This window comes from Aotus nancymaae, unplaced genomic scaffold, assembly GCF_030222135.1.
Source record: "Aotus nancymaae isolate 86718 unplaced genomic scaffold, 86718_ANA_hifiasm-v0.15.2.pri h1tg000025l, whole genome shotgun sequence".
Lineage (NCBI taxonomy): Eukaryota > Metazoa > Chordata > Mammalia > Primates > Aotidae > Aotus > Aotus nancymaae.
The window spans coordinates 9,811,325-9,955,503 of record NW_026988438.1 but is presented as its reverse complement, the minus strand read 5'-3'; the positions used below and the strand labels follow the sequence as shown (position 1 = coordinate 9,955,503).

At 36.8% G+C, this 144,179-nt stretch overlaps 1 long non-coding RNA gene across 1 annotated transcript; it reads left to right on the top strand.

The window, feature by feature from the left end:
* Positions 1-42,391: 42,391 nt before the first annotated feature.
* On the top strand, positions 42,392-134,048 carry LOC105716170 (uncharacterized). Its single transcript, XR_001107211.3, has 5 exons — positions 42,392-42,467; positions 69,395-69,511; positions 110,836-110,930; positions 128,530-130,798; positions 133,282-134,048. It is a non-coding gene; the product is annotated as an uncharacterized LOC105716170 (long non-coding RNA).
* The last annotated feature ends 10,131 nt before the right edge of the window (positions 134,049-144,179 follow it).

Sequence of the window (144,179 nt, the reverse complement as noted above, 5' to 3'; positions counted from 1 at the left end):
GTGAGAACATGCAGAGTGCTCAGGATGTGTGAGCCCACCCATTGGCAGGCCAGCATGAGACATAAACTATGCAGTGACTGCACTCAGGTCTACAGGAGACTACTCAAGGGAGTGTCGGCAGCCAAGCACAGCAGTTGGGTACACAGAAACAGTTGGGATCCTAAAGGGTGTATGTGCAGAGGAAGTCAAGAGTCTGCCTGCAAGCAGGGAGACATGAGGCTTGGAGTGCACGGTATACACATCAGGAAAGCTATGGCAAAAAAGGTCAGGCCAGGATGGAGAGTTTGTTTAAGAATCGGTCCCTTTGGGATCAGGGTGTGGGCAGTGCACAACTGCATGTTCTTCACATGAACTGCTTCAGTCTCGCAGGAGCAGCAGTAGAAGAAAAGTTACTGTTTTAAAAGAGCAAGTACACCCGATTCAAACTATTCTTCCTAAATTTCTCTCCTGCCCTCTACTGACCAAGCTTAACATGGAGCCTACTGCAGAACTGAAATGCATGAATCCAACCCATTATCACAGGTATAGTGGGGTGAATTTGAAACTGAGAGGTAATTAGCTGATATTGGGCATAATCTGGAAGAGGAAGAACAATGCAAGAAGACTTGCTCTATAAGATATAAGGAATCATAAAGCTTTAATAATTAAGTATAGTACTGGTGTGGAAATAGGCAAACTAACCAACAGAATGGAACAGAAAGGGTGAAACAGACAAACATGAAACTATGACCAAAAAAGTGGCTCTTCAATATAGAAAATTAAACTTTTACTAAATATATAAAAAAATATTGTTTTTAAAAAAATTTTACCTTATTTTATTTTTTTTTATTTTTTTTTTTTAATTGTACTTTAGGTTCTGGGGTACATGTGTAGATCTTGAAGGATTGTTGCATAGGTACATACATGGCAAGGTGGTTTGCTGCCTCCATCCCACTGTCACCTATCTGGCATTTCTCCCCATGTTATCCCTCTCCAACCTCCCCATCACTTGCTGTCCCTCCCCTAGTCCCCACCAACAGAACCCAGTGTATGATGCTTCCCTCCCTGTGTCCATGTGTTCTCACTGTTCAACACCCACTTATGAGTGAGAACATGCCATGTTTGATTTTCTCTTCTTGTGTCTTTTCTGAGAATGATGGTTTCCAGATAAATGCGTGTCCCTACAAAGGACACGAACTCATTGTTTTTTATGGCTGCATAGTATTCCACGGTATATATATGCCACATTTTCCTTGTCCAGTCTATCATCGACGGGCATTGGGGTTGGTTTCTGGTCTTTGCTATTGTAAACAGTGCTGCAATGAACATATGTGTGTATGTGTCTTTATAATAGAATGATTTATAATTTTTGGGCATACACCCAATAATGGGATTACTGGGTCAAATGGAATTTCTATTTCTAGATCCTTGAGGAATCACCACACAGTCTTCCATAATGGTTGAACTAATTTACACTCCCACCAACAGTGTAAAAGTGTTCCTATTTCTCCACATCCTCTCCAGCATCTGTTGTCTCCAGATTTTTTAATGATCGCTATTCTAACTGATGTGAGATGGTATCTCAATGCTGTTTTGATTTGCATTTCTCTAATGACCAGTGATAATGAGCATTTTTTAATCTATTTGTTGTCCTCATATATGGCCTCATATTCTTTTGAAAATTGTCTATTCATGTCCTTTGCCCATTTTTGAATGGGTTTGCTTGTTTTTTTCTTATAAATCTGTTTTAGTTCTTTGTAGATTCTGGATATTAGCCCTTTGTAAGATGGGTAGATTGCAAACATTTTTCCCCATTCTGTTGGTTGCTAGTTCACTCTAATGATTGTTTCTTTTGCTGTACTGAAGCTCTGGAGTTTAATCAGATCCCATTTGTCTATTTTGGCTTTTGTTGCCAATGCTTTTGGTGTTTTAGTCATGAAGTCCTTGACTATGCCTATGTCCTGAATGGTTTTGCCTAGGTTTTCTTCTAGGGTTTTTATGCTGTTAGGTCTCATGTTTAAGTCTTTAATCCATCTGGAGTTAACTGTAGTATAACAAAGGATGTAAAGGACCTCTTCAAGGAGAACTGCAAACCAAACCACTGCTCAAGGAAATAAGACAGGAGACAAACAAATGGAAAAACATTCAATGCTCACGGTTAAGAAGAATCATGGCCATACTGCCCAAAGTAATTTATAGATTCAATGCTCTCCCCATCAAGCTACCAATGACCCTCTTCACAGAACTGGAAAAAACCACCTTAAACTTCATACGGAACCAAAAGAGAGCCTGTATAGCCAACAATCCTAAGCAGAAAGAATAAAGCTGGAGGCATCATGCTACCTGACTTCAAACTATAGTATAAGACTACAGTAATCAAAACAGCATAGTACTTGTATCAAAACAGAGATTTAGACCAGTGGAACAGAACAGAGGCCTCGGAGGCAATGCTACACGTCTACAGGCATCTGATCTTTGACAAACCTCACAAAAACAAGCAATGGGGAAAGGATTCCCTGTTTAATAAGTGGTGTTGGGAAAACTGGCTAGCCATGTGCAGAAAGCCTTATTTGATATTATAGGTTTGTCACAGTTCTGAATGTGAAAGAGAAAGAGTAATGCTAGTATATAATAACATTTTATCATTTCCATAGGATAAAATAGATTTTTATTGAAAAGAAAATGTATACTTTTCGTGAAGAAAAAGATTGTCAAATTGGTCTACTCTAAAATTAATACAATCTAGGCATCAAAAGATATCACAAACAATGTGAAAAGCATCTCAGAATAAGGGAGGATATTTGAAATACATGCCTATATCCATAAGGTATGAAAAACACCTAGTTATCAATGTTAAAAGAAAGGAAAAGGAAAATTATTAAACAGACTTGACTAAATACTAGGTAATTTTGGATAACCAAGTGGAAAACACATGGGTACTCAACCTCGTTATCATCAGGGAAATGAAGACTAAAACCACATGAGATAGCACTACATGTATACCAAAATAGCTAATAGACAAATGTCTGTGCCGACATGAGCAACAGGAATATAAATTGTTCTAATAAGTTTAGACAACGGTTTGACTTTCAGGTTAAGCATATGTATCCCTTAAGACCTAGAAATTCCACTCTATTTATTAATATATATATCACAGAAATATGTGCACAAGTACTTGAAGAAACATGTACAGAAATGTTTCCAGCAGCATTATCTACAATAGATGCTAAAAACAACCTATATTTATCAATATTGCAAATAATAAATCAATGTCAATTTAATGGAATATGGTAGAGCAATAAAGCCGATTAAAAGTATAGCTACATAAATACATTGACAGAAGCCAGATGGATAAGAATACATACTTTAATATTCCATTTATGAAAGTGTAAAACAGGTAAAAATTACTCAGTATTTTAAAAGACAGTTTAAGTTTGGAGACGAAAAGGATAATAGTTGGACAAAGAACTCGAAAGGAGATTACAGTGTGCTGCTAATGTTCTATTTTAAGAACAGAGTAATGGTACTCAAGTGAGTTTGTTTTGTACTAATTTATTGGGTAAATATATATTTTATTCCTGACAATAGGTCAACTACAACCTGAATTATAGATAATTTTTAATAGTTTTCACTCATTTTTAATATACCATGTTTGATAGCATGAGTGAGAAAGAGACCCAACAATTTAAGAAATAGAATTTTCCGTTAGTTAGGAGAGAGGAGGTGCTTGTAAACAATTATATATTTTCCCTTACCCTTATTCATCTGTAATTTAGCCATAGGGTTTAAATTATAAAGAAAAGAACAATGGCAAACAAACAAACAAAAACACAGAAAGCTCTCATACTGAGATCTCATATCCCATGGTCCAATTCAGTTAGCTGTGTTTGAATAGAGATCACATGTGAGCTGAAAGCACATCTGATAAGAAACAAGTGAGTATTGCAGAGAGGAGGCTAACTTTAGTATAAAATATCTCAATGCCAAGAGATGAATAAAAAATATAAAGTCAGTAAAATAAAACTGAGCAGTCAGTTATAAAGTTCACAGCAGATATTAGGTAACATATTTGATGGTGGCACCTTTGTGAATAAAAGTCATGAATATGAAAAAAATGAGTTGGATTAAAAGTGCCAAGAAATTTAGCAAATAATACTAGGTTCAAGACAACAGTGTTCTACGTAACAGCAAATTCATAAATATGGGCAAAGTATATGGTCAGGAAGGACGAATTATAGATAAAAGACAAAACAAAACAAAAAATAAACTTCAAATAAAAATAGGCTTCACCTAAAGCCAAATTTGTTAAGACTCCTTCTAAATGTGGGATTCATCTAAATATTGCTTAGTGGGTCTTGACTACAGGGAAGCATATTTGGAAATAAATTGCTGAGGGGAGGTAGATATGTACGAAGTGTGTGCATGTGTGTGTGTGTGTGTGTGTGCATGCATGCGTGCGTGTGTGTGTAAAAGAAATGAAAAAAGATAAATCTTGATTCTCAATTTTCGATTCATCCATCTTTAAACAACCTCGCTCCTATCTCAGGTATGACAGCAAATGATTTTGAAGTTGGCTGAAAAGGTAAAAAACAAAATTCTACTTCCATTCCTTTCTCATTATTATTTCAGCTTTTCTTGAAAAAGTATTTTCCCCAAAATATAGGTCTTAGAATTATCCTTTTATAATAAGAAGACATTGTAAGAGAACTTTCAAGGATGCCTGACAACTTACACCACCTAATCCGAAAAATGAATAAAATGTTAATATCATTGAATCTGAAATGAAAGATTCTTTATCTGACTATATTATAGTTGTTCTGAGTTCTAAATTATAATGTGAAAAAGAGGAAAAAAGCAAATAGGCTAAACTCAAAACATGAAAACTAATTTTCTTTGGGACACTTGAGAAAATCATTTGAAACCTATTTCTTGAACTAATGTAGCACATGATCAGAATATGAATAAAAATAAATTTAATGTACAAAAATCAATGGGTTTCATTTCTTTAAAAAAATTGTATTATTAAATAGTATATATTATAGAAAGTACCTGAATAGCTTTACATTAACTGGAGCTGAATAACATTTAAAATATGGTATAGAGAACAATGACTGTGTCTTGTATCCAAATTTTGAGATACAGGGATTATTTAAAGCCAAAGAATTTTTCTCATAGAGCATCTGAAATATTCATAGGTCCCACACTAGAATAAATTTATTGCTGCTATAAGGTATATAAAATGTTGATAAACTGCTTTCCTGACCTTGAAGAACTTTGTTGACATATTAAGAGACTTTGATACATAGCAGAATGCAGACATGCTTTGTGATTTGTTGGATGCACTGCTCAATGTCTGCACTATTAAGTTCTTGGGAAACAAGGGGAGTCTTTAGAGAAGCCAGTATGGATGAATGAGCCATAGCCTCACTAGCAAATGCCCCAAGTGAAAACTCTGGGGATTTGAATGTTAAGCAACTTCATTTAAACACCACACAACTCCAAACTTTATGACATATATATTGTTCCCTGCAGTACAGCTCTTTGGTTTTCTGCTGTCTCCTTGCTTTCCTCACTGGTAACAAAGCGTTTGACCCCCTGTACCTTGTTTACAAAGCATTGCCTTATGCAGCACATTGAGGCTCTAATGAGTGACAGTCATAGCTGGGAGAAACTACATAGTAAAAAGTAAAACCAAGCAGAGTTTTAATAACATGAATCCTGAGCCCTGTTAGCTCTACAGAAATGTCCTTGGAATATACAGGCTTCGATGACAAACTAGGGTATGGAAAGTGGGAAATGCTGAAATGAACAAAGCATTGGAAAAATAAATTGCCAAAATTCATTTTTACTTTATGTCCCAGAAAGCCTCTTTTTAAAAGTCACTCACTACAAGATTTCTAAGAATGGCTTTGAAATTGTATTGTTTTCCTCTAATATTTAATTTTAACTTTCTTCTGTTTTATCAACGTGTGAGTTCAAGGTTAAAAAGTATACTTAGGCAACAAAAATATAATCAATTCACAAGTAATAAGACACAAAATTTACTATTTCCCATTTAATCCAATGTATCATTTATCAGCTATTTCAGTGCTTTCCCACATAAAATCTATCCTGTTTTGTTGACAATGAAACCATTCTATCATTTTTTCTCTTTTTAAGAAAGGTTAGTAAGTGTATTTAAAAATATTTGTAATCTGCCGGGCTCGGTAGCTCAAGCCTGTAATCCCAGCACTTTGGGAGGCTGAGGCAGGTGGATCACGAGGTCATCCTGGTCAACCTGGTGAAACCCTGTCTCTACTAAAAATACAAAAAATTAGCTGGGCATGGTGGCACGTGCCTGTAATCCCAGCTACTCAGGAGGCTGAGGCAGGAGAATTGCCTGAACCCAGGAGGCAGAGGTTGCAGTGAGCCGAGATCATGCCATTGCACTCCAGCCTGGGTAACAAGAGTGAAACTCCGTCTCAAAAAAAAAAAAAAAAAAAAAAAATTGTAATCATGGAAAGGAGATTTTCTTCCTAATGGACTCAGTGGAATCGAATCATGCTAATACAAGTCCTAGACCAGAAGTAGTAAAATAATGATGGATAAAACTCCCTTCCCTGCTTCTTGCTTTTAATTTATCAAAGATTACGTTTCAGCTGTATAGGTTCTGCCCAGAAACAGATTATATGTTCTTTTGATTTACCAAATGGTCTTGTTTGTCTGTGGATGCCTAAGAAGAAAACACTAGCTCTGTGGATTTTTGTCCATTCTTGTGCTATTAGCAAGTGCTTTCTTGGTTTACTACTAGGAGACACACATCTGGGACTCACCCTGTGTTGTCTATAGTGGAAGTAGGAGCACTTGTGCCTGCCAGACCAGGAGTGAACTAGTTCATTATTGGCTTTTTAATAAAAGTCATATATAGCACTACATAGACAATCTAGCTTGAAACATTCCTTTTCAAAATTCTGGAGGCTGATGAATTTGACTATTGCCTAGCAAGTTGAATGTTTTACAGACACAATGTTTCTATACATTTTAAAGTTTAGAATATTGGATGGTAGAACTTTTCAATAAGTTCGAAGGAAATATCCATTTAAAACATCTTAAAAACAATGTAGTATCAACTATATTACTTAAATGCTCTACTGATTACACACATGAACAAGATAAAGCAAGTTGAAAAGGATATTCCTTATGAAATGTATTAATGTGTATTACAATGTAATGTAATTACGTTGGTCAAATGCGGTCTGCTCTAGAATTGCCCCAATTCCTCACTTTTGTTACAACACAGGATTAGTTTCACTACCTCTCTTTATTGACAGTAAACGTAATTTGACTTCAGGAAATCAGACTCTGAAATTTGTATAATATGATGAGTATTTTTCATTTGTTTTTCCAGACTCACCTCCTACTCTCTATCCTTCCTGTATACCAGGCAGCTGACAGGTGCAGGCTGCATCAACTGCACCCTTGCCTTTGGCTTCCAGTTGTGTTGTGCTAAGAGGAGGCACCAGTCACAGACTGGCCCATAAAGGAAAATGAAAATTTGCTAGGTTATTCTACTGAATGCCAAAGCATGTTTTCAGTCAGTCCTCTTCATGCAACTACACTTTCATGAAACAAATCTCCAGGTCTTCTTAGCCCTAGGGTCACTGGTCTTTCAACACTGCAGCTACATAGAAAGGGATGGTATTCGGCAACACCCTTTGTCAGTTTCTTTATGAAACATACTCCTCCTTTGTTTTCCATAACCAAGAGGTACAGTAAAGGGCAACAGGCTCCATTCTTGAAGCATTAACAAATTCAAACCAGTAAATTATGTATTTGTGGAAAATTTCGTTTATTAAGTAAAACATCATATAAACACTGTATTAAGTGGCTGTTAAATCATTAAATGACATGAGTGTTCATAGTAGGAAGCCCGAAATGTGTCTATAGGTAGATGAAAACAGTGAAGAAAGTTTATTTTAAAGGTGAATATTTATCTTAATCATGGATCATAATCAACAATATCTGCATAATTTAACATAAAGTGTAAAACATACCCTGAGATAAACTCAGGGACACTCTCAAGATCAAGTTACAAGAGATAGAAACAAGAGCACTAGTGGCCAGGGCACCTTGGCTCATGCCTGTAATCCCAGCACTGTGGGAGGCCGAGATGGGCAGATCACTTGAGACCTGCAGTTCGAGATCAACCTATCCTACATGGCAAAACTCCATCTCTACTAGAAATACAAAATTTAGCCGGGCATGGTGGCATGTGCCTATAATCCCAGCTACTTGGAAACTGAGGCACGAGAATCTCCTGAACCCGGGAGGTGAAGGTTGCAGTGAGTTGAGGTCACGCCACCACACTCCAGCCTGGGTGACAGAGCGAGACTCCATCAAAAAAGAAAGAAAGCATTAACCATGTTTAATATATCATTGTATACACAAGACATAAGAGAGAAGGTTACAAAGGTAACTTAGACACTAGTGAAATATTTTTAGTAGGGAAGGAATTTTTTGAAAGCTGTAATTTAGAAAGATGAATTCAGGAAATTGAACAATTGTACTAAGAAAGAAACTGAAATTGTACCCAAAACTGCTTTCATATAAAATGCATTCCTGCATTTATTGGAAACTTTACACTTTAAGTAGTGTATGATTTATTTCATTAAGTAGTTAATGTTAACGATAAAAAACTTGGAAGACGTGCACACATACACAAAAGAGCAAACAAAACACCAATTTTTCTATAGTTTGACCACCTATTTTGGCATGTGTATTTTTATGCTTTTTAAATCAATATTATATGTAGAGAGAAAGAGATCTCAAGCTCAAATGCCTAAACATTCCAAGCATAGAACCTCAAAGAATGGCTAAGACTAACTATGGCAAATTGTGAAGTTAAAGTGCCATTTAAGAAGAAAAGCTGCTGCTAATACCTATGACATATTATGGTCAAGTGTTCATAGATCTTTCAATTTTTAATACAAACAGAGAATTACATGTTCATGACTAAATATGCTGGCAACAGATTCCATTTACAATAAAAACCAAAATGTGTACAAATACCATAAAGGCCTAATAAACAAAATGACCTCTGTTTTGTTTGCTGTATTTACCTCAGGGTCAGACTGCCAACAATAAAGCAGAGATTAGTCTTGAACTCTGGAGTCAGATCTATTAAAGTTGAAATTCCAGCATTGTGATATATTATACAAATATGATAATATTCTATCACCTCTTTATGCCACAATTTTCTCATCTGTAATACAAGGATAAAATCTTTGCCTCATAGACCCACAAGGGTTAAATCAATTCATAAGTGTGAAGAACAAACACATCACTAGAGATATTTGAAGTGGTCAGTCAGTGATAGCAGTATTTTATATAAGTGGTACCATAAATGGTTAATGTTTCCTATCTTCCTCTTTTGTTTTTAGTGATGTTTTCTGAACATGTTTGCTAACGACTACATGGCATTTCATTATATATATGTGGGTAAATATTTATAATTAGCCAATTCCTTACTGGAGTTTTGAAAATTTTTCCAATTAATATTTATTTATTTTATTATAAGTAGTACATATATATGTTTACTTTCTTACTAAGAGTAAATTCTTAGAGATGGAATTATTTGCAGAATTCTCTATTTTTTAGATTTTGGGTATGTTTTGCCAATTTATCCTTTTTATAAATGAAAAGTATTTTATATTTTAATCAACTATGATTGCTTATTTCTGTGCTTATCTGGATACTTTTTAATACATTTTGAAAATGTTTTATATTTTCTTGATCCTGTGAACACTACAGTATAAATAATGCTTTTCTCACTTGATTGTTGAGGATTGGGGACACATTAATTTTTGCAAGTTCACATAGTTAAGGAGAGAAGTGGGAAAAGAATGTTGGTCATACAAAGTCCAATTTTTTTGTGAAATGTTTTATATGACACATAGTTTGCCACTGAACAACGCAGGGATTAATGGTGCCCCCCCCAGCTCTACCTCCATGCAGTTGAAAATTTGCATGTAACTTTTGACTACCCAAAACCTTTACTAGTAGTTTACCATTGATTGAAGGACATACTGATAATTTAAACAATCAATTAACACGTATTTTGTTTGTTGTATGTATTATGTACTTTTTTCATACTTTAGTAAGCTAAAGAAAAGAAAATTTTATTAAGAAATCATGAGGAAAATTGATTTTGTATCCTGAGACTTTGCTGAAGTTGCTTATCGGCTTAAGGAGATTTTGAGCTGAGACAATGGAAAAGAAAATACATTTACTATCCATTAAGTTGAATTGTATCATCACAAAGGTCTTTATCCTTCCCCTCTCCACATTAAGTAGGCTGAGGAGGAGGAGGAACAGGTTGGTCTTGCTCTCTCAGGGGTCACACAAGCATAATAGGTGGAGAAGGGGGAAGAGGAGGCAGAAGAGGAAGTCACTCTTTACATCATTTTTTTTAAAAAAAAAATTCCCCTGTAAGTAGGCCTGCACAAATTAAACCTGTGATGTTCAAGTGTCAACTGTATTTCTTTGTTTTTTTGTAGAAGAAAATTATCTCTGAAAATAGTAGATATAATTTAGTATTATAACACTTAAATTGCATACTAACACTTTTTATTTGCTAAAGATACGTCAATATTTTGATATGAGACCGAAATTTTGAAAAGATATTTCACTTCATAAAAGTGACAGCAACCAGGATTAAGACCATTCCAAAATGTTTGCACTATACTAAGCTTCAAAGATAAAAATTGTATTAATTTCTAAAATCTAATAGTAACTAACTCTTGTTCAGTATAAACAGCATTTATTTATTTTTTCATTCATTCATTTAACAAATATTCATTGAGAGCCAACCAGGGACAAAGTACTGTGGAAAGACATAGAGATGGAGCTATATACCCTACTTTCCAGGAATTTATGTGATAATATTTGGCATTTCTCTATTAATATAAAGTAAATCAGGACAGAAAGAAATATTATATTTCTATTCAGTATACTTGTATTAGTTCATTCTCACATTGCTATAAATAACTACCTAAGACTGGATAATTTACTAAGAAAAGAGGCTTAATTGCCTGTACAGGCTTCTGCTTCTGGGGAGGTCTCAGGAAACTTACAGTCATGGTTGAAGATGAAGGGGAAGCAAGCATACCTTACGTGGTGGGAGCAGGAGGAAGAAAAGGAAGTGGGAGGTGCTACACACTTTTAAACAACCAGATCTGTGAGAACTCTATCATGAGACAGCACTCAGGGGATGATGCTAAGCCATTAGAAACCACCCCCATGATCCCATCACCTCTCACCCAGACCCACCCCTAACATTGAAAATTACAATTAAACATGAGGTTCGGGTGGGGACACTGAGCCAATCCATATCAATAGTTTTTTATTAAAATGATAGATATGATATAAAAATATAGGAGATTGAGACCCTTCTAGCCAACATGGTAAAACCCTGTCTCTAGTAAAATACAAAAAATTAGCCAGGCATGGTGGTACATGCCTATAGTCCCAGCTACTCGGGAGGCTGAGGCAGGGGAATCTCTTGAACCTAGGAAGTAGAGATTGCAGTGAGCCGAGATCACGCCACTGCACTCCAGCCTGGTGAGAGAGCGAGATTTCATCTCAAAAAAAAAAAAAAAATCATGTTTTAAAATTCCCTATGCTAGCAGAAACTATATTATAATAAACGGGAATTTTCTGAAATGGGAGATCAGAAATTGCAGAAATAAAAGGAATCATATACAGTGCCAACCTTCATAATGTAATCATCATGCCAGTTAGAAAATAAAAGCAGAGCTGGGATCTCTGTCTACCTGTCTTCTAGACAACTGAGGTTGATTTTTTGCACTGACAATAAAGTATTAAGATGGCTTTTTGCAAGTCTAAGTTGTAGGGGTTTTTTGTTTAGTTTCGGTTTGGTTTTGATTTTGATTTAGAGGCAGGGTCTAGCTCTGTTGCCCAGGCAGGGATGCAGGTGCGATCATGGCTCACTGCCACCTTGAACCCCTTGGCTGAAGTGATCCTCTGGCCCTAGCCTCCCTGGGTAGCTGGTGCTATGGGCATGCACCACCATAACAAGCTACCTTTTTTTTTTTTAATTGCATTTTAGGTTTTGGGGTACATGTGAAAAATACGCAAGATTGTTACATAGGTGCATACGTGGCAGTGTGATTTGCTGCCTTCCTCCCCTTCACCTATATCTGGCATTTCTCCCCATGCTATCTCTCCCCAACTCCCCACCCCCCACTGTCCCCCTCACTCCCCGCCAACAGACCCCAGTGTATAGTGCTCCCCTCCCTGTGTCCATGTGTTCCCATTGTTCAATACCCGTCTATGAGTGAGAACATGCAATGTTTGATTTTGTGTTCTTGTGTCAGTTTGCTGAGAATGATGGTTTCCAGGTTTATCAATATCCCTACAAAGGATGCGAACTCATCATTTTTGATGGCTGCATAATATTCCATGGCAGAGATGAGATCTCACTGTGCTTCTTAGGGTGATCTCAAATTTCTGGCTGCAAAGGATTCTCCCACCTCAGGCTCCCAAAGTGCTGGGATGAGCCACTGCTCCCAGCTCAAGTTGTAGTTTTTGGTAGGCACTCAGTGGTAGCAAAGGACACATCACATGCCTAATAATGAGCACACTAATTCATACTGTTAATTTCTAAATTTCCAAGCCAAAGCCTTTGGCTTCTGACTCTTTTGGTTTATTTTATTTTCACCACTACACTCTTTATTCAAAGCAATGGACAAAAAACTAGAACTAAAATAAAGCTTATGTCTTTTCATTGCCATCCTAGTTGGATAAATGTATGCAAGATGTTTTCCCACAGTTATTGAAACACTTACTTTTTAATAAATATACAAGCAGTGAGATAGAATTGATTTAAATTGCTCATTTGTATCATTACTATAATCACTTTGAGTGTGAGTTAACATAAATAGATGCGTGACTTTCTCTGATGGCTAGGGAACATTTTAATGGAGACACTGACAAATAAGCTTCTTCTTTAATGGATGCAGCCTTCCTTACTTCACAGTCATGAAAAGACACATGCAAGTGTCTGTAATAGTTTCCTGTTCTATTTTGCATTATCTTTCAATACAAAAATTCCTTGTGTAATAAGCACACTCTGTGTGGATTTAAATTTGAAGCCAACTAACTTGAAGTACAGCTACACATCAGATTTGTCTCAAGCCTTCATTTTTGTTTGTGTCCATAAAGACTGATTTCATGGTCACAGGTTTGAGGTTATTTGTTCTTAAGAACAATATCTAGGTTATATGTCATCAGGACAGGCAGCCAGTGTTGGAGGTACAGAAACATTCTGGCCCCACTGCAGGGTTACAGTTCATAGACTGAGTCTCTCTAGAAGATATATGAGTCCTCCCACCGTTGTTCAGTGTTCAGTCCAGGAGTTTAACAGAAGAAATCAATGAGGCGCAACTGTGCAAAATAGGGGTCAAATATGTACAGCTGTGGCTCCACGTATATCAGATAGCTTTGTTTGATTTTTCTCTAGACAGTATTCATTATCAAAATGGGCTTTAGGAGCTTTTTTATTAAAAACAAATTGATGTTAATTAATTCAGATTGCAGTGGCCATTAGTCAGCTATCTGATTGCAGAAAACTGAATCAAGACTTTTCCCTGCAATCTCTGAGAGTTTTCTATCTTAAAATCTAATTTTAAATTGGAATTCTTATGTTTTAAGTTAAAGTAAGCTTTTTTGCTCTGTCTCTTGACTATCAGCTGTCTTGTTCTTTTGCTGTTTGACTTGATTTTAGGAGTCTGTATTATATTATTTTTCTACTTATTGTATTTTCCTATCTATCATAGTTTCTGGATGCAATTAAATTATATGTATTTTTACTTAAATATTTGGGATTTTAAGTCTAAAGACATTTTTAAAGTAATAGATTTTTTCCAGTTTTATAAGAGAAATATCTGCTGAATATATGAATTCTAACAAATTACTTCTATGGTGCTTTAAGCATTCACATTCTACAATTCTTTTCCTGCACATTATTTTTCTTTCATGCCTTATCTCTTCCCAACAAACACGCACATACATAAACAAAAAGAATAACGAAGCCTTTCAAAGTCCTTTATTTTTCTCTTTTCGTGTAATTAGTATTAATAAGAATCAGTTCAATTGCCTTTTTTCTTTGTCTTGGTCATTTGCCTCTCTGAGTGGCCAAGAAATTAGAAATAGACAGATATGAAATCTGTCTGTTTCTTTTTCCTCTCCTTTAATTTAGACGGATAAACAGTAGAAAGTCAAAAATAGGAGGCTGAATCTGTAGAAATAGTATGTGAGAGAAAAAGAAGGGTATGTGTGAATGTGCGTGTGTGCAGGGAGGGTGGGGGTGGAGAGGAGCAGTTTAAATGGTTTGCAACAGGACAGGGGACTGTGGAAAGATGAGAGTATGGGGATAGAAGCTATAATGAGGAAGAAACTGGAGCTGATGCAAAAATTGTAGCCAATACTGCTCTGAAATCCCCAACAAGCAGAGCCCCCTTTCTTCAGATGGCCCTTACCCTCTGAGGTGTCATCTTTAAAAATTTCTACATCGTGCTTCAGTGTCTCTGAAAATCTAGGCTGATTGTACTACTTTGCTGGGGCACCCCAAGCCTAGACTGGGACCTGAGATGGGCTTGGTCTCTGTTTCTATATGATGGGGTTTCTCTGTCCCTGCCCCCATCAAAACTGAGGTCATCTAGAATACCTGAGGGGCCCCAAGATTTGCAAATGTGAAGACATTCCAGAACACTCTGTCCAGGTTCTTGCATCCTGGTTCTAGAAGGGCAGGCTGGTATGTGAATTATTCACTTCAGCTACTTAAGCATTTCTCTAATGGGATCATATGAAATCAGGCTGGCACATTGGTGCTCACATATCAATTTGAGGTGACAATCACTTTCATCTTTTTTTTATCCTGCGTTCTCCCTCCCACCCACCAAATACTGGCATCCATCCCTCAGCAAAGAATACACAGGGTAAAATAAATCTTGATCAAATCTTCCAGGGGTTGTCACTTCCATTTTTTCGTTGTTCCATAATGCCAATGGATGTTTTTAAGCAATGTCTTCATTTTTCTCTAAGTGATGTGGTGACATGGTGCTCTCCTGGGTCAGTCTTAAAGCATGGCAGAAAGGGGAAGTCTGTTTCTTGTGTGAATAGGACCACTAATGTCACTCCACCACAGATCCTGTGATAGATAGAGTGTTTGTCTCCCAAAAAAAGCCAGATGTTGAAATCAAATCCTCAATGTCATAGAATTTGGATGCGGAGTGTTTGGGAAATAAGTAGGTCATGGACGTGGAGACCTGATAAATGCCCTTTTTATTAGTGCCTTATAAAAAGAGGTCAGAAAGCAGGCTCTCTTTGCTTTTTGCCACATGAGGACACATCAAGAACACAGCCCTCTAAGCCAGCAAGAGGATGGTCACCAATTACACAACCATACTGGTACCCTGATCTTAGACTTGCAGCCTCAAGAACTGTGAGAAATAAATGTTTTTATTTTATACTACCCAGTCTGTGAAAAGTTGTTCTAGCAAACCCAAACTGACCAAGACAGGCCCTTAACTATACTCCCTTCCAGCTGGTGGTAGTATATATAAAAACATCTCACATCTTTAAGAATGCAGTGATCACAGCCTTAAAATTTTAAGGAAATATATGGTTGGAAAATGGATTATTTGATTTTTATGCTATCAAATTTTATATACTGAATTTAACTTAACCAGATAGTTTCCTGAATATTCTAGGTCAGATTTGTATTATTGGTCATCTTCAAAACAGTACAGTAACATGTTTGGAGAGAGCCGTTGGAAGCCATTTCTTTGGGCAGCATGATGGATGGTGCAGTCATGACTAATGATGTAACCAGCACTAAATAAATGGTATTAGGGAACTGTGGTAGCAAGAAGATCTATATTGTTTCAATACAAACACGTTGTGGAGAGCCTGACATTGTGAGTAATAATAGTGTTGCTACCTTTTTCAAAATGGGAGATATGAAGTTAACCAGTTATGACATATTTGAAAGAAGAGGACATGAAAAAAATGGCTCCTGGACCTCAACATAGAGAAATTGTGCCTGCACACTACAAAACTTATGACATGCACTGACTGAATAAACAAATACCTATACTTCTCATCTACCATGATTTTAAATCTCCACCAGTAAGTCAGTAAGCCTCAAATAGGCCCACACGTTTTTAATACATATTTAATCGAAGTGTTGATATAGATAGAAACCCTTCAAGAATTATTGTTTCCAGGATTCTGCATATCCTAGGGGCAAGTCCACTTCACCAGATTCTTTCTGGTGATTCGTTTGGATACCTAGAGATGTGTGCAACATGATCAGACGCCTAAAATTGCAAAAGCACCTTAAATTTACAATATGGATGACAATTATAATTTTCTTAAAGAAAGAGGAAAGTACATTATTTTCCTAATTACGAGGAGAGGTCTGTAGGAGAGACAGAAAATAACCAAAAAGGTAACTAAGAACAAATAAATAAATCATAGCAATGATTTTTCTGAATGTTTCTTTCCTCATTAAGCATTCAAATATAGTTGAAAGCTAGCTATAATTCTGAAGAGTATGAATATATTTGCTTCTTTTAGACTGAGTTTGTATGATTGAACTGATGGAATTTAATGAATTCATTCAAACTTATTTGAAGAACCTCACAAGTACCAGGTATACAAATATAAAAATATGCATTTTCTGTCTTTGAGCTACTAACAGTTTAGTAGAAGAGGAAAACATGCAAACAAATGATTACACAATATGTTATGAGAACAAACCGAAGAAAGAAACTAAACTGTACGGGAAAACAGAAGAAAGCTTCTTATGTGGTAAATATTGAGCAGTCTTACACGATTAATAGGCATTTCCGGGGACATCAGTGAAATAAGTCTAACATAGAAAAATGGATATGTATGCAAATATTAATGTTGACTCCAACTTCCTGTTTCCCCTACTCTTTGGCTTAGATTCCTGAATTTAAAAATGTTTTTCATAAATTTCAATTTGCCTCTTTAGTTTATCTGAGTTAGAGGAGTATTAATTGGTGTTATTTTAAGGGGTATTTCTCAATTTCCGGATTTGCAAAGTATTACGCACAATGTATATATCAGCTGGCCCTTGTTCTGAATCCCAATTCCAACATTCTATAGAATTCAGTGTCTCTCTAGAGTGAACATGAATTGCCAGAGGTATATCTCTCAGGTTCTTTCACCTGGCTTCTGCTTCCATGCATGCTGTATCACTTCTGTGTCATTCTGATGAAGGTATGAAACTGAGCCCTTTTACCACTTCCTTAAGAAACCACTTTTCTTATGTCTCAACATGCTCAAATCTTCTTTGACATATTCATGCTTCTCATGTCCCACTCAATTATGTGGAATTACCTGGATACTTTCCTAAGCAAGACAACATCCTCTTTAATGATTCCCTGGTTTATTTTTTAAGGGTGATTCCCAAATATAGCTGCATATTAAAATCACCAAGATGAGAATTACAGGACAGTACCTAGCCCCTAGAATACCATCTATTACCATTATGATTTAATTGGCCACAGGTGAGTACAAGGTATTGCGCTTTTAAAAGCCTCCCACGTGATTCTTATATGCAGCCAATTTGAGAACCACTGTTTTATAGATTGCCACAATTTGTATATGTTTGAAAAACATCTTGCTCAATATTATTTTAAGTTTGAGCTTTATATAAGTTAGACCAAAAGTATGTGTTTTTCTGCAATTTTATCTCAACATTATATCTATTGCTTATTCACATTCACTGTTGCATAATATATGTCATAGGATATATGACATATATAATGCAACAATGTATTTAATGGATTTGAAGATTAATGCATTATCTTGCTCTTAACAATGATTCATGGATAATTTTAAATAGCTCCTGGTGCAGATTTTCAAGTCTTTCTTATAAGGTATACATAATATATTGAAACTTAGCAAGTTATAGCAAATTATTTTCCAAAGTGATTGTACCAGTGTATGTGCCCAACAGTAGCGTACAAAATGGTTGACCAGTTTATGCTCTCATTAGCAGCCTGTGAAAGTTCTCCTTTTCTATATCTTGAGTAATACTTATGATTGCCAGACACAAATTTTTATCTATCTGCTGATGTCTTATTATGGTCTTTAATTTGTATTTCCCTAATTAAAATGTTACTTATAAGAATATTGACCTTCTGTTTCCTATTTTATAGAATTGTATTAGCCACCCTTCTTTTACTGTGACGCTAACTCAATTATATCTATTTATCTATTTCTCCCAAATTTCTATGTTAAAGTTCTAACCTCCCTTGTAATGATATTTAAAATGGGCCCTTTAGGAAGTAATAAGGATTAAATTATTATCAGGAACTGTGAGAATCTGTGGTTCTTGTTTTCTAGAAAGATTTCAGCCTAGAAACACACAGCAAGGATTAAGTAGGATAGTTTATTGAAGGAAGATAAAGTATATTCCAAGAAAAGAGTGGGCTGGGCTGGCCTGGCTGGGAAACACCTCCGGACTGGTCCAGCTGGAACAAGAGCAATAGTAGTGTTTTTTTAAAGAGACGGTGCACTCTGAAAGATGAGAGAGTGATGATTCCGCAGCAGCCAGTACTGGGGAACTCTCTTTATGAGAATCTTACAAAATTATCTTTGTGAGGGGGTGCCTCCTGAAATCAGGTTTAAGGTGGTTCTCCTGGGTGTGCAAACTCTGTGGTTGTACATGCCAGTACACACATCACACCTGAACAGCATTTAAAATCTCCACCTGGAGCATTTTTGTTTTCGATTATAATGAACAAAAGGGTGAGTTATGGGAGGAGTGCACATGCTCATCAGTAGGGAATGTCCCCATCTTGGCTAGTGCTTGATTAAGCACCCTTCATGGCCAGAGCAGCCCAATTATAAGGCCAGAAGTAGCCTGTGTAGCCATTGTCTTTTTTGCTGACTGACAATGGGCAGCACTGACAATCAGTGGGCAGACTTTCCAGGATTTCTACTTGCTCGTATCTGGCTATCTGCCTCCTCTAACAAAATGAAATTATGAAGGTAGAACCTTCATAATGGTATTAATGTCCTTACAAGGAGAGGCACCAGAGAGCTTTCTCTTTCCATATAGCCACAAAGAAGAGGTCCTGTTAAGTATACAGAGAGATGGCAGCAACCTATAAGCCAAGAGAAGAGGCTTAAGAATAAAAACCTACTTTGCTGACATCTTAATTTTGGACTTTCCAGTTTCCAGAATGGTGAGAAAATAGATTTCAATTGTTTAAGCTACCCAGTATGTTGGTTTTTTATGGCAGCCTAAGCTGAATAAGCCGACTAGTCACCTATCCACTTACAAACACACACTGCTCACATACAATATTACATTTATGTATAGTATATTCTATGGAGCATTTTTAGATAGAAAGTGGAGGCAAAGCTTTTCTCTAAACATCTTTCTCAAAATTGTAGAAAATGAATGTTCTTATATTTTCAGTGTCACATAACTACAAAGATAGTTCTTTTAATGTATTTGTTATAAATTATGATCAAAATTGTGAGACAATAAATGAGATAGTTACTTTATTATCAACAATCCTGTTGATTAACTCCAATTCGAGATAGTTTTAGGTATCTGAAAGCCAAAGTATATGATTAAAAACTTGATGAATGGAATGTATTTTATTGGACTTCAGAGTAAAAGGACCTGGGAATAGGGAAAATGGGCAGTGGAAGTTTAAGGCAATTTGCTGTAATTATTAAGACATAGGCCTCTATCAAGTGGAGGATCAAGGGAAACTTTTTGCAGATGACTTTTTGGGAAAAACATGCTCACAAATCCGGAAAAAAAATCAGAATTTTAGAGGCGAATACTATTTCCAGAGGCAAGTTAATAGTGAATCAAATGAAGTGTAATATCCACTTCTCTCACTTGCACAGTTCCTCTCCAAGATCTTGAATCTAATTTTTATTAATAGTCTTGTTTTCCTCTTTAAAAAGAATATCCCTTATATACTTTGGATGTTTGTACCTGCCCAAATCTCATGTTGAACTTTAATCTTCAGTGCTGGATGTGGGGCCTGATGAGATGTGTTTGGATCATGGGGACAGATCCCTCATGAACCATGTAGCCATCCCCTTGGTGATAAGTGAACTCGCACTCCGAGTTGACACAAGACCTAGTCATTTAAGAGCGTGTGGCACATCCTGTCCCCCAGCTCTTTCTCATTTTCTTCTGCTTTTGACATGTGATGTGGCTATGTCACCTTCACCTTCTACCATGATTGACAGCTTCCTGTGGCTTCATCAGAATCCCAGCATATGCCAGCATTATGCTTCCCATACAGCCTGCAGAACAGTGAGTCAATTAAAGCTCTTTTCTGTATAAATTACCTAGCCTCAAGTATTTCTTTATATCAATGCAAGAATGAACTAACATATTCCCAAAATGTGGTCTAACAAAACCTGGTTCTCTTACAGTTATGCAACCAAGAAAAAAAAAAAAAAGATGAGCCTTATTGGATTGTGTTGGAAAATTTTCTGCTCTTGGAGCTTAGAAAGCAGAAAAAATCAAGACATCCATCAAGGAAGTCTTCTGGTAAAGAAATAGTTATGTAACACAAAAGAGAGCATGGTCGCCATAGGGAGAATAAGAAAGTGAGGGTACTATTATATTATGCATATCTGACAAAGGCAGAAAGAGTGCTAGGCTCTGCATGAACCCTGGTAACAGGGATTCCATTGGTAGAAGAAGAGAATCAGCATAACTGATTTAAGTCATTGATAGAAAAGTTTCGCATAAAGCAACAATAAGTAAGAAATAGAATGGGCTGGGATTTCACTGGGACAGGACAAGACATAGTGGGAGGACCGAGTGGACCTGGGATAAGTGTAGTAAGATTAGTAAGCTAAAACAGTTAAAATTGTTCTAAACAGATGTTTGAGTGGGAGCTTTCCGTAATCAAGGAAGAGTTTTCAATGGCTGGACTAGAAAACTTCCCCTTTCTCTGAATGTCTTAATTACTGAGAAGATCTTTTATAGCCCAGCACTGTCCAAGAGAAATAGAATGTGACTCACGAATATAAGCTACACATGTCATTTTATACTTTCTAGTAGCCACATTTTTAAGAAGAAAGGAGACAGATAAAATTACTTGTAATAATACATGTTATTTAATCCAATATGTCAAAATTATTTCAGTGTATAATCAGTATAATCAATTATTAATGAGATGTACATTTTCTGTACAACATCTTATAAAATACTTATAAAACATCTCAAATTTGTCGAGTTACTTTTTAAGTATTCAGTAGCCATATGTGGCAAGGCGCTATGAATTATACGCACAACTAAAGGAAGGAAACAAAAAAGTCACCTAAGGGTTGGGACTATCAGTTACTCTGTCCTCAACTTCCCTGGATTTAAATACCCCTGGTAGGAAAGAGGTGTTCTGATGGATATACTCCTATCTAAGAAAGATATTTGAGAAAAAAACAAAAGAATGACCTAAGTTTTCTTTTCTGAGTTATCAAGGTTAAAGAACTATGGCAGTATTAATCAGAGGAGCATGACCTTCAAGAGGGCAATGCTAGGATAAAGTGAGAGACCTTACTTACAATAGAAAACTAAGAATTCCCCATACGAGAGGTAGGTCCGACATTAGTCCATTTAAAATATAATTACTTTTCTGTTCCTGTGGTTGTTAGCTAAGGATAATGGCCTCCAGCTCCTTGCATGTCTCTGCAAAGGACATGATCTCATTCTTTATTATGGATGCATAGTATTCCATGATATATATGTACTACATTTTCTTCATCCAAAACCAAATACTACATGTTCTCACTAATAAGTGAGCTCTAAATGATGAGAACACATAGAAACATACAAGGGAACAACACATCCTGGAGCCTTTCAGAGGGTGGAGGGTGGGAAGGAGAAAATCAGAAAAAAAAAAAATTAATGGGTGCTAGGCTTAATACCTGGGTGATGAAATGACTGTACAACCAACCCTCATGCCACAGGTTTACCTGTGTAACAAACCTGTGATTGTACCTCTGAATTTAATATAAAAGTTAAAAATAATAACATAAAAATAAAGTTTTTTTTTTAATAACTCTTTGATGAAGGCTTCTGAAATGTTTTGCCTGAAAAGACAACCTGATAGTTACATCTTACAACTCTTTTGCAATTTATCTTGGGTTATTGTATTAATCCAGTTTGTTTTGCTGTAACAAAATATCTGATACTGGGTAATTTATAAAGAAAATAAGTTTATCTGGCTCATAATTCTGAGACTGAGAGGTTCAAGAATCATGGTGCTGGCACCTCATTGGCCTCTGGTAAGGGCCACGTGATGTTTTACAGCATGATGAAGCATAAAGGGGAGTGGGCATGTACAAAGAGGAACATATGAGAGCTAACAACTCACTCTTACAGGAAAGGATCCAGATCTGCGAGAGGCAGAACCCATTTGCTCATTCTCGGGAGACAGCAGTAATCTATTCATGAGGAACCCACCCCATAACCCAAACACCCCCCACTAGACTCTGCCTCTCCACACTGCCTCATTGAGGATCAACCAGCAACATTAGTTTTGGCGAAGACAAACCATAGCAGCCACAGCAGTTACAGAACTATCTCTCCATTAGTTAATTTAAAAAATAGCCTTCATAGTAAGGAACAGCAGAAAGAAAAAAATGGAAGGAAAACAGAGAAAGAATGTCTATTGTTAAGCCAGCACAATGGTTTTCTTATTTCCTCAAAAAGATGTGATTTAAATTATCCAAATTGAGAAACGTTATTTTTTGTTCACTTATTCATTTGCTTTTATTTTTAAATAGGCTCCATCTTTTTGATCTGTATGTATGTGTGTTTTCTGTAAAAGACTCCCACCATGAGATGCAAAATTCATGTGCCCAAGCATTTAAGTGATTTTTTTAATAATATAGAAAGAATAATTCCTGAATTAGGATATTCTTAGCACATTGTTCCACTGTATACATTAGAAATGTAAAGCAGGCACCAGTACTGTCTCCCCACAGGGAGAATTTATGACATGGTGCTATTATAAACCCAGAGATTTTATAGTGTTTCGTTTTATGGTCTACTCTGCCTAAAATGACCTAAGGTATAATTTTCCTCCCACTGACTGATGCCATCTACAAAGTGCCATTGCTATTGAAGGGTTGGGCTGAACCCATAAGAAAATAATTCTCACCTTTATAGCTTTTGCTTCTAAGCCCAGGTGGTAATGAAAGGGTGGTACATCGGTAAAAGGTTATTCATTAAGTGCCCTTAAGCATGTTTGTAAGTACAGGGAATCAGAAAGATTCTAAGAACAGTTCTGACCACAACTTTTGGTCATTTGAAGCAATTACCTGAGGTGCTCTCCATGAATGCTTCCAGAGCAAGTGAATTGTCTAAGAAAAAAAGAAAAAAAAACAGTGAATTCCTAAATAGATTTTATAGCTCATGTGGTCTCCGTGGCCCTTAAGCACATCATCTCACATGAGACCAAGCACCTGCTGATCGCTTCAAAATATATTTCATCTGTAGCTGGGTATGGGCAATCTCTCATTGTCCTGTTCAAGGTAAAATGCACTTCCTTCCAAAAGGTCCTTGGTAATACACATTAAAAAGAGCTCTTGGAAGAATGCACATGAATTTGGAAGAAGTGACATATTTATTGTGAATAAAATATATCATTGGTAATATAGTCAGTGTATTTCAATTTAATCAGTGTATTTGAATTTCAGTTCAATCAGTGTAACAATAGGTCAAGTTTTATAAATTTTCAGTTAGGCCAATCATTATCAGATGAGTCAGCACTGTGGTTCTCATGTACTAACCACATACAAGCCTGATACTAATTGGAAACAGTCAGTCTCAACTATAAACCCCAACACTTCACTCTTTAGTTATTTAGTGTTTCCCACTGGTTGTGCTTGTTTTAACATTTGAGCTATTTGTCCCTGGTTTTATATCTATGTATATATACACACACACATATATGTATGTATATATCTCCACAGGTGCTTTAGGAAAAGATTCGTTTTCATGCCGTGGGCAAAATTAATACTGAAAGCAGTTGCCTTAGGTAGCATGTAAGTAAAAGACATACCTATGAACTTTAAAAAAATGACAGTTTTATATAAACTTACTACCTGGTTTGGTTACACAAGGAGTCATGGAAAACGAAGTGTACTAAGGGAACACTCAATTTTTTTCATAGACCATATATGCTTAAAGGTATAAATTGGTGATATGGACAGGAGATGGGCAATATTGGGTAGAAGAGGGTGGTTCCCTGGCAAAGGCCCCACCCTCAAGCCTGAAGACCTGCTTCCCTAAATGAAAACAGGCGGTTCTGTTTTTGCACCTAAAAGGTTGTCCCTGACACACATTCTGCAAGAGGAAATCAGGGAACTCTCCCATTTCCATGGTAGTTGCAATCAACTCTAGTTGAAACATATTTTTACCCTTTGGAAAGAGGTAATTAAACATTTATTTTTCACATTATTTCTTAGTTATTGAAAAATAGAGGTCAGAGTGAAAAGCTACTGCTTCAGGTGTTATGTGCCACTAGGCACTTGTCTGTTGGGATTGACACCAATTGTGAAGAATGTAAGAGAATTCCCTCTTTTTTTTTTTTAAATTGTACTTTAGGTGCTGGGATACATGTGCAGATCATACAGGATTGTTGCATAGGTACGTACATGGCAAGGTGGCTTGCTGCCTTCATCTACCCATCACCTGTATCTGGTATTTCTCCCCTCGTTATCCCTCCCTGCCCTCCCCACCCGATGCTGTCCCTCCCCTAGCCCCCCACAACTGATCACAGTGTGTGATGCTCCCCTCCCTGTGTCCACGTGTTCTAATTGTTCAACACCTGCCTATGAATGATGATAACGTGCAGTGTTTGGTTTTCTGTTCTTGTGTCAGTTTGCTGAGAATGATGGTTTCCAGATTCATCCATGTCCCTATGAAGGACACGAACTCATTGTTTTTTTATTGCTGCATAGTATTCCATGGTATATATGTGCCACATTTTCTTTATCCAGTCTATTGTTGATGGACACTTGGGTTGTTTCCAGATCTTTGCTATTGCAAACATTGTGGAAGACAGTGTGGTGATTCCTCAAGGACCTATAAATAGAAATACCATTTGACCCAGAAATCCCATTACTAGGTATATACCCAAAGAATTACAAATTGTTCTATTATAAAGAAACATGCACACATATGTTCATTGCAGCACTGTTTACAATAGAATTCCCTCTTAAAGGAAGAGCAGAGAGGAAATAAAACCTCTTTGGATAGACTACATTCTGATGCATTGATATGGTTTGGCAGTGTTCCCACCAAAATCTACTCTTGAATTGTAACTCCCATAATTCCCACATGTTGTGGGAGGGACCAGGTGGAAGATAATTGAATCATTCCACCATCCTGTTCTTGTGGTAGTGAATAAATCTCATGAGATCTGATGGTTTTAAAGGGGAAACACCTTTCTTTTGGCTCTCATTTTTCTCTTTCCAGCCATCATGTAAGATTTGTCTTTTGCCTTCCACAGGATTGTGAGACCTCCCCAACCACGTGGAACTGTGAGTTCATTAAACCTATTTTTCTTTGTAAATTACCCAGTCACAGGTATGTGTTTATCAGCAGCTTGAAAATGGACTAATACATGTATGATCCAAAAATAAAAATCTTTTCTTGTTTTCCTTTTTATTTTGACTTTTCTAAAATATGATAGGCATTAGGCACAATGGCTCACGTCTATAATCATAGCACTTTGGGAAGACAAGACGGGCAGATCACATGAGGTCAGAAGTTCGAGAGCAGCCTGGCAAACATGGTGAAATCCCATCTCTACTAACAGTACCAAAATTAGCCGGACATGGTGGCACGTGCCCATAATCCTAGCTACTGGGGAGCTGAGGCACGAGAATTGCTTGCACCTGGGAGGCAGAAGTTGCAGTGAGCTGAGATCGTGCCATTGCCCTCCAGCCTGGGCAACAGGTAAACTGTGTCTCAAAAAAATAATAAATAAAATATCTAAGATTGGACTCAGTGTGATAACACAGAGGATGAGAGTTGCATTTTACTCATCTTATGTATAGGAGAGTACAGCTTAACAAAGGCCTCTTCTCCTAAGTACCGAGTCAGCTGCACTTGCTCAACCTTTCTGGATCATTTTGCTAAAGTAAAAGTTTAACCAGCTTATTTGGCTCAAATTGAGATAAACTATTCTGGCAGGAGGTCTTCTTTACCACCAGGTTGATTAATGTAATAAAAATTCACCAGTTGTCCTCAATGATTTTGTAATCCTAACTCCTAATGGGGTCTTGCTTGCTTTTGAGCCATTTTTTTCAAAAGCACTACCCAAAAAAGAAGATGGAAATGAGGAGATTTCTTAACTCTCCTAAATCCATACTCTTCTGATAAGCACAGAAGAATGTGTCAACATTATTCCACTGTTATCCTTTGCCAGTGCTTAGCTATTCTAGAACAGGAGCAACAGTAACTCTTGTTAGGGAGTGGTACACCACATGATTAAACTCGCAGACTCCAGAAGGGCAAACTGGACTGTAATTACATTCATCTGTTTGGGAATACGTAAATAAAGAATGCTGTGTTTCTCACAAGACAATATAAATATTAACAGAGACGAACATGCGTGACATGTACATGGGTTTTAGCAAATGCTAGTTCTTCTAGTTTTAGTGCCTTAATCTAGAAAAATACATGAAAAATTTATTAAACTCTCTGACTTCATAAAGCAGAAAGTGACATACTTGTTGATTATACTTCATTCTTAATATTCCTTTCTGTCTTGGACCCTGATTTTTAACTGGTTGTATTATGACAAAAGTACATTTTCCATCCTCTGTTGTTGTCAGGAATGGCCAGTAAAACTGTATATGAAAATAATATGTGATACTTTCAGGAATTATCCTTACAGAAAGAGAAGTCTCTTCATTCTTTTCTCCCTTCCTCTTCCTCGGAGCTTTGATATGATGGCTGGTGCTCCAGGCATCATTTTGGATCAAGATGATAAATTTTTACAAATCAGTAGTCTATGCAACTTTGTGAACATGTAACACAAGGCCTGATTGCTTAATTCCAAATTCAATTTATGTAAGAAAAAGATTAAATTTAATTGTGCCTGTTATATGAGAAAGAAATGAATATTTATCTTTCATAAGTCACTCTTATATTGTTCTTTTGTTATTCTGTTATATGCAAAATTAATCCTAAATATTGTCCCAGGCATACCCAGATTATCTTCTCCCGAGGGTGACGAGTACTGTATGTGCAAAAACACAGTAGCCACTCGATTATTTTTAAAGGAAAGGAAGTGTTTTATTTTAACTGGTTAGTGAATTTTACTTTTTTAATTAGAAGAACTAAATCTGTTAAAAGAATAAAGGGAATGTTTTTTGAAATTAACAATTTTATTCTTCTGCAATGGTAATATGTGTTAACTGTAGATTTTGTAACAAGCAAAACAAAAAAGAAAGAAGAATTCAACATAATAATTTATTGATTTTCTGTATACTTCTAAAGAGCCGTGTGTCTGACCATGATTAGAGTTTGAGATATGTTTTGTCAGAGATGGCAAAGGTACTTGGACGCAAATATTTTAAACCCAGATGAGAAGAGAACATATTAAACTTAATTTAGTTTTGCTTTGCCACATTAGATGCTCAGATGTCTTTGAATAGAAAAAGAACAATAAGTTGAAGTGGTCTTTGTGGAAGTTTATTTTTATTTATTTATTTATTTTTTTTTTTTTTGAGATGGAGTCTTGCTCTGTCTCCAGGCAAATACCTTTGAAATATAGTACAGAAAAGATCTTCTCTACCCTTTGTCTTGTCAACTGTTACTCATATTTCAAGTCTAGTTTAAATGGAAAATGCTCAGATAAGCCTTTCCCAAGCTAACAAATAGAATTATTCTCCTCCATCATATGTCCTGACATTACTTGGCATGACAGAGATAAGCTCTGTTTTCTGCTGGATCTGTTTTCTTCTGGATGGAATACCTGACAAATTAGAAAGTTCTCTATACCTATTTAATCAGTGGCAAATTGAATTAATATATTTAAACAAATTTGAAATAACCACTGTTAAAATGAATTCAGGTTATCTTCATTGATTAGAGTTTTAGGATTGTTGAGTATGTAGTATGCTTTATACTGAGCAAGTTTTTATCCTCAAAAAGTGAGTGAGGATTTGTTGGTCAAATTTCTTACCAAAAATGCAGCATGCTGATAGAAAATGGAATACATAATATGTCGATTTTTTCTGTTTGTTTTTTTACCCATACTGTTTGATGCAACCTGATTTTTAAAAATAGATTAGGGGGTTACAAATGCATTTTTATCACATGAATATATCGTTTAGTGGTGAAGTCTTGGTTATGAGTGTAACAGTCATCCAAATGCTATACACTGTACCTCACCCCCAGCCCACGTCTATTCTTCCACTCTCTATGTCCACGTGTGCACGTTATTTAGCTCTTACTTTTATGTGAGATCATGTGGTATTTTAGTTTCTATTTCTGAGTTATTTCTCATAAAGATAATGACCTCTAGTTCTATGTATATTTCTGCAAAACACATGATTTCTGTATTCCATGAGGTATATGTGTATGTATATGTGTGTGAATATATACAGTACATTTTTTTATCCAATTATCTGTTTTTGAAACCTTAGGTTGATTCTTGATCTTTGTTATTATAAATTGTGCTGCAATAAACATACAAGTGCAAGTGTCTTTTGGATATAATAATTACTTCACTTTAGGGTAAATATCCAGTAGTGGGATTGCTGGATCAAATACTAGTTCTATTGTTACTTCTTTAACAAATCTCCATACTGTCTCCCATAAAGTTGTACAATTTACATTACCACCAACAGTGTATAAGTATTTTCTTCTTTACGCATCCTCCCCAACAACTCTTGTTTTTGTCTTTTCAGTAATATCCACTCTGACTGGTGTAAGACGGAATGTCATAGTGCGTTTAATTTGCATTTCTCTGATGATTACTGATGTTGACCATTTTTTCCTTTATTGTTGGCCATTTGTATGTCTTCTTTTGAAAAATGTCTGTTCATATTCTTTGCCAATTTTTTAATGGGTTTTTTTTTTTCTTGTTGAATTGTTTGAGTTTCTTATGGATTCTAGATATTAATCCATTGTCAGATGCATAGTTTGCATATATTCTCTTCCATTTTATAGATTGTATTTTTACTCTATTGATTATTTCTTTTTGTTGTGCAGAAGCTTTTAAGTTTAATTAAATTCTACGTTTATTTTGTTTTTTGTTGTCCTTGATTTTGAGGTCTTAGGCATAAATTATTTGCCTAGACAAATGTCAGCAGTCTGGAGTCAGCCTGGGATGATTCATTTTGGTGGGGAAAGGGGCTACCAACTTTACTGTGGCTTTAGTAGGTGGTTTCCCCTGACAGGACTAAGGAGACTGGAAGGTTTGGACTGTACAGAATTCACCAGAACACAGCAAAGTGGTTGTGGCCAGACTACTTGTCTAGATTCCTCCTCACAGGGCAGGGCATATCTGAAGAAATACAGCAGCTCCAGAGGGGCTTACAGACAAAACTCTCATCTCCCTGAGACAGAGCATATCGAATTGAGTTCATGATTTAGTTCTTAGCATGGTTGTTTATTGATGTATAGAAATGTAACTGATTTTTGTATGTTGATTTTGCAAATTTACTTAATTCGTTTATGAAATCTAGTAGTCTTTTGGTGGACTTAGGGTTTTCTAGATATAAGATTACATAATCAGCAAACGAATAATTTAACTTCTTTTCTAATTTGGGTATCTTATTTGTTTATTCTTTCTCCTGCCTGATTGCTTTGGTGAGTACTGTCAGTACAATGTTGAATAAGACTGTTGAAAGTGGGCATCCTTGTCTTGTTACAGTTCTTAGGAGGTGACAGGGTTTGGATATTTGTCCTCTCTAAATCTTATGTTAAAATGAGATTTCCAATGTTGAAGAGGCCTGTTGGGAGGTAACTGGTTCATAGGGTGGATCCCTCTTGAATGGTTTAGCACCATCCCCTTGGTGACAAGTGAGTTCTTATGCAGTTACTTCACATGAGATCTGGTGGTTTAAGAGTATGGGACCTTGCTTTCTCTCTCTTGCTTCCTCTCTCACCATTTGAGGTGCCTGCTTGTGCTTTACCTTCCACCATGAGTAAAAGCTCCCTGAGGCTTCACAAGAAACCAAGCAGATGTTTCTTTATGGAAAAGGCAACTTATTTATTTATTTTTCTATATTTCTTCTAAAAAAAAAAAAAAGGGATACGTGTGCAAAGCATGCAGGTTTATTACACAGGTATACATGTACCATGCACCCATTGACACATTCTCTTAAGTTCTCTCCCTTCAACCCTCACCCACCAGCAGGCCCTGGTGTGTGATGTTCCCTTCCCTGTGTCCATGTGTTCTCATTGTTCAACTCCCACTTATGAGTGAGAACATGTGGTGTTTGGTTTTCTGTTCCTGTGTCAGTTTGCTGAGAATGATGGCTTCTGGCTTCATCCATGTCTCTGCAAAAGACATGATCTCATTCTTTTTTATGGTTGCATGGTATTGCATGGTACATGTGTACACATTTTCTTTATCCAGTCTATCATTGATGTGCATTTGGGTTGGTTCCATGTCTTTGCTATTGTAAATAGTGCTTCAATAAGCATATGTGTGCAAATGTCTTTATGGTCAAATGATTTATATTCCTTTAGACATATATCTAGTAATGGGATTGTAGGGTCAGGTGGTATTTCTGTTTCTACATAAATAAGGAATCATTGCACTGTCCTCCACAATGGTCGAAACAATCTCCATTTTCACCAACAGTGCAAATGGATTGTTGCAATTTGCAGATCAGGAGATTCCCTGATGAGCATATACCAGAAGGGCCCTGGGTTTCAAGCACAAAACTGGGTGGCTGCTTGGGCAGGCACTGACCCGCAGGAGTTTTTTCATTGTCCAGTGACACCTGGAACTCCAGTGAGACAGAACGGTTCACTCTCCTGGAATAGGGGCTGATGCCAGGGAGCCATGCAGTCTTGCTCAGCAGGTCCCAAAACCACTGACTTGAAATTCTCATTGCCAGCACAGCAGTCTGGAGTCAGCCTGGAATGATCCAGTTTGGTGGGGAAAGGGGCTACCAACTTTACTGTGGCTTTAGTAGGCGGTTTTCCCCTGACAGGACTGAGACAGGAAGGTTTGGACTATACAGAAATCACCACAGCACAGCAAACTGGTTGTAGCCAGACTGTCTAGATACCTCCTCACAGGGCAGGGCATATCTGCAAGAAATACAGCATTTCCAGTCAGGGGCTTACAGTCAAAACTCTCATCTCCCTGGGACAGAGCACCTCAGGGGAGGGGCAACGGCGGTCGCAGGTCCAGCACACTTAATTTTTCCTGCCTGCAGGCTCTGAAGAGAGAGGGTGATTCTGATAAAGGGGATTCTCCCAGCACAGGGAACCAGCTCTTCTAAGGGACAGACTGCCTCCTCCAATGGGTCCCTGACCCCCATACCTTCTGTCTGGGAGAGATCTCCCAACAGGAGTCAACAGACACCTCATACAGGGAGCTCCAGCTGGCTTCAGGCCGGTGCCACTCTGGGACAAAGATTCCAGACGAAGGATCAGGCAGCAATCTTTGGTGTTCTGCAGTCTCCACTGATGATATCCAGGTGAACAGGGTCTAGAGTGGACTTCCAGCAAACTGCAGCAGACCTGCAGAAAACGGGCATGACTGTTAGAAGAAAAATCAACAAACAGAAGGCACAACAACAGCAACATCAGCAAAAAATGATGCCCCCACAAAAACCCCATCCAAAGGTCAACAGCCTCAAAGATCAAAGGTAGATAAATCATGAAGATGAGGAAAAAACAGCACCAAAAAAATGCTGAAAATTCCAAAAGCCAGAATGTCTCTTTTCTTCCAAATGATCGCAATGCCTCTCCAGCAAGATCACAGACCTGGGTGGAGGATGACATGGATGAATTGACAGAAGTAGTCTTCGGAAGGTGTGTAATAACAAACTCTGCTGAGCTAAAGGAGCATTGTTCTAATCCAGTGCAAAGAAGCTAAGAACCTTCATAAAAGGTTACAGAAGCTGCTAACTAGAGTAACCTCTTAAGAGAGGAACATAAATGACCCTATGGAGCGGAAAAAAACAGCACACCATGAGAACTTAGTGACGTATACACAAGTATCAATAGCCAAATCAATCAAGTGGAAGAAAGCACATCAGAGTTTGAAAAACACCTTGCAGAAATAAAGCATGCAGACAACATTAGAGAAAAAAGATAAAAAGGAATGAACAAAGTCTACAAGAAATATGGGTCTATGGTAAAAGATCAAACCTATGATTGATTGGAGTATCTGAATGAAACAGAGAGAATGGAACCAAGTTGGAAAACCCACTTTAGGATATCATCAAGGAGAACTACCCTGGCAAGAGAGACCAACACTCAAATTCAGGAAACACAGAGAACATCACTAAGGTACTCTAGGAGAAGATCAGCTCCAAGATATATAATCATCAGATTCTCCAAGGTCGAAATGAAGAAAAAAATGTTAAGGGCAGCCAGAGAGAAAGGTCAGGTCACCTTCAAAGGGAAGCCCATCAGACTAACAGTGGATCTCTCAGCAGAAACCCCAGAAACCAGAAGAGAGTGGGGGCCAATATTCAACAATTTTTTTATTCTTATAATAATTTTATTAAGGTATAAGACACATGATATAAAATGTCCCAATGTAGACATAGGATTAAGTATTTTAGTAAATTTCTATAATTGTAATCCAGAACCACGATCCATCTTTCTTTAAAAAATTTATTATACTTTAAGTTCTGGAGTACATGTGCAGAACATGCAGGTTTGTTACATAGGTATACATGTGCCATAGTGGTTTGCTGCATCCATCACTCTGACATCTACAGTAGGTATTACTCCTAATGCTATTCCTCCCCAGTGCCCTCACCTGCTGCTATCCCTCCCTCAGCCCCCGGCTCCCACCACAGGCCCCAGTGTGTGATGTTCCCCTCAGTGTGTCCATGTGTTCCCATTGTTCAACACCCACTTATGAGTGAGAACATGTGGTGTTTGGTTTTCTGATCTTGTGTCAGTTTGCTGAAAATGATGGTTTCCAGCTTCATCCATGTCCCTGTAAAGGACATGAACTCATCCTTTTTTATGGCTGCATAGTATTCCATGGTGTATATGTGCCACATTTTCTTTATCCAGTCTATCACAGATGGGCATTTGGATTGGTTCCAAGTCTTTGTTATTGTGAACAGCGACACAATAAACATACATGTGTGTATATCTTTAAAATAGAATGATTTATAATCCTCTGGGTATATATCCAGTAATGGGATTGCTGGGTCAAATGGTATTTCTGGTTCTAGATACTTGAGGAATCGACACACAGGCTTCTACAATAGTTGAACTAAACCCCACCAACAGTGTAAATGTGTTCCTATCTCTCCACATCCTCTCCAGCATCTGTTGTCTCCTGATTTTTTCATGATCACCATTTTAAGTGGTGTGAGATGATATCTCAGTGTGGTTTTGATTTGCATTTCTATAATGACCAGTGATGAGGAGCTTTTTCTTCATATGTTTGTTGACAGCATAAATCTCTTCTTTTGAAAATTTTGCCCACTTTTTGATGTAGTTGTTTGGGTTTTTTTTCGTAAATTTGTTTTACTTCTTTGTAGATTATGGATATTAGCTGTTTGACAGATGGGTAAATTGCAAAAATTTTTTCCCATTCTGTTGGTTGCCAGTTCACTCTAATGATAGTTTCTTTTGCTGTGCAGAAGCTCTTAAGTTTAATTAGATCCCATTTGTCTATTCTGGCTTTTGTTGCCATTGCTTTTGATGTTTTAGTCGTGAAATACTTGCCTATGCATATGTCCTGAATGCTATTCCTAGCTTTTCTTCTAGGGATTTTATGGTGTTAGGTCTTATGTTAAAATCTTTAATCCATCTGTTGTTAATTTTTGTATAATGTGTAAGAAAGGGATCCATATGGCTAGCCAGTTTTCCTAAAACCATTTATTAAATAGGGAATCCTTTTCCCATTGCTTGTTTTTGTCAGGTTTGTCAAAGATCAGATAGTAATAGATGTATGGCATTATTTCTGGGGCCTCTGTTCTGTTCCATTGGTCTATATCTCTGTTTTGGTACCAGTACCACACTGTTTTGATTACTGTAGCCTTGTAAAATAGTTTGAAGTCAGGTAGTGTGATGCCTTCAGCTTTGGTTTTTTGTTACTTAAGATTGTCTTGGCTATGTGGGCTCTTTTTTGGTTCCATATGAAGTTTAAGGTGGTGTTTTCCAATTCTGTGAAGAAAGTCAATAGTAGCTTGATGGGAATAGCACTGTATCTATAAATTACTTTGGGCAGTATGGCCATTTTCATGATATTGAGTCTTCCTAACCGTGAGCATGGAATGTTTTTCCATCTGTTTGTGTCCTCTTATCGCCTTGGGCAGTGGTTTGTACTTCTCCTTGAAGAAGTCCTTCACGCCCCTTGCTAGTTGTATTCCTAGGTATTTTGTTCCTTTTGTAGCAATTGTGAATGACAGTTCACTTATGATTTGGCTCTCTGTTTGTCTGTTATTTGTGTATAGGAATGCCTGTGATTTTTGCACACTGATTTTGCACCCTAAGACTTTGCTGAAGTTGCTTATCAAGCTTAAGGAGATTTTGGGCTGAGATGATGGGGTCTGTTTAATATGTAATTATGTCGTCTGCAAATAGTAACGATTTTACTTCATTTTTTCCTAATTGAATACCCTTTATTTCTTTTTCTTGCCTGATTGCCCTGGCTAGAACTTCCAATACCATGCTCAATAGGAGTTGTGAGAGAGGGCATCCTTGTCTTGTGTTTTCACAGTGAATGCTTCTAGTTTTTGCACATTCAGTATGGTATTGGTTGTGGGTTTTTCATAAATAGCTCTTATTGTTTTGAGATACGGTCCATCAATAACTCAATATTGAGAGTTTTTAGCATAAAGGGCTGCTGAATTTTGTCGAAGGCCTTCTCTGCATCTATTGAGATAATCATGTTTTTGTCTTTGGTTATGTTTATGTGATGGATTAGGTTTATAGGTTTGCATATATTAAACCAGCCTTGCATCCCAGGGATAAAGCCAACGTGATCATGATGGATAAGCTTTTTGATGTGCTGTTGGATTCAGTTCACCGTATTTTATTGAAGATTTTCACATCAACATTCATCATGGATAATTGCCTGAAAATTTCTTTTTTAGTTGTGTCTCTGCCAGGTTTTGGTATCAGGATGATGTTGGTCTCATAAAATGAGTTAGGAAGGATTCTCTCTTTTTGTATTATTTGGAATAGTTTCAGAAGAAATGGTACCAGCTCCTCTTTGTACCTCTGGTAGAATTCAGCTGTGAACTCATCTGGTCCCGGACTTTTTTTGCTTGGTAGGCAATTAATTGCTGCCTTAACTTCAGACCTTGTTATTGGTACATTCAGGCATTAAACTTCTTCCTGGTTTAGTCTTGGGAGGGTATAAGTGTCCAGGAATTTATCTATTTCTTCTAGATTTACTGGTTTATTTGCATAGATATGTTTGTAGTAATCTCTGATGGTAGTTTGTATTTCTGTGGAGTCAGTGGTGATACTCCTTTATCATTTTTTACTGCATCTATTTGATTCTTCTCTCTTTTATTTTTTATTAGTCTGGTTAGCAGTCTATTTTGTTGATCTTTTCAAAAAACCGGCTCATGGATTTATAGATTTTTTGAAGGGTTTTTTTTGTATCTCTTTCTTCTTCACTTCTGCTCTGATCTTAGTTACTTCTTGTCTTCTCCTAGCTTTTGAATTTGTTTGATCTTGCTCCTCTAGTTCTTTTAATGGTGACATTAGGGTGTTGATTTTAGATCTTTCTTCACTTCTCTTGTGGGCATTTAGTTCTATAAATTTCCTTCTACACACTGCTTTAAATGTTTCCCAGAGATTCTGCTAAGATTTTTCTTCATTGTCACTGGATTCAAAGAACATCTTTATTTCTGCCTTCATTTCATTATTTATCCAGCAATGACTCAGGAGCAGGTTGTCCATTTTCCATGTAGTAATGCAGTTTTGAGTGAGTTTTTTAATCCTGAGTTCTAATTTAATAGCATGGTGGTCTGAGAGACTGTTATAATTTTCATTCTTTTGTATCTGCTGAGGAGTGTTTAACTTCCAAATATGTGGTCAATTTTAGAATAAGTGTGATGTGGTACTGAGAAGAATGTATATTCTTTGGATTTGTGGTGGAGAGTTCTGCAGATGTCTCTTAGGTTCACTTGGTCCAGATCTGAGTTCAAGTCCTGGATATCCTTATTAATTTTCTGTCTTTTTGATCTGTCTAACATTGACAGTGGGGTGTTAAAGTATCCCACTATTATTGTGTGGGAGTCTAAGTCTCTTTGTAGGTCATTAAGAACTTCCTTTATGTATCTGGGTGCTCTTGTATTGGGTGCATATATATTTAGGGTAGTTAGCTTTTCTTGTTGCATTAATCCCTTTACCATTATGTAATGCCCTTCTTTGTCTCTTTTGGTCTTTGTTGGTTCATAGTATCTTTTTTCAGAGACTATGAGTGTAACCCCTGCTTTTTTTTCTCTCCAATTGCTTGGTAAATCTTTCTCCATCACTTTATTTTGAGCCTATATGTTTCTTAGCACATGAGATGGGTCTCCTGAATACAGCACACTGATGGGTCTTGACTCTTTATCCAGTTTCCCAGTCTGTGTCTTTTGATTGGGGCATTTAGGCCATTTACATTTAAGGTTAATATTGTTTTGTGTGAATTTGATCCTGACATTTTAATGCTACCTGGTTGTTTTGCCCATTCGTTGATGCAGTTTCTTCATAGTGTTGATTGTCTTTACAATTTAGTATGTTTTTGCAGTGGCTGGTACTAGTTGTTCCTTTCCATGTTTAGTGTTTCCTTCAGGAGCTCTTGTAAGGCAGGCCTGGTGGTGACAGACTCTCTCAGCAGTTGCTGTCCATAAGTGATTTTATTTCTTCTTTACTTATGAAGCTTAGTTTGGCTGGATATAAAATTCTGGGTTGAAAATTCTTTTCTTTAAGGATGTTGAATATTGGCCCCCACTCTCTTCTGGCTTGTAGGGTTTCTGTCAAGAGGTCCACTGTGAGTCTGATGGGCTTCCCTTTGTGGGTAACCCAACCTTTCTCTCTAGCTGCCCTTAGCATTTTTTCCTTCATTTTAACCCTGATGAATCTGGTGATTATGTGCCCTTGGGTTGCTCTTCTGGAGAAATATCTTTGTGGTATTCTTTGTGTTTCCTGAATTTGAACGTTGCCCTGCCTTGTTGACTGGGGATGTTCTTGGATAGTATCCTGAAGAATATTTTTCTACTTGTTTTCATTCTCCCAGTCACTTTCAGGTACACCAATCAAATGTAGGTTTGATCCCATATTACTTGGAGGCTTTGTTCATTTCTTTTCATTCTTTTTCTCTCTAATCTTGCCTTCTCGTTTTATTTCATTGAGTTGATCTTAAATCTCTGATGTCCTTTCTTCCACTTGATCAATTTGGCTATTGAAACTTGAGTATGCTTTGTGAAATTCTTGTGCTGTATTTTTCATCTCCATCAAGTTGTTTACATTGTTCTCTATGCTGGTTATTCTAGTTAGCATTTCATCTAACCTTTTTTCAAGGTTCTTAGTTTCCTTACATTGGGTTAGAACATGCTTCATCAGCTTGGAGAAGTTTGTTATTACGCACTTTCTGAAGCCTGCTTTTGTCAATTCATCAAACTCATTCTCCCTCCAGTTTTGTTCCCTTGCTGGTGAGGAGTTGTGATCCCTTGGAGGAGAAGAGGCTTTTTTTTTGTTTTTGGCAATTTCAGCCTTTTTGTGCTTGTTTATTCCCATCTTCATGGATTTATCTACCATTGGTCTTTCAAATTGGTGACTTTTAGATGGGGTCTCTGAGTGGATGTCCTTTCTGTTGATATTGAAGCTATTTTTTTCTATTTGTTAGTTTTCCTTCTAATAGTCAGGCACCTCTGCTGCAGGTCTGCTGGAGTTTGCTGGAGGTCTACTGCAGATCCTCCTTGCCTGGGAATCACCTGCAGGGCTGCAGAACAGCAAATATTGCTGCCTGTTCCTTCCTTTGGTAGCTTCATCCCAGAAGGGTACCTGCCAGATGTCAGACAGAGCTCTCCTGTATGAGGTTCTCCCAGTCAGGATACACAGGGTCAGGGAGCACTTCTGGAGGCAGTCTGTCCCTTATCAGAGCTCAGGTGCTGTGCTGGGAGATCTGTTGCTCCTTTCAGAGCTGCCAGGAAGGGACATTAAGTCTGCTGAAGTGAAACTCACAACCACCCCTTTTCCCAGGTGCTGTGTCCCAGGAAAGTGGGGGCTTTGTTTATAAGTCCCTGATGGGCTGCTGCCTTTTTTTAGAGATGCCCTGTCCAGCAAGAAGTGAGTCTAGTTGACAGTCTTCCTGAAGAGGCCTTGCTGAGCTGCTGTAGGCTCCACCATTTGTTGTGTAAACTTTCTGGTGACTTTATTTACACAGGTGAGGTTAAAATCACCTACCCTAACCTCAGCAATTGTGGATGCCACTCCCTACACTGAGCTCAACAATCTCAGGACAAGCTCAGACTGCTGTGCTGGCTGCAACAATTTCAAGCCAGTGGATCTTAGCTTCTGGTCTTCATGGGAGTGAGACCCCCAGAGCCACATCACTTGGCTCTCTGGCTTCAGGCCCTTATTCAGGAAAATGAGCAGTTCTGTCTTGCTGGCATTTCAGGTGCCTCTGGGGTATGAGGAAAAAAAACATCTTCTGTAGCTAAAATGGCCACCAGGTTTTGTGTTGGAAATCTGGGGCACTGGTGTTGTAGACACCAGAGGGAATCTCCTGGTTTGCAGGTTGTGAAGACCATGGGAAAAGCACAGTATCTGAGCCAGAGTGCCAGAGTGTCGGGAAACATCCTTAATGGCTTCCCTTGGCTAAGAGACGGTGTTCTCCAGCCACCTGTGCTTCCCTGGTGAGAAGACACCCCACCCTACTTTGGCTTGCCCTCCTTGGGCTGCACCCACTATCTAACCAGCGCCAGTGAGATGAACCTTGTACCTTGGTTGGAAATGTGGAGATCACTCACCTTCTGGATTGTTCTTGCTGAGAACTGCAGACCGGAGCTGTTTCTATTTGGCCATCTTGGCGGAAATCCCCTAGGAAGGTATGATTATTGTCATTCTTATTTAAATGTAATGGATAAGGATACTGAGGCACAAGAGGTTGAATAACTGGCTGAGATGGTTTGGATGTTTGTCCCCTGCAAATCTCTTTTGAAATGTGATCCCGGTGTTGGATGTAGGTGGACCCTGGTGGAAAGTGTTTGGTCATGGAGGCAAATCCCTTGTGGATGGCTTGGTGCCTTCCCACAGTAATGAGTTACCCCGAGAGCTGATTGTTTACATCGAGTCTGAGACGCCCCACCCCCACCCCATCTCTCTTGCTGTGTCTCTCACCATGTGTCACCCTGGCTTCCCTATCCTTCTGCCGTGACTAAAAGGTTCCCGAGGCTCACCAAAAGCTGAACAGATGCTGGCACCATCCTTGTACAGCCTGCAGAACTGTGAGCCGACAGCTGGCTATGTAGTGTCTTTATAATAAATTGTCTCATGCTGTGATTTTAGTCACTTAGAATGAACTTTTAAGATTAAACCCTTTTCCCTCTGATTCAAGCTCATTTTTTAAAATATCTTTACTCCTTCTACAAATTTATGTAGTGATCCTATGTTTTGTGAATTTGTATTTTGATTTATGCAATGTTAAAACTGGTCAGAGGTGGTTAAAATAGGGGAACCATCCACCCATAGGTTAGGGCTTGAGTGAAAATGAGAAATAGCTGAAAATGTTCCACTAAATAGTTTCCTTATAAATATCCATTGTAATTATACAGGAAGAAAGCCAAAAAAGAAAAAAAAAAAAAGACTGAGAAGTTTGATGTACCAAATGGCTGTAGAAATGGACTAAAACACAATACTTACCAGGTATAAATGGTGAGTAAAGAAATGTTAAGAAGGCAATTTTCACCTATAATCAACTATCAGTTGACTGTGCATGAAAACTTATGAATTTATAAACTATGAAAATGAACTATTGCTTCTGTAATGAGTGAAAATGGTATATTAATTTATTCATTTATCCATTCATTTGAAAATTATTAAGAATGTGATATGTGATAGGCACTGTAGTTTCAGTAACCTATGAAAAATTAGTAAGACACAAAATAAACAAAGAAACACATGGATAAAAAAAATACCTAAAGATTGTGTTCAGTTCCATAGGAGATATAAGCAGATGCTTTGGTAAAGATACATTCAGAGGTGGGAAATCTATCCTAGATAGAATGGTCCAGAAACAACTCTCCCAGTGTGTGACATTTCATAGGAGACCTAAAATTTAAGAACCATGGGAAGTGGTCCAGGCAGTGGTGGGAGTGCATACAATAAATCTAAGACCAGACAACTTAATGTCTTCAAAGAACACAAAGAACCGCGCAACTGAAGAAAAAGCCAGGGGGGTAGGATGATGGGTAGAAATTCAGACAGAATCCAAATCCTGTGGTGTCTTACAGACCAGAATAGTGAGTTTACATTTTATGCTAGCATGATAAAAAGCATTGAGATGTTTTAAATGGGAAAGTGATGTTATCTGAATGATCTTTTAAAAAGAATATTTTTCTGGATAAATTAGAGGAGCTTTAAAAATATTTAGACTATTTAGAAGACTATTATAATAAAACAAGCTGAAGATAATTAGAGCTTGGACTAGAGAGTTGCAAGGGAAGAAAGGCCTGAATAGGTATATATTTTGGAAATAGTCCTGGAAAACTTGTTCATTTAGTACATGTGGTTTTTAGAGAAAGAGAGGAATTAAAAATGCTTCTTAGCTGGAGCAAATGATGGTGCAATTATAAAAATGGAAAATAACTGGATGGGAGAGCTCTAATTCAGAGAGTCTGATTAGTTGGTTGCTTGTTGCTTTATTTATTTATTTTTAGTAGAGGGTTTTTATTAAATCTTTAAAATATCACAAACAGAGTTGAGGAATCATCAGCATTTTGTTTCCAAAACTAGACAACTTTTAGGTTTTACTTACCAGTGGCTAAACTGTTCCTTTTTCAGAGATGTAGATACCATACAAAATGTTTCTGATATTTCTGTTTTTAACTGTTGTGGCTTGCTGAATCAAAGCAGCTGAATTCGATATAAGTTCAATGACATTTTCTTCAAGAATTAACTCATTTTACCAGCTTTGTGATATTAAACAAGCAACCCAGACCCACCTGAACCTTGTGGATGCGTTTTTTCACTAAGAAATTTTGAATTTCAAGAGGAAACCCATTCTCCTGAATAATGACATTGATGGGAAAGTAAGCATGTACAGATCTCATCTTGTAATGGAAGCTCATTGTAATGCCTTGATCATGTTCTGTGGATGACCACAGATAATGTGCACAGTAGCCAGTTTCTTTATATTTCTATGCCATTTGTCAAGCTGGAGCCTCGCCTCTTTTTTTTCTTCTCCAGAGACTGAATTCTATATTCACATAATTAAAGTCCCTCCACAGAGTTTCTCGGGGCTCCTTCAGAATAACTATGCCTCCCTTCAGAGTGATGTCAACATTTTCTGGAATGCCAGCAGTCTGAACACTGAGTATGATCTTTATTCTTGCAGATGTGGCAAAACACTCAGATGATCTGTTTTCAACACATTATGCTTGAATTACCCTAAGGGAGACGTCAAGAAGACAGATAAATATGCCTGACTGAAACTCAGAAGAAAAGAACTGGACAGAAGATATAAATTTGGAAGTCATTAGTGTATAAGAAAATATTAATGGTCATGAGAAAAGTAAAATCATTTAAGCATCAGCTGTTAGAAGTCAGAGGTAAGTCTCACATGTGGAAAAAAAAAAAAGTCTTTGGAGGATACAACCTGAAACTTAAACTATGTTTGCTTAAAGAGGAGCAAACTATACAAAATTTAGGTTTTGTTTCTTGATTCATTTATGCCTGAAATTCACTCTAGGGCAGAACAGGGAATTAGTGTAACTTGGGGTTAAGGCAGCAACAAAACAGCAGGTGCAGCCAGTTCTTGGCAAGACTGGGCGCATACAGGCCACACCCTCCCTCCTGTGATAAGGAGACAGAAGTTTCCACTTCAGCCTCTGATCAACTGTGGGCCAAGCATCCACTTCAGCCTCTGATTGGTCATAGGGCGTAACCAACTGGAGGCCTCTAAAGACACCTGTTGCCAAGTTCTTTTGATTTTGTAAAAACTCTGGGAGCGTTGCAGTCAGGAGATCTTAAGCTGTTTGCTTGAGCTCTGCTTCTCTCTGAATTATCTTGGGTAAGTCTGTGGTTTCTTTACTAAGTTCTTTTGTTACTGTGTCTATCTTTCTTTGCTTTCTTTTTTTGCTACTTTGTGAGTTTTGTTTAATTCTGTGTTCAACATGCTGGACTTGGACAACTCTTTTCAGTAACAGTTTCTTTTAGTTACATAACACCTTTTGCATTGTCCAAATAAGCTTCTTTAATTCTATATTTTTCTATTTTCAAGAACGAATTAGCATGTTAGTGATTTTGGTGATTTATAGGAAGATATCATTGAAACACTTCATAAATGACAGAGCCAAAGTTTTGACAAAAGTGTGACTAGGGGATTGAATAACAGTTTCACAAAAACTCAGTTTAAGGTGATTGACCTGGCAGTTTAAGGTGACTGACCTGGAACTTTTGAAACTTAACGTATATGAATATCTACAGTGCAGCTGAAACAATTGCTCAGTTAGAAAATACAGGATATTTATCTCTAATAATTTTTATCCTGAAATTTTGGAGGTTTTAAATGTAAAAGCTAAACTTCAAGTAACTGTATGATGCAGATACTTAAAATTCAAATTAAGTGGTCTGGAAACCAGTTTGAAGTCAGCCAAACCTGGGTAGTAACCTAGGCTATCCCAGTAATGTGACTTTGGAGTCTTCATGTCTTTGTAACTTGTCAAATTGCCTAATGGTAGAGTAGGCAGATAACCAGACATGAGCAGGGGAGGGAAGCTCCTGAGAAAGGGGTGGTCTGGAAAATCTCACAGCCCAGGCACCACCTGGAACCTGAATTCTACTAGACGTGAACAGAGAGGAGAAGAAATTCCTCTGAGGAAAGGAATGCCCATTAAGATGCCCAGTAATCATTCGCTCTGCATTTTACCTGTCAGAATGGAGCTAGCTACGTGCCTAATGAGAGGCAAAAGGCAAAGAAGAAAGTTATAAAGAATAATGCAAGTGTCATATGTATCTGACACCAGACCCGTGCCTGCACACAAACTATAGTAAGGGAGGGTCCCACAAGCCTGCATTGGGAAGTTGGTGTGGGGAAAGAAAGGGGACTTAAGGCAGGTGTAGAAAAACTAGACAAAGTAAAAAGGCAGAGGCTTAAGACAGAAGCGAGAACTTAAAAAATCTGACATAGTGAAAACCCAACGTGTAACTCTCAGGGGCTGCTGCTGGCCCATTCCCTTCCAGCAGTTGGCTCTGACTCGTCTTTTCAGAGTGTACTGTTGCTTTAAACAAACTCTCTGCCCTCGACTTTCCTTCAATTCTCCGTTTATGGCTAACTCAATCACTTGGCAGAATTCTTGCTCCAAGTAAGACCAAGAACTAAGGATTCCCACACTTCCTGGTAGCAGTAGTACAGAATACAAAGAATTGAACTTTTATTTTTCCACATTAATATTTTTCTATGTTACCAAGCATATTAGAAAATTTTAATTTCAGAATAGTTCATTTACGGTAAGTTCTAGATTAATTTATCACTATTATCCTCTTGTTGGATATTTAGAATCTTTTTATTTCATATTTTTTAACATATCCTTTGTTGTGACTCTTAGCCCAACATATTAGGCAGAAATTCTATATTCCCCTAGTCTCTTCACTTGCCTCCTCAATGGATATTGCTTACCCTCCACTCTCTTGTACCTTCAAGACATCTTTCTCCTCAGCTTTTTGACTTTGTTTCTTGGGTTAAAAAGAAAAAAAGTTGTTTAGAAAGTAATCAGAAGAGACTATCCTTAGCTGCTCTACTCCTGTTTACTCACCTGTTTCTATATTGCCAATATACTCTGCTTTTCCTTCTCTTTGATGGATCAACCTGTGCTCTCATTGAAGGACATCCCTTCCACTTGTGCACCTGCTGAAATACATTGCTGTTTTTTTTTCTTTGTTAGGTATTATTGTCCTTTTACCTTTTGACTGAATTATTCCAATAGCATCAACCATCTTGCTATTTATCTTATCTGAAAAATAAATTTGAAAAGAATTCTCAATACCACGTTCTTTTGCTACCTTCTACTCTCTTCTTCATAGAAAATCTTTGAGACAATTTTCTTTGAGCCATCTTGAGGTTTTCTTCTCAGATTCTCTCAAAGTCATTGCTATCAGGATTTTGCCCCATATGCCACTAAGATGTCCCTCAAAGTTATCAATGATTTCCATTGACATTGTTATAAGCTGGTAATAAATTTTCCATCCCAATCTTACCTGAGAAAGCAGCAGCACTTCACTGATAATCTTACTTTCGAGACATCAAAGATTTCGTGTGCTCGTGTCTGTCTCCTCATTTAGCTGCTCTTTATCATTGTATTTTGCTGTTTTTACCATATCTGCATGACCTCCAAAATCTGGAAAGCCTCAAGCCTCAGGCCTAACCTCTGAACCTCTCCTTCAACATCAGTCACCTGAGATCTCATCCATGATTTGTAATACCACCTACATGCCTAAAAACTCTCAAATTTATATCACTAGCCAAGATCTTTCTGCTGAACTCTAGACTTAGATGTGCAACTGTGTACTATACCTATTTGTTGGCATGTGTTAGCTATCTCAAGACCAAAGTCATGATCTCAACCTCCGAACATGCTCTTCCCACAGTCTTTCAACTAAGTAAATGGCAGTTCTGTCTTCCCATTGCTCAGCTGAAAGTCATTTTTATCTTCTCTTTTATACCTTTCCTCTGTTGGCATATTTGTTGGCTCTACATTCAATATATGCAGCATCTAAATATTTTCACTTCTAACTTGATATAATCTACCATTATATCTCAGTTGGATTATTGCAATAGTTTTTTAATTCAGAGATCTTCAAACTTAGATCTAAGGTTGTTTTAGATAAAATAAGCCACAGGATCTTCATTGCAACTACTTAATTCTGCCACAGTGTGAAAACTGCCATCAAGACTATGCATTGAATGAGCAGGTCTGTGTCCCAATAAGGTTTCATTTACCAGAACAGCCAGGCGAGATTAGATCCTTGTACTGGTGCTTGCCAGTATGTGCGCTAGTTCATCTCCTTGAGTCACCTTTCTTTCCTGGTGGTTGCTCTCAACACAAGAGCCACCGTGGCCATTTCGAAACGTTAGCACATGATGCCTCTACTCAAAATGTCCTGTGCTCCTCAGTTCACTCAAAGTAAAACCCAAAATCCATAATACGGCATTCTGAGCTTCTAAGGAGTATGTTTCCCCAGTTTTCTCCCTGTGTTCCAGATACATTGGCTTTTCTGTTATTCAGATTTGCCACATGCATAAGGGCATTTGTTCTGTCTGTTGGGAGAACTCGGAACAGCCCATAAAACTGCAGAGCTCATTCTCCACATTCCTTAGGTCCTTGATCACATGTCAAATTTTCAGTGGGACCATTGCAAGAATCCAACTGAGATATAATAGTGGCCTATATCAAGTTAGTGTCCTAAATAAATAGGTATACAATACAGGAGCACCCAGATACATAAGCAAGTTCTTAATGACCTACAGAGGCTTAGACTCCCACACAATACTAGCGGGAGACTTTAACACCCCACTGTTTCTAGATCAATAAGACAAAATGAACAATGAAGGTCTTGAACTCAGATCTGGACCAATCAGAACTTAATAGACATTATAGAACTCTCCACCCCAAATACACAGAATATACATTCTTCTCAGCACCACATCACACTTATTCTAAAATTTACCACATAATTGGAAGTAAAACACTCCTCAGCAAATGCAAAAGAACAGGAATCTCGGTCTCTCAGACCACAGCGCAATCAAATTAGAACTGAGGATTAACTCATTCACAACCGCACAACTACATGGAAACTGAACAACCTGCTCCTGAATGAATACTGGGTAAATGATGAAATGAAGGCGGAAATAAAGATGTTACTCAAAACCAATGAGTACAAAGACACAACGTACCAGAATCTCTGGGATACATTTAAAGCAGTGCGTCCCTTGGAGCAAAGGCTGTGCTCCAAGTATTGCACTTACCACATTGCTTGGGTCTAGGGGGAGGGCAAGTGATGGGTCTCATGCAAGTAATATGTCTCATGCAGGAAGACCCCGAATCTCTGCCCACACAAGTGTTTGGGTTTGCAAGAACAGAGGAGTTCTCCAACAGTTGGGCTACAGGTGGTCTGCCACAGAAGCAAGGGGAGCCAACAACACTCTGACATACCTTTTCAACAACATATCAAGTCCCTTGAGGTTCCTAGCTAATCTCTTCCAGCTTCTTGTTTCTTTTTCTGTGCCCTGGCTTTCTGTGAGTTCCTACTAGGTTGCAGTACTCTCCCCTTGGCATTCATTCAATTTATGATTATTCAGCTGCAGCTTTGGTTTTTTTTATGAGAAGTGGTGTCTGAAGTCTCCAGTCGGCCATCTTGACAAATATCTCACAACAGGTAACTTTTTGATAGGTGAAGGGCCTGAGATACTGCCAAGGTTGAGTAAACTAACATTAAGTCTATTCCAGGACAACATTACCTGAAGTGCATTAGGTCTTAAAAGGGCAACATCTGTTTTTCGATACCTGAAAATTTTCAGAAGCTGGGTAAATAGTAACTTTCAACTGTCAATATTCTTAAAGTAAATGTATACTAAATCTTTCACAGTTTTTTTTAACCACGTTTCAACATTGCAGCAGGTGACTGCAAGTTGTCTTTCTATCCACATGTTGTAGATTTGGAAAAGTCCCAGAGGCATTAAGCAATTTTCTGAAAGTCAAACAATTCCTTAGCGTTAGTGCTGGAATTTGATTTAGAATATAAATGGAACATACTTTTTATACATTTAAACCACAGCAATGATACATCTATACACTCCTATTTTTGTTAACTATGTATTGCAGAATCTTGAGACTAGATCAGGATTAAAATGGTCATACTCTCTAGTGATTAAAGTCAGAGGCTCTGAAGCCAGATGACTGAGGCTCTAATTCCAGCTTCCCAACTCCCTATCTCTTCAATTTGGATAAGCAATTTAATCTCTGTCCCTCAGGTCATTCATCTATTAAATGTGGAAAATAGAGGTACTAATTCACAGAATTTTTCCAGATACATTCTGTCTAGAAACAAAGCTAACTCACAATCTTGGGAGTATTTATTCTACGTAAGAAAGTTTAATTCACCTGGAGTATAGCAAATTAAAACTTAAAATTGTTTATCTAAAATATTTTAAAGTAATCAAAGATACGATAATGTTGCCAATATTCCTGACATATGGAACCTGTGTTACACCTAAACATGAAATTAGTAATTGACATGTCTGAAGCTTCCTATGCTTTCAGGATTAAGTTACTACCAACCCTCATTTCACTCCATGCCACTCAGAGGGTGGTGTGTTCAAACACACACAAGAATGATTATAGGAATTGGAAATGAGTGAATAAAACTATGAATAAAATATACCGCAACATCAAGTTTAGTGATATAATTGATTTCATTTTGTTCATAGAGGAAATAGAAAACCATCCACCACTCATTTGCTTTAGAAAAATAATCATTTTTAATATTTGCAGCAAAATATTGAAATAACTTATAGTACAGACATGATTTGTTTTTCTTTTCTACAAAGTTCTCGAAGGCTGTGCTTTTAGAATTGTGGTACTGAACTTCAGTTCCCATGGTAACTTTGTTTTAGCGACAGAAAAACCAGACATAAAACATATATGGATACAGTGGCCTAAGGCTATATCAGATTCAACCAATTTTTACCCAAAAAACTTTCTGCTATGTCTAGAAGAACCAAATATAAGCCTTTTTATATATCAAGTCACTCCTTGTAAAGACTCTTGACATGTTTTGTTATTAGAATAGTCAAAATGGCAGGTAACATGTAATATACAATGTAAATAATACATCTATCACACATATATAAATTTTTCCTGTTAGTGACGGCCCCAATAATTTAACCAACAGAATCAACTCCTTAGACTCATATTTTATTTAATATTGAATTTATTTTACTTTGTAATAAGTCTTGCCAGTTATTCTGTAATATATCAGTTGTGTTCATTCTTTTATCTTCATTTTTACCACTACCAAACTTAGCCGAACTCAAATCAAGTCATGCCTAAATTTATGCAATAAACCAGTTAACTGAGTTTCCTAAATCCATGTTAAACTGACATACCCTCCTTCTCAAATGATTTCTGAACATCACTGACAAAACTAATATCTCCCACAATAGTAAAGTTATATATAACGTTTAAAATATTTGAGAGTTTATTTTTAAATATTTCAAGGGCTTGATTCTTCAGATACCAATTATTTTCACTTATATTAAGCAATGCTTCTAGATACAAGAGTATAACATCAGTCAAGCTAGCATCAGACAGCAAACATCTCTCTGCCCTACTTCACTTTCTGGCCCGCATGTGACTCTTAAATTCCTTTCCTGAAGGTATCTCTATCCCGGATGGGGCAATGCTCTCAATTCCTCTGCTGTGTAGGACATTTCTCTCTAGGTGTTCTTCAAGCACTATCCTGGCAACAAAATCTGTTTGGTTCTCTTCTGGCCATCTCCAAGAAATAAGCAAACTAAAGGTAACATTTAAAGAATTTAAGATGTGAGAAAATTAGTTGAAAATAATTAAGGATTAAAATCCTGCTCCCTTGCTATATAACCGGGCAACATTTTAGGTACTGTTTTACATTCTGCTACTTACTTCATGCCACTGAAAACATGGTATCTGTATGAAAATATTAGTGGTGTTGAATGCCAGTATTTTTGTGCATCAGTGTGCTTTTGTGGCCTTGAAAGGCAATTTTTTAAAGGTTATATAGCTTCCTGAGCTAGAAGTTAAAAAAAGTTAATTTGAGACCAAGTGTTGGTGCTAACTAGTAGTTAGAATTCATGAAAATACTTTATGCTTCAATTAGTTCTAGACAAAATAAAGAGATTAATTTGGAATATTTTTAAATTTTCAGTTTTGACCTTTCTGTTTTCAAAACTGATGTATTCAATTTAATGGGTTTTAAGAATTTAATATACAATGTGGTTGACAGACACTGAGGGGACCTCCCAAGTTCTCCATCTCCTGATGTTCAAGTTTTGAGTGTGTACAGGATCTGTGACTTCTAACAAAACATGGCAAAGATACGTGGATGTGTTTCTCTATCCTTCTTATGTTAACAGAATTACTATAGATATTCTCCCTGCTGGATTGCTGAAGTTAGCATCCATGTTTGGAAATCCCCCATAGCCAGGAACTACAGATTATTCTAAGAATGACAAGCAGCCCCTTGTAATTTTAGGAGATTTCTAGGAGCTCACATAGTCTACAGTAGAAGGCAGGAAGCAAATGGTCTCTACTCTCACAGTCACAGGGAAATATATTCTGTCAACACTGATTAAACTTGGAAATGGATTCTTTCCAAGTAAAGTCTCCAAATGAGAATGCAGTCTAGCCAGAACCTTGGTTGCAGTGTTGCAGAGGTCTTAGTAGTGTGTAAGACTCCTGACTCAGAGAAGCTGTGGGATCATAAATGTGTGCTGAGCTGCAAAATTAGTGGTAGTTTTTAACATAGCAAATTAATAGACTCAAAAAGCAAGTTTCTTTATTATATCCTTATCTATATTAGAATTTAGCATCCAGTACCCATCCAGCTGTCCAAGTCGTCATTTTTTATAGCTTGAACATCTAAGCCATTAAAATCTTTTCAGCTCTGCCAGTAACACATATCCCATATCTACCCCTTTCTCATGGTCTGTTTTCACTGCCATCCTTCTATCCTAAGTAACTATCATCTATCTCCTAGACTATTTCAACTGTTGTTTATATTTTTTTATTTTTGGAGGCAGAGCCTCCCTCTGTCGCCCAGGCTGGAGTGCAGTGGTGTGATCTCAGCCTGCTGCAACCTCTGCCTCCCTGGCTCAACCAATTCTCCTGCCTCAGCCTCTCCAGTAGCTGGGATTACAGGCTTATGCCACCATGCCTGGTTAATTTTTGTATTTTGGTAAAGATGGGGTTTCACCATGTTGGCCAGGCTGATCTCGAACTCCTGACCTCAAGGGATCTGCCCTCCTTGGCCTCCCAAAGTACTGGCCTGAGCAACCATGCCTGGCCCAAATGTTTGTTAACTGATCTTTTTTCTCATACTTTTGCCCCTTTTTATTCCACAAAGAAACACAGTGGGTCCCTCATTAAGTTGAATTCCCACTCAATACACAGGAAATTCCATCACGAGGCTGTAGGAGGAAATAATGACTTGAGACAGTAATCAACAAAAAAAGATGAAGAAAATTTATCTGATTCGCCTTTTTTTTTTTTTTTTTTTTAATTCATCTCAGTGCCCAAAGTTTACCCCATAGGTGATGAATTCTGTACTTTTGGGTGATATCAAGCTTCTTTCTGCCTCTCAGCAACAGCAGATAACCTTTCCTATGAGGTGACGCTTTATTCCATTGTAGTGAATAAACCATAAACTCTGCACATATAGCTAATCAGCCCAGTTTAATTATAGCAAATAGGAAGGCCCAACACTCTCAGGGTTGACTGGCCCCAGTTGTGGAAACTCAGCCCATGTAGGAAGTAGAGAAGACCAAGGAAATCTGAGATGGTCCCAAAATAACTGTGACTGATACAGAATTGTATGCGTTAAAAAATTTGTTCTCTCAACATATCTTAATAAATAAGCTCCATGAGCAGAGAGAATATTGCCAATTCAATTTATGCATAAAACTTTTGTTAACATTTTTCAATTTCAAATCATCTGCTCTTCCTGGACTGCCATTCTTAGTTAATAACATCATTGCATTCATGCTGCTATCTTCTTAAAATTTGGATGAAAAATGGATCTCAATTAATATGTCACTAATTCCTGATAATTCTGTCACATAAATATTTCTGATTCATTCTCACCAATATCATCAGTCACTTCCATGGCTGGCTCATCTTTTCTTAATTTGATCATGGCAATGATTTTCTAAGTGTTAAGGATTGAAGTATGTCCCCGAAAAAAGAGTTGAAGTCTAAAACCCCATACCTATGGATGTAATGTTATTTGGGAATAGAGTATTTGCAGTTGTAATCAAATGAAGGCTTTCATGCTGGATTAGGGTACACCCTAATCCAATGTGACTGGAGTTCTTATCAGAGGAGAAGGGAAACCCTGATGCACAGGGAGAATGCTGTCTCAGGACAGAAGCAGGGATGGGAGTAGTACAACCGCAAGCCAAGGAACACCAGGGAAAACAGCCACCATCCAGAGTTAGGGATAAATGAGGAAGGATCCTCCTCCGAAGCCTTCATATACAGCATGACCCTGCTAACAGCTTGATTCTGGACTTCAAGTCACTAGAACTGTAAGAGAATACATTTCTGTTGTTTCATTTAAGCAACCCAGAATGTAGTACTTTGTTATGACGGCACTGGGAAACTCATACGGTCGTAGATTCTGGGCCTTCAGTCTTACAGATCTTATAGTTATTTATACTTCTCAATGGCTGTTATGTTACAGAAGGCTCTACATGATCTGGCCCCTTGCCTACGTTTAAAATCTAATGTCCTACAATGGTACCATGTGTAGGTAAACTATCTGAAGTGAAAAATATCCTTGAGAATACAGTTTTGATTGATAAGGTTTGGATTGTCAGGAAAACATACTTAAACAAGACAACATTAGTCATTAAATTGTTTTTTCCTGTTTTGTATGTTTTTCTTTGTTAAAAATTTTTTAAAAAGTTAAATGACCACTGTCCATAATTTTGCAAAAAAAAAAAAAAAAAGACAGGGTGCAGAAAACCAGAGAATAGTATTATAATTAAATAGAATGAACAAAAAATTCATATGACATTAATGAGCATAATTACTATTTTTGTATATTGTAATCAGTAATAAATGGCAAACACTGTTTGTAAATAAAGTATAATTAGTAATCGGGAAGTTACAAAATGTATATATGTACATAATGATATTCTGTGATCTGTCAATAATTTATACCCCCCTTCTGGAGTATGAGCTGGGCATCATTCTTTGAATAAGTTGCTAAATTAAACTAGGTGGTAATTAGTATAATTTCAGAAATTTTTTTCCTTTAAACAGGTTTCAAAAGCTTTTGGCAACACCATTGTATAAAAAGGCTATTGATGTTTGATCCTTTAAGATCTCTCCTCACAGTGTTTGGAGTTGCAGTAGTGGTGGAATGCCACCTAGCAAAGAATCACACATAAAAGAGTGTGATAAACACCTAGTGCCAATTAATATTGGATTATTGGATTATTAGAATATGAGTTTCTCCAAATAAGGATGATGATGAGTGCTTAATATGGAGGTGAGTCAGAAAAGCAGCCAGGTGAGAAGATCTGGGCTCAAAATCCTAGGCAGGGGAATTTCTAGCTTGGACATATTCTGTGGCACCCAGTATTATTTGAAAGCATAACAGTATATAACATGATTAATATAAGATTGTTTTAACTTGATGGTAACCAAAGAGAAACTCATTAATGAATTGGGAAAATCAGTGGATTTCTTAGCTACAGAAGAAAAAGGAATTTTTACTCTGTTAAGAATAATACTAAAACTCTTGTCGAAATGCTCACATTCTCTTGCTGCATATAATTCCTTTTAAAATGTTTTATCAAAATGACAGGACAACCTTTAAAAAGGCTTATGCCAAATCTAAGTCATGTGCCCTCATTTCCTACTCCAGTTCCTACTCCCTAGACACATTCGCTTTTAATAGTTTGTGTTTGGGGGACTTCCTGGTGTTTCATCCCATATCTCCTACACATTTTTAAAAAGCAGTCTTTCTAGTTGTGAAACTATTACATGCTTTATGAAACCTTCAGAAAACACAGGAAATTACAAATTAGAAGAAAAATCAATCTCCAACGCAGAATTATGAGCATGTATATGCAAGGTAGTTTATTTTTCACTTGAACCATTTATGTGTAAATAGGTATTTATATATTTTATGTCCAAATATATATAAACTAACTCTTATGTACATTATATATCATATATACATCATATGTACTATATATATGTACAGTTTATAATATCTTGCCTGTTTAATGTTAACATAAATATGCTTTTAAAAATTGTTTGCATAATCAACCAAATGATACATCAAAATTTAATCATCTTTATTTTCTGTCTTCTCTGTGTTTTATGCAGTTGCTTATTTCCATTTGAATTTTTCCATTTCCAAGACAAATAAGTTGATCTCTTCTGTAAATGAGTCCATTTTCCATGTTTCCAAACCTTTTGTGTCTTTTTTAAAACTGTGATTGCATTTTGTTTACAATCTTACATGGTTAGTTTGCACAGTCTTCTCATCTTGAGATCATTTCTTTGGGTGTCATATTTTGTCCTTTCATTTTGGACTCTTACATATTTGGATTATTTCCTAAGGTAATTCTTCTCAAGGCCCATTAAAGGCATCAAGTAATTGTAGAGATTTTAAAATCTATAAAATTTATACTTCTTCTACTAAGTACTTTTTCTAAGTACTTCTACTAAGTATCTTTTTTTTTGTTGTTAATTTCATCTTTTCCTTAAGGTAAAGTGAAAAACATGTACGCATATTCCATGTTGCCTTTGACAATTCCACTTCCCTCTCATTTATTTCCATGCCATTCTTCTTGGGTAACTGTCAAAGAATCTTATTACTTGGTAGCTTGCACATGGGTCACAATGCTTCTTCTCAGCCCTTTGTTTAGGGTAATCTGGGGTTGAGCTAGGACGATGCTGATGAACTAAAATGGGTTTACCTCCTCTTTGCATTACTTGATTTATGACATTTTGAGAATGAATGAGACATTTTATGAGTATTCAACACACATTTCTTCTATCATTTACTACCTCTAAAACTCTTCATGTCTTTGCTGCCCACCAAAATGATTTTCACATGGTCTAGAGTTTACAAGGTAAAAATTTTTACTGACCAGTCACATTTCTTCTTGCCCTGTTAGTTGACTGTAATAGCACTCCTTGAAAGTAGACGGGAGAGGGCAGATTTTACGAAGGCCATCATATAATACAGTCTGAGGATAGGAGTCCATTAGAATTATTGAATAAATTGGACTAAGTAGCTATTCGGGTGTAGTGTATTGTCATTTGCATTATTTGAGCATCCACTATGTTTAGGGTGCTGTCCTGTACAAGTTGGAACAAGTTTTAAAGTCAAAATTAGTCATATAACAATATATGTTAAAGCGCGTATTTATGTATTAGGCCTGTGACTAAATGTCTTTTGTAGCAGCTTTATTTTTCCCTCTTTCTCACTGACATACAGAAAATTAGAGGCTTGCTCTTCAGTAGTCAGCTGCTCTTTGCCTATCCACTGAGGAAGGATGTGGCGTTTATGTAAAGTGACAAAGCTACAAGATACTACCATTATTCTGTTAAGCAAGCTGTGGCCCTGGCCATTGCTTACCACGCAACTAATTACTACCCCCTGGAGAGGAGGTTCAAGCATGCATTTCAGAGATTGCAGGGGTAAATATATCAATACATTATGCAGTCTGTATTGAAACCCTTTCGTGAAGTTAGAAAATTTTGTTACGTTTTAGTGTCATAGACCCCCAAATATGAAATAGAAAACAAATTCATTATGGAGATGCAGTTTATTTCTTTCAAGTTGTCTAAGCTAGTATTTTTTAAATAAAAGCTAAAATGTGATAAAAAGCAGACTTTCTTTTACATACAACCAAATGTCAACAAATGTGCAATACTGAGAATGATTTTGTTTTCAATAGCTCTTGTCCTTGTATTAGTACAGTCATCCCTTGGTGGGGAATTGGTTCCAACACATCAGCGGATACCAAAATCCATCTTATGCCAGTCCCTTGATATAAAATGGTACAGCATTTGCATATAACTTGTGCATATCCTCCTGTATCCTTTCAATAATCACTAGATTGCTTATAATGTTACAATGGAAATGCTACCTAAATAGTTGTTATAATATAGTGCACTGGGAATAATGACACACAAAGTCTGTACATCTTCAGTACAGGTGCCATTTTTTTGCTCAACATTTTTGATTTGCTGTTGGTTGAATTCACAGATGCAGAACCCACAGACATGGAGGGCCAACAATGTATTCTTACTATCTCTAAAAACTCTTCAAATACTTAAAATAGTTTGTAACTTTTGATAATTCTTATTCTGATTTTAATCTATTTTAATTTAAATTATAAAAATGTTTATATTATTAGGTGTTTGTGCTTACATTTATTGAAAGAGAAGTCCAAAGTTAATTAACTGTTTAAAATAATATCTGAATTATTTCATACTGAAAAACACTGTCCTCTATAGAACTTGTCCCTAGATATTCCACTATAACTATGCTTAAAGTTATTCGCAGACATTAAGTCCTTCTTATCACCATTAATTGGTGTGATCAAATTTAGAAAATTCAAATGCTTACCCCAAATTCCACAAATATCTACTCTACTACTCATGTTTTCCAAGAATAGCATTTGACATATAGTTAATTTCTTTGAGCTAGTTTGGAAACAGAGGTATTACTCCTTGCATCAGTAACCCCAGTTCAATCCATTAATGCCATAAATTCTCAATTTTTAAAACATTAGCACCTTTTACAAACTCAAAAATCTATATTGGACCCCTGTGGTGTGCAGAGCTCTGTGCTGCATAGAAAGTTGCTTTTATGCCCATGTAAGTTTTGATCATTAACAAATTTTTAATTTCCTATATTAAAATGTAAGAGATCATTCTTTTGAAAATTGTTTCTAACAGGAGTTAATGTTAGTGTTCACTTCCCTTTGCTTTACTTGCTTATGACTCCTAATAGATAAGATTATGCTTCAGAATGCCACGAAGTGTATCTTAGGGTTCTCTGGTTGTAACTGACAGATATTGTCTCTGTCAAACCTAAGAAAGGTGAATTTATGGAAAGATTCAGATAAGGGTACTCACAAGCTTAAAGAGAAGCCTATACACACTAGGTTTAGAGAGTACAGAAAATCAGCACAAAGATCTTAGTAACATGAATTGAGTAACAATTTGGGGTAACCCAGTTAGAATGAATTAATTCCATTTCTTCTGTCTTTCCAGTACTCAGTTCAATATTAAAAGTTTGTATCACAGAGTCTCATTGACGGATAGGTCAGTTAGTCTTGGCTACTGATCTATGCAAAAGAAAGATAGAGTAGAAGGAATCTCCAGATTTCTTAGTGGGATGGCAGATCTAAACCTTAACTGTACCAAATAGAGAGGTGGTAATTCATTAGAAGAAAACTAGGATGCTGTTTATTGTTAAGTAGAAGAATGGAAGGTGTTTTCAGAAAGTAATAAAAAATTTGTATATGATTCCTTAACTTTTCTTTTGTGAACTATCCCCATATACAAACAAACCCCCACCACATCGATGTATGGCTAACCCAAACCTCTAACATTGCTGACTTATCTTACAACAGAAGTGAACCTCTATTCCAGAAAGCTCTTGAATTCACAAGTGGTAATGTCTATAGATGCTCATCAAATAACTTTTTTGAGTAGAGAGAGGTGTTAATGTCAAGCAAATATTACCTCATAATAACTGAAAATTAAAATGGCTGTTAACAGCCCAAAATACTAAAATTGCTGACTTTTTGATATGGCAATGTTAACATATCATATTGTCCCTGAATATAATTGATTGACCCTGAATATAAAATTCTGAAAATACTGACAAGTGCCTTTGTAAGAGGACAGTATTTCCAGAGAGCAAAACCATAGTATCAAATAAAGGAAGAGTTTCAGTAGCTTAGGAAATGAGCAGGCTACCTGGTATCAGTCCTTTGACAAAGTACATCCATCCTTGTACATATAAATAATGAACCAGTTAATTCAGAAGGAAAAGTTGGGCAGAAATTGGCTTAAAGAGAGAAACAACATTGACTAACATTGGTTTGTTCTTTAATTTCCTCATTAAAGCTATACTAAAAACTTTAAGATACTAATCAAAGAATAACATTTAGGAAGGCAGAAGTGAAGGGGTAATAAAATGTTTTGAAGATATATATATATATGAAACCAAAGTACCCATTTTTGTCTCTGAATTCAATAGGTCCTAGGATCAGTTCTGGAGATGAACTCTCCAGGATGGCAAAGCATCTAATGGATGATAAAGTGGGTACTTGAATAGGACTCAGTGCCTTGGTCTGGGGCACTGAAGCTCAGCAATCATTGAAGGACAGGTCAGCAAATCATCCTCTGTTTGCATATTTATAAAGGGCCACAAAGACATCAGTTATTTCAACCCCTTACTGGGATTTAAACTTCTTTAAAATAGGAAAGACAAATGGACTAACTTGAACATGAATTGGTAATAGCATGCTACAATGGAACACAAGTTTTTAAAAATAATTGCTAATATTTTCATAGTTCTGTATTTTCTCAAATCATCTAATCATTATGAGACAGTCAACATAAGACAAATGTCTAACATGATTAAAGTTTCTTATTTATGAAAATATGGCATGTCATTGGCATTTTTAAACAAGCTATAATGAAAAGTTATAAAAACATTTTCAAATAATATATACGTGATCCTTTTAAAGTAAATAATCTCATAGACTAGGTAAAGGGGTAGATTAATATTCTGGAAGGGTTGTTTTTGAGTTGTAAAGATAATAACTATAAAGGGCTATAGTTTTGACTAAAGATTCTGTAATAAAAAATACTAGGATAGACATTATCTTACTAGAGATAAAATTATGAAAAATAGGTTTTAGAAACCTTACCTATCTTTGACTTTCAAGCATATTCTTTTCTGTAATTAACATTTTTTGCAATGCAGTGGGTCCATGATTTGGAAGTCCAAGGAGTTAAATGGCAGGCAAAACCTATTAAAATCTAAGGGTGACCCCTCTATGTTTCTTCTTAGAGAAGAAAAAAAAATTAAGATGACAATGGACACTAAATGTTTAAAACTAGGAAAGACGTATTTTAAATTTTAAATATTTTAAGTGATTGGCTGAGTTTATTGGGCCATTATATTTTGTTTATTTTTAACTAATCCACCAATAAAATACAGTATAATTAATAAAAGAATATTTGGTGAAAGCCTACTGATATTTTTCTTCAGACTTTAAGGAAGCATAAAATTAAGGAAGTGATGTATCCATACTTAAGGCCTATCATCATCCTTTTGATAAAGAATTGGAATACAAATTCTTCCTGGTTTAGGCTTGGGAGGGTGCAAATGTCCAGGAATTTATCCAATTCTTCCAGGTTTACTCGTTTACGTGCATAGAGTTGTTTGTAGTAATCTCTGATGGGAGTTTGATTTCTGTGGTGTCGGTGGTGATATCCCCTTTATTGTTTTTTATTGCATCTATTTGATTCTTCTCCCTTTTCTATTAATCTGGCTAGTGGTCTATTTTGTTGATATTTTAAAAAAACTAGCTCCTGGATTTATTGATTTTTTTTTGAAGGATTTTTTTTGTTTCTCTATCTCCTTCAGTTCTACTCTGATCTTAGTTAGTTCTTGTCTTCTGCTCACTTTTGAGATTTTTTGATCTTGCTCCTCTAGCTCTTTCAATTTTGATGATAGGGTGTCGATTTTAGATCTTTCCTCACTTCTCCTGTGGGCATTTATTGCTATAAATTTCCCTCTAGACACTGTTTTAAATGTGACCCAGAGATTCTGGTACATTGTATCTTCATTTTCATTGGTTTCAAAAAAAAGTCTTTATATCTGCTTTCATTTCATTGTTTATCCAGTCAACATTTGGGAGCCAGTTGTTCAGTTTCCATGAAGTTGTGTGGTTCTGAGTTAATGTCTTAATTCTAATTTCTAATTTGATTGCACTGTGGTCTGAGAGACTGTTTGTTATGATTTCCTTTCTTTTGCATTTGCTGAGGAGTGATTTACTTCCAATTATGTGGTCAATTTAAGAGTATGTGCCATCCTGTGCTGAGAAGAATGTATATTCTGTGGATTTGGGGTGGAAAGTTCTGTAGATGTATATTAGGTCCACTTTGTCCAAATCTGAGTTCAAGTCCTGGATATCATTGTTAATTTTCTGTCTTGCTGATCTCTCTAATATTGACAGTGGAGTGTTAAAGTCTCCCACAATTATTGTGTGGGAGCTTAAGTCTAAGTCTCTTTGTAGGTCATTAATAACTTGCTTTATGTACCTGGGTGTTCCAGTATTGGATATGTATATATTTAGGATCGTTAGTTCTTCTTGATGCATTGAGACTTTTACCATTATGTAATGCCCTTCTTTGTCTTTTTTGATCTTTGTTGGTTTAAAGTCCATTTTATTAGAGACTAGAATTGCAACTCCTCCTTTTTTTCACTCTCCATTTGCTTGATAAATCTTCCTCCATCCCTTTATTTTGAGCCTATGTGTGTCCTTGCATGTGAGATAGGTTTCCTGGATACAGCACACTGATGGGTTTTGACTTTTTATCCAATTTGCCAGTCTGTGTCTTTTGATTGGGGCATTTAGTCCATTTTCATTTAAGGTTAATACTGTTATGTGTGAATTTGATCCTACCATTTTGAAGCTAGCTGGATGTTTTGCCCATTAGTTGACACATTTTCTTCATTATGTCGATGGTCTTTACCATTTGGTACGTGTTTGGAGTGGCTGGTACTGATTGTTCCTTTCCTTGTTTAGTGCTTCTTTCAGGAGCTCTTGTAGGGCAGGCCTGGTGGTGATGAAATCTCTCAGCAATTGCTTGTCCATAAAGGATTGTCTTTCTTCTTTACTTATGAAGCTTAGTTTGGCTGGATATGAAATTCCAGGTTGAAAGTTCTTTTCTTTAAGGATGTTGAATATTGGCCCCCACTCTCTTCTGGCTTATAGGGTTTCTGCAGAGAGATCCACTGTGAGTCTGATGGGCTTCCCTTTGTGGGTAAACCAATGTTTCTCTCTGGCTGCCCTTGGCATTTTTTCCTTCATAATTATGTGCCTTGGGGTTGCTCTTCTTGAGGAATATCTTTGTGCTGTTTTCTGTATTTTCTGGATTTGAATGGTGGCCTGCCTTGCTAGGTTGGGGAAGTTCTCTTGGATAGTATCCTGAAGAGTGTTTTCCAGCTTGGATTCATTCTCTCCATCACATTCAGGTACACCTATCAAACATAGATTAGGTCTTTTCACATAATCCCATATTTCTTGGAGGCTTTGTTCATTTCTTTTCACTCTTTTTTCTCTAATCTTGGCTTCTCATTTTATTTCATTGAGTTGATCTTCAGTCTCTGATATCCTTTCTTCTGCTTGGTTGAAACTTGTGTATGCTTTGTGAAGTTCTTGTGCTATGTTTATATTCTTGTGCAAGTTGTTTATATTCTTCTCTAAGCTGTTTATTCTAGTTAGCATCTCATCTAATCATTTTTCTAGGTTCTAGTTTCTTTGCATTGGGTTAGCACATGTTCTTTTAGCTCTGAGAAGTTTGTTATTACCTACCTTCTGAAGTCTGTGTCTGTCAATTCATCATCAGATTCATTCTCTTTTTTTTTTTTTTTTTTTTTTTTTGAGACGGAGTTTCGCTCTTGTTACCCAGGCTGGAGTGCAATGGCGCGATCTCGGCTCACCGCAACCTCCGCCTCCTGGGTTCAGGCAATTATCCTGCTTCAGCCTCCTGAGTAGCTGGGATTACAGGCGCGCATCACCATGCCCAGCTAATTTTTTGTATTTTTAGTAGAGATGGGATTTCACTATGTTGACCAGGATGGTCTCGATCTCTTGACCTCGTGATCCACCCGCTTCGGCTTCCCAAAGTGCTGGGATTACAGGCGTGAGCCACCGTGCCCGGCCAGATTCATTCTCTATCCATTTTTGATCCCGAGCTGGTGAGGAGTTGTGATCCCTTGGAGGAGGAGAGGCGTTCTGGTTTTTGGTGTTTTCATCCTTTTTGCACTGGTTTGTTCCCATCTTAGTGGCTTTATCTACCTGTGGTCTTTGTAGTTGGTGACTTTCAGATGGGGTCTCTGAGTGGATGTCCTTTTTATTGATGTTGAAGCTATTTTTTTCTGCTTCTTATTTTTTCTTCTAACAGTCAGGCCCCTCTGCTGCAGGACCGCTGTGGGTCTACTCTACACCTTGGCTTCCCTGGGGATCACCTGTGGGGGCTGCAGAACAGCAATGGTTGCCGCCAGTTTCTTCCTCTGCTATTCTCGTCCCAGAAGGGTACCTGCCAGATGTCGGCCTGAGCTCTCCTTCTTGAGGTGTCTCTTTGGGTACATGGGGATTGGGGAGTTGCTTGAGGAGGCAGTCTTTCCCTTATATGAGCTCAAGTGCTGTGCTAGGAGCTCTGTTGTCCGTGCAGAGCTGCTGGGCAGGTACCTTTAAGTCTGCTGCAGCTGAATCATAACCACCTCTTTCCCCAGTTGCTCTGTCCTAGGAAGGTCAGCTTTATTTATAAGTTCCTGTCATGCTGCTGCCTTTTTTCAGAGATGCCCTGCCCCACACAGAGTAGTCTAGTCACAGTCTGCCAGCAGAGGCTTTGCTGAGCTGCTGCAGGCTCTGCCCAGCTGCTGTGTGAACTGCCTCGGTAGTGGGCGACACCCTTCCCCCCACTGAGCTGAATCATCCTGGGTACAGCTGCGTTTGCTGCAAAACTCTCATCCAGAGCATTTCAGATTGCTTGTTTTGTGGGGGTGGTACCCACTGAGATAGATCACCTGGCTCCCTGTCTCAGCCCCCTCCCTTTCAGATGAATGGATGGCTCTGTCTCCCAGGCAATCTAGGTGCCAGTCGAAACAGCTGCCCAGACTTGTGTGAGTTTCTGTGCGCCAACCAGGCACCGGCTGAAACCGCTGCACTCAAAACTCCTGGTGCTTTTCGGCCAGGGAATCTCCTGGTCTGTGGGCAGTGATAACTCGTTTGGAAATGCAGGGAGCACTCACCCTCTGTACTGTTCTTTCTGGGAACTGCACTCAAGAGCTATTCCTATTTGGCCAAATTTCTAATTTAGAAACATTTAGGAGCCAATGGATGCTTCAGATGCTGGAAAAATGGTTTTTCCAAGGGCAAACTCTGAATTTCCTTGTCTGATAAAGAATTGTAAAACAATATAAAGTCACCAGGAACACACACAAATCCCCCAAAAACACTACAAAAAAATAAGTTTGTTAGGTCAGTATACACCAAGTTAAAAGAATCCTCACAGTTTTTCCTTAAAACTCAAGTTTTAATTGCTTCAGCCTCAGGGAAATCATAAACTTGAGAAATGACAGTTTATGTGGGTTTTATGACCCTGTTTACTCTGTTGTTCATGAAAAAGGAGCTTGCTTTAGCAACTACTGTGCTTCATGATACTTAGGTTACCTATGAGTTAGCTAGCAGATTTTTAAAGAAGCAAAAACAGCTTGCATTAAGAAACCAGTATATTAGCAACATATGTTGAAATAAATATCAGTGTAAAATTATGGTGAGTTAATTTAGATAAATATTTTCTACCAAAGGACATTTGTGAGAATGCTACAGTCCATGGGATGCTCATATGCTCTAATTTGATTTGCTTGCTTAGTCAACATTTATAGAACTTTCCACACATAGTATAATAGGTACTGGGTTACAAAAGATTAAAAGCAGCTGTTCATGCCCCAGAGACCCTCATACTATAAAGAAAACACTTCAAACTTTCCAACTGAGAATGATACTGATTATTATTTTTTCCCCTGGAAAACTGCAACTTTCTATTGATACTTAAAGTTACAAATCACATTTACATCTCGCGTTAAAGGTGAGACTGAATTACAATCACAAATACAGAATAAAAGTCCCTAAACCTTAAATATGTGTACTACCTATAATCATTTGATTTACCATGTCATAAGATGGTAACAAATTTTTTAACCTCTGAACCCTTTGGCTCTAGTAACATTTGTTGCGCATTTCAAAACTGCAAAATGTTTCCTTTTGGCTTTCAACGTGAAAACGTCTGAAGAAATACAAAAGGTGGCAGAGAATAATGCAATGACCTCAATTTTGATTTGAGAGAAAAGCTAAATTTGAACCCTGGCCCTGCAGCCTCTAGCTGTTTGAATTAGTGACATGTGTCACACTTTATTTCCTTAATCAAGAGTTTCTTCATTTATAGTAACGACAGTAAGTGAATCCCTGTCTTGCACTGGTATAGTCATTGTGAGAATTAAATAAAGATAATACATACAAAATAGTGAAGTAGTAATGGTAATTTTATTAATACTTAAAAGTCCACCAGAATGACATTGGGAGGACAGTGATGTTTGGCCAGCACCAGCTAGAGTGTGGTCCAGGGCCCAACAATGTCAGGATCACCCGGCTCCACTCCAGATCTCCTGGAGCAGAATTTCTGTGTGGGACCCAGTAATACGTGTTTTAATAAGTTTGCTGTGCAATTACTGTACATAGTAAATTGTGAGAAGCGGTGCTCTGATCTGCTCTTAGCTGTATTTTCAGTACCTGCAATAACAGTGAGCAACAAAGAAAAGCCCATTTGATATTTGTTTAACCATTCTCCAGTAACGATTGCTCTGTACTTGAAGACGTCTTTTCTTACATTTACTATTAGAAAACATCTCAGGCTGAGAGACTCCTAACTTCCTTTTGTATTTTGCAGATCACAGCCACAGTAAAGAACTGAAATTATATTTTCATATATTTTATATTGTCAGATATTCCCTTTGGAATGACAATAGCAGTGCATACACCACAGGACACTTGTGAACATATTGGGCAAAGCATGAAATAACATTTGCCAAAATTACTTGCATTGTATCAGGTATATTCAAAAATAATAAAATGGTTTAGGGATCTTGTTTTCTTAATTAAAAAGATTTTATTAGAAATACAAATGTAGAGAACCTTTAAGAATTGTATTTTGCAAGGAAGAAGTAGAATATTGCCTTTTTATACATTTGTTTTATTTTTATTTTACAAGTCAGTGTATATACAATATTGATTAAGGTTCAGAAATCTATTTACCCTCCTAATAGAATAAGTTGAGTCGTATTTAAAGTCTTTCATTGTAGGAGAGGCTAATGATGAAGAATAGTCCACATAAACTACCACTGCAGCTTTCCTCAACTCAGATGTTCTGTACACAATATGTAGAAAACAGAATCTTTGAAAAGTCTCCATGTAAGTTTAAACACAGTAATTATGAAAATGATGAATGATATATTCTATAAGCATATGATTTTTTTCAACTAATAATTATGTCTGTAGTCATCAGCAAATCATAAGACTCTGAATTTGCTCTCTTTTGGTCATCAGTAAGACTTAGTTGTAATGCATTTGATCACTTTTCACTGCAGTAGGAAACAGAATACTGTGCAGTTACACCTGGAGTTATAAAAATGGTAGAAGCTTCTTGTAACAAAAAAAGTCCCCTAAGAATATACTTTTAAAAGCTTCAAGGAATGTTAAAGATTTTCAAATAAGCTATAAATGGACATCTGCAGTCCATGCTGTACTTCAATAAAATGAGAATGGTTGTCATGTCAAATCTCCACAGGCTGTCTTTGCCTGTGTTTTCCCGGTTAAGAAATTCGACTCAAGCAGAATGAAACCTAACCTTTAATTTTACATTCTGTAGAACAAGCCCCAATGACACGTAAGAGGATCTTATCACTGGATCTCAATGGATTTGGTTTAAAACAGCTTCTTTCCTGCAAGACAGGTAGCAGATTGGGAGTACTTTTCAAGAAAAAGAGCCCATTTCCTCTTCATAGTACAACCTGAAAAATAAAAAGTTGTTCAAAATAATCACAAAGGAACAGATAAGTTTATACTTCATGCAATAGGCAAGGCTCAAAAATCTATACTGATCTGTGAACAAACTATATATTTTAAAGAAGTCCTATTCTTTGGGTTATAACTGGCAAGTCATAAAACTCACAAAAACAAAAATCTGATGCAAATGAAATTTAAAAATATATATTCCTATCTAAAATTCAATGACTCAAAATCAAGTATTGTAACATAAAACTAATATGGACTCCAAACATAATGAAGTATATTTAAATAGTATTAGATTGGTGCAGAAGTAATTGTGGTCTTTGCCAACATAATATAATTTATATCTATTTGTTATTTGTTTTCTACTTTATTTCCCCTGGAAACTAAAGTTGAAGTTGATAAATCCCAAGGGAAAATATAATTTATTCTTTGATAAGGAAATAGATGTAAGAGTGATATTTAATCTAAATTTGAGAGTTTAATTTCAAACTTATTAACTATATGTAGAATTAATAGCTTACCCAAAATTAAATAGGAGTGTAAATTATTTTGCTTTTATTAACATTGATTAAAATATATCTCTTTATAACTTGGGTTTTGGTATCCTGAGATACTAAAATATATTTTGATACAACTATAACTATTTCTTTTTTGAGGAAGATCATATCTCCATAGAGGAATAACATGGAGATTTCATAATTATACTTATTTTGATACTGTAGAGTTTAAAAAGAAGGAAATCATACTTTGCATCTAATTTTCTTTGGTTTTTGAATGTGTTCTAAATACTGATAGCAGTAATGCATTTTAAAACTTAAATTCTTTAACAAATACTTATATAGTACTTAATATTATGTACCAGGTACATAGAATTTTGAAAATTTAAGCATTTTGAAAATACTAGCTCATTTCATTTCAACATGCACTTTCTAAAAGAGATGTTACTGTAATCCCCATTTTGCATTAAGGAAACAGAAGAATGAAGGAAAAGTAACCTGCCCTAGGTCACAAAGTCATGGCGCTGGTGCACGAATCCAGGCACCGGTACAAGATGTGTGTTGTTATCTGCCATTTCAGCTGACGCTTCTGTGTGATCTTAGGCAGCAATTTGTTTGTTAAAATTAAATTTTCTTCAGGAGTATATTGAATGTGATAGAATTCAGGCATTCTTATAAATATTCGTCCAGTTGACACTGTATTTTTATGAAAGTATCATGCCTGAAACCAAAACCATCAGAAACTACAGGGGAAAATCCAAAGTGTTCATAGCACTTCAAATCCAAGTTTATAGTATGAGGTATTAGAAGTCTCATAAGTATAGAAAGAGAAATATTTTCCACACAAATAGTATAGGCCTCAGTTCTCCTGAGTTGCAATTTGAAATTTGTGACCTTGTATAACACAAATTTTGAAGTAAAACTTGACATCAAGTTTAAGCTATACTGTAATAGAAAATCCTAGGGAAAATAGATGTACCTTTATAATGTTCCTTTTAAAGACTGGCAAGGACTAAATGGTTATGTGAGGCAAAAGCATTTTTTGTCATACTGACAAAGTCTGATAAAAGTTTTAATTAAATGCTTTTGTTTTGGAAGGGAGCATTTTGTATTATTTAACTTTTAAAAACTCTAAAGAGAAATGAACAGCCAAAATCATTTATCGGGAAGAACATAGAAAAATGTTGTTGAACTCCAGTGTTCATTGGGCAGTTAAATGAGTGCAGTGGATGGGATGAGGACTGTGATGAGGAGTCTACATAGTAGAGCCACTTCTCACACTGGTTCTTACAGTCAGTCTCCAAATTCGGTAATTTTCTTTTTTAGAATGAGAAGTCTTCCAGGTCATAGTAGCCCCAAATTACAGGATCACTGCCTTTTATAACACTTTAAGCTGGAAGAAGGGTAAAAGGTGGGTCATAGGTGGGCATGACATGTCAGCATTCAAGAACAAATTCCATTGTGTAAGAAAATGTTCTTTGGACCACCATTACGTTTTAATTTTATTTTCTTATTGTATTCAGACTATTTCTACTTTTGGCACTAATGCATTTTTAAACAGAGGGAGTATATTAAAGAATTTTGAAGGTTCAGCTGAGATTAAAAGTCATAAATATTTACAAGTGCCAATCAGGATGGTTTTATTATCTTTTCAGGAAACTTTAAGAGGTCTGATACCAGGCTTAGGATTAAGCTAAGAACATTAGATAATTAAAACTCTTGATGACAACACAGTTGCAATAGTTGACCAACTATCGAGAAGAAAATAAGAGCAGGCTGATGGATCTGAAAAACAGGAAGCAGTCAGGGAACTTGTTGCAAAGGAATGGAAGAACAAGTTTGCTAAGTGATATTGACACAGAGGATATTCCCGTTAGAAATTAAACTCAGAAAATAACACTGTAAATGCATTAAACCATAAATACATTAAATTCTTATAGAATTTTATTCAGAGTCTAATCAGATATTTATTCTCATGTTATGGTCAAGAGTAACAGGTTTCAAGTGTTTAAATAATTTGCAAAATATCAAGTAATAAGAAAATGTCAGCGTGAATCTAGAATTGTAAGTCTTAATTATGTTAATATCATCTTCTGTATTAATATGCTTCTGGTTGACAGGAGGTGGCCATGTAGAGGACTACTCTAGTGGAGTACAGAAATGAAGTTAGAATACCCGTGGTGAACATGAGTGGTGCCCAGTATGATCATACAGGGATGACAAAGAGGAAAATGGTGAATTAGATGCCCAGATCTAGAGACTGTGAACAGTGCTGATAAAGAAATTTATAAGGAATGACAAAAATAGCATAGCAAGAACTTGAGAGAAGAAGGTTTATTTACCAAAACGATGGTTTTGAAAGTTAAATAGTAAATAAGACTCAACATTAACATTTCATTTTACTTAATGTGTTTATATTACAAAGGCTTGTAATGTTCTATATTACTTACTGCTATTGCCATATTAACTACCACAAACTTGGCAGTTAAACACACACAAAACCACACATCAACACCTTTATAATCTTAGAATTTTGATAGGTAAGAAATTTGGGCTCAACTTAGCTGGATTTTCTGTTTGTTTTTCCCACAAAACTGCATTCAAAGTGTTGGTCAAGGCTGAGGTGTCATCTGAAAGGTAGACAGGGGAAGAATCCATTTCCAAGGTAAGATGGATGGTAGCAGAATTCAGCTCTTTGCTGGTTGCCAGATTGAGGACTTTGTTTTTACTGGCTGTAACCTGACAGCTGCTCTCAGTTATTTACCCAGCGTGCCTCTCTATAGAGCGCCTTACAAAATGACAGCTTGTTTTATCAAAGACGGCAATGGAGAGAGTTTGCTAGCAAGATATGGGGGTCAGAATCCTGTATAATCCATTCTTGACAACAATATCAGATAATCTTTGCTATATTATATCAGTTAGAGGCAAGTCACAGATCTAGCCCACACGCAAGGGGAGTTGGATTGAACAAATGTGTGAATACCAAGAGGTGAAGTGTGTTGAAGAACATCTACCACACATTTTTAATAATAATCTTCTATATTGAATCACTTATGATTTTACCACAGTGGGATGAATAAAGAAGGGTAGAGAAATACTCTATAGAAACATAAAGACAGGTCACAAAATACAATTTCTTGGCTCCTAAACAGTGAGTGTTGCTTTCCCTTTAATCTCACACATTTGTAGAAAGGACGGTTATTCTCCCAGGGAAACTTGCTAACTTGACTTTTGGTTTGCCTTGTAATTTATTTTCTGCTTTATTATTGATAAACTGTTTTATTCCTCCCTTTACTATAAGAAATTTTAGTCCCAGATCAAAAACCTACCTGTTACTTGGGAAATTACTTTTGACTCACAGTTCACATTGCTGATCTCACTGATAATTACAAGTCGAGCTATAAGGATAACTCAAAAAGAAATTATCCAGCAAGTGTTCATTATGTCAAAATGCCTCAGATCAAAAACATATATTGTGTTGTATTGGAATGACCTCCAAACAGCAAGGGGTATGAGTTCCAGTAGTACAGTGTTTAATGTTCTATGGGTTAAAAGAAGTAAAGGTTTTAATACTTGCCTACATTTAAAATCTCACATTGTTAACAGAAAGTTTACTATAGGATGCTTTGCTGTGAAGCTAATGAAGGTTAAGCTTCAGGGCCCTTCACTTGGACAGGCCTTTTTGAATGTTTTGATGCTCTCTACTCCAGGGACTTAGGGGCAGTGACTGGAGCAAAAGCCAGAGCTTCAGAGCACTGCCCCACAGTAGGTGTCACTAGATCATCCTAGTGGAGATCTTCATATCTAAACAGTCCTTAATTAACATTTGCCCCACAGGTCCTCAAGCTACAAAGCTGGGATCAAGCAACTTTGATCCCAAGGAGAAGAATAAAAAGAGGGACCACTGGGCCAAGGTGCCATGTGAAGTGACCTGTGAGGATCAACCCAGTGAAGGTAAGAATGGAACTGGCATGGAGAATAAAGCAGGAGGGCATGGCCCATAGCCTTTCTCAGAGTCATTGGAAACCATGTCTAGTTAATCAAAAGTACGGAAGCCTTCAAGAGTTTTTCTTAGGGCAAGAATCATTGGCTAAATAAGCAACTAGACAGCAATTTTTGGATGTGTCATTACCAGGAAAGAGTTGTGGAGCTAAAAGGAACTTTTCTAAACTATGAACTACTTGTTTTTTTGAACTTGATTATGCTAGACTGAATTAACTTTCTAGTGTGCCCACAGAAAATACTCTAAAATTGCCACATATGGAAGAACAAAGGCTGTGAAGCCAAAACATGTGGAGATGTCAGGCAGCTAACTCATAGTATCATAATATCAATGCATTATTTTTGAATGTTGCAATGTTTGTGATATTGCCGGTTTGCTTTTGCTTTTTAATTTGTTGGAATTTATTTTCTCAAACAAATGTTTACTTTCATGCCTTTCTTCTTATAGATTTGTAGTATTTTTTTCTCAAAGAGAACTTACAAAACAGTGTAAGTGATCTGCTCTGAACACTATAAAGTCCTTCATCACTGCCTGTCTCTTTCTGTGTTGTGTATGTATCTACGTATTTGAACCAATTATTCCTAGTAGAAATCATTTTAAAGTTTTACTGCCTTTTCTCCTCCAACACAAGTATCCTTCTACCTGTAGTTTCTGAATGAATTTGCCTGCATGCTGCATCTCTTTCTTATTGGAGCAGATCTCTCATGCCTAGATTAGGTTTATTAATTCACAGAGATTTTCAGGATAATGCCTAGTCATGAGGCTCATTTTTTAAACCTGCAAACGAGGAAGGAAAAATTGGCTGTCGTCCTAGTTCAGGAAAAATTAAGAGGTTTTTTTTCTTTCCTACCAGGGATTTAGAGAAAGTCTCCATAATCCTACTGGCATGAATTGCAAATGTAATCACCAATATGAAAAAGGTTAAAAAGCTCTGAAGTGTTGGGCTATGCTGCTTTGGCAAACAAAGGCCTCATTGTTCACAGAGCAGAACTCAGCTTCTGGGTTTCTGTAAAACGGTGGTGAGCAGAGAAGCATTCTTAAACCCTGGGTCAGCAAAGCATCAGCCAATAAAATAAAGAATATGATAGATATTTCCTTCAAAGAAGAGAAAAGAGTAAAATCTCCCTTCACACTGCCACTTCATGGCTTGCCTCACTTGATCCCAGCAGTCACTTCCAGCCAGGTTCACAGAGGTTTAATTGATATCTTGGGTGTATATAGAACATAAGATCTCCCTTAGTAAAAGATATTGTTTATTACACTCGAGAGAAACACCTTCATAATTTATTAGGAACTTCCAGGAATGGAAGCCATTAAGTTAGTCACAAAAGAAGACTCATGCAGTCAAATGAGTTTGTTTTTACTATGCTTTGTTCTCCTTCCAAAACTCAAGACTGAAATTTCTAGAGTGCCTGAAAATATAAATATGCAACAGATAAAAGTGTGCTTATAGGATTAGGTTTTAAAAATGAGCAAAACAAAATAAATACTGCTGTCTTCACTTTAATTCTGATTTCACTCTGATTTGAAAGGGATGGTGACATTTCAGAAACAGAGTCCAGTTTCTCGAGTCCAGGGAATTATTGAGATTAAGCTTTGGCTATAATGAGTCTTTGAGTAAATGCTGCATTTCTGTGTTCTAAATAAACTACTTATAAGGCCCACTCGAATCTTTCTAAAGTGTGGAGGATATTTTAAATGTTTGTTCTTAGCACAGATCTCAGAAGACAATTGGACATATCTTTCTTAGATTTGACATTTTACTTTCATATTTTACTTTTACTTGAATTATTGTTGATAGTTTTCTCATAGAAGAGCAAAAGGAGGAAAACTTTTGGAAAGTTAAGGTTTAGACAGTGGCTAGTACAAGGTCAATTTAATGTGTATTTTAACTACACCTTGAAAGTTCATGTGACTGTTGCCCACATCTCGAGGATGATGCAGTAAATAAAGGCTAGACTCAGGCAGTGACACATGGAGCTCAACAACACACTGGGGACTTGCATGCTGGGAGGTACGGTTTAGGAATGGGCAAGTCACTTAGCTGCTTAATGACTGCTACCACAGCTGTAAAATGAGGTTAACACTGCTAAGAACTGGGAGGTAAATGTTAGATGTGATTGTAAAGTTCCTTGAAAATGTGCAGATAATATGTAAATACTGAAAGGCACAGATCATACATCGATGAGTGCATATAATTTGTGAAAAGAAGAGAGAGAAGACACCCAAAACAGATGATTGAAACTGATTGAGCTTACATAGGTGGACTTTAGCCATTAAAAAGAATTTGAAGGGTGAAAAGAATGAGGAGTTGAGAAGGAGAGAGAGCAAGAAGAGAAAGAGAGAGTTGGGCAGTGGTTGGGGATTAAGAGACTACCAAACATGTTGAATATGCTAGTAAGAGTCAAATCGATTTATCCTTTATTTCACTTTCTTACTATGCTTATGTTTATTGTCCATGATGAAAGTTTTAGATTTTCTCACCTCTAAAAGAGTTTCTTCTAGAAAGACTACAGTTATTAATTTACCCCTCTGTGAGAATCCATTTTTCAAATCTCTTAAGTAATTCTAATTTCAAAATGAGATCTGTTGCTTTGTCATTATGCTTAGTTTTAGAAAAAGTGAATATTAAGTTTAGTGTAAGAAGAAAAAATATGAACACGAGTGCTTGTTTTTACTTTCATGTAAAAGATAAGAAACCAAGTGAAATGCTAACTTGTAAGGGATAGGTGGGAACTATAGGGAAATGAGAATATGAGCAAGGCCTTTTGGAGTATTTTTAAAATATAATTTGGTCTTTTGAAACATCATTTATTATGCTTAACCCAAATAGAAACAAACTGCTTGCTATATTGATAAAATAATCATCCAGTAGTAAGACTCAAGTAACTTTTGAACTCAGTATTCTTTTTTCATATGAGAGAGAAGTACTACAAATAAATCTTCAAGACTATTTTTTGGTTTTAATAAAATGGGTGTCAAAATATTGGGGATATTGTTAGATATATTGATGCCGATAGTTACCAGAGTTTCAACTTAGAGAAAGACAGACATGTAATGAAGAAAGTGAAGAACACTGTGATACTGTTACTGATGTGGAAGTATCAATATGAAATCGTTACATGTCTACAACTATCTATCATCATCTATCATCCATCCATGTATGCATGTATATATGCATGTATCTGTTTCTTAGTATTCTCCAATGAAAGGGACCAGAAGCAATGACATCCTGTTAGTAATGAGCATACCTAATACGCAGATACTTTTTCTCAATAGCAATTTCCAATGAAAGGAGCCAGGGTACCTTGAGCAATGGCTAATTCAAAATCTGAGTCCTGGAAAGCAAAATATGAGTCTTGTTTTACAAAACAAAGAAATGCTCAAATAGTAATGAACCTAGTTTAAAATGATACCAGAACTGGCTTACAGGGCTTACTATGGCCAAATAGGCATTTAGAAAAAAAACTGTATGAAAGGATTTAAATGCCATTGAATTATACATACATAAGTATATGTGTGTGTGAGTGTGTGTATGTGTCCAAAGTTTAGAGGAATGAAAGGCTTTAAGAACAGTTATGTAGAAGGCCCCCAATCTTCTGTCTCTTCCCTCTTTTCTCTTTCATCTGTCTCCTTCTCTTCTTCTTGATCTTGGAAATTCTGTGCCTCTGGTCATTTTTCAGAATACATCGACAACATACCTCCTAAAATATGAGTGACATCATCACCCCTTTCAGAATTATTATAATGAAGATGTGGGAAAGGTATAATACTTAAAGAATGAATCTTTAATAGTGAACTATATAAAATTATGTTTTTTCATTTTTACCCACACCTTTTGAATGATACTAATATAGTAAGACTTTAGTCTGCACAGCTGGTTTATAAGGCTCTCTTCTGTTAACCAAGTTTTAAGTATAGCCCATGTGCCACCATTTTTTGAAAAAAAAATTTTTTAACGTCCAGTTTCTTCTTAGTCCAGATGAAGGTTAACTCTGTGGAATATACATGTGACTGTAGATTTACTGTAGTTTGTTTCATTGTTTTTACATATATTTTCTTAAAGCCTTGCTTTTCAGAATCAAACGTATCTTTCTGTGTTTTGAATAAACTTGATTTTTTTTTAAATAGCTGTTACAGCATGGCTAGTCTCCTTACATTCCCAGGAATTTTCTTTTTACTGTGTTTGGAAGTGGTAAGACCTTTGTCTTAGTATACTCAGAAAGGGATCTGTTGTAGATCCTAGATGAGTAATAGTCAATTTGGGTAGGAATAGTATTTTTTTTTTATTGCATTTCAGGTTTTGGGGTACATGTGAAGAACTTGCAAGATTGTTGCATAGGTACACACATGGCAGTGTGATTTGCTGCCTTCCTCTCCATCACCTATATCTGGCATTTCTCCCCATGCTATCTCTCCCCAACTCCCCACCCCCTGCTGTCCCTCCCCTATTTCCCCAGACAGACCCCAGTGTGTGGTGCTCCTCTCCCTGTGTCCATGTATTCGCATTGTTTAACATCCACCTAAGAGTGAGAACATGCGGTGTCTGATTTTCTGTTCTTGTGTCAGTTTGCTGAGAATGATGGTTTCCAGGTTCATCCATGTCCCTACAAAGGACACGAACTCATCGTTTTTGATGGCTGCATAATATTCCATAGTGTATATATGCCACATTTTCCCTGTCCAGTCTATCATCAATAGGCATGTGGGTTGGTTCCAGGTCTTTGCTATTGTAAACAGTGCTGCAATGAACATTCGTGTGCATGTGTCCTTATAGTAGAACGATTTATAATCCTTTGGATATATGCCCAGTAATGGGATTGCTGGGTCAAATGGAATTTCTATTTCTAGGTCCTTGAGGAATCGCCACACTGTCTTCCACAATGGTAGTTATTTTTTTTTTTTACTATTTATTTTTTCTACAGTTTCTCACAAAAACTACCTAATGAAAGAAAGGGAATGTATTTGGCTTAAATGGTTATCAGAGAACAATGAGGGTGTCTGATCCATGGTCTGTTGTGCTAATTCTGCAAACACATAGACATGAGGTCATAGGAAAGTTTAGGCACTTACTGTGGTACTAATATATATCATGTGCAGACAATAATTTTTAGTGATTGCCAAAGTGAATGACATTAGTCCAGTAATTGGCCTTATTGCAGGTTTATTTGAAACAAAAGCCAGCTTTATTTTATTGTAAGCATGAAAACTGTAAATGTAGCATTAATGGGTGAATCACATTTTGCTCACATTTGACTATGTTAATATAAACATGGTAATGCATTTGAAATGCTTAGCATAGCTCTTCACTTCTAGAAAATATTTAATATTCACTAGCTGTCATTTATATAAAGCTCACAGTTTTTGTATACTGTTGTCTTTCTCTTCCACTAGAATTTTCCCATGATTTTACACTCAACACTTAGCATGGTTCCTGGAGTACCACAAGAGGTCAATAAAATACTTGTTGATTAATCAATACCGTGCTCCCCACCAAAATTAATATTTATTATGTGCTTATTTTATATGTATTCTATATTCAAACAAACACAGAAAGCAATTTATTATATGGTTTTTAATATGAGACATAATTTGCATATTGTCCATAATATTAGGAATAATAGCGCTTATTTTATAGCTGCATTATCTTATTCAATAGTGAACTTAGTCACATAATATAGATATTTCCATTTTATAGATGAGAAAATTGAGGTTGGACAGATGAAGTATAAGAGCTCTATCCTTGCCATATCTGAAATTGAAATTAAGTATTTCCTGTAGCTGTCATTAGATGTATCTGTGAAGCATTTTGACAATTACTGAAAGAAAAGCAAATTCTAGCTCTCACACCAATAAGTATGTTCATAGTTTTTAAAAGCCTCTTGTGGGATACAACTACATTATGAAAAGAAACCTTTACTGTGTGAATGGCTTGGAAAGGGGTCTGGAGATGCTATTTGAAAGGGCAAAGATCTCAGAAATAGGGCTGTTTGTGTTTGACAAGCTGCTTCCATTTGGTTAAATAAGAAATAGATATCACAGATAAATGCCACATAGGCAAAATGTTTTAGAGACACTGTAATCACTGGTTTATGGGAGACTTGTGATACAGCCTTGGAATATGTGCTCACTGAATCATGTGCCAAAGTGGATGTGGAAAACTAATTATGTTTAGATGAAATGGAAAAGCAAAATGGATACCTGAAAATTTTGCAGGATTAAGCAAACTTGAGCTTGTGACAACAGAGTCACAAAGATTCAGATATTACTTTGGAGTTTTACATGTCATTTCTGTTCAATGGAGGCAAGGCATCGGCAATCAAACATGTCAACTTATGACCCTAAACAGATTGACAATGGGATTGAGTATCAGTGTACTGCACCTGCATCAGCTCCCAGATTTTCTATAAATCTGCTGTTCTTTGTAAGTGATGGAAACTATCTTAGAGAGTGTTAACACAGTGTGCCCCAATTAAGAAAATGTATAAATTATATCTTTATTATTAAAATTCTAGAATCTAAAATTATAGGCTTGTTAATATTGCATGTTATTTACAAAGAATTGTTTTAGTTGATCTCCTTCAGTAATAAATTTTGTTTTGGATTGTAAACTGCAGATAAAACAGTGTAGACAACTGGAATACTAACTTTTTAACATAATTTTTAAGAATATATATGTATATATTTTTAAATACATACAAATATTAGGTATACATATATAAGGTATATACTTTTGTTAATTTTAAAGCTTTGTAATAATTACTAGTCTTGAATATACGTGTATATGTTTTGTCCTTATAAAACCATTTTTGCAAAATTTTTGCATAAATACCCCATATGTCTAGAGTTGCTTTTTTATAGCATGTAGGAAAAAGTTTTTTTGACTAGGCAAAATTCACTACCACAGTAGGCAAATTCTGTACAATCTATGTTTATAGTATGTGTAAATTGTTTAAGATATCAAAAAAAGGTCAGGATGTAATCTGGGATAGTAATCACTGATACTTTTTTGAAGCACTTTTAAATATTTGCTCTGTAACATTGATTGGTGTCAGTAATACTGTTTTAATTTTTAGCTGGAATGATGTCATAACATCACTTAGCTAGTACTAATAGAAAAAATTGCCTTGGATAAAATTTTTATGTCAAATTTGACTTCAGTTATTGAAATACAAAAATACATACTAAACGATAAGGAATACAGAAAATATTATTTATGGTTGATAAAATCAAGGTATTTAGCATATCTCAGATGTAAATACATACATAACCATGAGGTCTATATATGTAGTGTTTATAGTGTTTAGGAAAGAGAATGGCACAACAGAACCATTTGGGAAAGGCTACATAAAGAAAAATGCATTCAGGTAAGAATTTAAAGATAGTTAGAATTGATAATGAGTAAGTATTCTAGACAGATTAAACTATATATGCAAAAGAAGGAAATGGGATATTATCAAGTGTATTCAAAGGACAAGATGGTAAAGAACAAATTGGATCACAGGAGTCTAGTTTGGCATAACTGGACAAATACGATTTTAAATACCAGATTATAAAATTGTATAAACCAACCTTTTGCCCCATGAAACATCATTACTTCTTGGAAATACAGAAGGTATTTTTGAATGAAGTCTCCCTCAGCAAAATCAAATGAGATATGTCTATATATTTTGTCCTTTTAAAGGTACTGAGAATCCATAGAGTAAAATTTCTATTCCTCTTCAGCTTTGCTTAACCCAGCATTGTTTCAGTTATTTGAGCACTGACTTCTTGTTTAGTTTTCTCTGTTCTCACCAAATGCCTTGCACAACTATAGCTATAAGCAGTGAGAAGACATTAGTTTTTAGAGCAGTGGAGTAACTTGATAAAAACCAAGATTTCAGAGAAACCGTCTTTGCTTATGTGATGTGGAAAGAATGGGAGGAAAGCAGCAGATGAAGAGATGAGGGTCAGAAACCAGAAGGAAAGTTATCCGGCTTACCAGTGTGTTAGACCTACTGTTAACGGCAGTGAGAATAGATAGGAACAATAATAAAACAGAATGTGAAGTCTCTGGTAGATTAATTTTTTTTTTTTTTGAGACCGAGTTTTCGTTCTTGTTGCCCAGAATGGAGTGCAATGCTGCAATCTTGGCTCACCGCAACATCCGTCTCCTGGGTTCAAGCTGTTCTCCTGCCTCAGACTCCCAAGTAGCTGGGATTACAGGCACGCGCTAGCATGCCCAGCCAATTTTGTATTTTTAGTAGAGACAAGGTTTCTCCATGTTGGTGAGGCTGGTCTTGAACTCCCAACCTCAGGTGATCCTCCTGCCTCAGCCTTCCAAAGTGCTAGGATTACAGATGTAAACCACCACACCTGGCCTCCAGTAGTAGGTTAAATATAGAAGTACAAGTATAAGGCAAAGTTAAAAATAATTTAGTGAAACACAACATCAAAAATTATCACTCAAATATTAATGTAACTTCTTAAAAGTTCTCCAGAATTGGAGTTTTACATCCATTCTGGAACTTTACTTCAATGTTTTAACAACATGCCAGCCAGAGAATTGTATCTAAATATTAATCTTAATCACTACAGCTATTTTTCACCACTTTCCTGGCAGTATTTCAGAATTTTTCAAGTAGTATAGATTGGGGCCCTGCATAGTTCTTGTTAATCTAATTTCTCCTGATTTGCAAAAATGAAGATGATTTAAACACAGGCCTTAATTAATTTTAGGGAGGTGGCTTGCCTGTATTTTGCACACATGGCTTTCAAGTGATTCCAGACTTACTAAATTAGGATCAAAGAAAATATATTGAAAGTCATATGTATGAGATTTATCTTAAAATACTTCCGTGAGGCTTGGAAACCTTTTATTAGGTGTCAATAAATTACTATGACCCAGAGATGTGTAATTTATTTTATATTCATATTTTATATTCATACCAAAATATCAAATGGTGTATGTGGGCTTAGGAGTCATTTGACTGCACAGGATTGCAATTCTACCTGTCCCACATTAGACATGTGGCCTGAGGCAAGCTATAGTAAGGATCTGTACCACATTTTTCAGTCACTATTTTGGCGGGGTAATAATCACCTCGGTGACTGTGAAATGTGTTTGTGCACTTGGAATGGCTAGCATACTGTCAGGCACATAATCAGTCGTCAGTGTACTTGAATCCCCTGTTGCCTCACTTCTTAATCTTCGAACAGTTGTGTTAACTGAATTTTTAAACTGCCCCTAAAATCTTTGCCATTAATTCTTACTTAAATCATTTTGCCACCTTTCATCTCTGTCCATTTTATGGTAGTGATTCTGTTCTCTGTAGCACTTTTCTTCTCCTACAATAAAGACCAGGGTTTATAGATTTATTATTTTCATTCTCTTTATCAATGTCACCCTTGCCACGGTAAAGAAGGATGATTATTTCCAAAAGAGCTGATTCAGTTTGTAAGAAATCATAGGCCCAGACTTTCCTGAAAAAGGGTATTTGAAGTGGAATGTGTGGTTTTAGATGTAAATTTACTCCCATAGTCCTACAGACAAGATAAACATCGTCACAGACAAGATAAACATCGTCATAGACAAGATAAACATTGTCATTTTTTAAATAGACAATTTTCATAGGAACATGAGTCTAACTGCATAGCTGGGATACAAGATAACAATAGCTCTTCCTAACCAGCTTTCATTACTAGAACTTACATCCTCATGTAAAAAATCCTTAAACACACACACAAAAATAGCAGTAGATGGCTGGAATTTCTGACATATTCCATGGGCTACCATTATATTTGGTATCATTTTTATAGCCTTGTTGCCTCTCAGTCTTCTGCGGTAGAAGTAAACTACTCTCAACATACTTGAGTATCTAGAACCACTCCCCTGCTCCATGTACACAAAGCCCTCTATTTATCAATTCAACAAAAAATATTGAGCACCTACTATGCAATGGCTGGATTGCAAATGTATTTATATACAACATATTGAAACAGAACCACAGTCCCTACTTCGACAGAAATTCTGTTATGTTGGGACAGTCAATGCCGAAACCAGAATGGAAGCTTCATGAAGAGAGACTTTTCTGTTCTCTCATTTTATCCTAGGTCCCAGAGAAGGTTTAAGGGGTCCTGACAAATATTTCTTGAGTAAAATAAAGGTATGAAATAATGTGGATAGTGGTAAATATCATGCTGAAAAATAACGCAGAATAAAGAAATAGAATGTAGCTTTATACAAGTTATTGTTTGGGGCTCTTATCTACTCTCTTCATCCATACTGACTCTGTGCCTGACTAGTATATCAGTTTCCAAAGCCCCATGGCCCATCTGTTTGAAATAACTCTCTGTCTTGATTTCTTCCTCCAGAAACTAGTCTTCCTCTGTATTTAGGCCCATTGTCTTCTTCCACACTTAGGATTACGGATTTGTGTTAAGGTTTCATTTTTCTATGAAATAATTGCTGCATTTAATATTGGCATATAACAATTTAATTCCAAACAGACAGAGTTAAAATATCTGACTATTTTATTCCTTACTAACTCCCAAATAAAACTGGATTGCAAAAACCATGACAAAGTTTTCACGGTCCACAGTCAGATGAACCACATCAGAGGAACACAGTTAATTACTGGAAAACTAAATATATTGCTTGTAAGATAGTCTTTTGGAATTATGATATTTTCTTTTAGTTTCATAATGCCTATTACAAAATGATATTCAATTCAAAAAGTAATACTGTTTTTCTGGTTATGTATTTGGCAACTACAGAACTTAGTAATCCTACTTAAAGATCTGAATTTGAGGAAGATGAGAATTTTAACTGGATAAAATCAATGCTCTAGAACTTCTCTCATTGGCAATATAGTAGTAAATAAGAGGAATGATTATAGATGCACATATGTACTTGTTTGTGAAGTCATTGGGATAGAGATTAATTCTATATTTTATGTATGCATTCCTAGTACTCATATTTGGAAATAGTATATGTGCAACAAATGTTTACTAAATAAACAATTCCAGGCTACTGTCACAATAAACATAAGGAATATGAAATAAAATAATATGTATGAGTTTGAAAACTTCTGGATTTGATGTGGATGCTAGCCACACCAGATGGGATAGCAAATAAAAATTTTAAAACAATTCAGATAATAGATCTTTAATATAAACAAATAACGAATAAGAGACAGAAAAGGATTTTGCTGTATAATCTTTATCCAACCCCAATCCAAACTTGAATACAGTTACAAGAATAACAATACAGATTTGCTACATCCCAATCTAAACTTAATATATACTTTATTACATGAAAATCGCAGATATAACTTAGAACCTTCTATAGGTTCACGTTAACACTGAAAATTACTCAGTTGTACTAGAGCTACCTTTGGTTTGATTGCTCACTAATAATCTTCAAGTGTGTGTTGTGTTTGCTTTTTGCCTTTATAAGCTCTAAGAATTCCTATTAACATCCTTGCTTCTTATGGTCATGTAATGTGAAAATTATCGTTTCCGTTCTTAGATCCCTAATGGTAAATTTGAAGAGATAAGAGGATGTGTGTGAATGTTCCCTGATGGAATTTTAGATGAGTGAGAGAATAAATAAAGGACTTAGAATGTCAGCCCCTCTCTTAAGAGAGTAAATTTTTGAATTAACTGAATTTGAGGCTACTCCTGTCTAGCAGTCAGCAACACTGTTCATTAGCCATTTTAACACAATAAAGTTGAAAAATAGGATCAAAGAACCTAAAGACAGAAATAAGCTGAACAGGCACATAGGCACTAGTGTGTGTAAAATTGAGACAGGGAAAAAATCACCCTAAGTTAAAAGCATCCCAAATGGCTCAGAATGCAACTGAGATAATGATATGCTATTTCCCATAAATATCTAATGGCTCCAACACACGGAGCTAACTATAATGAACAGTCTTATTAAAATATAAAAATCACTAAGGGAGTATGCAGGAGCAATCCAATCTTGGCAGCACCACTTTATGGGCAGCTCTTGGTATGAAGATCAGTGAAGGTGCCAGTGCTTCTTAATTTATCTTAAGCCTGGTAATTTGCACTTCTCTGCAACTTTTCCCCTAACAAAGGAGAACACATACATTGAAATAAAAGTAGCATAATATTATTTTAAGGGGTTTGTACTGAAATTTAATTAAAATATCAAGTCTTATATCACACTAAAGACTAGTTATAAATAACAATTCTAGGCATATATAAATTAGATTTAAATAGCAGATGTTAGTCAAGACTATACCTTTTGTTTGAAGTAGTGTTTGTTTAAAGGTAATTGAGGGAAGACATACGATATTGACACTTGACGTAATTCATATTGACATCTTTGAGCATGCTTCACAATAATAATGAAAATAAAAGTGTTCAGGCTGGGATTGACAGAGTTGGCAATACAATCAAATAAGAAAGATATTCAGTAACATTTAAATTCTGGATAAACAATGATTTTTTTATAAGTTTGACACATGCAATTTTGGAGAATACCTATACTAAAAATTATCTATGATGTACCTGAAATTCAGGTTTAACTGGGAATCCTTTATTTTATATGGTAAACCTAGGTTCAGGCAAATGGTAATAAAAATGAATTGTATGCATGGTGCTTTAGTGAGTAAATTAAATAGGCCTAACTGTATATTACTTTATCTTTAGATGAAACAATCATTTGAAATAGATGATAATTGAGGGAGATAATGATACAGCCGAGCAGTATTTGTGTATCACTTATTCTTCCAGGAAACATTACTGGAGATCATTGTACAACCCTCTTGAAGTTAGGTAAAGCCATATGACTCAGTTCTAGATAAAAGAATGTGGGCAAAAGTGGTGTTCACTTCTTCTAGTCCCCACTCTCCATATCCTTTTCCTTGTCTGACTGTTTGAGGTAAAGCCTCCAATGGGAAGACCTGGAGCCTTTATAATAACACTGTCAAAATATGGAAGGGGGCTGGGTACCTGAGTGACTACATGGAACAGAGAATGAACTTCCCATTTCTCCCTGCCACAGCTAACAAGTAGTAGATGGTGATGTGAATGTCAAAGGAACTCAACATTCTGAGGCTGATTATTTCAATGGTTAGTGTGATTTAATTTAATAAAGATATTAACAGCTGCTTTTTAACTGAAACTTCCAACATTTAATTACTGACTTATCAGACTGGAGGTAGGTAGTGAAGGAACAAAGAGGATGGACAGCTATATATCTGTGTTATTCAGTGTCAAACATTTAAACACTAGTAGAAGAGAGAAGATATGTCTCCTGAGATCTACCTTTAAGAAAGGAGGTTAGTTAAAAAATGTTGATATCTACTGGATATGGTTATTTACTATGCTGAACAATGTATTACCTAAAAAGATAAGTTTAGAAAAGAAGAGGAAACATTAAATGAAAATGAATAGAAAAAAAAAACCAGAAACTTGGGTTTATTCAGGTTGTGAAGTACTTGCCTGGACTCCAATTCTTTATAAGAATTTCAAAAGCCTTTTGTAAGATTTCCTCCTTAACTCAGATCTGGAACATGTTTAGACTAAGGGTGTGGGTGTGCCAGTAGGCTAAAAAAGAGAAACTTAGAAGTGAGAAAGCAAAGAAATGTATCAAGAGAATATTGTGGACTGCATAGATTAAGAGCCTATCAATACTTTAGGGAATTTTATTGCCTTTTATTATTCAACCTGTAACACAATCTTTGGACTCAAGTTTGATTCCATAGGAACCAGTCTGAAAAAGTTATACAGGATTAAACATGCTTATTAAAGACAGAGACAAGAAGTTAACAACAGAAGGAAAAAAAAATCTTCCAGGTCAAAGCCAAGATCAAAGAGAATAGTGAACAATATGTTATATTGCCTAGAAATCTTAGACTTTGTGTTGAATCCCTTGGAGAGAGGCTTTCGGTGTCCCATAGATAGAATAAATGGAACAAAAGATATTTATTGATCAAGACGACAGAATCCACATTTCTCCTCTTTTAAAAGTTAGACTAATTTCCCAGTCTTTTTCAAGCCAGGTCATGTGACTGAATTCTGACCATCAGAAATCAGACAGAAGGGTCTATGACTATTTTAATCTTCTGAGGCTGCTATAATATATTACAGATTGGGCGACTTAACACAAATTTGCTTCTCATTCTGAAGGGAAGGAAGTTCAAGAGCAAGGTGTCAGCTAACTTGACATTTCAGAAATGTCTGCATATCACACTTCTCCACCATTCTCCACACTTACTCTCCCTTATCTCAGAGCTGGTAACAGAGGAGCCAGAAGAAGGCACCAAGCCCTTGGTGGAGATGGAGAAGCCATGGATGAAAAGAAGCAGGTCTAAATGACAGAGCAAAGTAACTTAGCACTCCTCTCTTCTATCACCCTGTACTGGATAGGCCCCACAAATAAGCCTGTATTTTGGTAAACCAGTGAATTTTTAGCATTAGCAGTTTACCTATGTTGATAAACACAGTGATTAAAAACACACACAATCTTGAAACACTATATAGTGACATTTATACATGGTATAAAAATAAATTTTAATATATCGCAAGATATATTAGGTTTGGTGATTTAGGATCCATCAGCTAATCAAGTTTCCCATTTACCAGAGAAAATGCACTAGGCTTTACTCTTGATTTTGGACTATGCCTTTTTTTAATGATTGCTCTGACATTCCAATCAGATAATATTATTCTCTTTTTATGGGTAATAATTTTGAAATGCAAGATTCTGAAAACTAGAAATTTCAGTCTTCTCTTTTGAAACATGGTGAATTAATCATGTTGGTTATCTTTTAATTCTTCTAATAGTATTCTAATTTGTCAAACCTCACATTAGATTCACTACATTATTAAAGAGAGGTTTATGTAACAAGACAAAAATCACAGCAAAATGATATATAGTTCAACATGCTATTACTGACTGATTTTTACCCATAAAAGGAGATTGAAGGAGACTCTGAATGGAATTTAGCATAACCTAAAGATTGACAAAATGAAATAAATTGTCAAGAACTCAAAGTTAAAGTGAACTTTCAATCCATCTTATTTATTTCATCAAAGCCCTTAGAAAGAACTTTGTTCGTTAGTCACTCAGCTTACACTTTAATGCTGCAAAAAATGTGGTGGTTATGCCATCCAAATACAGTCTTTTATTAGATGTTTAGTAGTTTCATTACTTTTTCCTGATGCCAGGCAAGGTATGTTTTAACTTGATTGTTCCTATCCTTTACTCCATATTTAATCCACTTGGGCATCTTTTTTTAAAAAAAAGACTCACTTCCACTCCTAGACATTTTGATTTAATTGGTATTGAGTGTAACCATGGTATGGAGAATTTAAAAAATTTCTCAGGTGATTCTAATACTCAGCAGTTAGGAAATCACTGTTTCAACTATATTTCCAGTCTAGATTCACCAGATTTAACTTCAAGGAAATACCTTTATGAATTCTTTCTTAATGTTTTTTATAAAGATGCTTGAGGAAGCTATGTAAGAGCTAGGACTACTACTCTAGCCCGTCTTGGATATTTTAGAAAAGATTTTTGAATTGCACTGATGCAGTAATGTGAATAAAACATTTTTATCTCATTTAGTCAGATGATCCAGTGAGAAAGGTGACATCAAGTTTAGTCACCAAGTGTTAAATCATTCCAATTTGGTGTTGGTCATCTTCTATGTGTTTTTATCTGGATAAACTTTCCTTTAAAAGGGACCATCTAAAGAACTGTTGAAAAGCCGCCTTTTTTCATTATGATAACAATACTTAATCATACCTGAATCACAAACTTGGCTATAACTTTCTAATTGAAAAGACTAAAAGTAGCTAAAATGCCGATTTAAAACATTTAGTGTAGAAAAGTTGTGTAAAATAAAACTTGTTTATTATGGCCAATATAATTCTGTTCCCTTACGAGCAATAATGTATATTTCACTCTTTTTTATTTATTTTCAGTTTTCACAATAGCAAAAAAAATTTTTTGACATAAATCTAAACATCTAGCTTCACCATTATTTATCAAATAACTTTGGCAACAAAACTAAACTTAAACATGGCTATGAGTTTTCAAAGCATCAGTTTCTTTTGGCAAACTCCTAGTTTTTAAGTGAAGCATCTAACGAAATATTGCTAGCCTTTTTTTTTTCTGTAGTTTTTCTTATTTTCAAACAACTTTGTATTTATTTCTCCGTCTGACCTTCCTTCACAAGAGGCAGTTACAGTATCTGCATCATATTTTCTTGCTGCGCTTGAGTAAACATTATTTCAGAAATAATTTCCTGATGCTGTATTTAAGTAGCATATTTTACATCAATGGACAAATCGGTGGGAAAGAATGGGAATAGGCCTGATTTAAGGGAAAAGTGTTCTGATTTGTGATTTTCAAATTGATTTTTAATTATCAAATTGATTCATGTGTGACTATCCACCGAGGAAGGGGTCACAGTGCTTTTTGCAAGCTTATTTTTATTTTGAATATTTCTTCATGGTAATATCCAAAAATATTAAAGACAGTAAGCCACTCAATTAAAGAGCCTACTTACACATATTATACATATGAGAAACAAGATCATTCATAGTTCATTATAAAGATTGCATCCTAAGTGAACTTCTGAACTGAACAATTACAAAGACATTAAACATATTAGAAGTAGAAAACCACCCTTAATTTGTGCCAACAATATTTCTACCTAGATTCTCCACTGAAAGTTATTTTAAAATTTGATTATTTTATGCACTTTACCTTTACAGATAGGAAAACAATTATAGAGGTTAAGACCCATTTGCTATTTAATATTTCAAAAAATGCTAATTTTTTTTTATAATGTGTTCCAATCTTGGGAACAATGGGAAACAGAGAGGAAAAAGCCCTTGCTGGGTGTATGTATGTTGTTTGGTTAATTTTTGCCTCATTACTCATTCTGAAATAGTAGTTAATTTATTAGGTTGGCTTTCTTCTCCCAGAAATCCTGTATGCTTATGTCTGGTGCATGCTGCGTCCCACGCTGCACAAGGGTTCAAAGACCTAAGAGGGAATGGTGAGGGTTAAAGACACAAACATACACATTGAGAAAAGCTGGGCCAGGCGGTCCGGGAGGTGAAGGATATCAGTCTCTCCAGCCCCGGCCTATCTCAGAGTACTTTATTTAATATGTTCACAAAGCACAAAGCAAAGGGAGGGTGCAGTTACTTAGAACAGCCTGTGACTATTATTCTCACATTTCAGTTAACATACTTTAGCTAAGAAACTATCTTGCAGCAAGGTCAGTGAAAACTGGTTATCTCTTTCTAGGCCTGTCTGCTCCACCCTAAAACATACACATTCTCCTATTACGGTTTCACTTCTCTGGAGTTCACCTAAAGTTCACAGCAGCCTTGCTGCTGATCCCCTCAGAGGGAGTGGGCTACTCTGGCTCTCTACACTTACGTGATTGTCAAAAAATATATAAAACTTATACATAAAGCTTGTAAATTAGCTAGAAATTTGCTGGTTCACATCCAGGGAAGAAACTTGCTCTCTCCTATTGTTAGAGAGAAACTCAAATATTAAGTCCCAAAGGGTTGTGAAATATTCAGAGTTGACAGAGAAAGCCTTGCTATTATCCTCAGCTTAACTAAACTTTAAACAGATTATTTCCTGGCTATAGATCCTTGACCTCATTTTCTAGAGCATTTAATTTAGAAAAATTACAGTTATATATTGTTTCCCTGCTTCTTTGAGCTATAAATCTCCTTGCCATTTTGACAACATAGAAATGTCTTTCTCAAAGAACTCAGAGCATCTCTTTGAAATAAAATTATGAAGAAATACAGGATCCCTATCCCCATGGTGTCTGTGGGAGGGTGGAAGCCTAACTTCAATAAATGCTAACTAGCAAGCACAGAATGCCTAATTATACTAATCAACGTTCCTCCAGTGTCCTCCAGTATATTTCCACTAGCTCACCCCAGTGCTTAAAACTCTCTTGCCCATTGTTTCAAAGGATGTGAATTTAATCTCTCTCCCCTGTTGCAGTAGTCTTGAATAAAGTCTTTCCTGTCTAAACATTTATGTTGGTTCTGTGCAGTTTTTCTTTGGCAGAGTCAAGGTTGCCTTTCTGCCAGTCTCATAGAATATGTGCTTATACAAGAATTGATTCTGTTTTGTTATTGCTAAATTGTTTTTTAAAATTTTTAATTATATAGTTTTAAAGGACTTTACCCACCTAAAGAAGCTGTTGCCTGGGGACTGGCTGAAAGAAATTACAGATAAGTGAAAAGTAAATGCAAGCATAGGCTTCTTGATTAAGCCAAATCTATACTGACTTATATGAATCAAATTAACAAATGGAAATTTGCATGTATATACAGAAAATGAAATTTAAAGCTTATATAAATATATATATATTTTGAAAAGTATCCTATATATCTGAATATTTCAAACAGTTTAAGAACCAGGGCATTAAACTACTCATATATTCGATTGATTTCTCTACTTCATTTTTCATTTGTAAACACAACATATGACCTTTCTACAAGATTATTTTTAGTCATTTTAGACTGGGAATGAAAAGTATGAGAGAATTTATCTAAAATACTCAAATTGCTGACATAATGAACTCATTTTAACATTTTGTCATTAATTATAATAGATTTTTAATTATCATTGGAAGGTTTTATCATTAGTAACCTCTAGTGATGTAATCAGTGATCCTAAGTTTTCTAATTGACATAACACCTAAAAATTACTCAAAGCATATTGTAGTATTGCCTCATGTCAATAAATGGAGCCTGAATTTCATTTATTTTAGAGAGGATGGACTAGTGAAATTTATCAGGGATGTGCTGTGCTTAATGCTTTTTGGCACACCTGCAAATGTTCTTGTAGAGGCTAGAAAAAGGAAATTCACAAAGAAGTTTGAAAAAAAATATTTATATGTACTGTAGACCCATTATTAGCTAGGGTGATTGAATTGATTTTATCAAGTTGCTTTCATCGAAAATTGCCTAATATCAAATTATAACAATATACTTTTCTATACTTTTCAATGGCAAAAATAGTAAACTTGAAGGGAAATGGAATTCAATTTAAACTTTAAAAGCAATTTGTCAAAATAAATTTTTCCCAATTTTTGTATCTTTGCAATATTTCAATAAACAAAAATTAGTGAAAATCTAGAAATATTTTGATGAGTACTGTTGCCATATGCAATGTTTGTATATATCCAATCTACATACCTTTTGTGCTTCAAGTCCATAATCTATTTTTAATTTTCTCCTGAAGAAAGTCACCAAAAAAGTTTCATTCACTTGCCAAAAAGCAGTGTTTAAGTTACTAAATTGGTCATTTCTATCCCCAGCTCTAGTTTGCTTTAGTTAGCCAATTAATTTCTAGAATCCCATGTAAATATTAAACTGTGTTGAACTGCTCACGGTCCAAAAATTGTTTCTCTGTATCTGCTATCCTAACTTGCCATTTGGATCCCATTTGTTTGACTTGATCTTTTCAGTCTCTCTTTTGGACCCAAATTGCCCAAATACTGTTTAGTACTAATTTTTTGGCTGAGCTTTTTAACCTAGTTAGATGTTCAAAAGACTTTATCCTGCATTTACCAAATGTGTATTGTTGTCATAGCAAGTATCCCAAGGCCTGTTTGAAAGGAAAGGATAATAAGAGTACCCCTAAATAATGTGTGCATCATATATAAAATACATTAGCAATGGAACATTTGTGAATTTGGCAAAACGCCAGGGCATGATTATTTGCTAATTAGCTAGAATAGTCCAGCATTTAGGATTTACTGCTTTTTACAGGACATTTCATTGTGCAATTTGAAAACAGAAGTGATGATCACTTAAATCCTTAATAACTATTCTCGTTTTGGGGTTATATGTTTAGGCAGTTTCATAATGGTATCCAGAGCTAAAGTACTTCATGTGTAATGTCATCTTTTATTTCATTTTGAAATCTACTCAGGGTATGAAATACAAAATGATAGTGATTCAAAGTTGGACAATAATGTGCATTTCTAGGTCCAGTGTTTTTGTGCTGCTAGATGTGGGTTCTTAAAAATATTTTCTATAAATTATACTGTTCTATGCTTATCATTAAGGATTTCTGATTTTTTATTTGCAATATCATGTCTTACATATATTTTGTTAATACATGCATTTAATCATTCACTATTAATACCACATCTGCAGCATTGCAATAAAATTCATTCTTGGAGTATTTTTAAATATATTTAACAAATTTTATATAAAGTTAATACAAAATTATTTATATCTCTCTTAATAGTAGAAAATGTCTTTAGGTGATAAAAACCAATGATAACTGTTTTTTCCAAAGACATCCTCTTGAAGTTAGAGATGACTTATGTATTATGTATCTTCTGTTCTTGAACTAATGAATGATGTTTCCCAAGAGGCCTGAGCCAATTTGTGAACAGTCCACCACTTTTGACTCCCTTTAGAATGGAAGGATTGAAGATTCCTGTTGTATAATTAAGAAAATATATTAAATAACTATAAAAGAGAGGATCTTAAAAGGTGATGGATTTTCATAGGCCCATTTTAAGTTAGTCTTAGGTGACTTTGTCAACACAGAAATGTGAGGAGTGTTGCTACTAAAAGTACAAAATATTAACACATTGCAGAACAGTTAAATGTTTATGCTTATCCTTGGCTAATTGTCTAAACTAGTTCTAAAAAGTAATTGGTAGTTTTTTATTATATACCAAATAACTCCCCATTTTTAAACTTAGATCACTGCTTTGTATTTAGCACAGTATGTGTCGGCAACATTGGGACAAGGAATAAAAGAAAACCATATAGTTGCATTGGGACTGTTAGAAATAATACACAAATTGAATATGACTTCACTGTTTACAAATTTTGATGTTAGATTCAGATGGGAAAAGTTGCGAAGAATAATTCTGACAAATGTTTATGCTTATCCAGAGAAGTTTCCTGTATGCCACCAAGTTTGGGGCTATGCTTTTGTAAAATCAGTCTCTTTCTAATTTGATCCTATCATTTCTATGATGTAAGTTATCTAATAACCACATTCTACAGATTATATAACTGCAATTTAAAGAAGTTTGGATTAAGGTTGCACTGCAGAAAGTGGCAGAATCCAGATTCAAACTCCTGCTGAATTATTCTACTTTCATCTTGGCTGGCTCTCTCAGTGTTAGCGCTATAGGAAGAAAAATAGGCCTATTTCAGCAATGCATGCAAGACATTTCATAAAGGTTCAAGGGATGAATTGGCTATCTCCTATAAGACTCTTTTTGCCAAGTATATGTTTCTGGCTGCTGCTCTTGTCCTAATTGCACCCTTCCTTGCTTTCTCTATCAGAGTAATTGTTAACAATAATTTATCTGTCATAGAATTATGTCATTATTTTAAGGTTTATGGGATCTGCAATGATGTTTTTTTATTTCCAGTATTAATAATTAATGTTCTCTCTCCTTTTTCATAGCTTTGCCAAGAGATTTATTAATTTTATCAATTTTTCAAATAGCTTTTGATGTTGATTTTCTCTACTGCTTTTCTATTTTCAGTATCATTGATGCAATTTTTTTTATCATTTCCTTTATTCCGCTTACTTTAGATCTCATTTTCTCTTCTGCTAGTCTCCTAAAGGTGAAATTGCAGATTCCTGCTTTAGATCTTTCTTCTTTTCTAATATACTTAATGCTATAAATGTCCCTCTAAGCATTGGTTTGACTGCATCCCACAAATTTTGATAAGTTGTGTTTTCATTTTTATTAAGTTCAAAATATTTTTACTTTTCTTTTGAGATTTCTTGTTTAACTTATATTTTATTTACAGACACATTGTTTAACTTTTACACATTTTGGAATTTTCCAGTTGTCTTTCTAATAATGATTTCTAGTTCAATCTCATTATGGTCTGAAAATCAATATTGTATGATTTCTATTAAGTTATTAAGATGTGTTTTATAGCCCAATATAAATGTTTCGGTGAATGCTTCATGTGAGCCAGTGAAGGAAGAAAGCATATTCTGCTTTATTGGATGAAATAGATTATAGATTTTCATTATATCCAGATGATTGATGATGTTACTAAGTTCAACTATGTCCTTAATAATTTTCTGCCTGCTAGATCTTTCTCTTTCTGATAGAAGGATTCGAAGTTTCCAACAACTATGATATTGGATTAATACATTTCTCCTTGCCATTCTATTGTTTACATAGTTTGATGATCTCTTGTCAGATGTATATACATTAAAAATTATTTTTCATAAAAAATCCTTTTATTATTGTATAGTGCCCCTCTTTATCCCTAATATCTTTCCTGGCTTTGAAATCTGCTCTGTCAAAAACAATATAGCTATCCCACTTTCTTTGGGTTAGTTTTAGTATGGTGTATTTTTCTCCTCCAGCTATTTACTTTCCATTTATATGTGTCATTATATGTGTCTTTATACTTAAAGTAGTTTCCTTCTAGACAATATATATTTGTGATTTAGTTTTTGATCCCTTCTGAAAAATCAGTCTTTTAATTGGTGTATTTAGATTATTAATATTCTAAATGACTATGAATATAGTTGGATTATTATTTACCATATTTGCTACTTTAAAAGTTTTCTTATCCTTGTTCTGTGTCTCTATTTTTTATTCTACTCTTTTTCTACGTTTTTTGGTTTTAATTAAGCATTTTATATGGTTATGTTTTCTCTCCTTTCTTAGCTCATAAGTTGTATTTTTTTTTATATTTTAAGTAGTAGCCCTAGAATTTGCAATATATATATACAAGTAACATAACTACATTTTTGAATAATAATATACCACTTCATGCATACAAGAGTACATTATAATGACAAAATAATCATAATTCTCCACTCCCATTTCTTGTATCATTGCTGTCATTCATTTTACTTATACATAAGCAAATATAACAATGTTTTAAAAAAAGTTTTTATTTTACCTGTACTTATTCCCTCTCTAATGTTCTTCCTTTCTTTATCACAGCCAAGCTTCTGAACTATATTATTTTCCTTCTCTCTAAAGAACTACTTTTAACATTTCTTGCATGGTGGGTCTACTGGTACCAAATTCCTTCAATTTTTGTTTGTCTGATAAACTATTTATCCTTCCCTTTTCAAGGATAATATTGCAAGGTGCAGAATTCTAGATTGGTGGGGAAGTTTTGTGCTCTGAACACTAAATATTTTACACCACTCTATTCTTGTTTGAATGGCTGCTGAGGAGAAGTTGAAAATACTTACCTTTGTTCTTCTTTATATAAGGAGTCCCACAAACCATGGCTGAACTGGGGATTAATTCACAAGTACATTCTGGGTGATTTCCCAAGTAAATTTTTACCAGTCACTATGTCTTTGTGTTTAGTATGGAGTTAGTTTAATTAGTTGATGTTTTTGGTTGTTATTTTTTTCCCCAATATTTCTAATTGATGTTCTTATATATCTTACTTTTCTAGTTTTATTTTGTCTTGTCTATTGTACAGTCTTTTGTAAAGGGATGATAGCCCTTTACTTATCTCATTAAGAAATTTTGGCATATATTTTGAAGACTTTATCACATATTCCATCAAAGCTATTTTTCTAGAATTTATTCATTTTCTGGTTATTGATTATATTGACTTTGTGAGCAGTTTTCCTGAATCTCAAAATTTTGGCAAAGACACATGTTTAGAGGATTGTTTCCTCACTTGTAATTTCTTTGCATTAACTCCTCCTCATCTAACACTTTGTGATGCCCTTTGCCAGCTTCCAAGACTCTCCAGTCAGAAACAGGCTTTAAAGTTGTATTTTTGGGCTCCTGTGACATGGTTAAGTCAAGGATATCAAAGATTCAGGTAAAATACTCCTGAGTTGCTTCATATAGTTTCAGGTTAAATGGCTTTATCTGTGTCTTCCTGCTTTTCTAAGTCTACCTTGATGATGATGGTTGGAAATAGTAGTTTTGATGATTTGCTCCTACTTATTGTTTATTTTAATTTCTATCTATTCACACATAAGGAGATCCATTCTCAGCATCTGACTCCAAATAATGAATTAGAGACCTATTGTCAAATCCCTTTAAACTCTTACCTTGAATGAACTAAAACACTGGTATCTATTTCCTTTTTTTTTTTTTTTTTTTTTTTTAGCTAAGAACCCAGTGATCTCACTGACAATTTTGTAGTTTTATTTTGTTATGTTCTGAACCTATTTATTTTTTCTAGTTCCTATTTTTATCTTCCACTGGAGCTGAGGGGGTGAATTAAATGTATTCTGTGGAGTCATCATAGTGGAAGTCTGAAATTCATGTTTATAGCATAAGCCCCTTAATTTCCTATCTTTTATTGGTTATCTTTTATTTGTTACTGGGGAGACACTGTTAATCACTGGTTTTGAATCACATTTTCTCACTATATCAAGGATACAATTTTAAAAGTTAGAAAATAGTTTTTTTTTTTAAAATGTAAACATACCTAAAAGGTAGTTTTTTTTTTTCCGTGAATTTTTAAAAATTACTTTTGATAGATACCTTTGGGCCTAAATTTTCTATTTATTTTCTTGTCATTGCAATGACTAGTATAAGAGATAATATGGTACTAAAATATGCTACTCTCAGAAGAGTATGTGGCTTACATTAAACTCTTATAGAAATGAAATACGTATTTAATAAGACTTTCATTGAGCAAATAGGAACACTTTAAATTAGTAATGTTCCCTACAGAATGCTAGGTAATGTAGGGATATTATGTTAATATTTGGCTAAATTTTTATGAAAACTCTTTGTATAACTTAACATATTTTAATTAGTTGTGAACTTCTCTTTATAACAGTCTTCCTTAAATGATTAATATATTTTGCTTTGAGAAATGGCACATTAAATGTACATGCACATATCTGAAGAGTTTAATGTATTTATGATTATTAAAAGCAATGCATCTGTAAAAATTGCTTCACCACAGGTTTTAATTTAAAAGGTGAGAGTGTTATAGGTTGAAAAATTCTTATTTTTAAGGCTCATTAGAGAAGCTGTAAAAATCTAGCTTCCAGGTGACAGACTTGTAGTTCAAATGTTTACCAACCTTGGCTTTTTAACCTCTGAAATTTTAAAAGACAGTTGTGCTACTTAATGCACTTTTATATTTCTCAGTGGGAAAGTGTATTTTCCTCTTACTAAGACCAAGAATTCCCGAAAAATTCCTCTTTGAGCCCAATGCAAGAGTGAAATATATACCTTTATAAAAGAATGTGTGAGGCAGAAAACTATTTTATATAAAGAATTGTTTCTTGTGTGGGTACCACAATACTATGCTGAATTCTTTTTCTTCTATTTATCTTTCTCTTTTGGTGAGGGGAGGATACATGTAATATTTCAATACATGCGTAGAATGTGTAATGATTGAGTCAGCATATGTAACATATTTAAGGTGCTCAAGTTATTATGATTTCCATGTGTTGGGAACATTTCGAGCCCTCCCACCTAGCTCTTTTGAAATATATAACACCTTAACTAGTCACTCTACTATCAAACATTAAAACTTACTTCTTTTATCCAACTGTATGCTTGTGCCATTAACCAGTAGCTCTTTATCACCACCCCCGACACCATACACTCTCTAGCCTCTGTTAACTATCATTCTGCTCTCTACATCCATAAAATCAACTTTCTTAGCTCTCACATATAAGGAAAAACATGTAATATTCCTCATTCTGTACCTGGCTTATTTCACTTAACATCATGGGCTCTAGTTCCACACATATTGCTACAAATGACAGAATTTCATTCTTTATGAACAAGCAGTATTCCAATGGGTATAGGTCGATGCCATATTGTGGCTATTGTAAATACTGCTGCAATAAACTGGAGTGCAGATATTTCTTTGACATACTGATTTCCTCTCCTTTGAACAGATAGCTAGTAGCAGAAGTGCTAGATCATATGGTCGTTCAATTTTTTTGTGTTTTCAAAAACTGCCATGCTGTTTCTCATAATGTCTGTACTAATTTACATTCTCACCAACAGAGTTTAAGAGCTTTCTTTTTCTCTGCATCCTCATCAGCATCTTTTGTTTTTTGGTTGTTTTTAAATTTTTAAAATAATAACCATGCTAAGTGGAGTAAGATGATACTACACTGTGGTTTTAATTTGCATTTCTCTGATAAGTTACGTGGAACTTTTAAAAATATACTGATCAGCAATTGTTCTTTTGAGAAATGTCTAATTCATGGTTTCAGACCACTTTTTAATGGGGTTATTTGCTTCTATGTTGTTGAGTTGTTTGTATTCTTTGTATATTCTGGATGTTAGTTCCTTGTTGGACAAATAGTGTGCAAATATTTTTTCACATTCAACAGATTGTGTCTTTTTTCTGTCAATGTTTCCATTGCTGTGCAGAAAATTTTTAGTTTAATATAGTCCAACATGTTTTAGTTTTGTTGACTGTGCCTTTGAGTTCTTAGCCATACAATCTTTGCCTAGAAACAATGTCCTGGAGTTTTTCTCCTTTGTTATCTTTTAGGAATTTCATAGTTTCAGGTCTTAAATTTATATCTTTAGTTGATTTTGAGTTAATTTCTATGTATTATGAGAAATAAGGGGTCTAATTTTATTCTTGTGCTTATGAATATCGAGTTTTTCCAATAGCATTTATTTTAGAGGGTGTCTTTTTTCCAATGTATGTTCTTGGTGCATTTGATGCAAATCAGTTGATTTTGAATACATGGATTTACTTCTGGGTTCACTATTTTATTCAATTGGTCATATAGATGTCTGGTTTTATATCAACACCATGCTATTTTGGTTAAATAGCTTTGTAATATATTTTTGCAGTCAGGTAGTGTGAATCACTTTGGCTATTCAGGCTCTTTTTAAATACCATACAAATTTTATAATGTACTTTTCTATTTCAGTGAAAATGACAGATATATTGATAGGATTTGCATTGAATCTGTAGACTGATTTGGATTATATGGTCATTACAATGATATTAAATCTTTGGATCCACGGGCATGAGATGTCTTTCCATTTGTGTTCTCTGTAATTTCTTTCATCAGTGTTTTGTATTTTTCCTTTTAGAGGTCTTCCACCTTCTTGGTTAAATGTGTTCCAAAATGTTTTAATTTTCTGTAGCTACTGTAAGGTATATTGCCGAGTTAAAATGAGGAAACTGAGGCCAGTGTGAGAAAATGAGAATCCAATTTATTCAGCTCCCGGGCGAGGTTCTGTGGTCCGGGAAGGGGCCAGAGAAGTCGCGCTGGGCTTCTCAGGGTGTGGGGTTTTATAGGGAGTGGAGGTAATTGATTGGTCTTTAGGGAAACAAAGAGTAGACAGTTTCATTGGTGAGGAGGGTTGATTGATTATTAGGGAAACAAAGAGAAGACAGTTTCATTGGTGAGTTTCATTGGTGAGGGGGTTTGATTGATTACTAGGGAAACAAAGAGCAGAGAGTTTCATTGGTGAGGGGAAGTCAAGGTGCCGATGGGGCGAGCTGCCATTGGTTGCCAGGCGGGACTACTGGTGGGCTAACCTGCTGGGGAGGTCAATGTTAAGCTGCCGTTGGACAAATCTTTGGTGGGCTTTTTAAATTTTGAAGGGGTCGAGTGAGGAATGCAGGAGTGGGTGTGGGGAGCCAGCATAGAGAGGCCAGCATGGGGAGAGATAAGTGTGTCAGCATGGAGAGGCTGGCACGGGGAGAGATAAGTGTGTCCATTTAACTCCCAGTGAGGCAGCCGGCCTTACATCCCAACCTTTTTGATGATATAGGATGCCGCTTCTTTCTGGCTACTTCCTGCTGAATGGGGGCGGAGTGGGGAGGTTAGTTGGCCGGTGCCTTGGTTGGGAGTTGGACATAGGGGTGAAGTAGCATTTGATTTACAGCCACTCTGGAGATTTTTCATGCGAGCTTGTAAAAACCTGAGAAAAAACGGAGTTAACGTTAGTAGAAGGCATACCACAATGAGGGGAATGATAACGGGAGCTAGCCAGGTAAATATGGGAGAATGCCACCAGTTAAGGGAAGAGCCCGGTGTATTCTGTTTCCTTTAGAGGTCTTCTCGGAGGTGGCAGAGAGTATTGACATTTTCTTCTACTAGGCTTGTTTTGTTGATGAAATAGCAACACTGTTCCTGGAGAAACAGACAGGTACCCCCTTTTTCTGCCATTAACAGGTTTAGGGCCTGCTGGTTTTGGAGAGTTACCTGAGCCAGTGACATTATCTGCTACTGGAGGGATGCCAGAGAGGCGGCTGATGCCTTAATGGCCACACGGAGCTTGTCCTCCAGTTGAGCGGCCGAAGTGACGCTGTAGCCCATGGCTTCACTTCCTATTTTAGCTGCTGCTAGAGAGGATGCTAAAGAGAGGCCTATTACTATTGGGAAGAAGACTGTTCGTTTGTCCTGGTGATTAGGGAACAGTGTAATGAGGGACAGGAACTCGGATTGTCCATACACTTTTAACTGTGGGACTAGGGTAACGGGAACACAGGGGAATGTGAAGGACGTTTTGATAACTTTGGTTAGGGTTTCATTACACTAAAAGTATTCCCCTGGAGGTGCATAAAGGGAAGATTTTACATTTACTGTGGTGTTGCACCTGAGGCTGGGGTTGTTAGCTGTCTTGTAACAGAGAGAGAGAGACTGGGAGTGTATATTGAATAAGGGGATTCCTGTTAAGGTGGTGTTAGGTCCTGTGGGCATTAGTGACAGGTTGAATCCTGTCCGGAGGGGAACTGTGGCTAAGCGGGGGCGGGGGGGGGTGTTAAGAGAGGCACATAAAAAGCAGTGAGTGAAGTTTACGGTTTTGATTAAGTTTAACATGTTGGCTCTCTGCTGTACTAGAGTTAACTAGGAGAAAGGATGAGAGGTGTTATTTGAGGGTTTGATTTGGTTAGTTAGGGTGGCTTTATTTTTAGGATTGTATGGCTCACAGAGCCAAGTTGTTTTATAACTTTAGGGACAATGCAGGTATAGGACTGGAATATTAGCTATGTTTCCTGGGGGTATTTTTGGCTGCCGCATACAAGGGCTTAGCCAGAGTAGCGAAGTTAGGAATTCAGTGACAAAAAAAATCCCACAAATTTTAGAAAGGAGAGGATTTTGTTAGCTGTTTTGGGGGGCTGCAGTGCAAGTAGTGCCTTTTGACTGTCTGTTCTTAAGCCCTTAGTCTGGGGAGTAAGGTGAATACTTAAATAGATTACTGAGGTGACCGACAGCTGTGCTTTGGAGGGGGAAATCTGGTATTCCCTAGACCCAAGGAAATTAAGGAGAGCGGCAGTATGCTGCCGTGACATGGAGAGGGAAGGGCTGCAAAGCAGCAGGTTGTCCACATACTGTAAGAGGAGACTAGGCTGAGGGGGGCAAGAGGTTAGGTTAGCTACTAATGCTTGTTTAAATATGTGAGGGCTGTCTCTAAAGCCCTGGGGCAGGACCGTTTAGGTTAACTGCTGCGAGAGGTTAGTGTCTGGATTGGTCTAAGTAAAGGCAAAGAGGAAATAGGACTTAGGGTGAAGAGGAATGGTAAAGAAGGTGTCCTTGAGGTTAAGGACTGTAAAATGAGAAGTAGTGGAGGGAATATTCGATAATAGGGTGTATGGATTGGGAACTACAGGGTGGAGGGGAATTACTGCCTCATTGATAAGGCGCAGGTCCTGAACCAGGTGAAAGCCGCACGGCTTTCGGACTGGCAAGATAGGAGTGTTGCAAGGGGATATGAGTAAGGAGTCCCTGTGCTAGGGTTTAGGTGATGATAGGCTTTAGGCCCTGGCGGTGGGTTTTTGAGATGGGAAACTGAGGACGTGAGGGAAAGTGAGTAGGATTTTTAAGAAGTATCTTAGCTGGTGTGTGATGTCTGGCCACTACAGGCTTAGAGATATTCCATACTCAGGGATTAACTACATTAGGAGGGATAGGGGGTTGAGACAAGGGGTTGAGCCTGGGCATAGGGTTAGTTAGGAGGGGCAGTAGGAGGTGAGTGGGTGATGGGTTTGAGTGTGGGGGCCAGTAAGTTGGAGAGTGGCCTCCACAGTTTGGATAATATTTTGTTTTAATAGGGGAACTGGGCATGAGGGTATGATTAGAAAAGAGTGAGAAAAGGGGTGTTTTTGGAGGACACAGGCTAAAGGATGAGTTTGATTAGGGTAGGAAGGCTCTTTATTAACTCCCATAACTGAAACCTGGGAAGGTATACTAGGCCCTGAGTAGGAAGGCAATACAGAACAGGTAACCCCCATGTCCATTAAGAAGGAAATGGACTTACCTGCTCTTCGTAGCGCCCTGGGCTCAGCAGGGGTGATAGGGGTCTTCGAGTCCAGGTTGCGTTAATTATCCATGAGGCCAAGGAGTTCAAGTGAAGGGACTGCATCCTTTGGACTGGCTTGCCCCTCACATGGAGATGCAGGGGGTGAGCCTGTAGTCCGGAATGGGCAGTCTACCTTCTAGTGTCCAGTTCATTTGCAGATTGGACAGTGTCTGGGAGGTGGACGTGGACAGGGGCACTGCTGGGCCCAGTGTCCCTCTTGGCCACATTTGAAGCAGGGCCCGGGCGGGACCTTTGAAGCAGTCTGGGCAGGTCCTAGGGGACCTTTGTGGAGGAACTTTGAGGAGTTTCCACCACCAGATGCTGGGCGCGCTGCCGGCCTTAGGGCTGCTATGATAGCTTGGGTTTGGAGGCTTACCTGTTGCTGTAAATGGGCTTGGCGGACGGCCTTAGCCTTTTCCTCCCAGTCATTAAAAACTTTAAATGCCAAGTTTACCAGGTCTCGTATGGGAGTTTGGGTGCCGTCCTCTGCTTTCTTTAGGTTTTTTTTTTTTTTTTTTTTTTTTTTTTTTAATATTTGGTGCTGACTGGGAGATAAAATGGGCCGCTAGGAGGGTGGTTCTGGCTGGGGAGTCTGGGTCTACTTGGGTATGTAGGACTATAGCATTGGTTAATTGGTTAAGGAAGGCAGCTGGGTTTTCAGTAGGACCCTGGGTTATTTCATGCAGTTTATTATAATTAACTACCTTATGAGCTGTGCCTTGCATGTTTACTAGGAGTTACTGCAGCATTTGGTCTTGGCGGTGGTGGTTATTTTTATTAGGCGTAAGGGTAGAGGACAGAATTACATAAATGTTGTGCTAGGTTAAGTTATAGGCTTGAGTGAAATAGAGAAATTCTTTAGTGTAAACAGTAGGATTGGTGGAGAATGACCTTAGGCATTTTTAATGGTGGACAAGTTAGAGAGACAGGAACGTGTACCTGGACTACACCCTCCATTCCAGCCATTTCACGGAGAGGACAAAGGAGGGAGTTCTTATTAGTGGACGTGCCGTGCAGGTGAATGTGAGCACTAGCGGGTGGGGTTACATTAGGACTTGGGAGGGCAGGAGGTGGCTGGGGTTTTGAAAGGGGAGGAGCAGAAGGGATTTGAGATTCGGTATAGAGGGGACAAAGGGGGGAACCCCCATTGGTGGGAGTGCTGTGTGAGCGAGTGTGGGTGCTGACCGGAGAGGTTAAGACCTGGGGAAGCGGGAGGGGTTTGGGGTTCTGCATAGGGTGGAGGATTATTAGGTTGGGTTGGGGGTAGGGAGAGTTTTTTAGGCAAGTTGGGATTAGAGAAGGAGGTGGAGGAGGTCGCTTGTGGGGCTGAAGGCTGTTTGGGTAAGTCCTTTGCTAGGAGCACCTGAGCTATAGTACAAGAGGAACAGAGGTTGGGGTGGGCACAGAGATAGCAGAATGCTTGAATGTAGGGAACCTCGGCCCACTTGCCGTTCCTTTGGCAAAAATTGTTTAAATTAGTGAGGACATTAAAGTTAAGCGTGCCCTCTGGAGGCCACTTGGACTGGTTGTTCAGCGGATACTGTGGCCAGGCTACAGTGGAGAGGAAGAGTAGCCTTTTCTTTTTTATAGAGAGGCCTAGCTTGGGTAGGTTTAGAACTAGGCATCCCAGTGGTGACTTAGGGTTTGGGTGGGATTTCTGGTTACCCATGATTTTTTCTTTTTTTTTTTCTTCTTTTTGTGAAACAGGAGGATTTTATTAAGGTGGCTACTGGCTTAGCAGATTAGCATCTTAATATTAAGCACTTAACAAAGACAGGGCTTGGCTTTTTATACATGAAGTACACAGTGGCACTAAAACAAGTTTGCAGGCATAGAACAAAGACAATTCATTAAGCAGTAATAGGTATTTAACTTAGGCTTACATGTGATAGTTGCTATGTGACCCAGATGTTTGCTATCTGTAGAGCTCAAGGATTTTAGCACAGGCCTTATCTATTTCTTTTTGACACAGTGTTTAGAAAGCTAGAGTCCTGCCTGCTTGGGCATTTTTTATGACCTTCACTGTAGAAACTTACAGTTATTAGCAATAGAGAACAAGAATACAAGAATTTGTGAACTTATAAAACTTGCAAAGCAGGATACAATTTTACTGGAAGGGAAAAAACTCACACATTCACTCGGGAACAGAAGGAGAATCAGAAAGAGAAACTGAAAATATTTAAATGGGAGCTGACTTGCCAAAGGGCGAGTTTTGGGGTTAGGAGCCAAGGTCTAATCCAGGCCTTAAGGGCCTGGAGGAGTAAACAGGGCTTCTGGTCACCCCAGCCTCACTCGCTGCTGCAGAGATGACCGGTAGGCATCCCGGATGGCACTACCGGACACCAGAGAGGGTTCAGGAAGAAGGGGACGTCTCCCTCAGGTTCCTGACCCTCCGCAGACCCCTTATGGGGGGAAGACAAGAGCGTAGGGACGTCTCCTCTACACTCAGGTCCTCGGGACGGAGCCGGGGCCCTGGGCCCACGGCGGAAAGGAGTCCCTGACGCAGCCGCGGTTACAGACAGGGAGTCCAGAAGCAGGCAGCGGGAGAGGCTATGGGCAACAGAAATCTTACCTTGCGGCAGAGCGGCTCCCTGGTCTGGCTTCAGATGGAGGAGTCGGTTACCCCCTTAGGAGGGGGTCTCACAACCCCTCCCGGGTTTCAGCACCAGCTGTAAGGTATATTGCCGAGTTAAAATGAGGAAACTGAGGCCAGTGTGAGAAAATGAGAATCCAATTTATTCAGCTCCTGGGCGAGGTTCTGTGGTCTGGGAAGGGGCCAGAGAAGTCGTGCTGGGCTTCTCAGGGTGTGGGGTTTTATAGGGAGTGGAGGTAATTGATTGGTCTTTAGGGAAACAAAGAGCAGACAGTTTCATTGGTGAGTTTCATTGGTGAGGGGGTTTGATTGATTACTAGGGAAACAAAGAGCAGAGAGTTTCATTGGTGAGGGGAAGTCAAGGTGCCAATGGGGCGAGCTGCCATTGGTTGCCAGGCGGGACTACTGGTGGGCTATCCGGCTGGGGAGGTCAATGTTAAGCTGCCATTGGACAAATCTTTGGTGGGCTTTTTAAATTTTGAAGGGGTTGAGTGAGGAATGCAGGAGTGGGTGTGGGGAGCCAGCATAGAGAGGTCAGCATGGGGAGAGATAAGTGTGTCAGCATGGAGAGGCTGGCACGGGGAGAGATAAGTGTTTCCGTTTAACTCCCGGTAAGGCAGCCGGCCTTACAGCTACTATAAATGAGATTGCCTGTTTTCTTTCTGAGTTATTTCATTATTTGTGTATTAATCAGTACTCATGCTACTACAAAGAACTGCCTAAGACTGGGTAATTCATAAAGAAAAGAGGTTTAATTGACTCAGAGCTCTGCAGAGCTTGGGAGGCCTCAAAATACTTACAATTATGGTGGAAGGAGAAGCAAACATGTCCCTCTTCACATGACAGCAGGAGAGAGAAGAATGAGAACCATGTGAAAGGGGAAGCCCCTTAAAAGCCATAAAATCTTTTTTTTTTTTTTGGAGACAGTCTCGCTCTATCACCAGGCTGGAGTGCAGTGGCGTGATCTCGGCTCACTGCAACTTCCGTTTTCCGGTTTCAAGCAATTCTCCTGCCTCAGCCTCCCGAGTAGCTGGGACTATAGGCATGCACCACCACGCCTGGCTAATTTTTTGTATTTTTAGTAGAGATGGGGTTTCACCATGTTAGCCAGGCTGGTCTCAATCTGTTGACCTCATGATCCACCTGCCTCGGTCTCCCAAAGTGCTGGGATTACAGGCATGAGCCACTGTGCCCGGCACAAAAGCCATAAAATCTTGTGAGAACTTACTATCACAGGAATAGCATAAGGAAAATCTCTCCCATCATTTAATTGACTCGCACCATGTCCCTCCCACAACATGTGGGGATTATGAGAGCACAATTCAAGATAAGAATTGGGTGGGGGCACAGCCAAACCATATCAATTGGATTATAGAAAACTCCTGATTTTTATATTTCGATTTTGTATCCTGCAATGACACGAAATTTCTTTATCAAATCTAAGAGGTTTTTGGTGGAGTCTTTAAGTTTTTCTAAATACAAGATCACGTCATCCTCAAAAAGGAACAACCTGAATTCCTCCTTTACTTTTTAAATTTTCGTTGCCCCCCCGCTTTTTTTTTCCTTCTAATTACCATGGCAGGAACTGTCAGCACTTGTTTGAAAACAAACGGTGAAAAAGTGGGCATCCTCATCTTGTTCTAGTTCCTAAAGGAAAGGCTTTCAGCTTTTCCTGGTTTAGTATGTTGTTAGCTCTGAGTGTGTCATATATGGCCTTTATGATGTTGGGGAAAGTCCCTTCTATGCCTAGTTTGTTAAGAGTTGTTATCATGATAGGCTCTTAAATGTTTTCAAATTATTTTTCTGCATCTATTGAGATAATCATGAATTTCCTCCTTCATTCTGTTGTTGTGATGTATTTATTGGTTTGTATATGTTAAACTATCTTTATATTCCACTTGATCATGGTGTCTTACGTTTTTGATGTTCTGTTGGATTCAGTTTCCTGGTATTTTCTTAAGGATATTTGTGTCTATGTTTATCAGGGATATTGGCCTTTAGTTTGCCTTTTTTTGTTGTTCTTTTGTCTTGGTCTGGTTTTGATATTAGTATAAATGCTGGCTTTGTAGAATAAATTAGGAGTAATTTCCTCCTCTTAAAATTTTTGAAAAAGTTTTAGGATAATGGCTGTTAGGTCTTCTTTATATCTTTGGTAGAATTCAACAGTGATGCCAATCCATTCCTGGCCTTACCTTTGTTGGAAGACATTTTATTACCGATTGATTAAATCTTTCTAGTTGTTACTGGCCAGTTCAGATTTATTTCTGATTCAGTCTTGGCAAGTTGTATTTGTATAGAAACTTATTTTCTCTAGTTTTCCAGTTGAATTTTATTTTATTGATGTTTTTCCTGCCATTTTTTAAGTAAGAAAGACAGGCATTAGTAACAATTTAGCACCAAATATATGTTAGGACACTGCTAAACATATATTTTTTAATTTACCCTTCAGAAGAATCCTCAAATACTGGTTGCTATCCCCATATTTAGGTGAGGATAGGGAAGCATACCAAAGTTTAATCTGGGTCTCTTCATCTCTACTTTAAAAAGAGAACTGGTCTCTCTCAGTTCTATGGTGAAGATGAACTTTCCACTATAAAAAATAAATGCATGTATTTGGCTATTGACATAAATTATTAATTATCCCATTTTGTATGAAAAGTATTTCTCATACTTAAGAATAATTAGATTATATAACACATTTACTTTAGACATAAATTTTAAATGGGAAATTGCAGTGGGGTTTGGAATGAGAATTTCTACAACGCTATAGTCAAAGAACAAAAAGCAATGTTTCTTTTCTTTATTAGTACAAAAGCACTCACATATTGGTATGAAATTGTTTAACCCCAGAAGAAAAGAGATAGTATAGAATATACTGCACAAAATGTAACAGACTCCAGAAATCTGTACACCTATAAGAGAAAGCTGTGCTGCTGGTATCTTTTTTTTTTTTTTTTTAATTGCATTTTAGGTTTTGGAGTACATGTGAAAAACATGCAAGGTTGTTGCATAGGGGCATACGTGGCAGTATGATTTGCTGCCTCCCTCCCCTTCACCTATATCTGGCATTTCTCCCCATGCTATCCTTCTGCAAGTATTTGACAGAAATCCATCAATCAGGACTTGGATTTGTTTTACTGATTGTTTGGAAGTATAGTTTACTTAGTGCTGAGTATAGGTCAATTTTGTTGCCTTTTTGTTTTACTATATGCTATTTCCAAATAGATCTATGCATTCTGCAGGGCAAAAGTAATAAGAGTGGGTTCAATATTTAGTTAAGTCTTACAGTGGTCAGGTTTCACATTTATTAAGATTTCTACATATCTTATGGTTGCACATTTATTAAGGTCACCATTCTTCAGTGTTGGACATTCAAAGACCATGCTTTTATTTATTTTATTGCGTTTAAGTTTTGGGGTACATGTGAAGAACATGCAAGATTGTTGCATAGGTACATACTTGGCAATGTGGTTTGCTGCCTTCCTCCCCATCACCTATATCTGGCATTTCTCCCCATGTTATCCCTCTCCAACTCCCCATCCCCCACTTTCCCTCCCCTCCCCTAGATTCCCCCCCACAGACTCGTGTGTGATGCTCCCCTCCCTGTGTCCATGTGTTCTCACTGTTCAACAGCCGCCTATGAGTGAGAACATGTGGTGCTTGATTTTCTGTTCTTGTGTCAGTTTGCTGGGAATGATGGTTTCCAGGTTCATCCATGTCCCTAAAAAGGACACAAACTCATTGTTTTTTATGGCTGCATAGTATTCCATGGTGTATATGTGCCACATTTTCCCTGTCCAGTCTGTCATCGATGGGCATTTGGGTTGGTTCCAAGTCTTTGGTACTGTAAACAGTGCTGCAGTGAACATTCAGGTACATATGTCCTTATAATAGAATGATTTATAATCCTTTAGATATATGCCCCGTAATGGGATTGCTGGGTCAAATGGAATTTCTATTTCTAGGTCCTTGAGGAATTGCCACACAGGCTTCCACAATGGTTGAACTAATTTACACTCCCACCAACAGTGTAAAAGTGTTTCTATTTCTCCACATCCTCTCCAGCATCTGTTGTCTCCAGATATTTTAATGATTGCCATTCTAACTGGAGTGGAATGCTATCTCATTGTGGTTTTGATTTGTATTTCTCTAATGACCAGTGATAATGAGCATTTTTTCGTATCTGTTGCCCTCATATATATCTTCTTTTGTAAGGTGTCTGTTTATATCCTTTGCCCACTTTTGAATGGGCTTGTTTTTTTCTTGTGAATCTGTTTTAGTTCTTTGTAGATTCTGGATATTAGCCCTTTGTCAGATGGGTAGATTGCAAATTTTTTTCCCATTCTGTTGGTTGCCGATTCACTCTAATGATTGTTTCTTTTGCTGTATAGAAGCTCTGGAGTTTAATTAGGTCCTATTTGTCTATTTTGGCATTTTAGTTATGAAGTCCTTGCCTATGCCTATGTCCTGAATGGTTTTGCATAGGTTTTCTTCTAGGGTTTTTATGGTGTTAGTTCTTAAGCTTAAATCTTTAATCCATCTGGAGTTAATTTTAGTGTAAGGTGTCAGGAAGGGGTTCAGTTTCTGCTTTCTGTGCATGGCTAGCCAGTTTTCCCAACACCACTTATTGAACAGGGAATCCTTTCCCCATTGCTTGTTTTTGTCAGGTCTGTCAAGGATCAGATGGTTGTAGATGTGTGGCACTGCCTCCAAGGCCTCTGTTCTGGTCCATTGATCTATGTCTCTGTTTTGGTACCAGTACCATGCTGTTTTCATTACTGTAGCCTTGTAATATAGTTTGAAGTCAGGTAGTGGGAGGCCTCCCAGCTTTGTTCTTTTTGCTTAGAATTGACTTGGCTATGTTGGCTCTCTTTTGGTTCCATATGAGTTTAAGGTGGTTTTTCCAGTTCTGTGAAGAAGGTCATTGGTAGCTTCATAGGGATAGCATTGAATCTATAAATTACTTTGGGCAGTATGGCCATTTTCATGATATTGATTCTTCCTAATCATGAGCATGGAATGTTTCTCCATCTGTTTGTGTCTTCTCATTTTGTTGAGCAGTGGTTTGTAGTTCTCCTTGAAGATGTCCTTTACATTCTTTGTTAGTTGTATTCCTAGATATTTTATTCTCTTTGTAGGAATTGTGAATGGCAGTTCATTCTTGATTTGGCTCTCTTTAAGTCTGTTATTTGTGTATAGGAATGCTTGTGATTTTTGCACATTGATTTTTGTATCCTGAGACTTTGCTGAAGTTGCTTATCAGTTTCAGGAGATTTTGGGCTGAGATGATGCGGTCTTCTAAATATACAATCATATTGTCTGCAAATAGAGACAGTTTGACTTCCTCCTTTCCTAATTGAACATCCTTTATTTATTTTTCTTGCCTGATTGCTCTGGCCAGAAGTTCTAATACTATATTGAATAGGAGTGGTGACAGAGGGCATTCTTGTGTAGTGCCAGATTTCAAAGGGAATGCTTCCAGTTTTTGCCCATTCAGTATGATATTGGCTGTGGGTTTGTCATAAATAGCTTTTATTATTTTGAGATACATTCTGTCAATACCTAGTTTATTGAGAGTTTTAGCATAAAGAGCTTCTGAATTTTGTTGAAGGCCTTCTCTGAATCTGTTGAGATAATCATGTGCTTTTTGTCTTTGGTTCTGTTTATGTGGTAGATTACGATTACAGACTTGTGTATGTTGAACCAGCCCTGCATCCCTGGGATGAAGCCTACTTGATTGTGATGGATAAGCTTTTTGATGTGCTGTTGCAATCAGTTTTCCATATTTTATTGAAGATTTTTGCATCTATGTTCATCATGGATATTGGCCTGAAGTTTTCTTTTCTTGTTGTCTCTGCTGGGTTTTGGTATCAGGATGATATTGGTCTCATAAAATCATTTGGGAAGGATTCCTTCTTTTTGGATGTTTTTGGAATAGTTTCAGAAGGAGTTGTACCAGCTCCTCTTTGTATGTCTGGTAGAGTTCAGCTGTGAACCCATCTGTACCTGGGCTGTTTATGGTTGGTAGGCTATTAATTGCTGCCTCAACTTCAGCCCTTGTTATTGGTCTATTCAGGGTTTTGACTACTTCCTGGTTAAGGCTTGAGAGGATGCAAGTGTCCAGAAATTTATCCATTTCTTACAGGTTTACCAGTTTATATGCATAGAGTTGTTTGTAATAATCTCTCTCTTACGATAGTTTGTATTTTTGTGGAATCTGTGGTGATATCCCCTTTATCGTTTTTTGTTGCATCTATTTGATTCTTCTCTCTTTTCTTTTTTATTAATCTGGCTAGCGGTCTATTTTGTTGATCTTTTTAAAAAAACAGCTCCTGGATTTATTATTTTTTTGAAGAGTTTTTTGTGTCTCTATTTCCTTAAGTTATGCTCTGATCTTAGTTATTTCTTGTCTTCTGCTAGGTTTTGAGTTTTTTTGATCTTGCTCCTCTAGCTCTTTCAATTTTGATGCTAGGGTGTTGATTTTAGATCTTTCCTTGTTTCTCATATGGGCATTTATTGCTATATATTTTCCTCTAGACACTGCTTTAAATGTTTCTCAGAGATTCTGGTATGTTGTGTCTTCATTCTCAGTGGTTTCGAAGAACATCATCTTTATTTCTGCCTTCATTTCATTGTTGAGCCAGTTGTTCAGTTTCCATGAAGCTGTGCAGGTCTGAGAGACTGTTTGTTATGATTTTCATTCTTTTGCATTTGCTGAGGAGTGATTTACTTCCAATTATGTGGTCAATTTTAGAGTAGGTGTGATGTGGTGCTGAGAAGAATGTATATTCTGTGGATTTGGGGTGGAGAATTCTGTAAATGTCTATTAGGTTTGCTTGGTCCAGATCTGAGTTCAAGTCCTGGATATCCTTGTTAATTTTCTGTCCTGTTTATCTGTCTAATATTGACAGTGGGGTGTTAAAGTCTCCCATTATTTCTTGTTCTCCTCATCAGTCATCAGACCCCCACCTGTCTTATCTCTTTTTGGTACTTTAATTCTTCCTTCCCTTTAGTCTCTCTTCTATTAACTTTCTATTTTTTAATATGTTTGAGAGGCAAGAAGAGCAATAAAAATTTTGGAGCCCTCATTATTTTTGAAAATGTTGTTTGACTGCACAAACAATGTATTCCACAAATAGTTGTCAGTTTACTATAAAGAACTTAAAAGTGTTCTTTATAGTAAACTGACATCTATACAGTTTCTCTAATTTGCTCTATGTCTTAATTTTTAATTGTTTTACAAAGTTGATGGCCTTAGGATAATTAGCAAACTAATATAATGAGGGATAACATGTTAAAAATGATTTAAGTACACATAGTATCATAAACCTTAGAAATAAAAAAAAAAGTCTCTACTAATTTATAAGTAAAAACTGATAATACAGTGACATGGATAAAGTTAAAGCCTATGTACTATTAATAGCATAATTTATTGGTAACAAGTAAAAATACATTTTATTTAAAAATTTATCAAATTTTACCTTGCTAAAACTGTAGCTTATTAAAAGTAAAATAATTTATACTGGTATTTTCACACTTAGTGAACTTCAAGTCCACTGGGCTGGAGAAACCATAACCTTAATTAAGACATCAAAAATGACTTTAAGGAAATTAATTAAATTGCTTCTTTGATGTTATCTTCTAGTCTTTTTGGTATCAATTTAGAAGTAAATATGCTAATATACTGCAGTTATATGTAGGAAATAAGCAAGTATGCTGAGCATTTATCTTTCAACTTCTATTGTTCTAGAAGAGATTTAATAAAGAGAATATGAAGCAATAAATTACAAATCTCATTTGAATAAAATTATAGCCATGCATATATAGGTTTTTAAAATGAGCAAAGATCTGTAGAGATTAGAAAGAGTATAATAAATAAATTATGTAGAAAATGTTAAAGGACATACATTCCATTGTTTTCTTTCCTATAGATATTTTATAAAATGATAGATAAAATATGTAATAGTGCTATGTTTTAAATAAAATACTACATTGACAATTTATTAATAGAGAATTCTAGAAGGCATTTGGTTATGATTTTTTTTTCTTTAAAAAGGCTCTCTAGTCTACAAAATATATGAACATCATTTTTGGTAAAATACAGAGTGTATGCTTCATATCCTTATCTGTGAACCACTCTTGTTTCTATCTATTTACCACCACGACTGTTTCCAGATTTTATGCTTTCACATTTATCACTGCCTGCATAATGGAACTGCTACTTTTGTAAAGACCTATATATCGCTGTGGCTGTAACTGAGTAAGTTTTCATTGCTGTTTTTAGTTGTTGTCTCTCTTACTTAAAGACTCTGGCTATTTAGCTCAGTGTTCACACACAGAAACTGAAATGTACAAAAGTGGAAGTTATTAAATAGAGACCACACAAGTAAACCAACTCTACCTGAATGAAGGCCTTTTCATGATGTCATTTCAGCTGTGGGATCTTCAGTTCTTACAGTGGAAAAGCCAGAATCTCTAGACAAGGAAAAGAAGGGCTTATGAGTTGTGTTCTGGTGGACATAGGAAATGGTAAGTCTCATCCCCAAAGACAGAGTTAAAAACAAATTTTGAGTGACATGTTTGGAATGGAACCTAAGTTTCTGCATTTCTAAAAAGCTGCAAATAGCTAAAAATAATAGCAAACAAACACTGAGTAACAAAAGTGAGGTGAAATAGTCTGAAACTGCATATGAAGGAAATGGTGTTTTCCTAGGTTCTTGTTTATTTGGTGTTACTGTGTGAGTCAGTGAAGACTATGAGGCATTCTCCTGAACCCCCAGCCACTCCAGCTACCTTTTATTCTTGCAACTAAATTCAGAAAATTAATACTCAAGCTCAGCATTGACCGAATCAGAAATAACTCTAGATCAAACTCACACTGCTTTAAGAATTAAAATTTTTTTTGATAAACACAGACACACATGGTAGTCAGAATCACAAAGCAAAACTTCACATAATCATTTACTGTAGCTCTCTTAACATTCAATATTTTATATTTTTATTACTTTGCAGTAGCATTGTTAAAATATAAGCATATAGTCATGAGGAAGTAGACCCTTAATCCTCTCAAGCTTCTAAGACCACTTCCCCATAGCCTTCTACATTGCATTTCAATAGGAGAGGTAAAAGCTGGCAGACTGGGCACCACCCTTAATGGCACTCCCATAGATGGCAGGCATGGTATGGAGGAATCTTTCCAAAAGGCATTTACTGATACATTCTGATCGTGTTTTTACTTAAACACGATCAGACCCCCACCTAAGTCACGTACCCCATGCCTACTTCATGGATCAAGACCCTTTCACATGTAATTTCTAGAATTGTAAGCCTTTATAAGGGGCAAAGATTTTCTAGTCAGGGAGCTCGGTTGTTAGGATGTGTATGCCTGCGCAGCTCGCGGCCGAAGAAATCACCACTTCCTTCCCAGTTCGGTGTTTGAGAGGTTTGTTTGTGGCTGTTCCTGCTTCATGCAATGGAAATAAATTTAAAAATTTTAAATTTAAGGTGAAGGGACTAATGGAAACATTTCTCTTTGTCCTCTGAAATTTTGCTTTAGAGTCAACTCACAAAAGACTGATTGATTTGTGAAAAGGCATCCAAATGTGTTCACGTGCACATCTGGAAGAATCACAAAGTGATTACCTCCAACCTTCGAGTGTAGTTCAAAAGCACATGTGCCATACTGAGATTACAGAAAGAATGGGGCTTGGCTCTCGCAAAACAGGTTACAGGAGGGGAGAAGAGGAGACCTGACTAGCAAAAACTAGTTTTGTTATGTAGATGGAATCCCACAGGTTGCAGACCTGAAAGGAAGTGGTAAATGTTTCTTTGAGATCTTGAAAGCTGTCTGACTCTCAGTTAATCTTTGTTAGGGTTGTTCTGCAAGGGAAGGCTTCAGAGAAAACCTGGCCACATCAATGCACATTTGCTACAGATGCAAGTCTCCCCAACAAAAGACAGCTTTGCAGGACTCCTTCTGTTTATAGGCCTTTTGAATAGCAATGTCAAAATATGTTAAGTATATTTTGGGCTGAAATATTTTGATTTCCTTCAAAAGCACAACTCTGAACAAATGCAAGTATAAACAGGAACAGAGCCGTAGTATGGTAACTTAGCTAATCAAGAGAGGCACATTTTATAGCTTGGAATGCCTTATTTTTCTCTGATTCATGGATAATGCAGAAGTTCATAAATCCTGAAATTAGGAAAACATATTCTGAATTTGTGCAATTCCATTACATTTTGTGTCCTGCCACTTTAGCCATGGAATGGACATCATTCCTCATTGAAATACCATAAGACCCCTGCCTGAGCAAATCTGATTGAACTTTGTTTGCTAAGTTATTGCCTTTCTTACATTCATTTACACTAATGAATGCTTTTAAAAACACTTCTTACTTTTACAGTTTGTTGGACTATAGACTACACTTTAGAGTTAATAGAAAGGTCAGTGCTATTTGTGAGGAATTCAAGTATGTAGAGGAATATTGGTGCCTGAACAAAAGTCCAAGAAAGACTTACTATCATGGAAAACCATGAGATAACTCTAAAGGAAAACAATGGTTACTAACTGAAGAGCTCAAAATAATATCAAATTCCTACTCTCTAGCCCCTCTTACTACACATGCAACTAAGGATAAGCAATTTACTGTAAACTTCAGTTTTCTTACCTGTAAAACAATGAAGGTGATGATCATGCCTGTTTCATAGAGTAGTTCCTAAAATTAAATGAAATAATCTATGTGAAAATGTTAGCATAATGTCTTCTCCATAGAAATGACTCTCTACAATCACATTTCATCTTGTGAGAAAAAAAAAAGCATTGAATGGGTAGAATCCAGGGATGCAGCTGAACATCCTACAATGCACAAGACAGTTTCTACACAACCACCTCTGCCACAATGTAGAAGTTGCTGGCCTAAAATTTCAATAGTATCACTGTTAAGAAATTCTGATTTTACTTTACATTTTAGTAAATAATTTTCTTTGCAGAAAAATATTTATAATTTTATGTCATTTGGAAATTATCAATAGAATTTTTCTGTCAATGATTTGTAGAAAACCTTATTAACTAATATCTAAAGGAATAAAAGATAATCTTTATATCTCTATATAAGCCTTGAGTAATCAACAGACCCCTCAGAAATGCACAATCTCTTATATAGACAATTAGGGTCTTAACATTGTAGATATAAATGGCAATTTCTTGTTTACTTCTCAATTACTTAGATTATTCATAAATTAACTTTGCTACAATGGTACTTACATCACTTGGTAAAAACTTAATTATAATCTTTAGTAACAAATACAATCCAATAATAACTCTATCCAAAAGAAAATTATTTAATGGTCAACACAATTTCAGGTTTGCATTTCAAATTGTTTTTCCTGAATCTTTTGTTCTTCCTTTTCTGTGACATTCTTACGAATGCATCAGTACAAAATGATTATTTAACTGTTTTGCAATCCAAGGTACACATTATGATCAACTGGGGAAATATGAAACTATCCACCATGAGATCGTACCCACTAACAGAGAAAACTGGAATCACTTTGGGAAATGTCTAATCATCAGAGTTCTTTTTAGTTGCCCCAGGTGATTCTCACATGCTCTATGATTGAGAACATATAGGACAAGTAGGTCTTACCATCTGCTTTATGCAAAGGATAAGTAAATTAGTATGGAAACAATAGTCTCATTGGCTAATCCCCATTCTTACAGTAATCAAAGCAAAAATTGCACCAAAGTTTAACAAGCAGTTAAGACTTTATTCAAGGCTATGCAATAGTGGGGAGAAATGAAAATGCAGTCTACACTCCACTAAACAAAAAGCAGAACAGATGTTAAGGCCTGGGGCAGGAAGATCTTAGGCCTTACCCAACAGAGAGTAAGCTGTCTCTTATTTCCATGACAGAATGTAGTTTTCACACTTTGGAACAAGGGATCCACCTTAGAGTCCTACTCTCTAATAGAGACTGGAAGATGGAAGTGGGATCGCCTTCAGTTTCAAAGAACTGGCTCCACTAGTAGGTCCTTGAGAATGACCTACTAGTGGAGCCACTGTTTGGTTGTAAAACTGTCAAGAAGCTTTTAAAAAGAAAGATTTATACCTCAAAAGAAGTAGAAAGAATTTACAAGCTTTTCTAAAGTAAATAATAGTCTGAGGAAAAGGAGGTCAGACCCTTGAGTCAGAAAGAAGGCTGCCTAAAGTTTAGCCAGGCTGAGAGTGATGGTAAGGCCTCCTTAGACACAGAGAGATAATGAAGCGGTTTTTTTTCTCTTAGAATGGCTTTTCTCAAATTTTGCTTCACCTTATATATACCTATCAGTTTTATAAAAATACCGATACCTGGTCCATGCTTGGGTGCTTTATCTATTGATTTCACAGACCTTTGACTTCTTAAATTTAAAAACATTATTCAGGCTGTAATTATTCTCTGCCACAGATTTCCTCATTTTGGCATCATAAATGTTAACTACCTCAGCTTGGAAGCTTATTTGTAATAATCTGCTAATAAGATCAGTATAAGTGTCTTTTCTACAAGAAATATTGTAACTTTACTTTGGTTTTCTGTAACAGTCTTCCTATCCAAATCAGTGGGATGACTACTGCTTGCACTGTTAGCTCAAGCTAAAAGGGAAATAGTACCCCATCAAGTTGATGAGCGGCATTAATTTAGTAGACATATTTGTATTTCCATGTTTACGTAACCATTTATTACTGCAATAGACAAATTAGAGTACTGGTTCCTAATTTTCCAAAGTCACATTCCCTTTTGAGAAACTGATAAATGTTCCTGAATATCTTCCAATAAAAGTAAAACTACCCATATCTACAAAACTTTTCACATAATTTCACAATATTCACATACTCATTGAATCCCATTCCCATACTCTAGTGATGTAAGGCCCCATTATCAATTACTTACAAAATCAGGCCCAGCCTGTTGGTCTACACCTGTAATCCCTGCAGGAGGATCACATGAGTCCAGGAGTTCAAAACCAGAACTAGCCAACAAAGTGAGATGATACCATCTCTACAATTTTTTTTTTTAATTAGCAGGACATGTTGATCCACACCAGTAGTCTAAACTACTCAGAAGGCTAACATAACATAAGGAAGGATAACATAAGCATAGGAGTTTGAGGCTAAAGCGAGCTGTGATCACACCACCAAACTACAGCCTGGGCAACAGAGTGAGACCCGTCTCTAAAAACAGAAATGAAATAAATAAAATTTTATAAAATCTATATCAAAGTCACTTAAGCACACTGATTTTAAACAAAGAAGATTCTCTGTCATAAACGATTATTAAATCAAATAATTAACCAAGGGACTGTTAATTTTTACTTTATATAGGTACAGATTTCTTATTGTATTAAGATATCTTCTAAAAAGTTGTGCCTTGGTTCACACCTGTAATCCAAGCACTCTGGGTGGCCGAAGCAGGCAGATCACCGAGGTCAGGAGTTGAAGACCAGCCTGGCCAACATGGAGAAACCCTGTCTCTACTAAAAATACAAAAAAATTAGCTGGGCATGGTGGCAGGCACCTATAATCCCAGCTACTCAAGGAGGCTAGGGCACAAGACTCTTTTGAATCCAGGAGACAGAAGTTGCAGTGAGCTGAGATTATGCCACTATACTCCAGTCTAGGTGACAAAGCAAGACTCTGTTGTCTCCAAAAAAAAAAAATAGAAAAAAAAAAACAGGACTGGTCTGTTGTCTTTTCATCTGTTCAAGAGGAGATTGAAACTGAAAATGAGAAAAAAAATTGTATGGCAGTTTTTACTTTTTATCACTCATTTTTAACTTCACAAATAACAAAATTTTAAAAAAAAGTGAAGTCTGACGAGCTCCCCTTTGTAAGTGACAAGGTCTTTATCTCTAACTAACTGCCTTTAAGTTGTTTTGTTATTTTTTATTTTTTCATTTTTACCTGGGGAATGTGATGATTGTGTTTGGTGATGATCTTCTCATGAAGTATCTTACTGGGATTCTCTGCATTTCCTGAATTGGAATGTTGACCTGTCTAACTAGGTTGGGGACGTTCTCATGAATGATATCCTGAAATACATTTTCCAAATTGATTTGATTCTCCTGATTTCTTTCAGACACACCAGTCAGTCGTAGAATTGGTCTCTTCACCTAATCCTGTATTTCTTGGAGATCATGTCTTTTGCAGGGACATGGATGGAGCTGGAAGCTATTATCTGTAGCAAATTTACACAGGAAAAAAAATCAAATGCCACGTGTTCTCACTTGTAAGTGGGGGCTAAATGGTGAAAACACATGCACACATGAAGGGGAACAACAAACACTAGGGCATTTCAGAGAGTGGAGGGTACGAGGAGGGAGAGGATCAGGAGAAGTAACTAATGGGTACTAGGCTTAATACCTGGGTAAAACTCTGTTCGACAAACCCCATAACACAAGTTTACTGAGGTAACAAACCTGCACTTGTACCCCTGAACTTAAAAGTCAAAAATTGTGAAAAAAAAAGAGATAATCTCACTCTTTCATCATTTTTCAGGCATTTGATGAAGCACAGAAGTTACTAAAATTAAAATGAAAATATAATATTTATACATTTGTTTTTGCATCCCTCGATTATTTTGGTATTTACCTTAAGAAGGTATTCTTTTTTTTTGTAGTTTTTCCTCTTCCTTTTGACATTTGGCTTTAGCTATTATGTTTGAGAGGTAGAAATTTTAGCCACCACGTTGTAATGCTGCTCTGGCTCATGAAGAAGTAGGCACAGTGTAGTGTATCATGACAGAGTGAAATGGAATTGCAGCTGTGTGAAGGTAAATTTTCCAGCCACACTAGCACAGATTGAAATAACTTACTCTTGACTGCTGCTGCAGAATGTGTCAGTCTAGATCGCAGACTGTACCTATCAACTACTCTGTAGTGGTGCCTGCAGCAGACACACAGATTCCAAAGTAACAAAGGGAGGTTAATGCATTGGCAAAGGAACTTACAGCATTTAAACAGTCTGAGTCTTTACCTTTACTTCAAAATGTTCTTGTCTCAAATCCAAGAACTTTTCTATTTGTTAAATTTGATGATGTCTACCTGTAGTAATGTATTAGTCTTTCTTTTCCCACTATTAAACCTAGATAACTATAAATTTTTACTATTTTTACATGGACAAATATGCTTTGGAAACATATAAAAAGTGGGAATGCTTGTCAAATTTCATGATGAAAGTGTCAACAATAAAAATTTATATGTAGGTTTTTTGAGGTTTCAATTAAATTGCAGTGTAACTTAATGTTCCTACAACTGAGTTATTGATTTCCCCCAAATAAATGAGAATTAGTCTCCAAAAATGAATATTTCCACTTTTTATAACTAGCTTATAAGAAAAACTAGAGTACCATACAATGGTGTGCTAAAGTTAGCTCTTACTGGAGATGGATTTTACTGTTCCATGAAAGCCAATTATGCACGAATCTTCCCAACTTTCTGTTCAGTGGTGTCATTATAATAGCTTAAAATAGGCCAAAGTGGGAGTACTTACAGCATCAAAGTTATTAGGATGTCATATTCCCCTTCCCTTCCCCAGGCCAGGTGTGAATCATTTACTGGCATCCTCCTGAGATTAGATTATAAATTGATTTAAACCAGTATAGTCATACAACATGTATCCGATGCTTTAGATAAATGTCAGAAGACACAGATGATGAGAGGTGAAGGTTAATATGCCTTTCTCTTTCTCCACAACTTTGTAGTTAGGTGATATGTGAGAATGAAACCAAGTCTCATATCGTATTAGACCTCATTCTGGCAATCTTATATGCATTAAAGAAGAAGAAAAGAAAACATTTACATGACCAGTTATCCTAGGCTTTGTAAAATCCCCACTCTGTCTATAGACATTCTGACAAGAATCCTGTTTTTAAGATTTGCTCCTAGGATGACACATCAAGATAGAAGACCTAATCAAAATTATAAGCCATTTAAGTTAAGTTTACAGAGTTCTCTTAGATAAAGTGGCAAAAAAAAATTGCTCACTTAGAATCCTGGTCTGAAAATATTCTTAGGCCTTTTGCAAGCATATAGAATGCTGGTACTATTTTTCTAATCAATCACATATTGTGAACACCCCTTCCTTTACCAAGAAAAATCATCAAAACATCTCTTATGCTAATAATTCTGTAATGTAGATTTTAAAAATGATATTTGGCATACTTATGTAGCCTTCTCTGGAACACGAATTTCTGATTAGGATGCAACAAACCCTATACTAACCATAGATTCCAGCTGGTGTATATATACATATATTTAACTTTTATAATAAAATGGTATTACCAGATGATGGACAATAAGATATGATGGCAAAAAAAAAAAAATCGAAGTAAATAATAGTTCTGAAGGTTAGAAGACAATTCTTCATGATGTTTGTGTATGTTATGCACGTTTTTACTGTTAGAACATCTTTCAAGATTATCGTTGAAAGATAAAGATTGTGTCTTTCTTCAGGACAGAGGGAAGATTTGTTCCTTGATTAGGAAAATAAAGATTACCTTTGTAAGATTGGGGATTTCCTAAATTCAGAGTTTTTCAGCTACGATACATATCAATTGTATGTGATATGAAATGGGCCTGCCTCCACATCACTCCCCATGGGACTTGAAGGCCAAGAGAACAGATGAGAACATGAAGCTTCTGCTGCCTGCTACACTATTAGTAATAAAGTCCTGTGTCTCTATGGTCCTGGAGTCTTGTCTTTCACTAGCATCTGTAAAACTATAGCAATTAACTTATTAGCTTGCAAGTGGCACAAAATCTCAGATCCTTCACAGGTCATGACACTGCAGAAAAGTAGAGAACCTAAGATTTTATCAGAAGCCAGGACACTCAATCGAGATTTAAAGATAACACATTTATAAATAAGTTACAAGTTAATTCATTATATTTGTCAATAATTTTATGGACCTGATATAAAATACTAATCATTTTTCTTTCATAGATTGAAATATAAAGACATTTTAGAAAACTTCAACACTACTTTGTGGGCTCAGCTTCATCATTAGATTCTGCATTGGCACACTTACAGCCATTAGCAAAATACAACCTTGTGCTTTGACACTGAAATATTAATTTGAAAATATTCATCTATGTAAAGAACTACTGGTCATATTGAATTCATTTTCTTATTTATATTAGTAATTATAGAACTGACCTAGATGACCTTAATTATTCCTCTCAACTTGACTAAAGTTCAGACAAGCCTTTTCCTGGCAATAGGCCCCTGACCTCCCTTTTCTTACAGCATTTACATTAGAGAATTTGCAGTTGTAAATTCTTTCTCTGCCTCTTTGACGTGTAAATCTTCTCCTAGCTTCTTGTCATTTTACAAACCAGGAATATCTTTTCACCTGAGAGCCATCCCTTTATAATAAAATCATCAAGAAAGATAGAGCCCCTATTCCCTTCTCTGTGACAGGGGAGGAGCCTAACTTCAATAAGAGCCCATTAGCAAACACCATTGAAGAACCCTAATCGCCATGACCGACCCTTCTCCAAAGTCCTCCAGTACTTTTCCACTTGCTCATCTGGATGCCTAAGACCTTCCCACCTTTTTCTTCAAGAAAGTGAAGTTTAATTTCTCTCTTGTTTGTAATAGTTTTGAATAGTCTTGTCTAACTTGTCCAGTGTCATTTTTCTTTTACAAAACCCAATAAAAATATATTTTGTAATAAAATTATATATATATAAAATTATAAATCAATCTTTTTAAAAGGATATTATTTTTAATTACAGAAAAGTAATATTAGCAGGGATAGATAACTGTCAGGTCTATAATCTATCTTGAGTCTGTAAAAATGTAATAAAATCATCAAAGAAAAACTATCAAAAATAAATTACATATGAAGAAAAACCAGTTTAATTTGTTCAAACTTGCAAAAGAGGGTTTTGGTTTAGTTTTTCCTGTAGTTCAATTAATAAAACTAAGGAAATCATAGAGAATTTAAGGTCTGATTAAAAGATAGGAAACAAAGAAAAGGAATAATTAGGTAATTCTCAGGACACAGAATTTTCCAGTGGGGTGCCCAAGGGATCAGTACTGCACACTGCAATTCAATATATCTCCAAAATGTCTGTTACTAGGAGAGAAATTTATGCTTTGGTTAGTTCGGACTTTGTAAGATCTCTGGAAAGATTTTAAAAACCAAAATAATTGGTTTCAGGGTAGCAAATGAAATTCAACCCAAGAGTAAAGTATGTCATATTAAAACGATCAGCTTAAGCTATTTATACTCACTTGTAAGTTCTAAATTACTTGTAACCTCTCAGAAAATTGACCTGAGTCATCTCAGGAATTCTCAATCAAGACATCTCAATGTGAAATAGAGCTCATTTGTATTAACAGTCCAAGTATAAGAGAGTTCATCTTTCACCATGACAGTCATGGCCAAGTAACGAGGGACCAGCTGAGTCTGATAGATTAGAGCTGTTGGCAGTCCCCATTCCATTGCTAACTTATGGTCTGAATCTGGGAAGCCACTCTAATACTCTTAAAACTCTGCAAAGTAAACCTGACTGCCAAAATATTTCCTAACTGAGAAAATAATAATAGCACTAGTGTTAGGGCAATTAAGATCCCCCAAGACAATTATTTAATATTATTGACATCTGAGACCTTCAGCCTTAACAGACAAAAAAACACTCCTAATCTTGCTTCTCTCTTATCGCTTGACTGTTGATCAAAACAAGCTGATTTATATTACAATGAAAAAGGAATGATATAAAAAATTTAAAAATCTTAAAATTATCAAAGGGGGTCATTGGGAGGGTTGTGATAAAAAATGTGAAGTTACATTGCTATTTCAAGGTAAGAAAAGTTCCAGAATGTTACGCCTATTTGAAAGAAGACTACCAGGCTCCTATACTGTGGGATTAAATGAACAGAACAAATATTTCTCTAAATTTTAATTAAGGTTTTCTTATTGTGGAATGCTGCCTGGATTCTGTCCTAGAATATCAATTCTTGGTCAAAAAGGAAAAGGTAATTTTGTGTGAAAAATGGGATGTAGCCTTTCAAATCTCATAGTCGTCAATGGAGAAATTCTTTCTGTGCTTTTAAATAGAAAGTAATAAGAAACAGGAATAATCCAAGGCCACCCTCATCATAAAATAACCCCAGCTTTATAGGCTTGGTAGCCCTCTCCTTTCAAGCCCACAGGGAGTAGCACACTGGCTATGAGAGCAGAAATATCATTAAAAGTAACCAAAATTGTGGAAAGTCAGCATGAGTTGCTCTATCAATGGTCATGGGGGCAGTGGCTACTGATTAAAGACACCAGGGATAGAAGCAGCTATTTACAGACTGTGTCTTTCCAAATTCATGTGTTGAAATCTCAACTTCCTAGGTGGAAATATTAGTAGGTAAGATTTTGGAAAGGTGGTTGGATCATGATGGTGGGGGTCTCAGGAGTGGGATTAGTGCCCTTATGAAAGAAACCCAAATGAGCTTAGCTGCCCCTTCCACCATGTGAGAGAAGTTGCCCTGTGTAAGCCAAAAGTCAGGCCCTAACGAGACACCAAATCTGCCTTGATCTAGGACTTCCCAGACTCTAGAATTGTGAGAAACTTCTGTAGTTTATAAGTCACCCAGTTTGTAATATTTTAACAGCCTGAATGTACTAAAATGGAAGCACAGGTGAGTAACAGACTAGCACAGAAAAGAAGAAATGATGGGGGTCATCTGGGGCTTCATCAGGAAAGATGAAATAACTTGATATGTCAACGGCTCTGCAGCGTGGAAGTCCTAATTAAATACAAAGTGTTTTTTGGACTTTTGTTCCCAAGTTATAGAGAAAAGATATTACTGTATAGCTATGCTGTATTGCATTGCATTGCTTCTATAGCTAAATAGTTTAGGCTGATGGAAGATTCATTATAAATAATGAATTTCTCTTCAAAACATTGCTTCTATATCACACATACACAGAGAGAGAGCGAGAGAGAAAGCGCTAGACTGCCAGGAGTGTTCTTTGTTTATTTTTTGATCAGGAGTGTTTTTGATCAAAATTTTTGAGTTAGATTTTTTTTATGTGGACACACTATATATTAAATTTTCACTGATTAAAATTTTGGTTGTTTCCCTTTCCCTTTACATCAACAGAAACAAACACTTCCTCAAAGAATTTGATTTGATGGCATCACGTGGACACAGAGCTCTCATAGTAACGATCCACCCTGTGTTTCCAAGCATCCTGATGAGCTCTCAACAAAAATCAGATTGTTAAACTGTTGTTTTCACTTTACACCTATATTTTCTCTTGCTCCTCAAGAAAAGTATCTGGTATTAAATAGAATTCTGTATCTTGAAAATGTTGCCATTGACAAAAGTGAGAAGTAATTGTACATTTTAATGCTGAGGTTTGCATAAAAAAGCAATGTGAACTGTCTGTTCCATTTTTATTCCTCGTCTACAAAAGACAAAAATGTCAGTATTGATAAAAGGCATCACAAATATTCCTCTTCCTGAAATGTTTGCAAACTTGAGGTTTACTTTCTTTAAAATAGCTGGGCAATTCTGTTAGGATAAAGTATATATCCTATAAATGAAAGGGTCACAACTGAGATAATTAAACTGATCAATGAAACAAAATATTTTCCCCCAGAATAATTACTAAATTAAGGTTTACTTCATTTTGCTTAAAATAGTCAATTTGTTACCTATCCAGTTGGGTTTATTAGTATAAATTAGACATGATGTAAATGAGAACTATGTCAAGCTAATAAATTTCATTGGAAGTTGGCTATTGAAAGTTAGAAATGAAAAATAACGCATAACAAATTCATCTAACATGACTTTTGCCTCCTACTCCACAACATGGCCTTTGTCTGACATTTCCAGAAGAGCAGGTATTCCAAGTCAGTTAATTTTAGTTAGTGAAATTTTTTCTTTCAAGCAGCCAATTATTTTGACAAAAATATATCCATCACTGCCATCAACTGAGCTTAGGAGAAAATTTAAGCACAATGAAAAGAGTGCATTGAAGACCATCAAAAGCAGGCCCAGGAGGCCCAGGGCATCCAGTGTCAAGAGTAGTGTGAATGTGAAATAAATTTGAGGCAGATAAGTCCTTGAAGCTATGTTGCCCTGCTTTCTGAAATGGTATGTATTTGTTGTAACTTAATTCCTACACAGTAACAGCCAACACTATATACAACCCGAATCCTAATACAATTATACATAGGAGTGTTGGAGTAATGTAAAATAGTAAATAACAATATTGGCCTATTTTCAGTTGTGTATGCTGTTCTACTCTTTTTCTTTCCCTTCCCTCACCAGAAAGCTGTCCACTCTAAGTTTATTCTGCTGACAGTGTATCTCACTGTAGCATACCTAAAGCCTTCCCATGTTTTGTTTCAAATACACTACAAGCTGAGATATTACATAAGTTATAATGACATTAGCTGGGTATTTCTTTGCAATAAAAGCTTTCACATTTATTCTATATTCTCTTGTTTTATTCTGAGCTTTGAGTTGGATTTGTATTTGTTTATTGAAAATTAAATAGATTCATAGTTAGAAATCATTAGGACACACTTAGAATCATGTCCAAAATAATATTAAATAAAAAATATAAGCTCTCCTTTGAGTTACATGCATGGATTTTAGAATATGAGTACTGTGGCATCTTTTGGCTATTTATAGCATTATTTTTGTTAATATTCAAGTTCATAGTCATAGTTTGTAGTGGAGGTTATTTTACTATTTGTTAATGGTGCTGAGGATTTAAAGGATGTGGAGAATAAGGGAATTTGGAAGACTGAGTTCTAGTTAAATAATAATAAAAGTAATAGACCAATGGGGGAGGTTAGAAGCCAGCAGAACTTGCATTGAAATGTTCTATTTTTACAACACTAGAAATGTTGCATTCCCAAAGAACTGTAAATGGAAGTCATATTTTTCAGAAGTAAAGGTTTTTGAGAGTCGTATTCAGGCTGCTAGAAAAACAAACACATCAAGAGTGGCCTTCAAAAAGACAGAGGCGGGTGCACTGTCAGGGGCACAGCAACAGAGAAGGCAGTTGCCATTTGTGACACTTCCATCACATCTAAGGGTTTTACTGTTCTACGAAATTAAAATGTACCCTTTTGTTACTCATTTTGTCCATCATTATGGAGCCTTTAGATATAGTTTTGTCAGCTGAAAAAACACAGCCCAAGTCAAATCAAAATCAATCTGATGTGGTTTTGAATTTTTATAAAAAAAATTTTGCTGTTTTTAAATCTCTGCTCTCAAACCATATTCTAAAATGGGCTGTCAACAAACACCAGATTTCCTTTTCAAATTTTCTTCTACTCTCCACACTTATGGATTTCCATCAAGGAAGTATTACTGATTCTGATTCTCAAAATCACTTCAACACATCAAAAAAATAACTTAATATTCTCTTCCAAAAAGTGCTACCTCCAAAGTTTCTTTCATGACTAAAACACCAAAAGCATTGACAACAAAAGCCAAAACACAAATGGGACCTAATTAAACTCCAGAGCTTCTATACAGCAAAACAATCATTAGAGTGAACCAGCAACCAACAGAATGGGAAAAAATGTTTGCAATCTACCGATCTGACAAAGGGCTAATACGCAGAATCTACAAAGAACTAAAACAGATTTACGAGTAAAAAACAAACCCATCCAAAAGCGGGTGAAGGATATCAACAGTCACTTTTCAAAAGAAGACGTATATGAGGCCAATAAACATATGAAAATATGCACATCATCACTGATTATTAGAGAAATGCAAATCAAAACCACACTGAGATACCACCTCACGCCAGTTAGAATGGTGATCATTAAAAAATCTGGAGACAACAGATACTGGAGAGGATGTGGAGAAATAGGAACACTTTTACACTGTTAGTGGGAGTGTAAATTAGCTCAAACATTGTGGAAGACAGTGTGGCAATTCCTCAAGGACCTAGAAATAGAAATTCCATTTGACCCAGCAATCCCATTACTGGGTATATACCCAACGAATTATAAATCACTCTATTATAAAGACACATGCACACATATGTTGATAGCGGAACTGTTTACAATAGCAAAGACCTGGAACCAACCCAAATGCCCATCGACAATAGACTGGACAAGGAAAATGTGGCACGTATACACCATGGAATACTATGCAGTCATAAAAAATGATGAGTTTGTGTCCTTTGTAGGGACATCGATGAATCGGGAAAGCATCATTCTCAGCAAATTGACACAAGAACAGAAAATCAAACACTGCATGTTCTCACTTATAGGCGGGTGATGAACAATGAGAACACATGGACACAGGGAGAGGAGCATCACACACTGGGATCTGTTGAGGGAGGGCAAAGGAGGGACAGCAGGGCCTGGGGAGGTCAGGGAGGGATAACATGGGGAAAAATGCCTGATGTAGGTGACAGGGGGGATGGAGGAAGCAAACCACATTGCCATGTGTGTACCTATGCAACAATCCTGCATGATCTGCACATGTACACCAGAATCTAAAGTACAATAAAAAGAAAAAAAATAAGAGGAATTCAAAGTTACAAGCAGAAAATATGTGAGTTGGAAATCCAGGGATATGTCCACCAAGCATATATTGTATTATTTACATAGTGTGGGGGGAGGTGGGTAATGGATGGGAGGAATGGGGTTTTGGGAAGCACCTTGTTATGAGGGCTAATGGGCAATGTGGGATTAAGCTCCTTTATCTTAAGCTTGTTCTTGAACTTTTATTGGCGCTAACCTTGCTGAAATCACAACTGGTAATTCTTGTTAATGGTGCCATTGATTTTACCTCTCTAAAGCTAGAATCAAAACATTTTTAATTCCTTTTTTATTTCCTTTATCTAAACAGCCCCCTTTTCACCCTTGCATAATCCTGTCACTTGACCCTGAAATCCTAGTAGCCTCTTCAATGGCATTTAGTGTTCATCTTCCACGTATGACCATCAACAGTCCATGTTGAGAACACAGGGAGACAGAGATGCATTTCCAAATTTATTTTAGTTTTCCTATCTGTTGGAATGTAAAGAGTATGAGCTTTAATATTAAATGTATTAGAACTTAACCTCTGAATTTAACACTCAAATAGGTAAACTTGAAAATGCCTCACCTATAGAATCAGTTACTGTGAAAATTTTAAAAATAATGTCTCAAATTTTAAAATTCAGTTTCTTCATATCTAATAATGTATGTAGTTTGGGGGGACATGTGATAATCACAAAATTTGCAAAGATCAAATCAGTGTAAGTATATATCTATTACCTTAAAGATGTGCCTTTTTTCTAAAAATATTTGAATTATTCTCTTCTAGCTATTCTGAAATATATAACAAATTACTGTAAGCTATAGTTACTCTGCTGATGTGCCAAATGCTGTATCTTATTTTTTCTATCTAACTATGTACTTGTACCTATTAATAAACCTCTCTCTTCATATTCTCCTCCTCTATCCTTCTTGGCCTCTGATAGATACCAATCTACTATCTTCATGAGATCTACACTTTTAGCTCCTCCATATGAGTGAAAACATAAAATATTTGTCGGTCTGTGCTTTGCTAATTTCACTAAACAAATGATTCAATTAAAAATTTCCCAAAGTTTCTGATTACCTCTTAGAGACTGTGTGGTGGGTGTGTGGGGAAGGGAGTTCCTCGTGGAACCATTTAGAAAAACACTTTCTCAAAATTTCCTCATTATTGCCACGTTTTTACTGGACACTTATATTTTCAAGTGTTACATATTATATCTTATTTGATTATTTCTTTCCACAGAAAGTTTTAGGAATGACTTATGATGGTTTTATTATTTTCTACAATAAATTACTGTGTTGGAGTGTTTTTGTGATTATTAACTAAAATATATATAAAGGGTTTTTCTAAACTGATACATTAAGAAATGTTTCCAGATGTGTATTTGCAGTCTATAGATCCAAACAAGTAAAAAATAGAAAGCTCAACATTCTTTACAACTGTCCAGACATCAAATGGATTTGACCCTTTCTGTAGCCTTTTCTATTTGTTGTTCATTTATCTTGGATGTCAGGATTCTGTATTTCTAGGTGATGCTGTTAAATGTGGAATCACATCCAGTGCTTTATATTTTAAAGCATTTTTAAAGACTGTAAGATTAATTTGAACTTCAAATTATCTTTAGATATAGAGAAAAAAACTAATGTCTTGAACCTGATTTGTAAAATATTTTGTTTTGAATTGTGTTTTTGTTCTGCTAATGTAAAATATTAGCACAATAATAATTGAAGACACAAAGCACCTGTTCAATTTGTGTGTCACCTTATACATCAATCCATAAAGCTATAATAAAATGCACAAAATTGCATTCATATGACATTTCTTGCACCATATTTTTAGAAACTGAAACATACCTCCTACATTTTATGGATCAATAAAGACTTTTTCTCATTAACTTTTGAGATTCTGAATTGTGAATAGTTTCAGTAAATATTTATTGAGCAACTATTGAGTTTTTTATGTATTCATATTTCAGATATTCATAATTTAAATAACAAAATGAAATTAATAAAATAATGCATTATTGCTTCTTTAACTCAAATAACAAAAATTTACAAAACTGTACTTGAATTTGTAGTTACGTTAAGTGATATATGTAATAAATATTTAATGGTATTTTTTTCATCTCCAAAATCTGTGATATTACAATAAATAAATACTGAGGAACTAATAATAATAGCTAGTCTGTATTGAGTGCTTACAATGCAGGCCCTGTTCAAATATTTTCCTTCACCAAAAACTCACTTCATCCTCAAAACAACCCTAGGAGATAGGGTTTTATAGATGAAGGGCCTAATCCACAGAGATTTTAGTTAATTCTTTAAAATTTAAGTACATTTTTAAAAGTCTCTTTTAATCAACTTGATTATTTGCCACAGTCATAATCCTAAGTCAAGCTCATTTAAAAATATCTGCTAGCCATGATTGGCTTATTTGTGGAAGGACATGGATGTGTGATTTTTTTTTCTTGTGCCCTGAAATTACACAGCTTCCATGCTCACACTTGCCCAGCATTTGAACTAGAGAAAAAAGACTCTATTCTCATAGACTCAGCTTGATTGTCTGAGTCCCCTTTCTCTTCTTTTCAGAAGACCCATTGCTGACAGACGATTACTACAAAGCTGGCAGGGGGTTGTTTCACTGCTGCCCACATGGATGAGTTCACTATTGCAAAGGGATGGGTACACTCCTGATACAAGATGAGTACCCTGCTGACAAATGTTGGGTACACTGTTGACAGGCAATGAGTGTACTGCTGATGAGAAGAATGGTAGCACTGCAAACAGGAGCATGGAAGTACAGTGCACCAAACCAGTGGGATGGGTGCACTGCTGAAAGGGGATGAGTGCATTGCTCACCAGATGGATGTGTGCATCGAAGACAAGGGGATGGGTGCGCTATTCTGACAGGAAATGGGTAAATGACTGACCATTGCTGACAGGGAATGGGTCCAATGCTGAGAGGAGATGTATAAACTGTTAACAGGGGACTGGATGCACTGCTGACCTGGTCAGTGGATGCATTGCTCAAAGAGGAAGGGCATGTTGCTGACCAGGTGGATGGGTGCATTGCGGACCACGGAATGGGTATGCTGCTGACAGGGGACAGATGCATTGTTTCACAGAGAATGGGTACATTGCCGACAAGGTGGTAGGTGCAACTGCTGCTGGTAGATTCCCCCTGAAGGAGCTGTCCACACCTTCAGTGCTGAAGGTTTGGCTGATAACTATCATTTAATTTATCTGAAGAAAGATTTGACTTGGTAAGAGAGAAAATAGGTTTCATTCTGAAGCCACTGTAAGTATTAGTGAAGTATTAGCTAGCATGCATAGAGAGAAGCCCTCTGATTGGATTTTGATATTTTTGTGATTAAAGGGATCTGAATATAAGAATAGATGATCAGGTAAATTAGCTGCTATGCACTCCAAGAAGCCTACAGAAAGTGGTAGTCTATGCTAAGTGAAATAGCAATGCCTCCATTTTTCTGGTAGAACATAGTGAAAGGAACAAAAAGGCTCAAAAATACCATCATGCTAGAGTGTCTTTATTAGATGGCATCAGAAGCCCCATCAAATAATTCTAATCCCTGGGAGTAGAGTGTATTTATTAGATGGCATCAGAAGCCCCGTCAAATAATTCTAATCCCTGGGAGGGCTAGAATCCTTTCTGTGATTTAAAGCTATCAAGAGCACATAGGTATAAGGACACTGGCATTACTACAGCTAGGCCTGACCATAAGAGAGGTGGACACAGAGCTGGGCTCATTAATATCCATGAGCATAGTGAGACCTTGAAAAATACAAGTGAGGTGGCAGTGCCTAACTGCCACAAATCAGGGGGATGCAACTGATGGATATTAGCAAGGTTAGAGGAACAACCCCCGTAGACTTATGAAGGGGGTTTATAGACTATACCATCCCTAGGGCAAAAGCCATGTCAGCCAACAAGGGGCACTGCTTAGCATCTACAATGAAAAGGCTAGATTAAAAGTCATAATCCCTTCCTCATGTTCTAGACTTAAGTTTTCAGTTTTAAATCTATATGCTGAAGAGGTGACCAGATGCCCAGGAGAAAGGACCCTGCAACATTGCAGCAAGTATATATTTTAATGATCCTCTCAGCCTTTCTGCAAAGGGACCTAGAGACATTGTTTACTCTGGTGACTACACACTGAGAAAAGGGGACTACTTACAGAACAATTACACACAGTCTTAACTGACATTTACATGTGATGAGCCAAAGCATCATCATATTGTCCCTCTCTCTTCACAGGTAGGAGTGCCATGGCATTTCACATGCTAAAACCTTCAGTGCTGAAGGTTTGGCTGGTAACTAGGATTTAATTCATCTGAAGAAAGACTGGACTTGGTAAGAGAGAAAGTAGGTTGCATTCTGAAGCCACTGTAAGTATTAGCTAGCGTGCATGGAGAGAGGCCCTCTGATAGTATTAGGAGGTGGGGCCTTTGGGAGATAATTAGGTCATGAGGTCTGAACCCTCAAAAATTACATCAGTGCTCTTGTAAAGAGGCCCCTGAGAGCAACTTTGCCCTTTCCACCATTTAAGGACAGGGTGAGAAGGTGCCGCTTATGAGAAAAACAGTCCCTGTCAGATACCTAATCTTCTGGCACCTTGATCTCAGCGTTTCCAGCCTCTAATACTGTGAAAAATGAATTTCTGTCATTAGATTGTGATGCAGGATTTTTCTTGGCCCTTTTGTTGGACATGTGACAAGGATGAATATTTACTGGGCCTGTCCTCAACCCCTTGCCGGAGAGAGCACATGAAGTGAATGAGTGTAGGACCTGGCCAGGCATGCTGGGTGCTGGTAGAAGCAAGTTCCTTGTGGTGGTGCCCAGGTAAGTGGGGTGCCTGCAACCCCAAGGCCCCAGAGTGGGTATTACTATGGTCCTTTAGTTCTGCTGTTTGTGAATGGCTGTGTGTTAGCTGCTCAGTTGGTGCCTTGCCTCATCACATTGGGCAGTTTCCCTCTGCCGTCAAGGGCAAAGGGTCGATGTGACAGCATGTTTTGGGTACCCATACTCAGTGGGTCCCAAGCTCTTCTCTAGCATCCAAGAAGAATGAAGTCATGCAGCCACTTGAAGGATGGTGAAGGCAAAAAATTTTATTGAGTGATGGACTGGCTCTCAGCAGAGAGGGTAGCTGGAGAGGGAACAGGAAGGGCAGATAGCTTTCCTTGAAGTCCAACTGTCCCTTCCCTGAAGTGAAGTTGTCTCATCTTGCCTAAAGTCTGGCTATCTTCTCTCCAAAGTCAAGCCATCTCTCCCTTCTACTGACTGAGTCTGGGGTCTTGATAGGCCTGAGATTGGGGTGGGGCAGGCCATAGGTAGTTATGGAAAAGGCAACATTTGACTGGTAAAAAGACATTATTCAGAAAGAACCAACTAGGAGACAGTAAACAAACAGGAATAGAAGTTCTCACTTCGAGCTGCAGGTTTCAGGCTACTTTGGTTTGAAGGTGCGGTTTCACCAGGGACCTGATCCTGTCTGCTTAGAATTTCTCTGCCTCCTGCCTCTATCAATAGCAGCCCTAATGAACTAATACATGAGGTTTACAGAGGGCAGGTAATAAATGCACTTCTGGCTAAAGTCTAGCCTACGGTAAGTAAGTCCACTGGGTCTGCTGACCCACCAGGTGGTCATTTCCCAGCACCTGAGTCTATAATCAGGATTAATAACTTGAAAGTTGGTACAAGCTTGGCATGTATCATGGTAAGAGCTATCACAGTAGAGAAGGCCAAGCAGAAGTTTCCGAAACCACATGCTTCATTTGCTACTTTGTCCTTGCAATTATATTAAATTGAGAACAATATCAGACCATGAGGAAATCTATAGGCTGAGAAATACAGGTGAGGTGGCAGAGAAAAATATAGGTGAGGTAGACAGATCTGTGCTACCTTTAAAACTGTAAAGGATATACACAAGGAATTCTCATATCATCCCTTTTAAATTGACCTTTTTGGTCCCTTTACCAACCAGATGACAGCTGGAGAAGACTGTAAACTATTACAAACATAGCCAAATAATAGCATTGACTTCAGTGGCTGTGCCAGAGGCATGCACTGTGAAAGCAGTTTACTAATTCTCTGATACATAGTATGCTGTCATTAATTGGGAAAATGTCTTCTCTCCTATCCTAATCAGAAAAGGGGATCAGCAGCAGTTTACATTCACCTGGGAAAAACAATCCTTATTCACAATTTTACTCATAGCTCTGTTAACTTTCTTGCTTTATTGTAATTCAAAGATGTCTGGACTGTCTGGAAATCTCGCAGACATGATACTGATCCACTTCATGAATGACATCATGCAGTTTGGGCAATATGAGAGAAAAAATGACTAGTACATCAAAGTTCTTGATATGATACATGTGTTCCAGAGGATCAGATATTCCCCACAATAATTTAGGAGCCTGTCACCTTAGTGAAGTTAGGAATCCAGTGATTAGGGGTGTGATGGTATATCTACCCAATCTACAACACAGATTGCTGCATTTAGCATTCCCTACGACAAAGAAGGAAGCATAGTGCATGGTAGGTCATTGCAGGTTCTGGAAACAACATATCCTATATATCTTTGTTACAGCTTTAACCTATATACTACATGCTACATAAGACTACCAGCTTCATTCCCACCGAAAGCCTCCTCCATGCAATAGGTACTGAAGACCCAAGCAGACTAAATAACTTACCTACTTGGCATTACCCACACTTCCTCATTCGTCGTCTCAGAATTTGCATAATAGGATCATTAATATAATGAAATGCTAAGCTATCAGTACTGCTGAATGTCCAACTTGCCACAACAAAAACCAGAGCTAAGCCAACAAAGTAGTAATATATTTTGAGAAGATAAAAACCAGACACTTAGATCTAATGAAATATATTAGGTCCCTTTCTCATCTGTAAGGGCAACCAGTTTGTCCCTATAGATGTAGACACCTATTCTGGTATGGGTTTGCTTTTTATCTTAGCTCAGGTTTCTATAACAAAGTACCACAAACTAGATGGCTTACAAACAAAATAAATTTACTTCTCACAGTTCTGGAGGCTGGAAGTCTGAGATCAGGGTATTGGCATGGTAAAGTCAAGACCCTCTTCCTGGTTTGCAGATATCTGTCTTCACATGGCAGAGAACAAAGAAGAAACAAGCTCTCTTGTACCTTTTAATAAGGACACAAATTTTATTCATGAGGGCCTCATAACCTAATGAATCTACAGAAGTCTAATATCCTAATAGTATCACATTGGGGGTTAATGTTTCAGCATATAAATTTGGGGAGAAAAAAATATTCAGTCCATTTCACTTTCCTTGCTTTCAGGTTTTCATTCATCACAATGCTACAGGGGCTGATAGAATGTCTGGTTCACAGGCACAGAAGCCCACAAAATACAGCATCTAAGCAGGAAGCTAACATCATAGTGAAGAGGTTTTGTGAATGAGCCCATGACCATGGGACCAACTGGTCATACCAAGTGCTGCACCACTCAGAAGTAGCCAGCTTCATCGAGCACTACAACCTACCAAAGAACCGCACTGCAGAAGTACCATCTTGAACACAAATCTCTGAGGATTGAAAGTCATATGTCAGGATGATGCATATGCATTACATCGGAGACCTCTATGTCCCCAACAGGAAGCATGTGTGGTGCTATGTAAAAAGAGTAGAAGCAGGAATGACCCAACTTACCATCATTCCAAGTAGTTCACTTTGGGTCTTTTTACCTTTCATTCTCGAAATTCTGAGCTCTACAGAGTTGGAGGTCCTGGTGCGGAAGGGGAGCATGTTTCTTCTGTCCAGACATAGAAGGGGCACCACTGAATTTCAGGAGGGAAGAGTGTTTACTATCTTGACAGGGTTAATGACCCTGATCAGCAAGAGGAAATAAGGAAGCCTTTGCAAATTAGAATACATCTAGAACTCGAGTGATCTACTTGGGTGACTCTGTATTTCCTTGGCCAGTTGTAACTTTGAGTGGACATGTGCAGCACCTTGGCCTGTGAAATTGTGATTACTGTGTGTTCAGACCGCTGAGGAGTGATTACCATGTATTCACAAATCCCCGAGGAATAAAGATTTGGTTTATACCACCCGGTAAGCCTCTATTACCCACCAAGATGATAGCAGAAGCAGAGGGGAATAGGGAGAGGAGGAGGGAAAGGCAGACTACTAGCTGTGGCCATGAGACCAAATAAAGTGATGGGGGCTGTAGATCATTCTGCTCAGGTTTTTTTAAAAGATTCTCTTCAGAAAGAGTGGCCCATAAAACCCACAAGGTTTTTTCCCGAGCATCTGTATAAATCTGTGAATCTCTGCAAGGTATAAACCCTGAAGGCTATGGAGATACACTGCTCAGATCTCATTCAAGAGAATCTCCTACAGGGAGCAGCTTTCTAACAGTCTCCAGCTACTTCCTTTTTAATCTACCACAGTGCTCATAACAAGGCCACTTACCCTAGGCTTCCTCTAGCCAATGCCTAAACATGGAGGGGGGACCTTAGAGCTGGTCCATTTCTGTCCGACATGAGATTCCTCCAGTGGGTAACCCTTGCTTGGATACTCTGCACCAGGCTTGCTGATTCTCATGAGAGAGTCAGCAAAACTGGAAAATGTAATATTCAGTTTTTTCTATGTTTCTTTCTTTCACAATGGGCACACATGAATCACATTCTGAAGGCACTCCATGTCTACGCTGGCCCCCTCCCTCTTTGCCTTTCACAGGCATTTTCACTAATAGATCTCTATTAATACCTCTAACACATCTAAAATTGCCCTGGTGTTGCTTCTTACAGGGCCTGAAGGGACACAACTACAAAATTGACTTTTTAACTGACAAAAATCAATGAAAACACACAAGATAAAGGGAAAACGTATGTATTTCAGAGCTCAAGTAAAAAACAAAATGACCTTGCAGATTGCATATTCATGGAATTATCTTCCCAGAAAAGTGATGGGACATTCTACAAAATACAATGGTGCTAGTCAGGCAGACCTGCTATCAAATGCTTTCTGACACTTTTACTTACGAACTATATAATTTGGGTCAAGTTACTTAACACCTCTTAGCCTTAGCTTCCTCAGTTTAAAAATAAGCATCACAATAGTTAATAGAATAAATATTTGCTATAAACACTAGTGAGGCCGTAATAGTAATTTAAGGTCAGCATTAATGTGTAATCAGTTGTTATTTTTTCCATAACCCCTTTAAGGACTGCTGAGAAAATTTAACGGACGAAAGTGCAAAGCTGTAAGCACTGTACTTGATAAGAATGTAGTAAATGCTCAGTTTATGTTCAAAAGAAAGATAACAGTTTAAAGATGGTCCCAACTTATTTGACACTCCTCCCATTGAGAAAGAATCTCTTTTCTATTCTCATAAATCTGGACTGGCTTTTAACTGCTTTGGTTAATAGTGCAATAATAATTTGCCAGTTCTTAGCCTAACTTCAATAGTACAGGCAGCTTATACCTTATACCTCAGTCTTCTAGAGACTACCAGGTAATCAGCATGAATACCCCGAGACCACTCTTTGTGAGGATCCACATGGATAGAAGAACAAGAAACACTGAGGTGCCAAACATGGGAGTGAAGAAGTCATTCTGAAAGTGCATCCTCCATCTCCAGTTATCCCAGCCAACATCATATGGATCAGACAGTAATCACCCAGCCTTCCCAACTTCCTGAACTGTGAAATCACAAGCAAAGTACAATTGCTTTAAACCACTAAAGTTTAGGGTAGTTACTTATGTAGTAATAGATAACTGAAACAGTTTCTACTCAAAATTGAAAATGCAAACGGGAATTAAAGAGTTGTGAAATAAATTTTAAAAGTTAAGACTGTTGGAGGCTGTTTCCTTGGACTTCAGTTTGATATCAAGGAAAATAGCATTATTTTTCATGGCATCTGTTACCAAATAAACCAGACTGAATGGAGTTTAAACCCTAGGTTTATCACTTGCTGAATGACTGCAAATTAAGTAAATTTCCATGGCACAGTTTGCTTGTAAGTAAAATATCGTAATAACTTCTAAGATTTATCATAAAGTTAAAATGGCAAAATGTGAGCACTTTTTTTCAGTACATTTTCTGGTATACAGCTTAGGTGATAGTCTCCGTTAGCAAATGTAGTTTGCTTAGTATTTTACCTATTTTGGAGTTTTGTATTTCAGCCTAGCCTCATAATTCCTACTTCATAGCCTATGCAGCCTGTATTCAGTCATTTTAAATCCTTCCTGAGATGTAAAGGTGATCCCTGTAATATATATCAAACAGACCATTGCCCAAGTTCAAGGAAAAAAATCATAGGCTCTGCGGATTGCCCTTATAAATAAGTCAACTTTCAGACCTTGGGTTCTTAGTACATAGTGCTGACTTGTAAAACTTTAAGAAAACGGTGATATTCTTTAAAAAGATACATTTTTTTCCTTTGAATTTAGTTTCAGTAGCTCTACCAATGACCTCTGTCAACAGAGAATAGACTACTTTTCAGATTTTGCATCATTCAAAAATACAATTCTGCCAAATGTGTTTCAAGAAATCTGTCATGACTGTCTCCATCAGAGTCCTCCAGGACATAGATATGTACTTAAAGTGGTTCTTAAAGAAGGTTTAATGAAAGGACGGTTTATAAAGTTTGGGAAGAGATTAAGGGATTCACCAAGACTGAGAAAACACACAGAGACTAGAAGATAAAAACTGTTGCCACACCAATGGCTACAAAAGCAAGGGGATAGAAAGAAATATTTCCATCCTCCAACTGCCCTTGGAAATGTCTTTGGCCAATCCTAAACAGAAACAGAGAACTGGAAAGGTCAGATGATGCAAGACCACGTCATCAAACTCCTGACGCACAGAGAAAAGCAGAAACAAACACATAACGGACCTGAAGGTCCAAGCAGATAATAAGCAGCACGCTGCCTGACTATTGATTTCAAAAGCATTGTTGGCTTGGCTGCTCTGAGTGATGGAACTTGGTTTGATGCTAAATAGCTGTCAAACATGCTTGCCTTATTTATAGTCTATTTGCTTTTTCAAGTCAGCATTCACTAAGAAAAGTAAAAAACAGTCAAAATATGTAGATTATAGAGGAAACACTTCAAAGAAAAATTCACTAGTAATTAGAAAAAGCAAGCTGCTATAATGCATACATATACATGCATTATAGTACATATAGCACTATAATAAGATATTATTTATACACTTCAGGGCATCAAAGTTGTCAAGTTTTGTATTAGCATGGGTTGGTATGGATCTAGCCCCAGGAACTCCCCTGCATTGTTGGTGGGAGTGTAAACGTGTTTATGTTAAAAAAGCTAGGAGAAATTTCATCCACCATAGTAATATCCTCCAGTCCTACTGGGATCAACAAAATTGGACACCCTGTCCAAATCTGAAGGCCTATTCAGCCTTCATGACAGGCTGCAGCAGGCTTTGCCCTCTGATCACTCAGACCTATGAGCTCTGCCCTTGATTTCTAAGAGAGACAAACCTCTCCTTTGCAGCTCATTGCAAAGTTGTGGTCTCCCCTCAATAGAGCAAATACAACTCCAACTTGCACTCTTAATTTTAGCCTGGAAATAAATCACATCCTCAGACAACCCCTTCAGGCACTAATCAACATGTGCCCAGGCCGTGTCTACCCAGAATGCAATTTTCTGTTACATTACTTACTTTTGGGTGGAGAGAATTTTAGTGATTTGTTGTTATTTCCTTCTTTGCACTTATCTATATTGCTTAAATAACTTATACTGAGCAGATAGCATTTGGAGGCATACAAACCAAACAAAATGAACAATAAACAGTGTTTATTCTTGAAATAATTTTAAAGTTTTACAAATAAACCAATTATTTTCTTAAAGATGGGGCATCTCTGAGAAGAAATATTTTTAAAAAGCCATTAGTTTATAAATGAATTATGTTTATTTCTAGAGATTATTTGTAAACAATTACTATTCTTGTTTTATAGAAAAAAATAAAGAAATTTTGAGTAGGACTGTAAATGATGCCACTCATGATAATGTTAAAATCTCAACTTTGAATTTCATATTTTAATAAAAAATACAAAACTAATTTGCACAAGTCCACTCAAGAAAAACAGACACCAAAACCCAAGTCTCTCTAATGAACACACTGAGTCTTAGGAACCTTAGTATACACCTTTTAATATTAAATACCTGCCTTACTGACCTCTATCTTTGATCTATCCAAATACTGTTTTTTTATTGATAAATGGTGATTGTTTTTAACCTGTAATAGATCATGCTAATAATAAAATTTAAAATAGTCTTCCTTTTTTGTTGTTGTTGTTTTTTGAGATGGAGTCTTGCTGTGTCAGCCAGGCTGGCGTGCAGTGTCACAAACTCAGCTCACTGCAACCTCCACCTCCCAGGTTCAAGCAATTCTCCTGCCTCAGCCTCCTGGGTAGCCAGGATTACAGGCATGCACCAGCACACCCAGCTAATTTTTGTAATTTTTGGTAGAGATGGCGTTTTGCCATGTTGGCCAAGCTGGTCTCAAATTCCTGACCTCAGGGTGATCTGCCTACCTCAGCCACCCAAAGTGCTGGGATTACAGGCATGAGCCACTGTGCCAAGCCAAAGTAGTCTTCTTTTCAAACATCAAGCATATAAAGCTTAGACTATGTTGTCATGAGAGAGTGGTCAACAATCAAATGATTTAGCCCTTTAGATTAGTTTAGAACACAGTTTTAGTTTAATGGCCTCTTTATGTATCTACCTAAATATGATAATTACTAGAGAATATAATTCCTCTGATTAGAATTTTAAGAACCATCAGGACATAAACACTTTCATTGATTCTATGTGGTTTTCAAGGAAATTAACACATTTCATGCTGAATAGGACAGTGGTACTCAAATATAAGTGAGAACAAGACTTATCTGAAGTACTTATTAAAAACGGAGACTCTTACACTTCATGCCCAACGAATCTGATTTATTGGCAGAGTTGGAAAATCTGTATTTTACGGAATGAATGAACCACAAGCCATTCTAATAGAAGGTGCCCATGAGGGTAAGTTTATATAGAAGATAATACAGTGATATTTTCTTTTCCTATTATCTCACAAATATAAGCAAATTCTAAAGCCATATAGATAAGGATAGGTATAAATGTATAGACATACATATACCTAGTTTCTATTTTATTTATAATTTTTTAATAAAAGTCATTATTTTGTTCTCTAATTTATGCCATAAAATTAAAAAGATGCACCTGTATATGCACAATGGGACTTTAATAGCTTCTGATTCTGGTCTACATTTCAGTTTATATTGAGTTGAAGAGATAGTAACTTGCCTTTTCAATATGTGGTTTCATGACTCCATGAGGTTCTGTAGTCAAGTGAACAAGAAACTTAGAAAAGAACACAGGAAAGAGTGGATCAAAGATGGCTGAATAGGAACAGCTCTGGAGTGCAGTTCCCAGTGAGAACAACGCAGAGGATGAGTGATCACTGCATTTTCAAATGAGTTTTTACTGCCCACAGACCAGGAGATTCCCGGGCTGAGAAGCACCACGAGTTTCGAGCATGGCTGTTTCAGCTGGCAGAGCAGGTCTCTGCACAAAAACTCAAAAACTCTGGGCGACTGCTACAACTGGAACCTGGAATGCCTGGGAGACAGAGCTGCCCATTCAACTGCAAAAAAGGGGGCTGAAACAGGGAACCAGATGATCTGGCTCAGCGGCTCTCACCCGTACAAAGACCAGCAATCTGAAATGCTCTGAATTGAGAGTTTCACAGCAAGCACAGCTGGACCTGGGATGGTCTAGCTCTGTGGGGTGAAGGGCATCCACTATTACTTACACAGTCTGCCAATACCCAGGCATTCCACCATTACCATGGCAATCTGCCATTACCAAGGCAATCTGCCATTACCAAGGCAGTTCAAACTATACCTCTATAAACCAAACCGCAAGGAAGTCCACACAGCAGCTGGGCAGAGCCCATGACAGCTCAGCAACACTGCTGCTGGCAGACTGTCACTAGGCTACCTCCTTGCTGGGCAGGGCATCTCTAAAGAAAGGCAGCAGCACATCAGGAACTTATAAATAAATCCCCACCTTCCCAGGACAGAGCACCTAGGAAAAAAGGTGATTATGAGTTCCGATGCAGCAGATTTAAATGTGCCTGCCCAGCAGCTCTGAACAGAACAACAAAGCTCATAGCTCCATGATTATCTCAATAGATGCAGAAAAGGCCTTGGACAAAATTCAACAGTCCTTTATGCTAATAACTCTCAATAAACTAGGTATTGATAGAAGCTATCTCAAAATAATAAAAGCTATTTATGACAAACCCACAGCCAGTATCATACTGAATGGGCAAAAACTGGAAGCATTCCCTTTGAAAACTGGTAGTAGACAAGGATGTACTCTCTCACCACTCCTATTCAATATAGTATTGAAAGTTCTAGCCAGAGCAATCAGGCAAGAAAAAAAAAAATAAAGGTATTCAATTAGGAAAAGAGGAAGTTAAATTGTCTTTATTTTCAGATGACATGATTGTATATTTAGAAGACCCCATCGTCTCAGCCCAAAATCTCCTGCCATTCACAATTGCTACAAATAGAATAAAATACCTAGGGATACAACTAACAAGGGACGTGAAGGAACTCTTCAAGGAGAACTACAAACCACTGCTCAAGAAAATAAGAGAGGACACAAACAGATGAAATACATTCCATGCTCATGGTTAGGAAAAATCACTATCATGAAAATAGCCATACTGCCCAAAGTAATTTATAGATTCAATGCTATCCCCATCAAGCTACCTATGACCCTCTTCACAGAATTGGAAAAAAACACCTCAAACTTCATATGGAACCAAAACAGAGCCCACATAGCCAAGACAATCCTAAGCAAAAAGAACAAAGCTGGAAGCATCACACTACCTGACTTCAAACTATACTACATGGCTACAGTAATCAAAACAGCATGGTACTGGTACCAAAACAGAGATATAGACCTAGGGAACAGAACAGGGTTCTTGGAAGTAGCGCTGCATATCTACAACCATCTGATCTTTGACAAACCAGACAAAAACAAGCAATGGGGAAAGGATTCCCTGTTTAATAAATGGTGTTGGGAGAATGGGGTAGCCATGTGCAGAAAGCTGAACTTGGACCCCTTCCTTACACCTTATACAAAAATTCACTCCAGATGGATTGAAGATTTAAACATAACACCTAACACCATAAAAACACTAGAAGAAAACCTAGGTAATACCCTTTAGGACATAGGCATAGGCAAGGACTTCATGACTAAAACACCAAAAGCAATGGCAACAAAAGCCAAAATAGACAAAGGGGATCAATTAAACTTAAGAGCTTCTGCACAGCAAGGAAACTATCATTAGAGTGAACAGGCAATCAACAGAATGGAAAAAATATTTGCAAGCTACCCATCTGACAAAGGGCTAATGTCCATGATCTACAAAGAAGTAGCATCAAAAAGTTGGCAAAGGATATGAACAGATACTTCTCAAAAGAAGACATTTATGCAGCCAACAAACATGGAAAATTGCTCATCATCACTGGTCATTAGAGAAATGCAAATCAAAACCACACAGAGATATCATCTTACACCACTTAGAATTGTGATCATTAAAAAGTCTGGAGACCACAGATGCTGGAGAGGATGTGAAGAAATAGGAACACTTTTACACTGTTTGAGAGTGTATATTAATTCAACCATTGTGGAAGACAGTGTGACAATTCCTCAAGGATCTAGAAATAGAAATTCCATTTGACCCAGCAATCCCATTACTGGGTATATACTCAAAGGATTATAAATCATCCTATTATAAAGACATATGCCCACTTGTGTTCACTGTGGCACTGTTCACAATAGCAAACACCTGGAACCAACCCAAATGCCCATCGATGATAGACTGGTTAAAGAAAATGTGGCACATATACACCATGGAATACTATGCAGCCAGAAAAATGGGTAAGTTTATGTCCTATGCAGGGACATGGATGAAACTGGAAACCATCATTCTCAGCAAACTGTCACAAGAATAGAAAACCAAACACCACATGTTCTCACTCATAAGTGGGTGTTGAACAATGAGAACACATGGACACAGGGAGGGGAACATCACACACTGGGACCTGATGGGGGGTGGGGGGTTAGGAGAGGCATAGCTGGGGGTCAGGGTATTAGGGAGGGATAACATTAGGAGAAATACCTAATACAGGTGAAAGGGGGTGGGTAGGGGTATGGATGCAGCAAACCACCATGGCATGTGTATACCTATGTTATAATCCTGTATGATCTGCACATGTACCCCAGATCTTAAAGTATAATTTATTAAAAAAACCCTCAGTTTTAGCTCCCTTTTGTGTTAGTCTGTTTGTGTTTCTATAAAGGAATACTTGAGACTGAGTAATTTATAAAGAAGTTCTATTTCATGACCCCTCAAGCTTTACAGGAAGTATGCTGCCAGCAACTGCTTCTGATGAGAGTTCAGGATTCTTACAGCTACTGGCAGAAAACAAAGGGAAAGCAGGCATATCACATGGCAAAAGAGTGAGCAAGAGAGAGACACCAGACTCTCTTAAACAACCAGCTCTTGTGCGAACTAACCGAGTGAGAACTTATTACTGTGGGGAGGGCACCAAGCCATTCATGAGGAATCCACCCTCATGACCAAACACTTCTCACTAGGCTCCACCTCCAACACTGGGGATGTCACATTTCAGCATGAGATTTAGAGGGGATAAATATCCAAACCAAAATATATATATGTATATATATATCCAAACCATATTATTGTAATCCTGGCTCCCCAAGTCTCATGTCCTTCTAACATTGCAAAATACAATAATTTCTTATCAACAGTTTCCCAAATTCTTAACTTGTTCTGACATCAAGTCCAACATCTCATCTGAGATTTAAGGCAAGTTCCTTTCAACTATGAGCTTGTGAGATTAACAATAAGTTATTTACTTCCAATATACAATGATGGCACCGGCATTGGGTTAACATCCCCATTCCAAACAAAAAAACTAGCCAAAAGAGAAAGGAAACAGGCACATATCCAAAACCCAGTAAGGCATACATTAAACCTTAGAACTCCAACAGAATCTTTGACTCCATGTCCCACATCCAGAGGATCCTGGCTCGAGCAGTGGGCTCCCAAGGCATTGGGCAGCTCTGCCTCTGTGGCTGCTCTCACAGGCTGGAGTTAAGTATCTGCGCTTTTCCAGGCCCAAGATGCATGCTGCAAGTGGTTCAACCATTCTTGACCCTGGATGGTGGTGGTCTCCTTCCCACAGCTTCACAAGGAAGTGCCCCAGTGGGGAATCTATGTGGGGGCTCCAACCCTGCATTCTCCCTCAGCACTACCCCTAGCAGAGTTTCTCCACAGGGACTTCTCCCCTGTGGAAGGCTTCTGAAATCCAGGTGGTAGCTGACAAGTCTCCTTCACTCTTTCATTCTGTGCACCTGCAGGCTCAACACCGCATGGAAGCTGCCAAGGCTTACAGCTTGCACCATCTGAAGCAGCAGCCTGGACTCTACCCTTTGAGTTTAGGCTGAAGCCAGAGCTGTGAGGATGTGGGGAGCAGCCTCCCAGCCTGGCACAGGGCAGTAGCACCCTGGGATTGCCCCACAAAACTGTTTTATCCTCCTAGGCCTCTAGGCCTGTGATAAGAGGAACTGTTCTGAAGACTTCTGAAATGTTTTCCAGGCCCTTTTCCCATTGTCCTTATATTAGCACTTGGCTGTCTTTCATTCATGCTAATTTCTCTAACACGTGGTTTCTCCACAGCCCACTTGTATTTCTTTTTTGAAAATTCTTTTGCCTTGTCTAACACAAGGCCAGGCTACACATTTTCCAAATGTTTACACATTGTTTCAATTATAAGTTCCAAAATTGAAGTCATTTCTTAGTTCTCATATTTAATCATGGGCTGTTAGAAGCAACCACACTACATCTCGGACACTTTGCTGCTTAGAAATATCTTCTGCCAGGCACCCTAAATCATCACTCTTAAGTTTTACCTTCCATAAATCCCACTGTCCATGGACACAATGCAGCCAATTTTTTTTTTTTTTTTTTTTTTTTTTTTTTGCTAAGGCATGACATGGGCAACCTTTGCTCCATTTTCCAGTAACTTCATCATTTCCATCTAAGGACTTGTCAGCCTGGCCTTCACTATCCGTATTTTCTATCACCATTTTGCTTGCAACCA